Here is a 137,932-nt window from a genome sequence, read left to right on the forward strand (position 1 = left end):
TAAAATGATGATTAATTCTACGTGGAGCAGTCAGGAAGTAAGTCAATGAAACTTGTTACGTCATCAAGCATAGAACTTCAGTTAGAATTTTATATCAGTTAATTTGAAAGTGGTCTAAAGTTTGTTTGATGATATGTGCCCTGTGATAATATGTTACACATTATGCTTGTAGTGGTCAGAAAATGATTCAAAATTTTACTGTTCTCAGACACGAATCTTTCACTTTTAAGTACTCTCATTAGCCAAAGAACGATTACTAATTAAACTATATTGATTGCAAGATTTTGCATCCATAAACACCAAAACAAGTTTACAAAAATCTATATACTATTTTCAGAATTTCTAACGCCTTTTTCCTAAATGGCATCTAGAATTATTGATATACAATACTCATTTAAATTCTCAAGAAAAAAAACATAATAAAATGCAATTTTTTATCTTTGTTTAATTTGAAAAAAATTAAAAAAGCTGGAAAACAAAATAAGGAAATGATATTATCCGTACGGAAAATATATAATTTTGCTGATATAATCGTGTAAGCCTTATTTTGGTTTCGTATTTTGTTTTCCGGCGCTTTTTCAAATTTTTAGTTCTTTTTCTTATTTAGTATTTTGTATATTTTAGTATTGTTTTCGAAAATGAAATAAAACAAAATATGTACAATGACATAAACTAAATTTTTAATCTAGAAAAAAAAAAATTGACAAATCCCTGTTCAGGAAGGCGGGTATGTAAAACATTAAAGCTAATTTGATTTTCAGCTGACACTTGATGGTGTTCTAATAATTGTTTTTCGAATCTTTTCTCACTCTTCCATCAAGTGCTCTGGTTTCTATATTTTGTACATCGCCTACTCAATAATGTGTCAGAGTTCGACGGTGTTTTTCAATTTTAACACAAAAATCAATGATCATTAGTGGCCCCTTATATGCACATATTTTTGTATGTACTTTTGACAAGGATTCTAAAAGTATGTACTGAAAATGGCCACTGTGATTTTGTTTATCACCTAACTTAAATATCAATTCGCGATCCATAAAGTCCATAGCTTTTATCTTTATTTTGGAAAACGATGCTTAAAATATATGTTGTGGGTGGTCAATGCAGAACACCCTGCATTTATCGGTGATCCGATTCTCTTTAATGAATCGTTTCGTCCACTCGAAAATTCAGAACCCTAAAGCTATTAATCCTTTGAGCGCGGGAGATATTTTCAATTATTTTTCACACTTCCAGAAGTAGGTATTGTTGAATTACTCACACGATAAATAACGGTCGAGATTCGGTAGTAAAATATGTTGGTGGTGATCATGATAAGTTTAATCAGGCATTTCAAGACGCCGTCGGCATATCAGGTGTGATATCTTTGTCGGCTGACGTCACACCCAGCAAATATTTGTGGACACATTCTTGAAATCGAGAGTTGATTGCCTGACGGTTGCTTGTTATTTCGAATTCGAAGAGAATTACAACAAACGGCATTCAAATTTTTCCTCTGATTGAGTAATTATCCAAATCTAACTGAAAGAAATTATATAAAAAAATGCACTTTGATTGTAACTTCAGTGTAATGAAAAAGCTTTATTTTCAGATTTACCCAAATTGTGCTAAAAATATAAAAGGATACGTAAATTATAATCTAGTGGGCTCCGTCCTATGTTCTCTGGCACGCCTAACTCCAGAAGATTGCTATGCGACCTTGTAGGTTGCTTAGCGAACCATACTCACTTCCCCAGCTACTAAGTTATAAACATACGGAATGCGTTTTAGCGTAAAAAAGAATTTAAATCAATTATTAAAATCTTTAAAACAAGTTTCTTTTTAAAAAATAAATTTTTTAGTCAATATTAGGTTATTGAAATAATTTTTTTTAAATTGAAATTAATATCATGCAATAGAAAAACTTGTAGAAATAAAACAATAATTATGCTTTTAAAAAAACACGTATTACTGCACGTTTTTGCCTTTCTTAACTGTCAACGCTTTCTTCTGCTCTTCGAGCACGCTTTTTTATTATACTTAAAAAGCGTAACAGCATGATTACTTTTTCAATAAATAAAAATAACAATGAATAAACTTATTGTTGTTAAACCTAAATAAGTATAATTGAAACATGATAAATAACATTTTGTTTGTTGATATAAACTATTCGCTTTCAACCATTCATTTCATCCCAGCTTATAGCTTAGTTAGTTTCAGTTTTTTATTATCCACGTGAGAAAAGAACTTTCTTTCAGAAATTTGTAAACATGTATGTTTATCTGGATTTAACATATTTTCTCCTTTATTGTAATATTATGCATTCGATGCTTTTTGGTAATAAAAGTTTCGGCTGGATCAGTTTTACTAGTTATTACACATTAACAGAACAGAAATTAGGTAATCAAGTAAGAAAATACATATTTAATTTCTAAAACATAATTGACATATGTTATCAGAGTCTAAAAAAAATATTTTATTTTGTTATTTACATTTTTTATTACATCAAACTGTGTTGTAACTTTAGTTGATAGTTCAAGATTAGGTTTAGTTTGTTTTAATATGTTTAACACTAAGCATACCAACACTTAATCTAAATCTATTTCTACCATAAACGGTCAAATTACCGGACTTTATGTTTCTTGATTGAATGTATGAAATATCAATTTTGGAATTAAATAAACAAAAAAACTTCATTATATTTAAAATAAATTGTATATTGCCAATTTTTGTGCCAATTTTAACACTCTCTTTGCTTTTTCTATAGCGCATTTTCTTATATGGTTCATAACACGATGGTCAATTATCAACGAAAAAGCAGTGCTAACTTTACCTTTCATAATATGACGTTTTGCATATCCTGTTGAGCTCACTTCTTGCCTGAAAATGGTGATCTTCCAGGTGTACCACCTATTTGTATTTCTTTCCGAACAGATTCAATCTCAACACGCTGCTCATTTCATTATACCTCTTCTTCAGAACTCGAGAGTAATCTTATTCTTTTTCGTTTACTACAGTGTTTCCCAAACTTATGACTTTTGTGTACCCTTTTTAAATTTTTCGTAACGCTGTGTACCACTAATAAAAAAATGAATGTATTTTTTACTATAAAAACAATGCACAAAAGTTAAAAATCACAACTGGCTGTTGACACCACTAATTATTAACTGTTAACTCGGTAAAAAATGACCAATAGAAAAATACGTTATCGTAAATTTTCATGACTAGCTTTGTTTTTAAATAAAAGTTTTTGACATTTCCGTTTGTTGCAAGATATTTCTCATAAGAACGCGTGCCCCCGCTAAACTGTTCCCGTACCACACTTTGGGAAACACTGATCTGCGACATGCATTCCCAATATTTTCTTCTTCATCGTCAGTATCTGTATATTCAAACTCATCTGTATATTCAATCAGATGAGTTCATCTGTATACTCATTCATCTGGATACCTTCAATTCATCTTCATCAATTTCCGAAAACTCTTCGTTACCTATATTATTTATATCTTCCAAGAATTTCTGCTGTCTTGATTGTTTCGACATTTTTCTCGGTAAGAACTAACCATAGGTAGTTAGGTCTGGGTAAAAACTAACCATGGTAGAAATGAAGCAAAGCAATCAAAATAAAATATAAGCTACTTGCCAAAACTCTTAGCTTTTGACACTTTTTCTTACACAAAAATACCAATCTAAAATTTCAGGTACTTGCTTGAAATTTCAATTCACAGACATTCTGATTAAACCAATTACGCAACAGTTTTTTACAGAAATGTGCAACTAATAGGATGGATGTAATTGTTAGAAAAATTCATGAAGTTAAATGTTCAAAAGTGATAAGATTATATGGGCATTTTCGATATGTTTAGTGTTAAATGATTGTATAATACAAAATACTTGCTTTGTCTAGCAAACAATTACATCCATATGCATTGCTTTTTTGAGCTTAAAAGCATTGTACAGAGTGTAAGAAAAGCGAATCCCCCTGAATAACTTTTGATCTAATGATCCAACCTTCATAGGAATGAAACTTGATGGTTCATGGGGTGATTTCAAGTAAGCTAATTGATTAGCACAGGTGATATTTAATGTAACGATATCATACCAAAACACGTTTTTCTATGATTAAACATATCTCATAAGCTTATATGGATTTTAGACATTCAAAATATAAGGGGCAGCAGCAGTTTGGAAAATATGGTCCCAATAGTTTGGTCAGTGGAAATATCCAAAGTTTGGACCCCATTATGTAAATTTTACTTTCTATGTATTTCGACATATGTCGGTAATTTTTTAGCGAATTAAAAAAATTTTTGCACCCAAATCTGAAACCTGTTTATCCAAAGATAATTAAATGTTAAAAATTATTCTTATTAATTATTAATTATTTTTTAGCTATATTATTTAATTAAATTCGCAAAAAAATAAAGTTATGAATTATAAACATTTTTCAACTTTTCAAAGAATGTAATTTTATAAAGCAAAATTTAAAATGGGAAGAAATAAATCGAATAATTACTGAAAAATCGAAATTTGAGTATATAACTTTTAAAAATTTCGTAGGGACTATTAAACTGATTTCGTTCAAATTTTGTATTTTGCATTATAAAATTAAATTTTTTAAAACCATGTAAAAATTTGTATATCTTACATTTAAAAAATATTTTCGACCATTATTAAAGGAAATAAGTATTGAAAACTATTTTTTGAATTTAATTATATTTGGGAAAACGAATTTTATAATTGTGTGTAAATTGTTTTTAATTCCCTTAAAAATTTTCGTGATATGATGAAATACACAAAAAGTAAAATTAACATTAAAGGGTCCAAAATTTTAACATCTCTTATGCTCAAACTCTTGGAACCCTATTACCCAGATTGCGGCTACTCTGTATATTTTGGGCGTAAGAAATCCAAATCCATCAACAACAAAAAAAAAGAGTGTTTTTTTTTGGAGAACGCATGCTTTTGTGTTTCATTTCTTTGAGGTCACCCCCTCGAACCATTAAGATTAATCCTAGTACGTGAAAATCCGATTTTTAGATCAAAAGTTATTCAAGGTGATTTGCTTTTCTTGCGCACTGTACAAAACGTGTAATGGCTATCCTTAATGCATAGTTTAAATAATTTTGTTGAAATCGCAATCAAAATTTTATGAGCATTCATAAGTATTTAAGCGTGGAAAGAGCATAAATACTAATATATATANATATATTCCTTGTAATACCTTAGTAAATACTAAATACCTTAGAAATTAAGGGGAGTCGGCAGAGCATTTACCAATAATGGTAAAAATTACCTTTTTCGATGTACCTTTTCTAAGAAACTACTCATGATATCGGTTTATAATGTTTTTTGGATTTGTAATTATATCAGTTGTATATTGTATAATGATGTAACTTTAGTAGGAATACTTTTTGATTTTTGCTCGAAAATGAAGAAATTTTTTACAAAAATTAAAAGTTCTCAATTCATAATTTTTTAAAAAATTTCTGCCAAAGATAAGTATTTACAGTTATCACAGTGTAAACATGCACATGCAAATATTCCGACTGAGCAAAAACTGAAACAATACCTTGTTTAGATGTTGAGAAAAGGTGCATCGAAAAAGGTCAGTTTCAGCATTATTAATACATGCTCTACCGACTACCCTTCATGGGCTTCAAATTTAAATTATTAATATTTTTAAATTTGAGTCGGTAAGTCTGTATACGTAGTTGGAGTGTATTAGTGAGATATTCTTACTTCAATTATAAATTTTCTTTCTTTAATTTGGGCAATAATACTACGACTAGTTGATTCTCCCACTTCCCTATATTTCGCTCATTTCCTAAATTCGAGGAAATTTTTATCAGGTGTACGCCTAACAGTCTGAAAAATATGACGTCAATGATGACGTCGAAATACTATTTATTTTAGATTAATAAATTTATGTTATTGATCTGACGCTGAAACAATTAAAAGATGGTGCTATGATGACCTATTCATTGCGCAGTTGTTCATTCATGAACTGTTATAAATCGTTCGTAACTTTTTTTATAAAATTCCTTTCTGCGCGCACTTGCAGGATAAAAAAAGATCATTATTCATTTTCATGCACTCTTATTATTTATTTATCAAACATTTTTACGATTTTTTTCAAGTTGAATAAAAAAATGAAGTTGCTTCGTAAAATAAATTTTGAATAGTTATTAAACTATAAATGGTGTGAGAGATTTGTTAAATATAAGCTTTATGAGAGCATTATATAAAGAAAGTTGTTAAAAAAAAAAAAACTGTATGTAGTAAAAATATTTTGTTAGCATTTATTTTCTTAAAAGAATTTAAAAACTACTTAAAATATTTTTATTTAACAATAATCACATATAATTTTCATCCACTAGTTACCATTCTATGAGCCTTTTTATTCTTATTATATCTATGTCTAACATGATTCAGATAATTCAGCGGGACAGTAAAATATTATCGGCAGACCATCAGTAGCCCGCGGGACATCATTGGCATTGTATGTTGCATTACTAGTTAAGATAATGCGGGACATTAAAAAATCATCAGTGAATCACCAGTAGCTCGCGGGACAATGTTGGCATTGAAGTTTGATCTTAGTTACCATACACGCCTTTCCATTTGCTTGTTGTATCAACGTATTAATATGAAGGAAATAATTCACGCGGTCACTAAAATATCGTCCGCGAACCACCAGTTGCCCGCGGAACAGTATTGGAAATTGAATTTTGATCTACTAGTTACCATTCTATGCATCTTTCCATTCTCATTGTATATATGTCTAACATGATTCAGATTATTCAGTGAGACAATAAAATATCATCAGCAGACCATCACTAGGCAGCGTGTCATCCTTGTCGTCGTATGTTGCGATACTAGTTACACACGAAAACATACACAATATATACACAAAAGCAAATTCAGAACTGGAATAGATGCCCCTCCTTTAAATTCAACTGTCTGACATAACATCTGATTTTAAAATTACTATTGATAGAACAAAGGAAAAATTAATTTAATTCCTCATATTTTATTTTATGTCACTCGTTGAACAGCTGACCCAATTTTGGGTTTACGACTACTAGTGCTCAACTTCGTAGCCTTGTAATTTTGAACCCAGTCCAGAAGACAAGGGAACTCCTGGATCAAGTATTGGGAGAAATTTGCTTTCATGGAGGACTTTTTGAGTTACGCATTTGCGTTACGTAGAGAGAAAAACCACGAAAACCTCCCAAGGTTAGTCTGACGGCAAGGGGACCCTACCCCATGATCCGTCTATACAGATGATATTTTATATCAACACTATGGCCGGTGCAAGCCGGATGCGGAATTCATATCGACCAGCCATCGTTGAGATTTGAACCCGGTTCACCTCATTGGTAAGAAAACGCTCTATCCCCTGAGCAATCACTGCTCTAATTACTCATAAATGATTATCAGTGCTCTTATGGTTAATATGTTTATAATCACCAATGAAGTTTATTCAATAAATCGGAGTTCCGCCAAAAGAATGTCAATCATTTAGGTTTCCGCAGCAGGAAAAAATTCGGAACCGTTGTTACTCTGAACTATGGTAGTAAGTTGATCGATCGGGGTTTTGGTTGAAATTTGATTTATTACTATTCTATTTATGCGAGTAGTTATTCATTCGAATATGTTTCCCATTAACTTCCTTTCTTAAATGTCAAAATGAAATGCTGTTCTTAATAAAATTTATAACAATTACTAATTGATTATGTGCAACTCTTGCTGAAATTGTAATTTGTTTCCTTCAAAGACGTTCACGACAGGCTTAAGCCTTCTTTTTAAATCAGATCTTAAAAGTATAATCATTTGATAGATTGAATTTTGTTTTATTTTTTTTCCTTCATTTTAGTGTATATTGTTGTGCTTAAAACTGGTGAGTTGAATATAATTACAAATTTATGTAGATAAACCAGGCCTGGAGTCTGTTTAGAAGAAATTTGGGTCCGTTAACGGACTCTTCACAAAATATCTTTTCATAAAAACGGACCCTTCACAAAATATTTTAACTTAAAAACGGACCCTTCACAAAATAATTTATCTTTTAATCGGACCCTTCACAAATTTGTTTATCTTCATTATTGTTTTGTTAATCGAATAAACCCTTTCCGGGGGGGGGAAGAAAGACGGTTCGAGACAAACTAAGTTTCCCTAAGTTTAAATTCCAAATGTAGTATTCTAAGAAAATATTTCTACTTTTACAAACATCGTGTGCACATTCTTATTGATATTAAATAATTATTTTTTTTTGTAAATAAATAATTGATCAATTTATATTTATTCATAAAATTAATTAATAGAATATTATGTAAATAAAAATTAATTTCTGGCAATTTTTTAAATAAAATATTATAAATTTAAGAATTGTTTAAGTTTACTTAATGCGTAACACATTAAAAGTGATACATTACTAAGTTGTGTTATTTAAAATATGTCAATTGAAATTATTAAAAATGTGAGTGATTTTGTTTCCATTATTCGTCCGAAATGAATATTCTGTGTTGAGCAGTATAGGCTAAATACCAAATATTTGTATGTTGCATCTCTAATTTAGTAGCAGCAATTGTTGAGCAGAATCTTATCTATTTACAATTTAAAAACTTCTCGAAAAGGTTTTTAGCAATTTTTGCAATAACAGGACCCTATTTGCACAAATTCACAAAGGCAGGACCCTGGTCGAAAGAATGTAACTTAACGCTTATTTTATTTTCACAAATTATGAATAGTTTTTTCGCAATTTTACAAGAACAGGACCGTTCACAAAATGTCTGGACAGACCCCTGCAGACTTTTGGTACAGTTTTTAAAAACACCACTCTAATTAGAGAATAAATGATTTTTAAGTTATTCAATTATTACTTCAGTGACAATTTAATTTAATATCATAATCTTCTACGGGTAATAAATTTTTTATCAGTTCTTTTTTCTAATTAATTATAAATTCATAAATTTTGAAATGTAATGTAATTCTAACAGAAACTAAGTTTAAATTAAACGCACATCATTAACCCTTTGACGCAGATGGTTCACTGGCATCACTGGCTCACTGGTATTTTGATAGTTTTTAATTATAAAAAACAGTCTAATAGTTACTAAAAAAATTTCTAAATTATCTAAATTATATTTCTAGTAATATATAAAATCCAAAACAAAAATCATATATAAAAATGTATCAATAATTGCTTTTGCAAATCAAGGAAATATCAATGATGAATAACTGTTTCTCTTAGATCTAAATAATTATAAATAAGTGCAAGCTTGAAAAATTATTGTTTGGAAGTGAGCAGTGCTTGGAAGATTTTACCTTTTACGTAGAAAAAGACACTGGTACTATTATACTCTGTGCTTCATAACCGTAAGTTGCTAAGATGCTAAATATAATATTTTTCACTTATTTTGACCTAAATTAATGCAAAATAATGAAAAAAGTATGAAACATGTTTAATTAAAATTCTGACACGAGTAATGAAAATTGTCAATATTCCGTAATAAAATTTATAATAATAGAAAAAGTGATTAATAATCAGTCAAACTTTTAGTCTAAGTGGTTAATACTTATATACGAAAAATAGTTGATGGGTTAAAAATGTACTATTTTGTATTGATTATTGATTTAAAATTTCAGCAATTATTATTATGGAGACATGGTAAAAGTTGTTTTCTTTTTAAGTTAATATAAACGTTAAAAGATATTATAAATGATAAATGTTAAAAGATATTATAAATGATAAATGTTAAATTATAATTATTTTTCAACAAATATTACACAGTTCTATTAGACTTTTGTTTCCTACACTGAAATTTGTGATTATAAAAATTCTAATTTATGATAAATTTCAATTTAATAAGAGTTGGCTTTTAAAGAGTTGATGTCGAATCAAATATAGTTTATATTCATGCAATCAGTTTAGACACAATAAGAGTTGAATTTTAACGAATTTGTGCGTAATCAAATACATGTTTTGGTAATTTAATTAGTTAAGATTCTAAAAGTTTTAACGAATTTATGTTGAATCAAATATATTTTTATAGACATCAATAACGTTATTTTTTAATTTTTAACCGTAAGTATCATTATAATCTTAAATAATTTATTAAGTTCTAAGAATCTTCCATTTGATAATAAATTATTCATAATCAGTCAAATTGTTACATTTTGTGTTGATTGATTTCCCAACATAACACTTAAAAATGAAACTTTATGAAGGGTTGAAATTTTAATCATTTTGTTTTGCTAATCATAGATCTTAATCGATTTGTATTTGTTTTTGTATTCCTCGAAATTCAAGTCTCTTCTAAGTTCAGTGAACAGTTTTTTAAAAGGCTGTATTTGAGGTTCTCAGCTTTTATTTTTTTATTTTTCTAAAAGTAAAATTTAGGTTAAGTAAATAATAAATAAAAAAAGCTGTAACAAAAAAATTTATTGGATTTCATTTACTGATTGAAATTTTAATTACTATAACTTCAATTATTCATTTAAAATTGAACAATTTATTAAAAATATAGGTAAACCAAATATTATTATCTTCTTTAAGCAGACAATTTGAGTAATACAAGCATAAAAGTTCATACTTAAATGTTATTGTTGTAAGTTATGAATGAAAACAAAATTATTGCTTTAAAATCATGGTTCGTAAAAGGAATATATCGTTATGAAATTCAATTGGTACGAGGTTTAGAATTTATATAATCTTTTGAATTTAGATCTCGAATGTTATTGAAAAAATTAGAATTCTGAAGTGAGTGACACTTTTTTTATACACCAATACTAGTTTCGTCTCTTTTTCTTTAATTTTTAAAATTCCAGTAATTTTCTTACAGAGTACCGATTTTGAAATGGTTTGAATTCAATCAACGGAGGAACTTTAGAGTTTGTAATCAAAAACAAAGAGTAACTATTAGGAAAGGAAAGCAGGGAAATACTTTTTAAACTTTAAAAATCGCTGTCAAGATTGATCAATTTAACATTAAAAGACCAAATTTTGGTGTAATTTTATTAATATAAATTTGTTCATACTAAGAAAAGCAAATAGATCAATGGTTGCTGCTGAGTTTATTAAAATTCGCAAAGTTTTTTCGAACTTATATCTAGAAAAATGTCGATAAGTTGTGAGACGCGACAAAAAAATAGAAGCTGCAAATATCTATTATAAAGAAACCATTTTGAGTTCTGTCATATTTTATCAATTATTTAATAACAATTATTTATTATTAATTATTTTTATTAGCTTTATTAGTTTTCTTGGAACAGCAGTTAAAGATACATTTCTCAGTTAAAGAAATAGCTAAAATATATGTTTTGACTATCTGCTTTGAAATGGACTGAAATAAAAAAAAATCAAGTGACTACCATACTTCAGATTTTTGAGAATTTTTTTATGAAAAAGAACATGCTGAAAAAGTTCTAAAATATTTTATAAAATTTTTTTGGAACCAAAACTACAATGAGGAACCATTTTGAAATTTGCTTTAGTTGAATAAAATGGCGTAACTAGAGAAGGTGGCTCATATATTCTTAACGTTCATAACTTTTTTATTTTATTTATAAGTCAAGTTTCTTAATTTTGGTGTCATTAAAAAGATTCTATGCAAAAAAATTATTAAATATATCTGTATCTTTAAAAATATATCTTTAAAAATTTAACAATTTGTATCGTTATATTATTCAGGGATATTTCAATATTAGTATATCTTTTTGCAAATTTTTGAGAATATTTTATAGTAAAATCGCAAATTTTACCCACAAATGTTTTTTTCCTTAAAACGTTAAATATAATCATATTTTATTTAATAGTTCAACATAAAGATTTGAAGTGGTGATTTTCGTTTTGGGCCATTCAAAAATAAAAAAAATGGTTCATAAAAAGTTACAAAAAATACAAAGGAATAATTTTGCAACAGATTCTAAATATCTAATTCAGAAATCATTATTCAATAAATTTCACTTCGAAAGAAACACTGGTTAAAATTTTTGAATAAACTGATTCTGAGTAAGAAAAATTTAATGCATTTTTCGTAATCTAAAATTTTTGATGAAATTTAAACCGTTATGGTATTAATGAGTTTTAATTTTTTAACCAGTAACAAAAAAGATAAAGGAGAAAATATAAGAGATCCTAAATATCTAATTCCAAAAGTACTAATCAATAAATTTCACTTCGATAGAAACGCAGGTTAAAACTTTTGATTAAATTGATACCGAGTAAGAAAAATTGAATACGTTTTTTGTAATCTAAAATCTTTGATGAAATTTAAATCGGTAAAAGAATTTTGCATTTTTTAACCAATTACAAAAAAAAAAAAATAATAATAAAGGAATATATATAATTGCTGAATATCTAATTCAGAAATTATTAGCCACTAAATTTCACTTCGGCAGCTTAACAGTGACTTCGACAGATTTGAATAAATGTACATAAGGTATAAAATATTGTATAAAATTTTTGCTAACTAAAATTTATAAAAATTCAATTCGTTATGATATAAAATGCCATTTTATTTTAAATTCGTAGTCATGTACCACAATTTAAATAATTTATAAAATTATACTTTATGAATTATTCGAAAAAAAAAGGGTTTTGTTAAAAAAACAAAACAAATAAAATTGCGAATATTTCATTGTTTATTTTGTTATGAGTCAATGATTAGAGCATAACTATTCCGATTTATCGAATTCAGGTGTCTAAAGAGAAAAGGTTACAGTTAAGTCGTAAAACTGATTGCTCCTTCACGCGTTTGCTATCAAGAACGAATACCTGTTGCGATTGGCTAACGATTTGGCGATATTGAAGTTTTTGGCGTCCTTTGTGAGCAACTGAGTAAAATGTAAACATCACATCATCCGTATTAGTGAGGTTGATTTTCTAAGCGAGGAGTGGTTTTACTAATTTCATTTCTTCTTGTGTTTTTGTTGTACTTTTCAAATAGGATTATTTCTTTTTACAAATGCTAAGTAAGTTTATTATTTGATTTATTAAGTTTTAAGAGTTTATTTTACGTTAAATGAAATAAACTATGATTTTTTTTATCGTTTCCAATAATATTTTCTGAATACTTAATTTCTTTCGTCCCAAACTTTAAATAATGGCAAAAAAAAAATGCGATTTTTACTTAGAAATATGTAGTTAACAAGAAAATCACATTAATGCGATAAAATAATTTTTAAGAAAAATTTAATTAATTGAACTTAATTATATTTTTCAACTAATTCTTAATTATTACTTAAAAAAATGAAGGAAAAAAAAATATTTTTGGCACTTTATGAATATTGTGAGATATTTTCATAGTGTATTTTTTACATTTTGATCGGGATAGGAATGTTAGATCATTTTGGATAGGATTCTTACTAGACTCAAATAATTATACGCGTACAGGCCATAAAGCTGTCTAAGAGAATAAAAAAATGGAATTTTACACCAGTTTTATATAATTTTTTATTTTAATTAAAAACTCCGATAAGCGAGTATAAATCCTAATACAATTTTGAACAGACAATCGCTTTTTAAATGCATACGAACAGAAAAAAAATCTCTTATAAAATTTTTTTTAGGTGATACAATTGTACCAAATGTTGCTCAATATTATTGAACGCATTGACTTAAGAGTGTTAAGATTAGAAAGTTAATGAGTGCGCTGTTTCATTTACTTACTGGTCATTATTTTAAATTTACGATGCACTTAATTAATGATGAACATTGTTGAAAATAAATTATTAAAAATAATGATAAAATTTTGGAAAGCTAACGATGAAAATATTTCACAAATCAATTTTTTTCATTATTTACATTTTAACACGCCTCTTAAATTCAATTTATAGTTTACTTAAAGTTTATGTTGTTGTTTTTGTCGTAAGCCATTCAGGCAAGGGGGTACGATTGTTCTTCCATATAATTAAAGTTTATAAAGCTTCTTAAAGGCTTTGTTAATAATGCTTTTTATTTTAGGTGTGATACCTATAGTTTATCTTGTCATCTAAACGACACAAAATGATGCAGACTTTTTTTTAAAATATTTTTTTTGGCATTTTTCATGAACTAAAAACAGTGTAAAGTTCAAAAAATATAGTTAATATTTCACAGCAAGAAGATTCTTCTTTAAAATTGTTTCAACAGATTTTTTTCTAAAATATATTTTTTGACATTTTCATGAACTAATAAACAGAGTAAAGTTACAAAAATATCGCTTGCATTTCATAGCAAGAAGATTCTTCTTTAAAATTTTTTCAACAGATTTTTTTTAAAATTTATTTTTTGACATTTTCATGAACTAAAAAACAGAGTAAAGTTACAAAAGTATCGTTTGCATTTCATAGCAAGAAGATTCTTCTTCAAAATTTTTTCAACAGATTTTTTTTTAAATATATTTTTTGACATTTTCATGAACGAACTTAAAAACAGAGTAAAGTTAAAAAAAATATCGTTTGCATTTCACAGCAAGAAGATTCTTCTTTAAAAAATTTTCAACAGATTTTCTAAACGGAGTTAAAGTATGTACAGTTGGACACTTGTTTGATTGGTATCATTAATATTGCCCTCAGCTGCAGTTGTTTATTTGACCTGTATGTCAGATATTATAAATGACACAATTATGATAAAATACTGGTCATATCTCTTCGAGGTAAATTTTGACACCAAGTCTTTCCGTATCTTTTGTTTATTTGTAAAATATCATAAGATTCGGAAAATTTTGATTTTTTTTTCTAGTGTTAGCTGTTTAGGAATGAAATTAGATTTTGTCTACAGTTGAAAATATGAATAAATTTCTTTTCATAACTAAAGATAATTACAGAATTAAGTTTACAGAAATTATTATATAATTTTAAATTTTGTTCTTTAAATACTATAATATTTAAGATTTATTTTACAGTTGGGTGTGATAAATTTTATTTACATAAAATTACTTGAAAAATTACATCCCTGTTGCATTACATATTTGCCTTCATAACTTATTTACAAAATGTAATTGAATTTCGAAAGAAAATTATAATATTAATTATAGTTTATAATACTTCGAAAAAAGAATTGTTACATTTTTAAGCATTTTATTGCTTAAATTTTCAGCTAAGACTTATTTTACAGATAAAAGTGATACATTTTATTTATAAAACGAAATATTAGATTATGATATATAATATATATTAACTTATAATATATAGTATTTATTGTATATTTTTGTTTTCATAATTGATACAAAGGAATTTTTATACAATTGTTTGCTAATAACAGCAGATTATTATAACTTAAGAATATTTTAATGCTCTAATATAAAAAAAACTGTTTTACTATTTAATTTTTACAATAAATTATGAGAACAAAGAATCTTCATTGTTGTCAGTAGAGAGTCATTGTAGATATTTTTTCATTCACTGTGAAATCAAGATTTTTATCATGTTTTATCGGATATAAGAACAGCTTCAATATGTGACGGGATGGTACAGTATTTAGTGCGATTTCTTTTTAAGCAGGTGGCCGGTATGGAATTATAGTAATTGCTTCACTAATTATTTCTCTATTTTTATCTACTGTAAATTGTTACGAAAAGTGTTGTATTAATATCATAAAATGATGGCCATAAATGTTCAAAATTTACCCATAGTGTGCAACAAATTTGATTATGGTTTATCTCATTTATTTATACATTAATTTATACCATAATTAATTTAGTTGTTTACTTATTTTGTTCATAAATTAATTCATACACAATGTCTAACTTCATCGTTTATCTATTTTGTTCATACATTAATTTATACAATAATTAAATTCATGGTTTACCTCGTTTGTACATGCTTCAATTTATACAATTAATTTCGTAGTTCCCCTTTTTAGTTCATATATTGAATTAAACCGTAATTAATTTCGTGATTTATCTTATTTGTTCTTATACATTAGTTTATACCATAATTAATTTAGTTTTTTACCTCGTTTGTACATGCTTTAACTTAAGCAACAATTAATTTCATGGTTCCCCTCATTAGTTCACACATTAATTTAAACAATAATTAATTTCTTGATTTATCTTATTTGTTCCTATACATTAGTTTATACAATTATTAATTTCATAGTTTACCTCGTTTGTACATACATTAATTTTTACAATAATAAATTCCGCATATATACGTTCTATTTCATAAAACAAAGGTAAATCTTTCACGCTATATCTAGCTTAAACATTTCTAAAAAATAATGCAGTGAGACTAAATTTTATCTTTATATCCAACGTTAGTGAAATCGTAATCCCATAAACTTTTATAGACATCACGGATAAATTTTTAAATTTAGATACCTTCCTGAGGCTTTTTATGCATTTCAAGTTCAGAAAGGTAATATCGTTTCCGAGGAGCATCAAATCATAAAATCTTATCGTCGTAGTATGATTTTCTTAGGAAGACAATGCCCGTTGCAGTGTAGATCAGGGTGAATAACTTTGATCTTTTAGAATAGAATGCATAATAAATTATGTGAAATGTGTAGCAATTCTCAAACTTAAGTTCCCTCAATGCCAAAATCTATTGATGTAAGTGTAAACTTGCGTAACGGGATAAATTTTGTTTTATTACTTGATGAAAAAAAATTCTATAAAACAAATGAAATGCTTACCTTAATTTGTTTTTAAAAACTGACCTTTTTATTACGTTTTACCGTATTTTTCGGTTTTGGAAGGTATTAAAATACAGTAGAGTCTCTCTAGAGTAATTGAAAATTATAAATATCTCTAGTTGAATGTAAAACCATGAAAAATGTGCTACAGAGAAAATTTCTTAGTATAGAAGTTACAGACTTTTTTGAGGTTTAAGTAAAAAATACAAAATATTTGGCTGGTGCCATAAGTTCGAACGTATATGATTATGAAAATTAATTATAAATAAATTTAAAACGATTTACACATTTATTAAAATCATTAATTTCTATCTTCTTAATAATATGCTTGAAAGTGAAGACAGTTTGTCAATTTAGAGAATGATATATATTAATATGGGTTAACGTCTTTTTTGCGTGAAAATAACCGTGATTGCCAGTTTGTGAAATATTTGAAATTGCATACTTTTTTTGCTTTTTGACTTATTCGAAAGAACTAATTGTTAAGTTTGAGTCTTGTGACTTGTGTGTTGTGAATTCTGTCTTACTGTCAGTCTATATTCAAACAAATGTTTACAGAATCGACATAAATGTAGCGTATAAATTTTTAATTTTTAAAATTTTATTTAAAAGAATATTTAGTTAAAAATATATAGCTGAATGTTAATGCAAAGTGTATATCACATATTCGTCTAGTAAATAAGGGATTCCGTTGTAACAGACTAATAGTTATCAATGAAAAATCTCAGTACGTTCTTTATAATAAAGAAAAATTGTTAAAAAATAAAATATTAAATCGAGCATGGCTTTATTTATTATGTGGTCTTTAAAACTATATAAATGTATTTATAGTTAATAAATTTTTTTAAAATAATTATGATGGGAAAGCTGCAGTTTTAATAGACAAACGAAAATTACGTAGTTTTCAGGTACCCTTATATTTTAATATAATCTTCATGCAATAATGCATATTTTATTGTAAAAATAATGTATGTAATTTAATACGAATTCAACAATATTATTTCCTGAAAGTTTTAGCGTTGCCACTATTTAAATAAAAGGAAATAGACATCTTTCTTGCAAAAAAACAATATCTGAGTTACGAAATAAATTTTATCGCAATTTTAGTAAATATTACAAATAATATCGCGACAATTGGCCCCCACCCCCTTAAAAATGCGTAAAGCGAAAGGAATTTTCAGAAAGAAATTTGACACACCCAATATTCAATAAATATTTTAATAAAATTCAAAAAACTAAGAATCGTAACATTTGTTGATGACTTTTGTTCACTAAGAAAAATATTAAGGTCGAAACTACTAGAATTTGGTAAAACTTACCGTATTTCTGGCTGTATGGAAGCACCGTAAAGCTCGGTAATTTTTACTGAAATGCTTTGTTAATGTTTTTGGTAAAATTAGCAATAAAATATTGTTTTATAGTATGAGTTAAAATTTCATAAATATGGTAAAATTTGGTAATTTCATTATTATATTTTAGATCATGGTAAAAACCCCATTTATTCGGCTAAATTTCCTTTTCAGTTTTATATACTTTTACTTAACGTATGGTAATAGGAAATATAATTTTGAAAATTACAATTTTCGTTACCATATGAACGGAAAAATTACCAAATAAATGGGTTAAATATCGTATATTTTGGTTATATTTTTTACCATATATTTCTTATTTTTTTCCCTCGTGTATAAGATACTTAAAAAAAATTTGAGTTCTACTTAACAATTTTTTTAAACATCTTTATAATTTAATAAAAATATAAGTTATATTATAATATAATAATCAGTCTATGAAAATATTCATTTTCCCAAATTAATCTAATATTTACTTTAAAGCAGTCACGAGACGTGATGAATGTAGACGTCTAGTAGACCATAAATACATTTAAGTTATATTTAGGCAAACATTACGGTGCTTAAGCAGACATTTAAGAAACATTATAAATTAAATTTTTTTTATCATGAAGTATTTTCTGAAGGGATCAAAACTTAAAATTAATGATGAAATATCATGTAGCGTGTGGTACAGGATTTCCTCCGATAAGTCTAAAAATTTCTTTTGTACGGCAATAATCATATTTAAAAGAAAATTATAGATTCGCATCACTATGATATCTCATTTGACATAATTAAAACAATACATTTTTCGGGAAGAGATTTTAAATTCAAAAATTAAGGAAATCACTACTAATGCGAATTAAAGTTTGTGACCAAACGTTGTGACGTGATTTGTGGTTGTAACTTTACGATCTGTGTTACAGTTCCATTTATTTGTCATTAAAGACATAGTCACTATTACATAATATGCTTGCCTAAAATAATTTTAACTTCCTGTAACAAGTTTTCAAGTGTTTACGATCAAAAAAGGTTTCCTGAACGGATTGTAACAGTGTTTAATAATCTTTCTTATTAATAGTATTTTCTCAGTTAATTAACTAATAATTTGTTAATATTAATAATAGTCAGCTGACGTAATGTTTGATAATAATTATAACAATAAATGTTATTTGTACACTGCAAGATGTTAATGGTTCATTTTTAAAATAAGGTGTCATGTAAGAATGAAAAATAAAAAAAAACAATCTAATTTTAAAAATAATTAAGCACATGTGAGTCTTTAGCATAATCTAATATTCTAATAAGCATAATTTTTATAAATTTTTTTTAAAAAATTTAAATGCTTTTGGCCAAATACGATGAAAATCGTTAGGTATGTTGCCAAAAATCATAAATTAAAATACTTCTTATTAAACTTTAATATTATTAATAGTATGCCAATTTAATTTTTTTCAAAGAAAATCTTGTAAATAACGTACAAAATAGTTAAATGGAAATAGCTAATTTAGAAACTCGCCTTTGTATGGTGGAATGCTTTTATTATTCCATAAAACATTTAAACTAAAACAGAAAAAAACTCTTTTTTTTTTTAGATGGCTCATATAAAATATTCTGAGACAACTCAAAAGAATAATTAAGAAACTTAATAACTATAAGAATTCCCACATTCAATTGAAATAAAGCACATTTTTGTTTGAATAAATTTCATTACAAATTAATTAATATTTTTATAATGTATTTTATAACCTTTAAGTCCTACTTTAAAAATCTTGAAAGAATATCGTATCTTATTTATTATTTTATTTATCAACTTTATTTTTTAAATTCGTTCTTCTGTTTTATTTTATAATTAAGTTAAAATAATTAAAAATGTATTAATATATTAGGAATAGTTCAAATGATCCAAATTTAAATTTATTTTTGATCTGAGTAAACTATGCAATTTGTTTTTTGTTTTATTCTTGTTCATGTTATTTTTTATACTATATTACATTTTAAAGTTACTCGTAATTATTTCTATTTTGAGTTCGTAAAAACTATTTCTTTAGCTCTAAGAATAGGAAAAAATACAAAGTTATTTCTTTTGGTTGGTATAAATTGGTATATTAAGAAAATACATTTGATGCTTTTCTCTTGTGTTCGATGCTAAAGTAAGAACACGGCGGCAATTTATTTTGATTAAAGTTTCGTTTTATTGTCAGCCGTGTGATTTTCTCAATATATTTTGATACGTTTCTATCACATTTCACTTGCACGTTTATAGTGGAAAAGAATACGCAATCCATGCGCATTGGAAAGTATGTTATTCTCTTTTAATTAAAATAAATTTTCAATTACGAAAAAATTGTTTCATAGGAATCATATCCATTCTTTGACTTATATTATTAAAGATTTATATCAATTAAAATTCTTTCGAAAGTAAATTGATTCTCACAATTTCTATTCAAAATAAATATTTTCAAATTTTAAATTTTCGACACCGAAACGCTTGTATTTTTAGAAGCATTTATTTACAACCTCTACTCCATATTGATGTTTGAGTGATTTTCTTGTTTTACACAGAGATGTAATTTAACTATACACTGTATTTTACACTGTAATTTAAAAACGTACACGTCCCAAAGAAGATCGAACGCAATTTATGAAAATTCTCGCTTTACAAAAGAAATTTATCATCAGAGTTTTCTCGAATAATTTTTATTTTTATCATTTTTTTCAGACTTAAAAAAAATATCCCGCTTTTAAACGTGAGATATTTAAATTCATAATAAATATCTATGGTATTGATGATCTTTTGTCACTTTAAGGAAAAAAAAATCAATTTCTCCCAAGCTTCCTCCTAATATTTTGGAATAATAAATTTTTATGGGTCATTTCTTTTCCTACTTTTTGAAAATGTATACTTTGGGTATTGAATTTTTTCTGTTTGTCCCATCATACATTACAGTTCATACGCACATATTTATCTTTTAATTTACGATTAGCATTAGGGTTAATATATTTGATTTGTTTTTACAGTAGGGAACCGATTATCCGGAACGATCGGGACCATCGCTATTCCGGATAACTGATTTTTCCGGTTTTCGGAATCGCTACAAAAAGCCTTTTTTTTATTGTTAAACCCAACTAAAAAAAAAATATTTGGAAATAATCTTAAAAAGAAGAAAAAACGATGAAGTAATACACTAATGATTATTTCCAAAATGATGGTAAGGTGAACATCTTTCAAAAAAGAAAGAAAAATCCTAAAACCTTATGAGGAAAAAAATATTTTTTAAAAAAAATGGAGGAAAAATTTATCGAATTTCGTTCCGGTTTTTTGGTTTTCCGGTTTTCTGATTTCCGGATAACGGGTTCTGTACTGTATTTTATTTTTTTCACTGATTGTTATATTTAAAAAAATATAACATTTAAAAAAAAATTCATAAGAAATATGTTCTAATTCTGAGTAAAAATAATGCGAAGAAGCTGTGAAACTGTGCGATTGACCACCCAGAATATTTTTTTCAATAGATAATTTTTAATGTTTCAGAATGCGTTTCAATGATAAATAAAAAGTTCTCCTCTGTGAAGTTGTTATTACTAATCGCCCTCGGGAGACCAGCTGGTCCGTATTTTTAAATGAGTAGAATTTCAAGTGTCTCGAGATTTAAAATCGTAGTCAATAATCAAGACAGTATATAAGTATTAACTTGTACACTGAAAAAGAAAAGATATGATCAAAACTACCGGAATATGGTAAAATTTACCTTGTTTTTAGCTCTATGAGAACACCAAAATTCTCGGTATTTTTTACCGAAGGGCTTTGGTAATGATTTTGGTAAAATTATCAATAAAATATGGTTTTTTGATATGATATGAAATTTGGTTGTTTTAGCGTGATACCTAGAAGTATGGCATAAAAACCATTCATTCCATTCGATTTAATAATTAACTTTTCAGTTTTTATTTTTTACTAAATATGTGGTTATAAGAACTGCAATTTTAAAAACCAAAGTTTCCGATAAACCGGAAAAACTATTGACGCATGAACGGAAAAACTACTTATCAGAATGGTTTAAATACCGAATTATTTGGTTTTATTAACCAGAATTATGGTATTTTAACAGCAGAATTTAACCATGTTTTGTTGATTTGTTTGGAATTTTTGGCGCAAGAACCCGTTGTGGCTATACCGCGCCTACAACGTTGAATTATATACATCTAGGTTGTGGGTTAAAAGTTGGATTGCTGCATACATACCAATGTCCTTGAGGTTATAATGAGGGTTATCTCCAATTTATGAACTCAATGACGGATTCAGAATTCAACCAGAATTTATTGTTTAGCAGAATTGTCATTACCGTACAGTTCGGTAATTTTACCAAAATTTTTTTCTCCGTGTACTGCGCAAGTAATAATAGCTTTAATTTTAACCTCTCATATATTTGCACTTTCAGATCTTGGGTGTTTCGAAGCATTTCACAGAAATGGGTACCATGGCGAATTTATTATTTAAAAAAAAATAAAAATAATATTTTTAAAGACCACGTTTTTGTATTGGAGAATAATAATAAAAAAACAAATATTTGAAAAATTAAAAACGTGGGGCTCATGAAATACATAACAGTAACAGTATGTGTGCTCATGAGAATATGTGTATGTATATCTGTAATTGTATCTGAATGTGGATGTGTATGCGGTTGTGCATGCGTAAGAAAATGTGTATAAGTATATGTACTGTTATGTATTTCATGACCCCACATTTTTCGTTTTTCAATTTTTGTTTTTTAATTATTATTCTCCACTACAAAAACGTGGTTTTTAAAACTATTATTTTTATTTTGATTTTTTTTTTGTACTCACTTCCAAAATCGCAATTTTTTCACTCATTGTACACAAAACTTTTCAACTGACATGTGACACTAATTTGAAATAATCGAATCGACAACAAAAGACAATCGCGAAAATATAAATTTTTCTTTAGTTTAAATTTATTTTGTATGTCTTTTTTCTCTTCATTTTCATGCATTGTCATCCAATTCTGAACTATGTGCCAAATTTGAAATCAAATTGACTTATCGGTTATAAAGACCACGTGTTGGTGACTCATTTTTCGAGTTGCCACCCATTAAAATATTTGTCCTAATGACTGATAGATACAAATTTTAAAAACGCATTCTATTGTCAAAAATGTAGAAATTTATAATAGATCGAGATATTTTTTCTTCAATTTAGCTATAATTTATTTATTTTTGGTACTTTTTTAATGCTTTTGCTTCCACTAAATGATTACACATTAACTACCAGAACAATCTTTTAATTTGAATATTGAATATCTATGGCTCTTTTTGAAAGAATGAATTCTACACCTTAAAATTTATAAGACAAATCTTTTCTATGCTATGATTTTATACAGAAAGTTTCGTATGAGACATTTTGAATTGCATCCCTCCACCTGAAATTTTTTGTTGTTGCCTTTTTAGAAATGCTTAGTTACTTTAGACTTAAGAAAGAAAAAAATTATAGATAATTACTTACAATCCATAAGACCTAAAATTATAAATGTGATGTAAAGTTTAAAAATTTATGAAATATTTTTGCAAAATAAGGGCAAATTTTAGCATAAAAACTAAAGGTTTTATGTCACGCAAGCAGCTCTACAACAAAGCGCAATGCAACAATATAAAAAATAATTTTAAAGACCAATTATATGGTTACCGTGTTTTGAAGTAAAATCTTTTTTTAAAGAAATAAAAACATACAAGAAAATATTGTTTTATATTGATCTTCTAAAGAAAAAGTCTTAACATTCTTAACAAAAGAGCGATAAAAATAATGAATTTACATCTAGACCTTAGCCTTAAGTTCGAAACATAGCTAACATTACGCAAAATCTATACACGATGCATCAGAAAATTCTATAATAAATTTTGTTTTGTAATGATTATTAACTTAAAGAGATTTTTACAAAATTAGCATTTTTCTGAAAATGTATTTAAAATATGTAATTTCTATTTTGTTTTATCTATCAACATGCGAAAAGCAACTATAACTTCGATTCTAAAGATCGGAGTACAAATATTTAATGAGAAAGCTATTGAGCATAGATTCAAATATAAACAGTAAAATAAAATATAAATTTTACTCGAAATTGCTGCCTTTCACCCAGTGTTTCATAATTTAAGTGTTGACTTTGATGATAATTGTAATAAATTAAGAATTTATGATCATTGATTTTTAAGCATTTAATTTAATTTAAAATGAAATAAAGAAAATTAGAATTTTTTCCCCCACTAAGGATGAAAAACTAAAGCAATTTATTTTGTTCTTTAAAGCTCTTTTTCCGAGAAAAATAAATTGAATAAAAGGACATTAAATTGGAACCAAAGCTGCCTTTTTAAACAATATATACTCACTTTTGCTAAAAAATTTTCTGAACTTAGACAAGGTCAAGTTGCTTAGATGTTTAAAAAATCATTTATTTTTCCAGAAAAGGTCGCCAATTTAAGCGAGATTTTTTTTTTACGTTGGAGGAAATCGTAGTAATCAATGGATAATTCGTAATTTTTGCATACTTTCTGAACGCAAAGAATGCAGCGTTATTTTTCTTTTAAACGTTGAAAAAAATTACTAACACTTTTCATGTTCGCAAAATTGTGGCTTTTCTTCATATTGATATTTTACGTTATTTTCATAAGTACAGAGGTTGCAGGCTACAGATGGGTGAAGCTTTCAATTTTTAACAGTTACGAACAACAGTTACAAACTCACAACAGTTATAAAAATAGCATATTATTTGCTACAAAGCGTTATTTCATATGAAAAAAGAGCCTGCAAAAAACAGCTTGAAGGAAGGTTTTTTTTCGAACATCGTTTGCCAATGAAAATAAAAAACAAGTCTCGGTTTTGGTGCTTTAAACTCAGAGAAAAGTTATAATTTAAAACTTTATTTTCTAACTTGCCGCAAAGAACTACCTTCCTTCTAGAACAGCTAAATAGCTTAAATATTTAAATAATTATTAATTATTTAAAGAAAATTGCTATTTTGGGACATTTTTCTATACAGTTTAAGTGCCTTACACTTGATGCAAGGCTATAATTTTATACTATGCTTACCATCTTGCTGTAAAGAATTATCTGGGCCTGATGACTTAAACATTTTAAAAATTAATTAAACTTTTTTCAAACATTGCAAATTTGGCGAGTTTTTTCAACCAAAATAAAAACTATTAAAATCAATGAATAATTCTCAATTTTTGTAAATTTTGCTGAGTGGAGACTATGCAGCGTAGCTCTAACTAAATATTGACAAAGTAGATTACGAACGTTTTTCATTTTCACGAAACTGCGACTTTCCCTTACATTGAATTTTTGAGTCATTTTCATACTTAACATTGAAAGCGCTGCATAAATTTAGGCAAAACATAACCAAGCAGTCACGAATAACTGTTGCAACTTCTAGTAGTTGTAAAAATTTAATATTACATCTGAAAAAGCGTAATTTTGTACGACGAGAAAGCCTTCGAAAAGCTGCCATTGATAAATCAAATAATTCTTAATCATTCATGGTTCTTTTCATACTTTCTCAGGATGGTCACCTTTCCCATACTCGCCATCGATTAAAAATTACAGGAGATATTAAACTTTCAATCTTCATTAATAACTTTCCTCATAATCTTTAACTTGCAATTATCATTTTCTTCCGCACCTACATTAGAGTCCGAATTTATGAAGAGATAATTCCAAAATACTTTGAAGACACCTGCATTAACTGCTGGAACAAGTTTACTGCACATTTTAGATCACAATTCTCCCATACCTTTCGAACTTGCAGGTTGACTTCACGTTTTATATAGCCCGCAGCCAAAACATTAATTTCCAAAACTGGCAGACAGTTAGGTTGTAGCCAACTGATTAAGCTTCGGCGTCACGTTTGAATTTGTAGATGGCTTCTTTTTTTAATCTGGAAAATATTTGTCTCTACTTAAAGGAGAAAGAGAGCGGGTAAACGAGTTTATTTCCCAAACAGATTATTGGTCCTCGTCTTGTTTTCCTTCTGTTTGTGATAAGGCATGTTTTGAATTAAATGGTTTTTTGACAATGAGTAAATTTTGTTTGGATGTTACTACTTTTGAATACCAATGAGGACTTTTTGAGAAAATTTTATTTTACTATTCATATGTTTTAAAATTTTAACGTGAAATGACTTCACAATTTTAAAAATGAATAATAAAAATAAAATGCTTTTAACATTTTTTGTGTGATTTAAAATAGAAATGTTATAAGTCTTATTACTCTACAAATTATGGTAGCTAAAAATATATTGGATTAATCTCTTTTAATGTTCCCAAAATAGTCTTTTTTTCGATTTTTTGCTTGACTTCTGTTTTCGTTAAAAGTTATTGGAATAATATTGTTAAATAAAAAATATATCCAAGCTGAACAAATAACTTTAAAATAGCCATTTTTTATATTCATCCTCTTTTAATAAAACATTAAAATTTTAAAGTAGTCTTTACTTTAGAAAAACGGATTAAATATTCAATTTATATTTAGTCTTATTGCATTAGAAAGATTTTCGACCACGTACTTAACCCACTCGGGTTGTCGGAAAATTAATACCCCATTATTAATAATAAAATGAATTTTTGGGTAACTAGTGCAATGAAAAATGTGTTTTTCTCTGGAATATTTCTTTCATTTTATTATTGAAAGACTTATTTTATTGCCCAAAACCGAATATAGAAGTTAGCTTAAACTTTTACGCTAATTGTGAGGGCTAAATGCATTTTTTAAAAGAGTTTTTTTTGTGTATATAATTAAGAAAGTAAAAATATTATTGATTGAAGTTTGGTATATATTGTTAAAGAAGAGTTGTTTGTTCGTGGGAAACAGTGCTTGAAATTTATTGGAGAAATTTACACTAGTTGTTTAAGAATATTGTTATTAATATTTTTACCTCTCATATTGATGCAATTATATTCAAGTCATAAATTAACTAAATTAATGAAGAGTCGGTTTGGGTTGATAACAAAATAATACATTATACTTCTGTTGATCAGGAGCTCCCTTTCAAAAAATTAGCTTTAACAAAAAAAAAGGTTATTGAACAATAAAATATTTCGCAAACGGAGGATGTGGCTGCATTAACACTTCATCAATTGTTAAATCTTAAGTTAATTTGTTTAATCTTATCCAAATCAAATTCAAATTAAACGTACGTAAGCAATGCAGTTGGGGATATTTTCGTTTTTACAGATCGCAACGTTTTCTTCGTTTTAGTCGAACAAAACAATGTTATGTAACGAAATCGATAGGGAGCTACTTCTCAAACTATAACGTTTCTTCATTGGCTTCAAAACTACTTTTAGGGGAGCCGGGGGCTATTTTTTTTCCTTTTTTTTCCTATTGTATCCGATTGTACTACTTTTTATTTTCAAAAGCAGTTTGATGACAAAAACAATGAGTTTTCTATCATTATGGCAATAAATTTTCAGTTCTTTTATATTTTCGATCGATGTTTTTCTTTTTGAATTCTTTTCTTATAGTTAGTCTCTTTATTGAATTATATTTCGTTCTTTTTAATCTTTTTACAATTTCAGTCAAAGAATTTTCGTGCAGTATAGTATTTCTCTTCCAGATTTCACCTTTAGAACCTTATTGAATTTATTTTATTTTGTAAAATAATTAAGAAGCTTTATTTTGTGCATTCTTTATATTTAAAGTTTTTTTTTTCTTTTTACAACTTTTTATAATTTATTGTAATTACTTATTCTGAATCTCGTTTATCTTCGTTCTTCTTATTTGAATACATCTTATTTATCTTCTTGCATGCGTCATATTTAAATGACGCATTCAAGAAGAAATATTATTTCAAGTGATTGCTTTTCACCATAAAACAGATACTTTCAACTATAAAATGCATGTATTCTATCATAATTTGACTTACTTTCAAGCTTTAAATAATAAAAGAAAGTTAACCTTTGCTTCAATTTATTATTAATATCACAGTTGAATCAACATAATCAATAGATAATGCGCAGAGCTTAGTTTGTCTTTATGAAATCATTTCTTGTTATAGATTTTAAAAAAAATCCCGTAAAATTTATAGTTTATAACTGGCAGCTGGTTGTGTTAAACATATGAAGTAAATATACGAAATAAATCCGTAACTCAACGGTTTCTTACCATACCAAATCAACTTTTCTCCGTAAAAGTTACTATGTAAATCTGTACTCATAACGGCTTTTTATCATATGGGAACGAATTTTCTTGAAATAGTAAATCTGTAGGGGAGAGTGGGGTCCATTGTACCATTTTTTACTTAACTATTTTTAACTAACAAAAAATCCAATATATTATTAGTATTAATTGACAGATGAACAAAGTAGACTGTCCTCTACTAGAAAAAAAAACCTTATTTTAAATGTTATTATATTAGTTATTAACAATTTTTGACAGTCGTGCACTTGTTACAATTTTACGAGGTCAATTGTAACAGCTCATAAATTCATAAAACATAGTTAATTATACAGATTATCATAGTTGTGATATATTTTTTTATTGATCAAAATAGTAGTGATATTTTAGGAGTAAAAATAATAATGAGCAGAGACCTAAAGGGTTAAACTTTTAACTTTAAGGGGTTAAAAATTTTAATTTATGCTGTGAAAGGTGACAAATAAAATAATGCACATGCAACATAATATAAATGCTATAGGAAACTATTGGTGGTTCTTAAAGAGTTAAGTAATGGTTTGTAAACATAAGATTATTTATTTTCAGCTGTTACAATCGTCCCTTTACTTATTGTTACAATTGTCCCCAAGACGCCATTTCAGCTTCATTTGTTAAAAACAATGCTAGTTAATTAGCAAAACTAATCTTTTTTTTTTTGAAATGTTAATTAAGGTGTCCACTTACATATTCGGTTACTAATTTTTATTTGTTTAAACAAAATTACTTTGTTACAATATAGTATTCTAATACCAAAAAAAGTACTTGCGTGGCGTGAAAATATCTTTTGCGATGTAACTCTTTCAAAAGTACATAAAAATGGTTGCCATCAGGGGTGTACATGTAGATTTGTTAAATGCACCTTGTGCGCCACCTAGGAACCAAATCTAGAACCCGACCCTCGAAATTTTTGCTCTGTTACAATCGTACCCTGTTACAATTGATTATCTTTTATATATTAATTATCTTTTATATATTAATTATCTTTTATATATTAATTATCTTTCATATATTATTTATCTTAATATTTCTTAGTTTTTTTTCATTATACTAGATTTCAAGTTTTTTTTAAACTGATTTTAAGTTTTTTTAAATTTTATCTGAGTGTTTCAAGATTACTAAACATTTTTTGAAATAATATTTTTATTACATTTTTTAATTTTTTATTTTATTTATTATACGTTATCTAATATATTTAAGGCTTTATAATTTTTACGAATATGCTCCCAATTACCATCATGAAAAGACCTTATTATTACAATTTTTAAGCATTAAAATGTAGTGTGATTTAGTTGATCGAAAATTTAACATAAAGAATTAAAAAAGAAAAATAAGAATTTTAGGTAAAGTATTAAAGAGGAATAAAATTAGCAACATGTAAATTTTAAAAGCAATATTTTTTTGTACAATTAGTCTAATTATTTATTAAGTTGGTTATTTTAAACCTTGACACTTTGATAAACTGTTTTAATTATCGTTACGAATTAATTTCAAGATAAATTATGTTTTTAATTGTTCTATAGGTACATTTCTTAATAATTAAAAAAGTGTTTTTTTTATTGCTTTCAAGCTCGGCAATAAACATGAAAATTAGAAACCCTGTTGCTCTGAATTTCATATTATTTAAATTAATTATACTCTAGCGCGCGTGACAGCTTTCTTGACTATGTTCTTTTCGTTATTTTTTGATGAATTTATGCCTTAAAAAGAAAATCTTATTTTGAATGTCATTAGTGCATTCATTAGCATGTTAATACTACTTTAGTATTTTATTAAGTTTCTTTTTTTCATATGACTTGTTATTGCCACGTGTCTAGTAAAATGATTCAAAATTTATGTGAAAGCTTTTCAAATAATCAAGTAATATCAATAATGAATGATATTTTAAATTGGTTTTATATGAAATATTTACTAAATCCGTACTCTTAGGACTTATTCGTATAATTCACTGCAGAAAAGAGTTTTTCCAATTTGAGTAAAAATGTGCCAAATTAGCTCCAAAACAAAAATAGTCAAATTTGAAAACTCCATGCAGTGATTTGCAAGAAACGTGATATGCTCAAAATTGAAAAAACCCTTAGAATCCGTTTTATTAAACATGGCAGCAAGGAAGGAAAGTGAACTTCATTCATGAAATAAATTTGAAAAGAAGGTAAATGGAGTAAACTTTTATCAAATTAGATTTTTTTTCCGAATATTTGATCGCTATAAACTAATAAAGTTTGAACTTTGGTGATGATGCGTCATTTTGTCATGCACTTAGGGAAAAAAACATGGGCATAACTGCCAGAATATGGTAAAATTTACCGTGTTTCTGGCTCTATGAGAACACCAAAAAGCTCGGTATTTTTTATCGAAATGCTTTGGTAAAATTAGCTATAAAATTATGTTTTATAATGCCTGATAAAATTTGGTAAATGTGGTAAAATTTGGCAATTTTATCCTAATAATTTAGAGCATGGCATAAAAACTATTAAACTGGTTAAATTTACTTTTCTGTTTCTTATTTTTTACCAAATGTGAGATTATCAGAACTATTATTTTGAAAATCTGAATTTCCGGCGAACCATTGTCATATGTGCGGAAAAATTGTCAAATGAATGGTTTAAATATCGTATATTTTGGTGTTTATTTCTAGATCATTTCGATATTGTGCGGTAATTATACCAGAATTTTTGAAATAACGCTTTTTGTACAAGAATGGTTAAATGTTGTTTTTTTTTAAATTTTGAGCATGGCGTTACACGCAATAATGAATTCATGCGGCTTTCAAATTCGACTACTATTTGTTTTAGAGTTATTTTAACTTTACTCAGTTTTGAGGATTTTTTTATAATGTTGAGTTGTTCTGTTGTGTTTTTATTACATCTGCATTTTGTGTCAGGTGGAATGTCTCAGGAGGGTTTGTTGACAAAAAGAAGATGATAAAGTAGTAAATTAGTAAAAAAATTAGTTTATAGAACTTTTATTTATGGTCTAAACATTGCACTTCGCAATTCAAATAAATTTTTTTGATTAAAAATATGAATTTTGTGAGTAAGGTTGTGTATATGGGCAAGTTGTTTAAAATCATTCCTCTTTTATATATATTTGTAGAAATTGTAGCTGTAACGGAGTAAAAAAATACACAAATTAAAAAAAAAGCAAATTAATATTTCAAGCTAAGAAATGCTTGAGAAATGTGACAGATCACCATTAAAGAAAGCAGAATTAGAACCATAAGAAATCCTGCTTCATTCCCCGCGAAAATAGAGAGGCGGTTATTTAAAAATAATTACCCTGAAATTAAAAAAACCTTCCAGAAGTATACGATTTTAAATGTGCATACTTTATCAATTTCTGATTTGGCAAGGATTCTTAAAATATGTATTAAGGGTAGTGATTATGCAACACCTTGTACATATTTTTGCCTCCAAACTTCGTAATTTTTTTTTTTTAAATTTTCCAATTTTCTCAGACTAGAAAAATTACTTCTTATAATAAATAAATATACATTTTCTTCACATTATTACACATTCACATTACATTATTCTCATTTTTCACTTTATTAAATATTTTATTAGGAAGACTTTTAAGTTAAAAGTGAGCATTACAGAATCATGTCCAAATGAAAATTGAAAACTTTTCCCGAGGAAAAGTTTTTATTCAATATGTACAATTTTGCATTGTAACGGACTATTTATTTTTATGATTTTTATATATCAATCATAATAGTAATTCCAATTTTCTTTAATATTATTGTTAAGTACATGAGTGTTATACCAAAATATCGAACATGATTTAATTAATAATGCTTACATAATTGTCTATGAGAATAAACAGTCTATTTCTTAGAACAATTGGTTCTGATAAACTAATAAGTATTCAATGCTAAACTCTTATACAATGAGCTGTTTGAAATAAACATATGTTTTATAAGAAGAATAGTGACTTTTGAAAGAGTCACTGATTAGTTCCGAATATATCCATTTATACATTTGGATTTGTTTATAAAATATATATGATTCTCTGAAATGAAAAACAGTAACTGAAATCTGTTTTTCGAAAAAATACCTTGCTATATCGGTCTGAATATTATGTGTATAAATATATAATAACACAAACAGTAAAAGTTTATGATTTATTATTTAAATAAACATTTAGTTTAATATGAAGTTATTGGAATATATTTTTACTCATCAATACACGTGAAAAAATTCTGGTAAAATTACCGTACAGCATGGTAAAAACATTTCTTAAAAAAATTATAATTCTGGTAATTAAACCACAATCTATGATATTACTGCGTTTTTTGGTCTTTCCAAGGAGCTAGAAACATGGTAAATTTTACCGTATTCTGGTAATTTTGATCATATTGTTTTTCTCAGCATAGGCTATGATGTATCTAGAAACATTATTAATATTTTACTGGACATTGGCAATAACCTGTATCAACTAAATTCTTTAAAATGATGTTTGTTATGTTGTTATTACGACTGCAAATTTGTTGCAAAGTTTTCGTAATTGTAAATTTGTTTATGAATTTGGAATTTCTAATTTTGTAAGAATTGAAAATTAAATTTTTTAAAAATTCGTCATAAATTAATTATTTAATTATTTACGAACTATATACTTGTGAATATTTTCCTCTTCACCAAATACTTTATTGACAGAAAACAACATATTTTAATTTTCGGGTTTTAACTTTTTCTATTTTAATTACCTTCAGTATAGGAACAATTAACATTCATAAAATAAAGTTTAATTATTTTAGATTGAATAATTTAGTTTTATTAAATTAGGTCGAAAACATTTTCATTTTTTATATTTTTTTAAAGGAAATTTGTTTTAACGAGAGTTTAACAGTTTTCGCAAAACGAAATAAGAAAATAATTATTGAATTTAAAAAATTTAAAAACACAATTTCTTATAATGAAAAAACTCGAGATTTATTCTACATTAAATTTAATATTGCTGTAATTACATTAGAACTTTATAGAGTAATATTTTAAAATAAAACCTCTTTTTATCCAACTAACGTAATATGATGCATTTAACGCATCATATTTTTAGCAGCAGTCTTCACAACAGAAATAATATTACATTTGAGAGCCTTTAGAAATGTCTTGTTATAACATTTTTTTGTAAGTTTTGTGTTTGTGATTTTCAATAAGTTTTCCTGTTTTTTTTTTAATAAATAATAATAAATAATAAAATGTTTCATCTCCAAATCCAGGAGGAATTAAAGTATAGTCACTAACTAGATTTAAGTTAAAACTATCATACTTGTTAATATTCTTTTTTCAGGAAATAGTTCGCATATAAAATTATACTTAAAATAAAAAAAAGGTAACGCTTTTAACTTAAAAAAGTACATCGTGAAATATTTTGCTGATATATATATTTGTTACATTTTGCAAAATAATTTTTTTATTCCAAATTTATATATTTCTCAAATACGGCATCATCAAAACTTTTCTTTTTGCACGTAAAAGGAGTTTATCTAAACTTACTCAAAAAGCTTAAAAAAAGGTAGCATTTCTAATTTAAAAAAATACAACATAATTTTGTTTTGCACAAATATAATTTTATGAAATTTTCCATAATAATTTTCTATTACTGATTTTTATATTGTTTAATACGCTGTTAGAATTTTCATTCTGAACTTAAGGTAAAATAACCAGCTTCACTTAATTCATCCGATTAACCATAAAGTTTATGGTTATGAACATTTCTTTACCTTCACGGTTTTGAAACCGCCTACAACTGGTAACAACAGTCTGCAACATTTCAAAGTTCGTGAATGCAAAGCTGTGTGGTTCTGTAATCATTTACTACTAGCATAGCTTCTATTTGTATAAAAATAAAATATAATCGGATATTGGAGCTCTGTGGATGCTGCGCCATTTATGCGTGAATGATAGTTTTATATTCTAATCACGAGGAAAGAGAGCAGGATGCTAGAAACTCGTCATGTTTCGAAGGAATGGAAGAAATACTGTGGTATCAACGATGAGATTCCAACCCCTGTTCTGCAGGCCGATCTACCGATTAGCCTTCACAGATACAGTGTATAATTAGCTGTACAGAACAAAATGGCTTCATAAGCTGGGCCTAGTTGGCGTGGATAGAATTCTGGTTGTTAAACAATATAAGTTAAAAACAATCAATAAACGTTTTTACTCACATTTAACAGTTTGAATATCATCTTTATGTTTATCTGACTATTTCGGAAGAACATGGTAAAATAACAATTAAATAAATTGCTATTTAACCATTTTTTTAAAGAAATTTCTAACAGTGCAGAGCGTTACCGAACCTTTTCTTTTTGTTCTAAAAGGAATTTATCTATCCTTACTGAAACAGACATTTACCGTAATCAAAGATTTGTAGATAAATTCTAATAACAAAGCGACCATGATAATAGTTTCAGATTTTAGGCTTTAAGATGTCAAATAAATGGAATTGCTCTGCTTCATCAATTATTATAAATAACCATATTACGGAGAAAAGCTTTCAGCTTTCAGAGATTAGTAAGTATTTACCCTTTTAAATAACTTATTGAATATTAAATGAAATAATTCATTATATATGCTAACTAAATGGATCAAATTACGTGAAAGAGAGGGAATACTATAGAAAAAGAGCTTTAGTATTCATATCAATATTGAATTATATTCTCTTGCATTAACATCGTGCAGTCAAATTGCATGATCATATATGATTTGAGATGCTAAGAAAAGCGTTAAATTTGGAGAATTTCTTAAAATGTCATACGTTTAATCGAAAGGATAGTTTTGCAAGATGTTTAGTTTCAAGTTACTTAGCATTTATATGTTGCTTGAGAATATTTTATATTTAGCTTTTAAATATTGCCCAGACAAAACAACTAAGGAAAAAAATATTGTAAACTTTTTTTTAATAAAAGCTTAAAATGCAAAATAAGATTGAAAAAAATTTGTAATTTGAGCTGCTTTATGAAATTGCTTTTAAATATTCCGTCACTAATAGCAATGTAGCTCACAACGACTCAATTACGTTTTGGAAGCGTTAAAAAATATCGCAGAAAATACTATATATTTTCAGATATATGCCTGAAATGTAATCTTTTGAAGTTTGTTTTGATTGAAAATGAATCATTTGTAAGATGTTATTTTTTAAGAATTTCCTTGACTGTATATTTTTTATATTTTTGGGATAATATTTTAGAATTTTAAATTATTTTAATAGTTATTTCAGAGATGAGACATTTCTAAGGGATAAAATTGTAAGTTTTGTTAGTATGTTTTGAAACATACAAAGTAATTTCGACGGTTTTTGCATTTGTGGGTTGATTAAACATTGAAATTATAATGAGTTTTGCTTTTTAAAATGTTTCAAATACATTGTAATTGTTTATATGCATTCTTGTATTTTAGGTAATGAGCAGTTAAGAGATTTTAATATTAAGTAAAATTTTCAACAATGTACAGTGCGTCAAAAAAAGAAAGAAAAAAAAACGGACCACCCTGAATAAATGTTGATCTAATGATCTAGGTGAACGTTCTAGGTGTCAAACTTAATGGTTCGAAAGGGTGACCTCAAATATGCTAATTAATCATTAAAAAAAGTTCTTGTATTAAAAATTTTATTTCTCAGAAACTATTCAACTGATTTCGCTCAAATTTTTGTATTTTGCCATGTTAAATTACATACTTCAAAATGATGTAAAAAATTGTGTAGGTTTTCGACTCAAAATTTTTTCGACTATTATTTAATAAATATTTATAAATATTTACTAAAATTTATTTTTTGTATAGACTAATCTTTGGATAAATAAATTTTACAATTATATTTAATGTAACAAAATATAATAAACAAATAAAAAAAATATTTTTAACAGTAAGAAAGAAAAAATTCAATTCGCTTAAAAATTTCTCGAACTATGGCGAAATAATCAAATAGCGAAATGAGCATTAAAGGGTCCAAACTTTCGATCGCTCTCCTAAGCAAACTACGGGAACCATATTTCCTAGATTGCTGCTACTGCCTATATTTTGAGGGTCATGAACCCGAAAAATGAAAAAAATGAAAAATGAAAAAAAATATGTTTATTCAGAGAAAGTGCGTTTTTGTGTGTGATTTCACAATGTGTCCTAGAACGAATGAGTTCTAGAAAGTGAAGATCCGATCATTAGATCAAAAGTTATTCAGAGTGGTTCGTTTTTTTAGCATACTATACATTAAAAGTTATTTTTTTCTTAAATTATTAGCATTTTTATTAATTAAATATTTATTTTTTAACACTAATTGTAATATGAGATCATGAAAATATAGTATATTGATCAGAAAATACTTCGTTCCATTATTAAAATTAAATTTGCTAATGTATTTAAATTTCCATTATTAAAATTAAATTTACTGTGAATCTTTTCTAAAGTAATATATTTTCAGCAAATATTTAAAAATCTATAAAAAGTTTAACATTTATATTAATTAAATTAGTTGATTCAATGAAACTGGAGAGATTTACACTCTTTCATTAATTTTTATAAAGTAGTCATATATTTAATCGAACCTTATTAAAAATTTAATGAAGTTACTAAATTCGGCATCCGTGTCTTGTACAAATATTATGCACCAGCAATATTTTTTGCATGATTAAAACCTCACCATTTAAATGGGAGGAGGAAGTTTTAATAAGTAAATGTTTAATTCTTTTATTTTATGTTATTTTTCAGTTATTTAAATTATTTTATTTAAACTATTTTATAGATTAAATTTAACTGACCTGATTTGTAACACGAATGACAAAAATATAATTTTTTAAAAATTAATTACAAACCTTATCTTTAAGTTATATATTTTCTTTTCAATTTTGCATCTACAAACATTGATGTTTTAATAACATTTCTTAGTCATCCTGTAACTGAGCCATTTTTTATGTTTTTTCGTTATTTAATTTTCGTAAAAAGACTTAGTAATTTTTAAATAAATAATTAATAACATTTGCATATTACAAATAAAAAAAACACACTGTTTTGAATAATCCAGAAATTTTACAGACTTTGTATAAAATCTGTAGTAAGGAGTTAAGAAAATGTTTTGTTCTTATAACTAAATAACTTATTAATTGATTTATATATGAATCGTGACTATAATTGGCAAAATGCTAAATTGCTGCTAATTATTAATAAGCAAAAATTGTTACCTATACACTGTTAAAAATCCCGGTAAGATGTATCGGTTCTTAATGTACCAGGTCTCATGTTACGGAACAAAAAATATTTTATGCTGAAATTTTTACCGTAATATTTACCGTAAACTCACTGAATCACCCTTATTCAACAACTATTCGAATTATATAAATATTGCTACGAAAAAATTACGATATAATGTTTTGCGGTAAAAATGGATTCTACGATAAAATGGATTTTACGGAGGATGCTCCCAAAGTGCCGTTAATTTATATACCGTAATTTGATCCGGGATTTTTACAGTGTATGAGCAATATTTCACAATGAACACAACGCGTATAATACATTAAATGTTAGTTTTAATTTCATTTGTTTAGACTAAAAAAAGCATAAAAAGTAGCTACTAAATGTCTGTATCAAGTGGTAATCCATTTTGAAAAATCCTGTTATGCTAATATTTAGTCAAGGTTGCTGCAACCTATCGCTTTAAAAAAATTTGTAAATTATTTCCTTAATGTAAGTAATATTTTAGAATAAAACGACCGTTTTGCTAAAATGGGAATGGGAAGGGGGAAGAAATGGATATTCATTTCTTAAAGCTTCATATATAATTAAGAAGGAGGTAGGTGCTAGTTTGCAAAAGTCAAAAATAAGTTGATTAGTGTCTGAAGGTTTTTTTTATTAGTTATTGCAAATGTGTGTGATAGAATATGAAGCAATCGATCAAGATAACGAAATGTTACAAATGCTATTTTGTTAAATCGTTTGATCGATTGCTTAAATTGATTTTTTATAGTGTTTTGTCTGTCTATTAATTTTTATGTAGCTCATTTTTGTCGTGTTTTATCTTCTAACTATGTAGCTCTAATTTTAAGAAATTTGTAAAAAATACCTGTTTTATTTTTCAATTGAATTAGTGTCAATTGTCAGAAAAATTTCGTGAAAAAAGCATAAACGTCCAAAAATGCAACAAAAAAGTTCTAATCTACGTTATAGAAAGAATACGTATGCAAACTACGTATAAAAACAATTTACTGTGTATGACGGAATTTAAAACATAAACTTCTGTCTGATATGTGAACACGGAAGGAGTTAAATGACGGTTATTGGAAACATGCACAATCAGCAAGTGACAGTTAAAAATCATCAATGTTTTTGTTTTTTTTGTTGATTTAGATGTTTCTTTACCCACCTTCCATAGTAAGAGTTTGTCAGATTTCGGTAGGTTTTTTATTACACACTTAGAAAATTGGTGTTGTTCTCGGCTCTTCTTGTTCGGGCACTTTTCGACAATATCAACTTATATACCATAATCAGAAATAAAAAGTGTAAGAGTCATAAAAGATCAGGCTAACATAAGCAATAGTAAAAAGCAAGTTTAAATAAAGAGAAAGCAGACGATATTTTAGGAAGTTCTCGGAGTTTGTTTCCCAGACTGAGTTTCTTCTTTACTTTTGTTCTTGAGTACTTCTGTATTTTTGTGTCATTTTTATGGTTAACTTATTAGTGAATACTGTCTTGTCCGGTGATTTTAATATAAATATGAGTACTGAAGTCGAAAAAAAATTTGTGACCTCTTAAGAAACGCAAATTAGTAAGAATTGAAAACTAATCCAAAAGTCATTTTCAAATTAATGTCTTAATATATATTGCTTAAAGGGTGCAGAAGGCGAAACACTCTGTACTGCTACAATTTTCACTCTGAACTTAAAATAATCGGCAGCAGCCTATTCATCCGATTAACCGTAAAGTTTATGGTTAGGAATATTTCTTTACCTTTAGAGTTTGGAGACTGCTTACAACTCGCATTGTTATTAAACCATAAAAATACAACTTAAACAGACATTGGAGCTCTGTGGGTGCTGCGCAATTTAAGCGTGAATGATAGTTTTGTATTCTAATAGACTAGGGTCACGAGGAAAGAGTGCAGGACGCTAGAAACTCTTCATGTTTTGAAGGAATGGAAGAAATATTGTGGTATCAACGCTGAAATTCAAACCCCTGTTCAGCCGGTTATGAGATTGACCGATTAGCCCTCTCAGCTGCATTACGTACTGCACGGAACAAAATTGCTTCATAAGGTGGGTCTGGTTGCTAAACCGTATTAGTTTAAAACAATCAACAAACGTTTCTTTTCACACTTTGAATATCACCTTTTTGTATGGTTATTTAACTGTTCTGGTAAAAAAACAATTAAATAAATTGCTATTTAACCATTCTTACTGAGAAATTTCTAACAGCGTGTATATTTAAATAGATACGTGATGATCATCGCCCATGTTTTCTGTTTTTTTCTTCTCCTGAAACAGTCTATCTTTTATAAATCAAGTATTTCGACTTCGTCCCACATTCGAATTAGTGATCCAAGACAATGATAATGAAAACTGATATTTTCCTCTTGAGTGACTGATATTTTCTTTTTCAACTGTTCCTTATAGAATTATTGATGTTTTGTGTAAAAAGCTTTTATCGGACGCTTGGGAAAGTTTAACTCTTGTCCCTCCGTTATGACAGGAAAAAAACATTACATTTCCGCCTACGCATGGATTTATAAATTGATGAGTTAGGTGACATTTGGGGCTTCTAGAAGGTTTAACGTGTGGGTTTAAAGCTATTCTTTGAAGGCTTTTCAATGTTAGAAATTTCCCGGATATAATGGATAATCAACAATTTATCTCATTGTTATTTTACCCTATTCAAACAAAACAGTAAAATAATCATAAATAAGATGCTATTCAAACTGTTAATTATCAGAAAAACCGTTTATTAACTGCTTTCACTTAATACGGTTAAGAAACCAGAATTATTATCACACCAACTAGACCCACCTAATAAAGCCACTAAGCTCCTCGCAGATGGACACCTATTATAGCCGAGAGGGTTAATCTTTCAATCTAATGACTGACAGAGCGAAGGTTCGAGTCTCAGCGTTGGTACCCTAATATTTCTTCCATTCCTTTCAAGACATGAAGAGTTTCCAGTGTCCTGTACCCTCCAATTTGTTAGAATACGATACTCTCATTCGTGCACAGGTAACAGCACCATGACGCTGCTAAACTATCTCCAGTGTCCTGTTGATTTTTTAACAGTTTTGAAACCGTGCTATTTGCAAATGGTTAAAAACCGTATATTTCTGTATTCATGGTTTTTTAACTATACTAGTTCTAAATGGTTTCAAAACCATAGAGGTGAAAAATGTTCTTTATCGTCAACTTTACGTTTAACTGGATGGACAGACTGCTGTCGGTTATTTTAACTTACTTTTAGAATGAAATTTCGTCATATGAAATAAAGTTCTTTAAAGCGGTGGTTCCCAATTTCTTTCGGTTATGAACCCTAAATGATCAACGCTCTTTTGACGGAACCCCTCCCCCCCAACTTTATAACCAAAGTATATAAAGGTAATTGTGAGCGCATTAACCTAAAAAAGACTGTTTTATTTTGAAAATATTTAATAAGAAGAATGACATTGTTTCATTGTTTTATCAGTAATAATCTGAAATTAGGTTTTGGATCCGACTTTTGAATTCACAGTCCCATAGCTGAATATATTCTTGTTATAAATTTCTTTTTGAACTATAAGAAAATGAATGACATAAGCCTAATTATGGTTTTAATTGAAATGAAAAGTAAAAAGAAATGCTGTAAATATAGGAAAACATTTTTCTTTATTAGCAATCTAGTTATTTTATTTTGGTTTGAAAAGCGCGATGAGAAGTACTAATGCTATATAACTAACTGTAGAGATAACTAACTGTATAGATAACTAACAGTACAGATATAACATTGACACATTATTATTTTAAAAATTACTTTTTTTTCTCCACAAAAATATGTCCCTTTTCGGTGGCATTTTACATTAAATATTATCGTAAAGAGAACTGAAATATTAAGTAAATAATGGATTATTAATTGGATTTAAATTTAATTACAGGTTACAAAAATGTTAAAAAAAACTTTAAAAATTTTTCTAACTCTTGGAACTTGTTTACCTCTTCCTTGGAACCCTAAACCCTTGGGTTCCGAGAGAGAAATGGTGTACACATAAACTGAAAAAAATCAAAATGAGCTGAATTATGGTTTTTGAAAAAAGAACTGCAATAATCGTTGATTCAGGTAGATATAAATCTCCATTCTCGAATTTGGTTATTTTATTTTAAGTTGAAATGTTCGATTAAGAACACTAATGCAATTTTTTAAAAATGCAAACACTTTTTCTAATTTGTCCAAAATTTTGTTATTGGACATTTTAAAAAAAAAAAATTATTTCTTTTTACACTGCCATTTTAATTTAATTTCATTGAAATAGTCATAACATTAAATAAATTACGAATAATAAAATTAAATAAATTATGAATAACATTAAATAAATATGTATCTAGATATATTATAAATTTAAATACAGCTTTCAAAAATTATTACTGGTTATAACTCTTTAAACCCATGTGACTCTTTCATGGAACCCTTGGGTTCCACGGAACACATTTTAGGAACCACTGCTTTAGAGAACAGTTAAGAATAGTTAAAGAAATCAAAACTATATGACTGATTTTTTTTTCAAACATGTCCTTTGCTTTAGGATTACTTTTCATTAATTCCTTATCAAAGAGTTTAAGAAAACATACCTTGAATTTATTTTCTGAAGATACGAAAGAGTCTGCAATAGAAGCCAAGTGTAATCAGACTGATATCTTTCAAGACCTTCTAAAAGAGAGAAAGAACGAACTGCGTGGTTTAGGGAATTAAGTAAGATATCACAACCTTCGAAGTGGGGGAAATAAGAAAGACGTCACAGCGCTCAGACTGCAAAATGATCGAATTTCTCGTTTATGGCAACCGGTGCGAAGGCCTTCTCTCTTATGGGAAGTGTTGCATCATTTTCCTCTTAAAACTAAGAAATTTCCCTCTTAGTCGGAATCTCTAAGTGGAAAATCTCTCCAATTTCTTGATTTTTTTTAAAATTATAAAATTTATAAATATTTGAACTATTTGCCTGTTGTAAAATCCAATCATTCCTTTCTACATGATAGTTTCAAATTTTGCCCTTTTAAGTCAGTCCTACCATAACTTATCCTTACTATTTCCCTGGAAAAAAACTTCCGAAGATAAAATATGTCCTGGTATGCGTATTGTGTGTAGAAATTTGAATCTATTCATGCAAAATAGTAGAAAAATAATTTTTTTTACCTATTTGGTGTATGGAAATTATTGTTTTTATATATTTTTTTAATTTTATCTATTTAATTTCAATTTAAGAAACATGTAACTTGCTTAGACAAAATTAATGATGATTTGGTATTTTTTTATTTCGATGGCAATTAATTGTTTTAATTCGGCGGCATAATATTTTTTGGTATCGAATGGCTAATTTAAATTTACTTTAGACTTACTTTTTTATTGTAATTGCGAGCTAATTATTGTAATATTCTAAGAAAAAGTCGTGTGAGGCTTACGGAAAGAAGCAAAATGAAATGTCAAAAGTCACTTCCAATTATTTTTATTCTACACGAAACTTAATCTTCGAAATATATCTGAAACTTAAGAGTTGTTCTATATTTAAACTTAATGATAGTTCCGCTAGGTTCTAGATAAAACTCTAAAACTCCGTTTAGTGAAATATTTAACAAATTATTTGCCATAAAATATATAAGAAAAGCTTCAAAGTTCATATTATGTTGGATATTAAATACTGTGAGGTCAAAATTGCGTAATATTTTTAGTGAAATAAATAATAATAATTATATTAATGCTATTATTAAATAATTTTTCATTTGCAATTTACAATTTATAATTTTTTTTTCTTTAATTGAATATGTTTTGCTAAATTTATGTTCTAAGATTAATTAATACTAATTCAGTTTATTATTATAAATAGTATAATCCGGTTTCATTAAACTACATATTTTAATGGAATATAAGCTTCAAATGACTGTAGGGTGTTTTAAATATTTAAATTTTTGATTTTTAAATATTTATATTTCGAAGAAAATATACCAAGGTCTCTTTTTTCAGAAACAAATGTTCGGCACGTGATCCTTAGTTACGCAACAAACATCTTATCTGCACCGTAAAAAAGAAAGAAAAAAAATACGGTTTTAAACTGGCAGCTGGATTGGTTGTGCAAAACCGTATCATATGATGTAAATCCGTAGCCTCAAAAGTTTTTTATTATAAAAAAACAAGATTTTATCGCAAAAATTACAGAGTAAATCCGTAGTTGGTATGGTAATGGTATACGAAAATAAGTTTTCTCTGTAAAAATTACGAAGAAATTCAGAATGTTTTTAAACATACATACTAAATCAATTTTTCGCCTTAAAAGCTACAAAAAGGGAGTTTTACCAAATGGGAACAAGTTTACTCTGGGAAAGTTACGAGGTAAATCTGTATGGATAGTTTGTGGTCGGCGCGAGAAGTAGAATTCGTAAGACCAGTTGTCGCTTTGATTCGAACCTGGGACACCTCATTAGGAGCAGAGTGCACTGTCACCTGATCCTCCACGGCTCTACGGTTTTATTACGAAAAAAGTCTGGCTCTCTCTTTACTTTAAAAGTCTTATAAATACTTGTGTAAAAGGGTTAAAACTACGCTCACTTTTACAAAAATATCTGGCAACTTAACTTGCAAAAGAAAATACATTTAAATATAGATAGTAATCAGGTAAGATATCAATTTAATAATAAACTCAAATCGCAGTTTTATTTATATGATGTTCAAAACCATAAAATAATTGCTGAAAAATAAGTGCGAGTATAGAAAATTATCTCAAAATGATTTGAGCAAAGTTAAAGTTTTCGTATAGTAAGCAAAACTGTATTGTAAAGACTAGAATTTTGACTTATGGTTTTAATCCTTTTATGATTAGTTTACGATCCGCTAAAGAAAACAGTAAAAAACCGTTTTATCAAATATACTGAAGAAGTCCGGGAGAAATACAGTGTGTATTTTTTACAGCTTATCAAGTTCGCTCTTAACATTTTGTAATTTCATAATCATATTGGTTCTTGTATCTCCACAAATGCGTTTCACGTATTATTTTAGTGTTTTCAGTATAATTGTTTCAGAAGCAGTGTCTTCGATGCAATCCCATCAAAATAAGTAACATAGCGTAAGGTCCGGTAATCTTGGTGGCTATATAATTAAGGGTAAAACACTGGTCACCCACAGGCCTTAGACGCAATTTATAAACTGTATTGAATTTGGTGTTTCACTTATTGTGATATGTGTAATAGTTTCAATAATAGAAATACATAAAATCCTGATATTTATTTCTGCTAACCCTGTCAGCTATCAGAAGATTACCACAGGAATTCAAATAATAAAAAAAAATCATTACAAAAAATAATAAACAAATAAAAATTTTATTCTAATTTATTAACTTGTCCAATTTTATGATTTACATTGGCTCAAATAAAAAGCGGAAAATTTCATTTTAGTATAATAAAATATTCCTGAGGATGTTTTTTGTTATTTGGTTTAATAAAATTTCTCACAACGAAGTTATTTTACGTTTAAAAATTGATTTGCAGTTCTTGTAACTGCGACTTTTGTTTGTAAAATATTGTTTTAATTAATGGAATTTAAATTTCAATTTTTATCGAGTTAAAACTTTAGGAATAAAAAAGATGCTAAGTTTTAAATATCTGCAAATTTCTTGGTTTATTTAATCAAAGATATTTACCGCTATGAATTTCAGTTCCAATAATGGGATTAAATAAAGGGTTTTCAAATTACAATTTTCTCTATTTTTAATGACTTTAATTTCTAGTAAGTTTTCCTTCTTAAATTTTCGAGTGACCCTTTATTTTTGGACAAATTTGTTTCTTTATTTAGAAATAGTACTCCGTATTTGGTGAAAAAACGAACGTTTTTTTTTCATATTTATGAAATACCAGTATATCTTTTGCTTAGAATACTAATCCTGTTATGGAAAGTTATACGGAAAATTGAGTCGCGGTGGCTCAGTGGTTAAGACACTGCAACATATTAGAAAAAGACGAAGGTTCTCTACTCGATCTCAAGTTGACAGCTCATTCAGATGTAGATCGATAGGCATCAACACAACATGTCTGAGAAGTAAAGACATTTGTTGGACAATGCTGACCACATTGTCCATTTTACTATTAGTTAAAATGATATCGCTCTTTAATCTCCATGACTCCCTTAACACAAAATGGGCTGTTGCGAAAATGCTTTAATTTCACTGCTGAAAAATATCTCCCATACTGTTATTCAAAGCACGAAAAATTATTTCCCATGTAATTATGAAAAACTGTGGAAAATTATATCTGATACTGTTATGAAAATCTACGGAAAAATATTTGCTGTTCTACTATGAAAAATTAAGGAAATTTGTCACCTTTACTTCGATAAAAAAAACAATGGAAAAATATCTCTTAATTTTTCGAAAAACTACGCGAAAATATTTCTTTTATTGTTATGTAGCTCTACGGTAAATTATCTCATATACTGTTATGAAAAACTACAAAAAATTATCTCTATTACTGTTATGTAACACTTTGAAAAATTATCTCCTATACTGTTACGAAACACTACGGAAAGTTTTTATGAAAAACTAAATAACTAAAAAATTAGCTCTTCGATTAGATAAAAACATCACTCTCAGTGTGCGTTCCGATTATTTAACATTGAAACTGACAATGGTAGGGTGGAAAAAGAACATATTTCCGTAAAAACATTTCCGTAATTTTATTATTCCTTAAAGTTTATTTTCTGTAATATTTATAGGTTAAGAGAAAATTATTTGGTAAAATAGTATGAAATAGAATAAAAACGCAACTACCCAAATATTTTTTGATGATTTCTTTAAAAGCTTTTAATCTAAGTACTCTATTATCTAAACTGCAATCATATCCCTATTGGGAAATAACACCGTTTCATTTAAGTAGTTAAATGCTGACAAAATAAATTATTCCCGTTAACATTAACTCAAGACCCGTAAAGGACATTCAAGATCTTATTGTGGTTTGCTCGTATAGGAATTCTTATCGTTGATATAAAAAAGAGAAGAAAATGAAACTCAAGGTTAAATTAAACTCAAGTTAATATTAATTTGTCATTACTCAGTTTTTATTTTAAGTAATACAAAAATAAATTTCGTTCGTAAGTAGATCCTCTTCAAAATACGTGTTGAAAAGTTTTTTTTATTTTTTATTTTAACATTTTTAGATAAGTAACTCATTCGCATATTTTGTTCGTATTTTGTATACCTGTTCCAAACTAGTTTCAAGGTGAACTGCACATGGAAAAAGAAAGTTTTTTTTATTCTAAAATATGTATGTAAACTTTACTATAAGTGTCGGATTCATGATTCAGTGCTATTTGTTTTCCACCAGAAAAATATCTTTTCCTGAAGATGTTACATACTTTTCATGGTTTTTCTTTATAATATTGGCATTAGTAAATATTTTACAATACCCCCAAAAATTTTAATTTTTTCAAAAAATTTTTACAATACCGACTGAGTCAACCTTGCCCGGCCCGAGGATCGAACCAAGGACCCGTGGCACGAGAACGAGCGTTTAATAGTTCTGCAAAATTTGCAGCTAGTGTGATGGTATAGAGTTGTATGAGTGCAAATGAACTTGGAAGGGTATGGATTTTGAAGAAAACAGTTAATTAAGATATTTATCAAGATCTTCTCGAGCACTGCATGATTCTGTCATTAGAAGACTTGTTTAAATACGATTTTATTCTCCTACAAGAGATTTACCTTATACATCAAAATCAACTAAAATCTGGCTGGAGTAACGCAAAATTACAGCTCTACCGTTGGCCATATAGTTCACCAGATCTTAACCCCATTGAAAATTTATGGAGTATAGTTAAAAAAAAACTATAAGAAATAACTCCTGAAAGCAAAGCAGAGCTAGTGCAGAGCTTTAAGTCTACTTGGGCTAATGTAAAGAAAAATACTGCCACAAATTAGTTTCTTTCTTGCAAGATCGTTTATATGCAGATATCAAAACTAAAAGGCGGTGCTACAAAATATTATGTAACTTTCTTTCTCCTTTTATAATTGAATTTTAGTGCTTATAAGGAAATATTCTTAAATTTTAGAGCCGAAAATTTTTATTTAGATAGTAAAATTAATTTATGTTTTATGTTATGTTAATGTTAATATTTATGTTAACAGAACTCTAATATTTATGTTAATACTTAAACATACTTTGAGATATATAAACTTAACTCGTTAAATTTGTAATTTAATTTAAGTAAGCAAAAAATAAAAAAATAAAGTGAGAGAATTTTTGAATTTTGAAGAACTTTTCAATTATTCTAATATTTCGTAACTACTCCATTATCACTCTTTTAATAAATGTTGTAAATAAATATGTATCTCAAATATTAATTTTATCAATAAAATCTATCATTCTTTATATAATTTTTCCCAATAACAGAAGCATCCAGTTTTTTAATTGAAAAATTGACCTGTCAACTATTTCATATTATCACCCGAATTTAAGACATAACACCCTCCTGATAAAAAAGAAAATGATAAAACCTAAATGACAGCATTATTGAATTCTGATTCTGAGCATTTGAAACATTCATTTCTTCCAATGGATTAGCGAAATTATTTGTTTGAGTGATTGATCATTATTAACTGAACAGGTTAATTACTTTTACTGTTCTTTCTGAATCGAGTGTCACTAAAAATTAATTCAAACTTCAAGAAAAGAAATGGATTTCTGTGAACACGCCTCATGCATGTCAACAAGAAGTCCCATTCAAAACCGTCAACCCATGATGATGACTTCATTAACCTTCAACATGGTGGGAAGATTGGCATCTTAGTATTATTTAGGTATGATAATGAGTTCTCATTACGTCACAACGCCCTGGAATTACTATTGCTTTTAGTATTTAAATTATGCTTTAGTGAATGCTCTTAATTGATTTTTAATTCTATATTATTTGAAAAAGTATTATTTTTTTTATATGAATTATATAATACTAGGTGTCTGGGACATTTTTAAAAAAAATTCGGGTCGTGTGTTTTTGACCTCATCATTGGCAGGTCATATCATTTGTAGATTATTATTTAAATAATTTCAGTTTGAGAATTTTAATTTTTTTTTCATCACCTGTGAAAAAGGAATGCAGTTTTTATTGTGACGAAGATTAATAGATTTCTTCATGAGAAAAAAAATATGGTCAAAGCTATCAAAAAAATGGTAAAATATACCATGTTTATGTCTCTATGAAAGTACCAAAAATCACCGAGACTTTTATCGAAGCTCTCTGGTAATGATTTTGGTAAAACTAACAATAAAATTTAATTTTATAATATCTGTTAAATTTTGGTAATTTTATCATGTGACTTTAGTTAGAGTAACCGATTGATCGGTAAAATCTACTTTTCAGATTTGTATTTTTTACTAAATAGGTGGTAATAAGAACTATAATTTTAAAAACTAGAATTTCCTGTGAACCGTTACCATATGAACGGAAATATTACCAAATGACTGGTTAAAATATAGTACATTTTGGTTTTTATAACCAGAATTAATTTTTTACCAGAAAAATCATTTTCATACAGTACGGTAATTTAAAGAGAATTTCTTCTCAGCGTGAAAATAGTAAATGTATAGCAAGCTACGAAGCTATTTATTTTTGCGGACCCCCAAAAGTATATATTTTTATGTATTATTATTACAAATATTTGTAATTCGTAATGAAACAAATTATTGCTTATTTTTTTAGCATTACTACGAATTTTCATATATCTTATAAGTATATATTATCATAAAATATTATTAAAAATTCTTGAAAATCTTATTAGTACATATTGGATAATCTTAATAGTATGTACACCACTACTCTCAGAACTAATGTTGCTTTTATTATTTAAATTTTGTTTTAGTGAATGCCCTTAATTGATTTTTAATTCGATGCTTTATTAATCTCTTTTTTTTAAGCTACATTTTGTCTGGAAAATTTAAAAAAAAATCAGGTTGTGTTTTTTAAGGCATGTCCTTATCAGGTCATGTCATCTGTATATTATCATTCGAATTTGTAATTATTGCAACATATTATTATATTGAAACATATTAGTGGGAATTACTTTATTATTGAAATTATTTGAAAAAGCACGTATGTATAGTTGCATTTTTCTATAACAATCAACTTCAGATTGATGGGTACTATTTTTTCTGGAAAATAAAGGCGGCCTGTGTGCGATCTTTATTGTCACTATTCATGCTTCTTTTAGTTCTGAAACTGGGGAACCTTAATTTTAATACTCTGACCAACATGTGACTGCTGTGTGATTACATTTTTTTCGAATTTTTCAAATTATTTCAAATCTTGAAATTTATTTATTAGCAATATTGTAGATTATTTCCAAATTATTGAACTAAACAAAATCAGACATGAATAATTTTTATAAAGATATTAAAATGATATGACCATATGTAAGAATGAGGTATACTTGAAAGTGCTTGGTTTTTCATATTTATAATGCATAGATGTTTTGTATTTTGTTTATCTTTGATGTTGGAAAGAAATTTTAATATAGGATTTTTATTTTTTTTAGGTAGAAAATTTTAAATTAATAAAATAAAAATAAAAAAGTTTAATTAGAGGTTTTTTGATGCTTTTTCAAAGAGGGTGGTTAAAGTTTTCTCCTTAAAAAATGTTACAAATGCATATTAAAGGCATAAATTATTATTTTTTAATGAATCTAAATTTGTTTTTATTAGCGAAATCTAATAAAGAATTTGCTTGTGCGTAAGTCTGCATACCGGATATACCGTAGGCACTAAAATATGATCTTAAACCTGAAGCTAAATGAGTAAATTTGTAAACAAATTACGAAGCCAGATTTCGGATGACCCAATAAATCACGTATTCCTATTTCTAAAAAATAGATTTTCACTGGTTTTCAACTCCTACGCTTCATGAAATGATTGATATCTTTCTTAGTGAAAAAATAAAATTTGATATGAATTATAAGTACGATAAGCTTATAACTATATTACATAATTTAATCGCATCAGTTTATTTGGCCCATTTTTTTAGTGAAAGTTCTTTCGCCTAAAGAAGTGATTGACGTTGCTTTTTCTATCGTGAGTCTCGTGATATCGTGAATCGTATTTTGATTAATCATCTTGAACCCGGATCAAACTAGGAAGTATAAATTATAAGGGTTTCTTTAACATGTGATATTTGTGTTTAGAATATGAACAGGTTCAAAATTAAATTTTTTTATGTGTCATATAAAACATTTTATACGAGATTAATACAACTGTAAGTGCATAGATTTTTTTTTGCTAGCACTGTAGCACAGAAATATATAATTTGATCAATTACAGTACAAATTAATGTTTTAGCTCTCCTCATTTCAAAGAAATATTTATTAAAATTGAATTAAATTTATCTTTATGAATCACCGGAGAAAAAGAAAAGTGGACTTAAAAAAAGGTTCTTTTTTACTTGTTTAAAAAATCTTATTTCGTGAGTGAGCCTAAAACATCTATTCTTTGGCTTTTTGATACTATTAAGAACAAGGTCAATACAAATAAGTATGAATTTTACTGCGATATTATATATATATATGTTACTGTCAAAGTATGAAACTCCGGCATTGTATAGAATGCCGGATGTTTTTAGACAAACTATGAAATGTGAGAATTAATACATACTTTCCCTAGGCATTGTAAATAATGCCTAGGCATTCTATAGAATGACAAATGCTATTTAGGCAAAGTATGAAATAAACGCCCTGATGAGGTTATTATGTAAATGATGTGCATGTTACTGTGAATGGCCGAAATTGGTGGTTGTTGACTTTCACCGGTGAATGTTGACAATCACATAGTCGCTTTGGTGAATGTCCGAAATATTTATTACATCCGATTTGATATTAATTTATTCGTGGATATAATTACATTTATTCGATATTTTAATACTTACTGACCATAAATTAGAAGAAACATCAGTGCTTAGAGTATCGGGCAAATATGTACCGGGCAATGGCACTTGACCTTAAAAAAACATCAGTGTAGGGTATACCGGGTAAATGTATGTCGGGCAGTGGCACTTGACCTTAAAAAACATCAGTGTAGGATATATCGGGCAGTGGCACTTAACTAGACCTAGTATGACTAGACCTTTGGTAAATGTCCGAAATATATACTAGGTCTAGTTAGTACCACTGCCCGGTATATCCTAAACTGATGTTTTTTAAGGTTCAGTGCCACTGCCCGGTATGCATTTACCCGGTATTTATCTTCGAATTTATTGTCAGTAAGTATCAAAATATCGAATAAATGTACTTTATCGTCAGTAAGTATTCAAAAATATCGAATAAATGTAATCTATTGTCAGTAAGCATTAAAATATCGAATAAATGTAACCTATCATCAGTAAGCATTAAAATATCGAATAAATGTAATTATATCCACGAATAAATTAATATCAAATCGGATGTAATAAATATTTTGGATATTCACCAAAGCGACTATGTGAATCTTGACATTCCCCGGTGAAAGTCGACATTCTTCAGATTTCTGTCAGTAGAGATGTATTTTATACTTTGCCGGCTAATTTTAGGCATTCTATACAATGCCTAGGCATTCTGTACAATGCCGGATTTCATACTTTGCCGGTAACATATATATTAAAAGAATAATATTAAAATAATATAAAAATTAAAAGTAAAGTAGGTCTCCAGAAAATAGCATTTTTTTATGTTGTAATACAAAGAAAGCTTAATTCTTGCGACCAGTTCAAAAATTTATGCAAGATATGTATTCTTCCATCATCAGCATGACAGCCTAGTACAGGCCTGAGACGTCCTAACTATAGTCGCTTCCCTCTGATTTGATCAGACACTAGGTTTCTCCATCTATTAATGTCCATGGTTTTAAGATATTTTTCCACAGAATCTATCCATCTGGTGTTTGGTCTTCCCCTTTGTCGGTTGCCAGTAAACTTTCCAAAAATTCGTTTCTTAACTGAGTCACTATCAAAATATAAAATAAAATCTATGTTGAATCATAATATCGCTCAAATTTTCTACAATGACTTGCGCTATGATGAACCGTAGTGTCTCACTTCTTCAACTTGATTACATAATAATACACTTGGAAATAATCATAGTTCAATTTAATAACTTAATAAGGTTCAATAAATTTTTTATCGTATTATGGCTCAAGGTGTTTCATAAATGAACTGATTTTTCCAAGAGAGAAATTAAAAGTAAGTATCAACAAATGGATGAAAAGAAATAATTTTTTTTTTTTGCATTTAAAAAAAAATTACTCCAAGAACTCATCAGGGATTGAACCAAAATCAATTGCGATATCTGAAAACAATAGGGATTAATTTCACTACAAAAGATATTTCAATTAAGATGAAAAGGAAGAGAAAAAAAAGTGGAAAATGTTTTTAGAAAAATAAGTTTCATTACATTTATTATCTTCTTTAACGCATCCATTGTCCCGAATTATTTTTCACAATGCAAGTAGGCTTTAAAACTGAAATAAAAGTTAAGATAGATATGTTAACACTTTTTTAATATAAGCTTATTAATTAGCTTATGATTTCTCTTGCAGAGCGAAAGCAGGATATTAAAAAGATAACTGGGCTCTAAGGTCACATGATGCGAAAGTAAAATGAAAAGAAGAAATATTGTATCATATTTTAGAATATAGTATTTTATAGTATCATATACAGTTTGAGAAGGTAAGGACGAATTTATTTATTTATTTATATTATTCATATAAATCATATGTTTTATGCTAAATCTATGTATTTTAAAATTACATATTATACGTCTTAAAATAACATAAATTATCAATTCAACCTATAAAAAATAATTTAACCATCAAAGAGATAATATTGTAGTAACTTTCTCAACAATAGAGATGTCTCTTTCTTCGCCATTTTTGATTTTAGGTTAATTTTTCATTTGCGTTTTTTGTTGTTGTTGTTGTTGATATTTTTCGATTTAAATCAACTTTTGATGGTTGAATGTTATTCGACAGCACAACACCATTCAGAGAAGATTAAAAAGAAGATTCGCTTTATTAGAGTAAGGAAAAAATAATGCTTGATCATTTTTAGAACTTCTTTTGATTTTCAAGTTTAAAGTTTTTTTTTTTGGTTTTGAGTAAGTTATTTGAAACTACACATTGTTACGTGTTGAACTAATGAAAACTGATTTGATGATACTAATTTTTTTCAATGTAAATTATGTAAAAACAAAGATAGGTATCAAAAATCTAAAACTATACAAATGCATAATGCTAGACTATCTTTTAAAAAGCTGAATACATTAAGGAATTGCTATTTAGCTCACAAATTTAGTGCGTATCCCCTACTCGGGATTTCGAAGTTCAAAAACTCATCACGGAATTTCACATCACGGAAGCAAACACCATTATCTGTAGGAGTTTGTGGAGCATAAGAAAAAATAAAAACAATAGTTTAATAATCAAACTTAACATTTAATAAAAAAAAGGAAATAAGTTTAACAGCGATATCATGACTGGTGAGAGCTGCCTACATGCAGGGTTGCCGGATCAAGTAATAATGCGAAATTAGATTGTTCTATGGAAAATAGTTAGAATTAATTATCAATTCGGGACTTTTCCTGCCTAGAATTTTCGGCTCCGTGGATACCGGGGCTTTTCCTTCTGAAGAGGCTGGCGCCTTTCAGCGAGGAAGTAGATGATGCAATTCTTCCAAATATTGCAATAATATCAGAAAAAATTATTAATAGCCACTCTAAAATATTGCACACTTTTTATCTAAATTGTCTAGGTAGACGGCCTTGTATTTTAAATTTTTTAAAAGATACAGACTAAATATCCACCATCAGTTTATTCGCTCAGTTTATGGGATAAAATGAAATGAAAATGATTAAAACTCATTTAGAAATTTCCTTTTCAATTTTCATTCCTTTGACAGTTTCGGGAAGAAAAAATAGTCTCTTTATAGACCTGTATTAACATTAAATTTTAAACGGGATAATCTTCATACCACCCTTTTTTAAGTCAAAATAAATGATATTTTTCAAAAAATATTTTTGTTGATCGTGATATCCAAGATATGTATAATAATATATTTTACATTGTAGTTAATAGTCGTAGTGGTACTTTATTTACGTCGCACTAGAGCTGGGGGTTATGATTACGATGGGTTATTATACAAATCTCTGAGGACGATCTGAAGATATGCCATCACTTACCTCAGCTGAGAGAACTGCTCCCCGCTTTGTTAGCACGACGACATGTGCGTGACGTCGAGCACTTTAAGGTAGAACAGTTTCACGAAGATCGATACGACACCTCGGTTCATTTGCAGGGTGATCAAAGTAGTCACCCACCCGCTCAATGACAGACTAGTCGTGCTTGACTTCAGTAATCTACTGACTACAGCGTTTTATGATCAATCTACTTTAGTCATATCATATTTTTAAACATATTGGCGCTAAATTTGAGTAACAAATGTATTTTTCGTTGCCAAGTTATGCATATGCAACTTGAAAATTCCTGCTCCTTGTAAATGTCATTGACATTTTACATCGTGACATGCTTACTGTAAGAGCCTTCCGTGTTTTCAATTTTTTCTGATAATTTTAAAGGATTATTACAATCAGTATAGGGGCCGTTCAAAAAGTACGTACATCCCGAAGGGGGGGAGGGGACTCAGTTGTGCTCTATTGAAAACAAATTACCCTCTTTCCCTGNCACATGCAGGATGTACGGTAATGTACGACGGGAGGGGAGGGGTTTAAAATTTCTCCATTTTTGTGTGCGTACTTTTTGAACGGCCCCATATGTATCTTTAGGCTGGTTCGGAAATAAGTAAAAAATTCCTCAGACTAATTTGGTTAAGGCTTATTGAAATAAACCCTCAATAAGGCTATACACAATAAGTATTCACTTCTCTGGGCTTATTGCAAAACGTCCGTAAAAGAATGAGATTGTTAGTTAAATTAATTTGTTAAAGGAAACTAAATAAATGCGAAATTTTAAATTATAGAAAAAAGCAAATCTACTTCGATGAATAATTAAAATTATGTTTTAGTAACTTTCATTGATTTCCAAAATTATTTTCATATGAATATTAATGAAGTATTCTGTACGCGAAGTATTAAATTTTTTTTATTAAAAAATTTATTTACAAAAAAAAAACACATTTTTAGCCTTTAAGGAGAATGAATATATAGGTTGAAAATAAAATAGGTGGTAAATATGTGATATGAATAAATATGGAAGAATTTACCCCTACCCGCCCTTATTTAGGGCATACGGGTAAAATGAATAAATATGAATAAATATGCTAAATATTGGTGTTATTTGATCATTTTGAAAATAGCGGTTATGCTTTTTTGAACCAGGGTTTCGTTAAAGTTCAACAAACGTGTAATCAAGTCTAAGATGTGCCATACTTTAATTTAATCTCAAAGTAGGGTTGCAACAGAGTCAAACAAAACTGTTTCAAAATTTTTATTTAAATATACTTATAAATCAATCAAATTCGTTTTTTTTTTGAAAAAAAAAAAACTTAATGAAAAAAAATATGTGTAGCGCAAATTTTAATGACAATATGAAATTTTCTTGCTTTAAATATTGTGAAAGTTTGTTCAAAATCTACAATCATATACTACGAAATTTATTCAAATATAGTTGAAAAACGGAACCATCATTTAAATCATATTAGTTCTTAAAACATCACATCAGAAATTTCGAAACTCAATCCATGCAAACATGATTGAGCCTGTCGCGTCTTTTCAGACATCAATATTTATCTTTCAGATTGTTGGCGAAGTGTAATATTTTTAGCATTAATTAGAGAGTATAACTTCCTGCGGGGTCTAAGTCTTGCAAGATAAAGTACGATATCATGCCAGGAAGTGATAGCTGACCGTTAAAGGTTAATAAAAGTAATGCTGCTGAGATATGTCACCATATTTAAATAGACTTTTTTCTATTTTGGTAGCGATATCTCTTGAAAGTTTAGTAATCTGTTTGTATAGAGTTTATTGATCAGTATTTAAGACGATATGTGTATGTTTAAGAAAAATAAAGTTAATTTTCAATAATGAGCAATAAAGTAATTTTCAAAAACTCTGAAAAATATCGGTTCAAATTGGAACCAAATTGCACCGTAATGTTAAATAATTAATACAATGAAACTAAAGCGAATGAAATATAAACTTCATTAAACTTTCATTGGCTTCAAAAGATATCAAAATGGTAATAAAAATCCACATGCTTTAAGCGCTCAAAAATAGGCGCCCATTCTCAAGAATTGTTGAAAGGGAAAAAGAAAAACAAAAGTGATTTAAAACATAAAAAGCAAACTTACTAACGAAAAATGGAGAAAAAGGACAATAAAAATTAAAACCAAAGCTAGAAAAACCGTAGTAATTGAGAGTGAAACAGAAAAAATTTTAAAAAATGTCTAAAAAAATCCCTGGGAAAACCGTTGTGTCTAAAAGAGACGAAACAAGAAAAAAAATTCTGTTTTGCATTTCTTGTCTACTTTTTGTTAGCAACTTTGCATTTTATGTTTCAAATTACTTTTTTTTAATGCTCGTGATCAGCAAGTCTTGAGGATGGACACCTATTTTAGAGCGCTTGACTTTCATTCGCAAGACTTTCATTACCATTTCCATGCTTTTTGAAGCCAATATTTGTAACCAAGTATACCTTAATAAGGTGTTAAATTGAATTATGTTTCAGTTTAACTTCAACAAAAATATTATTATCATTTAATACAGTTTAAGCAGTTAGATAATAAGATCTAATTAAGTACTATATAAAGGCTGCAGTTAATTTGAACGATGGTTCAATACGCTCCAAATTTTCTAAATGTTCAGTTTGTTGATTATCTTTATGAAATCATATTTTACCTTAAGTTCTTAAAAACTTCTACGAGTCAAATCTCATTCATACATCCGAGGGTATTCAGGGAAATTATTTCTAAGATAATCCTGTTAATTAGAGACGACGGTGGAAAATCTATACCGATCAGAAAAAGACTAGAGAATATGTTGTTGAGATTTTGACTAACTATGTTGAGATTTTGACGATAACGATAAAGATTTTTACCGTGATGAGTTACACTTTATTTTCTAAAACTACGTCAGCCGAGCATGTGATCTTTGAATTTCATTAAAAAGTCTAAAATCTCAAATGGTGAAATTTTCATTGAAACTTCGGCATTATCCCATTAATACACCTTAGTTAGATAAATAGCCGCAATACAGCCAACATGAGTTAGATAAATAGCCATTTATAGTACTGATGAAGATGTGCCATTGTGACATTGAAACGCGCATAAGTTTTGAAAAAAAATTTACCACTTGTGATTCTAAACCATGTTTTTAATAAAATAAAATATTATCACTTGGAATTACTTTTAAAATTATGTACGATATTTGATTTAGAAAATCCCCATTTTGACAAACTCTTTCTACACGAGATTGTTTGAACTCTGAAATAAAGTCACAGCACTTAAAAATAAATATAGCAATGGAATCTGTTAAGGAAAAAAATAGGTGAAAACTGTAAACGTGATCTAATTCTTTACCATTTAAAATTTCGAAATGAGTTGTGCAAAGGCTGTAAAAGCTGTTTATGCACTCTAAGTTTGTCATAGCCAAAAATTATCTCGCTATCGCAGTGTAGAAGTCAGGAGAGAGAGTATCATCTAAGATGAGCTTCTCATTGTAAAGAGGCTTAAAATTATCTATGTATGCACCATTCAAATTCCTTAGACGGGTGCCAGCCTCAAACTCTTAAATTATTGTAGAAGCGGAACCTAAATTTAAAACCAAAACCAATGAGGCAGATGCTAGCGGGTGATTTGTAGAATCTGTTAACGAACAACATTAATCCGAGGTTGAAATTCCTTAACATCACTGCTTTTTTTTAGTCCTCCATCTTGAGTTTTGTTTGTAACAAAGGAAATTTATCAGATTTTTTTTCATTACAAAGCAACTTGTACGATTTTCTTTTCTGCATGAAAGTTTTTGTGTTTTTGAGGTTGGTTGCCTTTTCTACTTTTTAAAAGGTTTTTGAAAAATTGTTGTTATACTGATCGGAATTAATTTATGTTGAGCGAATATAATATGCAGGGTAGTAAAGAAAAAATTGCACTCTATTGCACTCAATCAAAACTTATAGAATATATTTTTGAATTTTATGTCTTCAAAGCCCATTGACTTAAAGAAGTAGTATAGTTCAGTACTAAAATATCAATATGTCTCGTAGTGGTGTTGGTACAGAGCAAGCAGGCAACACAACAAATTAATATTCATAATAATTTAACTATTCACAGGGTTCGTATCGTAGTTGTCCGGATATTTCTCATTTTCTTGATTAAAAATATGTTGTTTTTATTTTCTCTGTTTATTTCAACTTTTTGTTCTGATATTTCTAATTTTTGCGTATGTTCAAAAGTTCTCCTTTTGCAAGATTTGAATTTTTGATTCCGTATTATTTGAATTAATAATGATAGTGGAAGTCTCAAATTTCAATAATACCAATTTAGGGACCGTCTACTAATTATATACTACATGGTTCAGGTATTTAGCCTTACCCACAGGATTCATTGTTTCAACCTCTTAGGGGGTTTAGTCATGCTATGTAAAGGAAACTCGATTAACTGTTTTCAGGGGTCTGTGCAGACATTTTGTGAAAGGTACTGTTTTCGTAAAATTGTGAAAAAACTATTCATAAGTTGTGAATAGTATTAAATAAGCGTTAAGTCACATTCTTTTAACCTGGGTCCTGTTTTTGTGAATTTGTGCAAATGGGGTACTGTTATTGTAAAAATTGCTAAAAACCTTTTTAAGAAGTTTTTAAATTGCAAATAGATACAAGATTCTGCTCAACAATTGCTGCTACTAAATTAGAGATGCAACATACAAATATTTGGTATTTAGCCTACACTGCTCAACACATAATATTCATTTCGGACGAATAATAATAATTTCAATTGACATATTTTAAATAACACAACTTAGTAATGTATCACTTTTAATGTGTTGCCCATTAAGTAAAATAAAACAGCTCTTAAATTTATAATATTTAATTTAAAAAATTGCCAGAAATTAATTTTTATTTACATAATATTTAATTAATTAATTTTATGAATAAATATAAATTGATCAATTATTTATTTACAAAAAAATCTGATTTAATATTAATAAGAATGTGCACATGTGTTTGTAAAAGTAGAAATATTTTATTTGAATACTACATTTGGAATTTAAACTTAGGGAAACTTAGTTTGTCTGTAACAGTCTTTCTTCTCCCCCTACCGGGAAGGGTTTATTTCATTAACAAAACAATAATGAAGATAAATTATTTTATGAAGGTTCGTTTTTATGAAAAGATATTTTGTGAAGGGTCCGTTAACGGATCCAAATTTCTTCTAAACAGAGCCCTGGTTTTACATTATCAGATTAGTAAGATGATGATTTCAAGGTTAATAAGTTTAAATATTATTTTCTGCAAATGCAATAAGTAGTCTTGTAGTTTCACCAATTACTGATTCACCTTTTTCAATCTGATTTTAAAGTGATCGATTCCAATTAGCAATGCAGTATATCATCGAATTTTTAAATGATGAATAGAAGAACCCTCCAATAAATTACCTACTAAATATTTTTGTACAGCACTAAATTTACTAAATTCACTAAAATTATTTTTGTACAACAATGTTAAGTGGCATACTCATTATGTTTTTGTTTCCAGAATTCAATTACAAATTTTAATTATATAATGGTATGAGGAAATATTAACTAATTGATACTGGTTCATTTTTAATGTGTCAGTAATTTAAAATTTTTCCTTACATTTATTTGAAATTATTATGCGTTTTTCAATATTAATGAAATTATACTATTAAAATTATGTAATTTCAGCATTAATATAATAATTAAATTATTCTTTTATCACCTTCTATCCTAAACTCACTAATTTTTAAACTAAGAAATAGTATATTTTATTATTTATTGCAATAAAACTTGCTTTTACGTCGAGCAAATTATGCTTTTTAGTTAAGAGTTTGCATTTTTAAAAGTAATATGGTTTACATGTTATGTTCTAAAAAATGTCCTGCCTTTTTTTGGGGCCCACTGCAAATACTGTATTTACAGACATATAAAGTTCTTTAACTTTCATTATTTTCTCAGTCACATTTCAAAGACAAATGATAATTAAAAAGAAGCATCATTGACTGTTTACTATAAAGAATTGTCAACTGTGAGGAAGCGCTTCCTATCTGGTTATCAGTGACTTCCTCTTCTGGTCGCTCAACCGAACTTCAATTTATTTCCTGTTGAAGTTTAGCACCAAAGTATACCTTTTGCATTATGGCACTCTTATAAATGCAATTTTAATTTTTGTTTATCAAATTCTTCCTGCTTCCCTTTTTTCAAACCCTCACGTCAGAGCTGCTTCGGAAATCCCGGTACTATGTAGTGTAATCTTGAACAGAAATCTCCTATGACGCTCTTGTCTACAGGTGATGATAAATACCTCGTCAACACACTGGCTTTGAACTTTCTCGACACAGAACTTAGTTGTTGAGAAGTGATTATTTAAAATATTATTTGTTTTCTTTTTTTTAAAAGGAATAGATTGCTATCCCAAAAATAGATCATTTCGCGAATTCAAGCTTCTTAAAGAAATCAAAACAAACGAATTAAAAATCCACTTCGTTTGCTGTTTTGGAACAGTAGTATAGTTCAATTAATCATTTCAAGGCAATCGTGGCCTCATTGTTACTAGAGGTTGATTAGATTGGTTATAGAGGTTGATTTTTTTCTTCTGTTGCATGGGATTTTTAAGCACATCTTTCGATCTTTCTCAGATGCTTTCGTACAGTTGATTTCGAATCTACAATCGGTTTCTTTCTTCAAGAAATGATGCAGTTTATTTTTTGTCGAAATGTACAAGTTTAAAAACGTTGGATTTAACTCAAGATCTTGTAAATGTTGTGGCAAACTTCTAGAGAAGTTAGGGCACATCATCTAGATTAAAATTACATACGAACCAAAGTCCGGAAACGTTATCATTCGCCACCAGAGGAGCTTCCCTATTATGAGCAGTTTCTTATTGTGCTTCTGAGCAGGTCATAATAGAGAAGTACCCCTAGATGCGTAAGGCGACATTCATGGGCATGTGTTCCTTTTCTGTTTTAATCCTGGTGGATTATCTGCTCTAACTCTCCTAGAAGTTTACGCAATCCCCAATTATAGATAACGTTTTTGAAATTATACATTTCAACGAGAAATAGTCTAAAAATGTCATTTAAGAAAAATCAGTATCTTTAGAACAAAGCTAATTCCATATTTGAAATCTCCACATTCAAATTAGGCAAGATCAAGTATTTGTATAGATCCAACAAGAAATATGTTCCCCAGTGTTATTGTAGAATGTAACAAGCAAGTTATTGGTCTAATTCAAAAACGATCTTTAAAAATATTGCTTTTAAGTATTAAAATAAAAATATATCTTGACGTTAGTTCAAATATAACTGTTTAACATGTTACGTTTTTATTCTTTGTTTTAAACTACTAAAAATGAACCTGTTGAAAAAAATTCGGCTTTTATTAAAACCATTTTTCTTCAAAAACTGAGTGTTACATTACATTAATTACAGTGGTATGTTTGGTCAGATGGAACAGAATATTCTATTTTTGTCAGTTTGAAGAACTTTCAAGCATTAGAAGTGTGAAGAACGATACTTTTAAATTGCTTGGAATTGTACACACAATAATAAAGTTGTTGTGTGCTTCGAACATTTACACAATAACTTCATTATTGTGTGAATAAAAATAATTTTAAAGTGTTTTAAATTGTAATAATGAAATACCTATTCTTTGCAACCAAATACATTTTAATCATTATTTTTAGAAAATATTACAGTTTTATGAAAAGAAATACCTAATAAAAAGAATGTATGTGATTGGAACAATATAGAAGGGAAGTTTACCATTTAAGGATCTTGTTAGTTTGAAGAAACAGCATCAAGTATTAGAAGTGTGAAGAACAATAATTTTAAATTGCTTGAAATTGTGAAAACAAAATTCCTTTTTTTACAACAAAACATACTGTCGTTATTATTTTTAACAAATCTGACAGTTCTATAAAAAATACTAAATAGTAAGAAGATTTAGAGCAATTTTTGAAAAAAGAATAAGGTTTACTCTGGAGCAATTTAAAGCAGAGCTGAGATGTTTTGGAATATGATTGTAATATGTTTATAGTTTTTTATAGCTTGAAATAGGATAAATTTCATCCCTATACCTACAAAATTTTAGCTATTTCTGTAATAAGTGCCCTTCAGAAGCGAAAGTAAAAAATAGACTCCAATTTTGAAAATAAATTTTAATAAATTGAATAGAAAATATGCTTAATACTAAAGTTGAACTGTACAGTAAAAATTTAAACTGGTACAAATATTTTATTTTAAAGTTTAATTTTAATGTTATGAAATGTATATATATATATATATATACACACAATCTGGAAGAAAGTGACGGGACAACTGTAAAGTTTGGTGGAGGAGGATTGATGGTATGGGGCTAGCCCACTGGTAAAGGTTGATGGTATGATGGATGCCGATGGATACTGTGATATTCTCGACAACCATGTTCTTCCTACCTTGTGGGCAACGTACGGTATGGATGATTGCTTGTATCACGACGACAACGCAAGATCCCATGTTGCAAGGAGGACTCTTGATTGATATGTGAACAACTACGTTAAACGCATGGAGTGGCCGGCGCAGAGCCCTGATCTTAACCCAATTCAACATCTCTGGGACGAATTGAACCGTCGGTTGAGGGCCTGCACTCCACTCCNAAGGAGGACTCTTGATTGATATGTGAACAACAACGTTAAACGCATGGAGTGGCCGGCGCAGAGCCCTGATCTTAACCCAATTGAACATCTCTGGGACGAATTGAACCGTCGGTTGAGGGCCTGCAGTCCACTCCACAAAAGCAAGGATGAACTATGGAGCTTCCTATTAAGCATTTCGAAGGAAATTCCTCTTGCCACTATGGCTAATTTAGTGGAAAGCATGCCCAGAAGGGTTTCAGCTGTGATCGCAGCCAAAGGAGGCCCTACCTGCTATTAATTTTAATAAATATTGATTTATGTCGTTATAATGTCGTGTCCCATCACTTTCTTCTAAATAGTGTATATATATGCTCAAAAAAAGGCAAACTCCGTCACCATTAATTGGTATGAGAGTTTGCGGCACCCTAGCAACATTTGTGTTTAAAATTTCTACAGCCATTTCAGAAAGGATAAAATATAAGTAAGTCTTTATAGCAAAATGAATTTAAATAAATACTTGGCGTATAACTAAGTATTTATCACTGCTAAAATTATTACTTAAGACAGGCTAACAAAAATAATAGTTATCTGAATAATACTTATCGCACTATTTATATTTAAAATTTCTACGAATATTTTTAGAATAGATCAAAAATAAATAAGATGCCTTAACAAAGTGAATCTAAAAAAAATGCTTGGCGTATAACTAATTGTTTATCACTACTTAAATTATTACTTAAGACAACCTAGCAAAATGAATCTAAATAAGCAATCTAAATAGTAAACGTATTGTCACAGATCGTCTTCTCCTATTTACCTCCTAGGGGGGATGGAATATCAAAATATTCTTCCTTGGTGGGTCCCTATGTCATAAAAGTAACTCATTGTACAAATTTTATATTTGTAGATTTAGTAGTTAAGACTCTGCAATAATGTTTCAGTCAAATAGTCAGGATATGTTTTTTAGCATGTAAAGATTATTTTAAGCCCAATACATTTTTCTCTGGAACGTTTCTATCCTTTTGAGACTAAAATATTGGACAACATTCGATACAATTTTATATCTAAAAAGATGATTTTTTGTTTGTTTGTATGAATTAACAAAGCGATTGACTCTGAAAGTATGAGAAATTCGATTCAAATAACCTTTCGGAGAGTTTTATGGCATAAAAATATATTATTATGACTCTAATGGAGTTTTTTAAGTCAAAAATGGAAATAACAAACACAATAAAAACCTTCCACAGCATATAAAACTGCTAAGTAATAAAAATCGTCATTTTTCTATAACAATTGAAAAAAATCAAAACTTTTTAAAAGAAAATTCTTTTTAATTCTTTTTATGAGTTAATTTTATTCTAAGCTACATACTTCTAAGTAAAACCCTCCTTTACTGCCGTTACGTAACGCTCGGGTTTAGAAAGTTAAATTCAATATAATGCATTTTATTTTTATATTTTATAACCAGCGTTAAGCAGCTGACCCAATTCTGAATTAAAACTATCAATGCTCAGTTCCGTATCCTTGTTGTTTTAAATCTAACCCAGAAGACTAGGAAACTTCTGTATTAAGTATTGGAAGAAACCAGACATCTTGGAAGACTTTTTGTTGAAATTAATGTATTTAGATCTTATTGTATTTAACCAAGAGGCTCGAAATTTTGATTATAACTTAAGTATTAGTTTCCAAATATCAAACATCTCAGAATAAGTTATCGATTTAATATGACAAGTGTAGAGCATGAACAATATTTGATTCCAAATAACTACGATTATTAAAAAGAATAGACAACAATGTTAAAGTAAAAAATTCCATGGTCTATTAAATGATAAATAAAATTTTCACTATTTCTATCAATAAATCTCTTCTCCCACAGTTCTAAAATCTATTAATACTAAATAAAATTTGTATTGTTTATGTATCTATAAATCTATTCAACAAAGGTTCTATGATACATTAAATGCTTAACTAAAAGTTTATTGTTAAAATCCATGAATCTATTCTTAAACGATTTTAGGTATAATCTATTTCCCTACAAAAATGTTATTCAACATTCTTATCTGCGTAAATAGGGTAACATAGGCAAAACTCGTCTTATTATCTACGATCATAACCTATGTTTAATATACGCAGAAGGCTTAATACTACCTTTACAAACCTCAAATAGAATGCTACTAGCAACATAATTTAAGCAAAGTGACAGAAAGAGTATCTCACTTAAGTTGTTATGTAGCTGAATAAAACTTTTTCCGTCTTTATATATTTCTTCTCCGTTTTTAATTAAAAATATTTTCATCATAATCAAAATTAATGTATTTTTTGTTGATTGTTTAACAACTTTGCATTAAATTCCAATATTTTTTATGCATTTTCTACAAATATTTATAGGTCCCTGAATGACAAGTTCCGAGTTAATTTTGCTACCTTAATACGTTTCCAAGTGGGACCTTATTATCGTGCAAATTAAGCCTTGTTAAATTTGATTGCACTATGGCTCAACAGGAGAGGAAATGTGGTTTAACTTAAAACCTTGTTAAAATTGCAGCATATTTGCATCATATCATGATTCAAGGTACAGATATTAAACATTCAAGGCGTTGAATTTACTTTTTTGAGATCATATAGGTAGTATAATTGAATGATTCGACTCTTACAAACTACTTCATCATTATGCAATGCTCTAGGCTAATTGAAAAATTCACCAATATTTTCTGTTAAGCGTGATATTTTTTCAGTCTTTTACAATCAGTTCATATGCCTTTAGACTAATCAAAAACTCTGGGAAGAGTTACTCAATCAGTTGAATTTACTCAGGCTTATTGCAATCAGCTTTGTACTTTCTCATGAGCTTTAAATAAAGAGCAGGGGCTAATTTTAATTTTTACTTTTTTCTTTTGATTGAATTCTTTTTTAATAAATTTTGGATTCACTTGGATCACTGCAATAAATCTTTACTACTGGGCGTTTATTATAAACGGCTTAAAATAACTTAGGCTAATTTAACAATGGATTAAATATTTTCTAATTTATGTAAATGTAAGTATGCTCATTGCAGTAAGCCTAAAAACTCTCAGGCTGAATAGAAAATAGTGAAAACTTATCCATTTAGTCTGGCGCATTTCTAAATGATCATAGCTGTTTGCGAAGAGTCAGATCTTTCAATTAACCTATCACAAGTCTTGGTAGATCAGGGAATAGAGTGCTTGCCTTTAAGTGCGTCCAGGTTCTAGTGGTCTCAAGTTCGAATCTCAGTGATGGCTGATCAATGCGAATTCTGCTTCCGGCTTGCACTGACCACAGTGATGCCGCAAGAATATCCTCAGTGGTATGCGGATTCTGGGCTAGACGTGCGCTAACCGTGGTAGGTCTTCGCGATATTCCTCTCCATGGTTAGTTTCATCGAAACGTATTCTATGAAAGATACTTTGTCTCAGCGTTTGATTCAAGAGTTCTCCTATTCACCGAGTTAGGTTCAAAATTATAAGGTTACGGAGTTGAATATTGATTGAACAAAAAAAATTTATCTTATTTTTCACAAAAAGAAAAGTTTTTCTTTTGTGAATGGAATAGTTTTTAAAAATCTCATAGTTCTAAAAGCTTTTGTTTTATTTTATATCTGTTTTGCATGAAACTTTTTATTTTAGAAATGCTGATATCGTAACTGTCGTCTTAAAGTTTTTATATATTAAAAATATATTATTATAATTAAAAATCCTAGTTTTATATATTTTTTCGTTTTATAACTTTAAAAAAGTAGTTAGAAAATCTGTTATATTTGCGTAAATTTACTGTTATTATTATTTTAAATATATTGTTATTATTATTTGAAATATATTGTTATTATTATTTTAATTTGTAAATTTTCTATAATTTTTAAAACAAACTTACTTTTATTTTTTACAAAAAAGAACAGTTTTTCTTTTGTGAATGGATTAGTTTTTAAAAATCTCTTAATTCTGACAAATTTTGTTTTACTTTTGCATTAAATTTTTTATTTTAGAAGTGCCGATATTGTAACTGCTATAAAAATCTTAGTTTTACATATTTTTTCTTAACTTATTTAATAAATTATATTCTTGTTAATTTATAATCATATTGTAATTTATTTAGATGCCATATTTCAGCGTAAAACTATTTTTAATGAAATATAGGAAAATTAAGCTTTTACGCGATTATAAATGCCCATGTAAAAATATCAAATGCATAGAAACAGTAATGTTCGTTACTTCAATACAAAATGCCTTTCATTAGCTAAAGACTAGATTTATATTTTATTGAATTATTGTATAGAAAGATAAAAATTAGAAAACATAAATAACAGAGAAATGAAGGCTTTGTAGTAAACCTTTTGAAGTAGAATTTTTATTAAATATATTTTTCATACTTTTTTCATTATTTTGTATTAATTAAAATCAAAATAAGCAAAAAATATTACATTTAACATTTCAATTAACTTATGGTTATGAAATAAAGCATGAAACACCTATGTCTTTTTCTGAGTTAAAGGTAAAATCTTCCAAACATGGAACACTTCCAGACAATATTTTCTTTTTATAATTTGTACTTATTTGCAGTTATTTAAATCTAAGAGAAACAGTTATTCATCGTTGAAATTTCTTTAATTAATAAAAATAAATTATTAATAAACTTCTAAATATGAATGAGAAAAAACATTTTTATCGAAATATTTTTTCGGATGTTATATTTCAGTACAAAAATAATTCTGATAATCTTACAGAATTTTTTAGTGACTATGAAACTGTTTTTGCTTATAATTAAAAAAAAAGGAAAGAGAACAAAATATAGTAATATATTTTTGCGTAGAATGAGCTGAAATACAGCTGGTTTATTTGATTCTAATAATAAATCAAAGAAAAAACTTCCTTTACATGAAAAAAACATATTTTTGTTGACTTAAAATTTCGTTGTTTTTCACTAAAAATGTTTTGAAATATAACTCAAGCAAGGTTTTACTAGCTCTCAGAATATTTTAAAAATAGTAGCTAAAAGTGTAAAAACAAAATGTTGATTTTTATCGACAATTTCACTTATTTCTTATTTTTAATTCCCGCTTTAAATATTTTAAGCATTGCAGCATTTCAAAAACTCGTTGATTTAAAACGTATTCTGGAAAATTGATTTCGGAAAAAATTTTGCTGCTCTTCACTATTTCTTGTAAAGAATTATTCTCGATATATTCATAAGCTGATAAGTTCATCTTCTAATTTATCATTGGCTCATTCATTTCCTTTTCTTTATTTTTTTATTTATTCTTTAGTATTTTTTTTTTGAAAAGAAATCAAGTTATAAAAAATAAATGTCTAAGTCATTTTAGGACTAAGCATCCAAGCTTAGCATCAGCTAAAGCATATAAATGGAGAAGGCAGATTTTTAGTACTATTTTATTTAAATTTTTTTACCACATCGGGAAATGGCAAATATGGATTACCCTACATTGAGAAAAAATATGGTTAAAGCTAATAGAATATGGTTAAATTTACAGTATTTCTGGCTCTCTGGCTGAAAAAGCATGGTCGTCTTTGATGAAGTGCTTTGGTAATGATTTTGCAAAAGAATATTGTAATAATACAGTAAAATTATGTTAATAATAATGAAATATTTTTTCACAATGTGTGATAAGCAAATGTGGTAAATTTCGGTAATTTTATCATGATACCTTAGAGCAGCGATTCTCAACCACTGTGCCGCGACACTTTTGTGTGCCGTTAAATTTCAGAAATGCATATAGTAAAAATTATAATGTTTTTTTTTATTACGAGAAAAGTTTAAATTAAAGAAAAGTATATATGTGTGCACTTTTTATAANCTTCGTTTAATAATATTCGTTACATAATAGTTGAAAATAGTTCTGGAATAGTTAAAATGGTTAATTATATAAAATCAAGACTGTTAAATAGTCGCTCATGTAGTAATTTATGCCAAGCTATGGAAGCTAAGTACGAATCCTTGTTACGGCATACGGAAGTAAGGTGATTGTCCAGAGGAAAAGTTTTATCTTGTGTAGACGAAATGAAAATGTTTTTTGGACAAAATAAAAATTATGATTTTGTTCATTTGTTGGAAGATAAAATATGGTGTGCTAAGCTAGCTTACCTATCAGACATTTTTGTTATTTTTAATAACATAAATTCAAGTATTCAAGGGCAGAAAGAAAATATATTAAACTCAACGGATAAACTGGTGGGATTCCAAAACTAAATAACATCATGAAAGAATAAAGCTCAGGAAGGATATTTGGAAAAGTTTGAGTCATTCAGTCCCAAAAGATTTTAATAAAACTATTCATAAAATTTTTATTGACCATTTGACAACATTAGAGGAGAGAATTATTCATTATTTCCCAAATTTAGATATAAAAAAAATGGATTGGGTTCGTAATCCATGTGTGATAACGAATACTTCTGTATTTGAATTAACTTTGAATGAAGAGGAAGAACTAATTTCGCTTTCTAACAATCNAACAAAATAAAAATTATGATTTTGTTCATTTGTTGGAAGATAAAATATGGTGTGCTAAGCTAGCTTACCTATCAGACATTTTTGTTATTTTTAATAACATAAATTCAAGTATGTAAGGGCAGAAAGAAAATATATTAAACTCAACGGATAAACTGGTGGGATTCCAAAATTAAATAACATTATGGAAGAATAAAGCTCAGGAAGGATATTTGGAAAAGTTTGAGTCATTCAGTCCCAACATATTTTAATAAAACTATTCATAAAATTTTTATTGCCATTTGACAACATTAGAGGAGAGAATTATTCATTATTTCCCAAATTTAGATATAAAAAGAATGGATTGGGTTCGTAATCCATTTGTGATAACGAATACTTCCGTATTTGAATTAACTTTGAAAGGAGAGGAAGAACTAATTTCACTTTCTAACAATCGAGGTTTAATTTTAAAATATTCGGAAGAATCAATTAATTCATTCAATTAATTCATTTTGGATTACCATTAGATACGATTATCCCATGATAGCCAAAAAGCTTTAAAAATATTATTACAATTTTCTACATCTTATTTGTGTGAATGCGGATTTTCAGTATTAACCAACATAAAAACGAAAAGAAAGATCGAGACTGTTAAATGTAGAAGACGATATGAGAGTAGCATTGTCATTTTTACAACCAAATGTAAATGAAATGATCAAAAAACATCAATATCAAATTTTTTCTTTAAAAGTATTCTTATTATTCATTTGTAATTAATCCCTTAATAAACGTGTTTGTGTAGTACATATTAAGTTATTTTATTTTACATTCCAAATTATTATCATAAACTATTTAACACAGTGTATTATAGGTATGTAAACAATTTTTAAACTTATCTTTTTCTTTTTGTGCCGCCAAATTTTGACTTCGTTAAAAGTGTGCTGCGACAAAAAAAGGTTGAGAATCACTACCTTAGAACATGGCACACAAATCCATAAATTTGGTTAAATTAACTTTTCAGTTTTGTATTTTTTACAATATATGTGGTAATAAGAAGTACAATTTTAAAAATCAGAATTATTGTTAAACCGTTACAATATGGATGGAAAAATAATTAAATGATGGTTTAAATACCATATATTTTGTTTTTCATTACCAGAATTATGTTGTTTTTTTTTAAACTGAAACGTTATTCATATAAAGTATGGTAATTTTACCGCAATTTTTTTCTGTATGTATAATACCGTAATTGTGCGGTATTAAACTTAACTTAGAAGATAAAAGAATTTCGGATAAATAAATTTGCGTTTGTGTTACTTTGAGAAGAAAAATCATGGACACATTCCACTCTTTACCTGATGGTAATGGTACTTTAATTTGCGAACCCGCTACTGTCCAGAATATTTCGTGTTGAAATACTGAGCGGTACAGAGCAGAAACAAGGGAAGCTAACCAATCAACAAGATATCGGTGAAAATAGCTCTCGATTCCTCCTTATAAAATTTTTGAAAATTTTATAGATATTTTAGGAAAAAAAAATATGTCGTATAGTACTTTTACTTTATTTAAAAATAATAAAATGAACATTTGTTCAAGTACTCGTGTCCATTTTCCCTCGAATAAAAAAATTACATGCAGTGCAGTTAAATCAGTAAATGAGAAAAAAAAAAACTTATATTTTTACGAGTTTTGGGACGCTTTGAACTATATGATACCTCTCATATTTTGATGGATAAGAATTCAAATTCATCAAAAACAAAAAGATATGTTTATTGAGATAAAAATGTCTTTGCGTCTGGTTTCCTAACTTAAGTGTTATTAACTTATTAATTAGCATATTTAGAGTTATGTTTTTAAATCATTAAGATTTGCACTTAGTACGTGAAAGTCTGATCATTAGAACAAACATTAATCAAAGTGATACCTTTTTTTATATGGCTCACAGTACGTATTTGTTTTCTGAACTTAAACTAAGATTGCTAAACTCTGTTTTGCTAGTATACTTATATTATTGATATTTTGATAGTTACTTTATTTATTTATTTATTTTTATTTACAGTGCGAATTCTGATCCAATGAAAAGTAAAAAGGATCTGATGTCCGATCTCATGCTTCCTATACATCCTCCCGATCCTCATCTTCCATAAACTTCCAAGACCCTTCTTTGATATGAACTGGTTCTACTATATACTTTTGATTCCATTGTTTTCTCCCTTTTTTATTGTTTTATCCGGAGCTTGTTGGGGGACCACAGCACCAAACTATGGTGGTATGTATCTCTTACTATTCTATTAAGAGTTGAATTTTTGAAATGATTCCTAACATTAAATGCAAGGCTTGTCCGGAAAGCAAATATTGTGTAGGTAAAACTCGCGTAATTTTTCTTCACTTTAAAACCAAAATTTATTTTTTATATAAAAGAGTATTTCAGAAACTATTTTTCTACTCAATTACCATCATTATTCAGACATTTGACATAACGGGAAACCAAAGACTGTCGTGAAAGGAGACTGCTATTGTTTAAGGCTCCTATACTGCCTAATTCAGGGGCTCAGCTACTGTTGAACACCATCATCATCATCGTCATCAATTTATGATCAATTTATGCCATAATTTTTATAACCTCAAAAATACTTGTTCTTTTTTTAATCTATTGGATCTAACTTTTAACATATTGAATTCGAAGTTGTGCAAATTTGTCCAACTCTTGCAAATTTTTCTCTTATTCCAACTCCGATTCCATTGATCTAGCAAAAACTATAGATTTTTCAAGCATTTATTTTGAAAAACGTCATGAACTTGACAAAATTGAAAATTGATTGATAAAATAACAGGGAAAGGATAGTTACTTTTCCTTCATCTCTGTTTTTCTTTCATTTTGTTTCGATTGAAAATAATTTGATGGAACTTACAAGAAAAAGCTGAACTTTACCTAATTGATTAATTTTTGATAAAATAAAAATTTCTCTCTCTTTGAAACTCTCTACTTCTTTGATTAAACTAAGATTTTTGAATCTTACTTTAAACGACTAATTCAAGTAAATGGGATCAAATATTTTAATTTTAATTTATATTACAGGAATATTTTATTTTAAGGAATATTAAATTTTTTCTGTAACTCTCTGTTACTTGAATAAACTAATAATTTGGAATATTATTTCAAATGTAGACTGTTTAAAGTAAATAGGACTAAATATATTAATTCTATTAAATCTATTATCTTTAGATTATAGGAAAATATCTCCCTTTCTATAACTCTTTGTGGCTTGGAAAACTAACCGTAAAGAAAATTATTTTAAGCAAAATTAATTCAGATAAATTGTATCAAATCTATTAATTTCAGTTTATGGAAACGGAATATTTCTCTCTCTTTTTCTTACAAACATAACTTCTGAATCATTATTATTAAACTACTGAAGATTTATTATCAAATAATAAGGAAGAATTTAATCCAATAACGAATCTCTTGAATAAATAATAAAATTATTTAAAATTTTTTAATGAAATTGACCAAACTGATTAATTTTAATAGTTCTATCTATAGTTCTTTCTATCTTTTTTGCTGTTGCCGCTTCTTCTTTCTGAAGAAAATTATTTGAATGGCATGATAATAATTGTCGTTCTTCAAATTTATTACTCCCGCAGTGGATTTATCGTTAAGACACGGTTCCCAGCAGATCACAGAAGTAAAGCATCACTGGCTGCGGTCAGTGTGCGGGTAGGTGACAACTTCGATTAGTCTGCATAGGGATCAAGGGTGTGCGGTATTGGTCCTCGTTAAACTGTTCTACCAAAAAGTGCTCGACTTCGCGTGCAGGTCGTCGGGCTACCGAAGCGGAGGTGCCAATCCCCTCTGCAGAGGATCAAAATTGTGATGGCATGTCTTCGGATCATCCTCAGGGGTGTTTCCCTGACCGTCGCCAATAGCCGAATAAATATAAATTTTTATAATTCCAAATAATATAAATTTCTACTTTATTCTTATAACTTTTTTAAACATAATTATTTCAGCATAATTATTTCTGCGAAAAAAATATAAACACTGAGTTGAATAATTTAAATTAAAGGTAAAATTTTATTAAAAAATAATATTTTCTATTAGGTTTATTGCTACGTTTTTCATTGTACATTTGAGATATGAAAGAATATATACATATCTTATGCAGTTTGATCAAGTGCATGAAGGGAAAATTTAATTCGATTTTCTCTAAATCGTAATTTTGCTTTAAAATACTATATAAGGAAAATTTTCCCTGACGACAATCATATGGATGGGTGATCGTGTAAAGCTGAGGGTGGTGGCGCTAGTGATAAAATTGCTCTTTCAAGACTTCCGGGTTACTGCTTCCGATATTTTTTTACGCCGCAGATTTAAAAAACTCGCCATTATATTATTGCATCATATCTTTTGAAAGTAATTCACATGTGCCGAGTTCTTTCTTTCAGCCTTTAAACTTCAGCATTATCATATTAATATTATAATCATTAGAATATTTTCTAATTAGGCTAACTTAAAAAGATATTTTTGGCGACATTTTATTAAAATGTAGCTAAATAAGGGATGAAATACAAAACATGGCAAACCTTAAGAATTATTCACAATGAGATATTAACTTTCCAAAATTTTTTTTGGCCTTACGACCTCTGAGAATCAATACATTTCTGAAAGCTCTTATGAATGGTACAATTATGTTTAGATTTGAACCCAAATTACAATAACAAAACTGCATAGAATATTAGGCTTGTTCATACATCGCCTCGTAGTCATAACATAAGCGGAGGGATACACTGGAAATTTTCTAAATTTCTTACGGTTTAAGGACGCTTGTTATTGTTTCAATTAGACCACAAATCCATACGTGTGAATCAAAAAAAGTGAAAATGATTTTTAAGGACTTTTCTCACTGCATCCGGTTTAGGCATTTGAGATCACTGTTGAAAGCAATATAGAACCTAATTGGGGGGATTTTCGCTGGAAAATGTTTTTCACCTAACAGAATAGCATTTCCTTTCTATGGTGATCGGAAGTGCGTAAATCGCATGCAATGAGATTGCCCTTAAAAAAAAAAAAGTACAATTATTTTCACTTGTTTATTATTCCCGATCACAATGCTCTCAGGGAAAAATACTTGTTCCTTGTCTTGACCTTTCCCCCTTCCTCCTCTTCATAGTTGTATAGGAATGTGCTACGATATTTTCCCCTTTCTTAATATTTCTCGTATTTAATTGTCAAAAACATAGGGAGCTTTCTTTTAGAATTAAAATCAATGCAATTTTCAGTTCCATTTAGTTTCTTAACTTCACAGTTTTTAATCTATTTGAAAATCAAGACAGAAACCAACGTTCTTCCTCATTCTAAGAATCTCCTCACACTAATGGTAAAAGCATGCTAAGCGTTGCCATTGATAGAGAGTTCTGTTTTGCGCCACCTGTAACTCATTTCAATCGCTATGACGTTTAAGTTAAACCATTCAGGGTTTATAAGGAGTCTTGTTTAAGAAGGTTATAATGTACGAAAATAGAAAGCCTAAAGTGTCATTTAAAAATAAAGGCATGCTTTTTATTGTTTACAATTAGAAAAACTATTAAAATGTTTAAAAACTCGGCTGTTGATTTCTTATAGCTTCAGATGTTTGAACGTAATTTCATTATAAAAAAAAATGAAAGTTATAATATCATGTACGGAGAGTTTGTTAAAATAAAATATCATATTTTATTATGTAGAAAAGTCATTCATTGTAAAGATTTAGAAAAGACTTGATAAATAGCTTGTAAAATATATTCAACTAAATGCATGGCTTGTAATTTGCAATTTTGTGTTACAGCTTTGAAGTGTTAGAGAGATGTTACTTAAGTTCAGGAAAAAAAGTAATCGTTAAAGTTAAATTAAATTCTAATATTTTGTTTTCTTATTTAAATAAATTAGTCATATAGACTAAATCCATTAATGTTATGTTGTATATATCCATAATATTAGCTACATTTTTGTTCTACTATTCTTTTGTGTTGATAAAATAATATTTAAATTATAATAATTAAATTATTATTTTAATTATAAAACTTAAAAAAAAATGTAAATTCTCGCATTCTTTTTCATAGTTCTATTACTTTTCAAATTAAGTTTATTTTACAATTCAATTGACTGTAAAATTTTTACTTTACCGTACACTTCATATAAGAAATTAATTGGCCTTAAAATGAAATTAAGTTATCACATTAATTAAGTGCATCCTACTGACTAATATAAAAGTAAATATTTTTGCTTTTAACAAGCTTCTTTTAACAATAAAATAATGAAAGTTTTTCCAGCTCATTATTTCACTTACTTTTCACTCACTCATTATTTCACTTACTTTTGATTAAGCTGTTTTCTTTTAGTAAAACCTATTTTTTTCTCCCAAAAAAAATATATTCCTATGCAAAGAGTTCCTAGATAAAAACATATGATTTTTTATTTACTGAACTAAAACTGGCCTTGGTTATTGCAGGTCAGAAAAAATTATCTTTGGAGATTTATCCTTCTTAAAAAACTGTTGTATGAATCTTTTCTGAGCAGACTTGAAGTTTTATTATCTATTAATATTTCTTGTCAGATGACATATTTTAGCTGAGAAAAAATTCATTTTAGCATAACTTTTATTTATCTTGAAATATTATGTTGACAATATAAAATAAATTTCTGCAGTAAATTATAAAAAAAAATATTTACTGAAACAGTGAATGATGTGAATTAATTTATTTTGATGTCTTAAGACATAATATTAATAATTAGCTTTTTAAATTGATTAAATATTTATAAATATTGTGCTGTGAAGCAGTCCCTCTATAGGTTCTCTTTATAATTGTTATCTTGTGTAATTTTTTTTTATTTTCACTTTATATAGTGTAACAAGAAAGAGCCACATTCCACCCCCTCAAATTAATGCTGTAATTGATGTTAAATTTTAAATTCACTATTTTTATCATGAAATTCTTGTGATAATTATAAAATAATCAAGCAGACAGGGGATTGTAGAAATAGACAAGCTTTATCGTAGGTTTGCTATCCAGGATTAGTTAGTTGAGGACTAGGACTTGGCTAGTCCTAGACTAGAACTTAACTAGGACTATTTAAACAGACACAACAGACTCAAGTACACATAATAGTACATTGCACACAAGCCTTAACTGTACCTTAGATACTGTGACACATTCAAGAAACGCAGTTTGTTGTAGATGAAACAGCACAACTAAATTTAGTTTGCTTTCACGATAGTCGCTGTCCGGAGAAATATGGCTTTATTTAAGAAGTACAACTGTTTGACTACTAGAGGTTTAAAGTAATTCTGAAACTCCCATATTTCTATTTGCAAATACAATTCGGCAAATTGCTGTGTTGTTATCGACATGATACCGGCAGACGAAATCAGGGCTGTCTCTCAACCTTTGACCCCTACAGAATATGAAATTTCACACCTTCTATGATGAAGTTATAATATATGATGAAAGTTATTATAAATTTCAAAAAATATAGTTATTAATGTTATAAAAATTATTTATATATTTGTTATTGATGCAAAAGTGCATAATTTTAAGATATTACCATTTGTTTTTAACCGAAAACATATTATTAAATTTATTTAGTTTTATGCCAAACTCATGTTCATAAAATAAGAAAATAACGCTGTTTAGGTATGTCAATATTGCATATTATGACTTTACGTTCTTAATATTTGATTTTATGGAATAGAATATGATCATAATACATACTACATTCAGTAAGTATGAATTTAAATATTGAAATGTTAAAAAAGTTTAAGAAATGCTTGAAAAAATGTATGAAAAGTTTGTTTAAAAAAGGTTATTAAAGATTCAACTGGTTAGAAAGATTTCAATCGCAGGATCAATGGTAATCGGGTGACCAAAATGAATGAAGAGTCGAGAAATAAATGTGACAATTGGCGATCATATTTTTATTCATTCAAATCTATTCTCATCTTTACTGGTCCTGTCTTAGAGATTCCCGGAGTCACTTGCAAGTGGTGATCAGATAAAAATTTATGGCTTCTTCATGGATGAATTCTTGTCGTCTATTCTTGGCCGTTTTCGTCTGTTCACAGGCATTTTTGAGAAGAAAAAAAACCTTGGTTTATCCCATTGAAGGAGCACCAAATGTGCAGAAGAAGGGAAGCTGGATTGCATCCAACATTGTCTCTCCTAACGATGTGCGTCTAACATTCGATAAATTTTGAAATTTTTGGAAATCATAAATGTAGAAATTTACCTTATCTTCAAAATAGAAATTGTAGATCTCTTTAAAAGCTTTTAAATCTTAGTCACAAGCAGAGAAGGCACACACAAAAAAACCTTGAATTAAACTAACGATGAGCACATACTTCTTTGAAAGCTAATACATAGTAAACCACTCATGGATGGATCCCAGGTAACTTTGGGTTGGCAGTGTTTTCACTACAGCGCGAGAACGCGAGAATCTCGCATATTTTTTTCTTTTCTCGCATTAAAAAATGATTACCGCGAGAAATTCGCGTTTTCTATAAATCAATTTCAAAATTCGCGAAATTCTCGCATTTTGGAAAAAGCTTCCCTATTTACCAGTAGGTATTGTTCAGAACCTTTTCGAACAACAGAACACAACCCCTCCGAACCACGGTACCCCTTTCAGAACACATTTCTCTGCAATCACGTGTTTACTGTAGGTATGGTTTTTCATGTAAGACGTTCAAAATTTTTTTATGCACTAATGTAAGATGGACAAATACCTAGTAAAGGCAAAATCTTCTATGATGATGCAGCAAGAATATTCAATAAATTGCATTTNGAGAACTAGGCAAAATAAGAAAAACATAAATTCACCTATAAAAAAAGTTAATATTTAATTTAATTGGAATTGCTGATGAAAAGTGAATTATTTTTTGATTTATGATTTTTAGCTACTGTGGTTGCAGAAGTATTAATTTTTATAGCTAAGATTTCTGCATAAATAATTTAATCTTTGCTTGAAATAAAGACTATTAAATTTTACATTATACTTTTATTATTTTAATTTCAGATACTACTCGAGATTATGATCTTCTTGTTGGTTCAGAATTAGATCTTAATTGTACTTTAAATTCTGAAGATTTATCTGGCATATCTGGAAAAGTAAATTCATCCAATTTGGTATTTAAAAAAGATAACCAAGATTTGTTGAAGTTTACTCATATAATTGATTCACGGACAGCTCAGTTAATCATTCCCGCAGCACAGGAAAGTGATTCTGGAATCTATCATTGTACATTGTCAGTACCTGATAAATCAACGAATCCTCATGTATGCAGTACACAAGTCAGTGTTGGCTGTAAGTATTTATTTGTTGGGTTTACAATTTTTTTAAATTAATTATTTAACATTCAAACTTATCATTATATTATTATTTCGTGGATTGTAATATTCTCTTTTTCTAAAGATGCAATACTTTTGAAGTTTTGTGCATTATTCAGTTTTTTGCAAGATTGATTCTATAGCTAATGTTTAAAGTCGAGTGGCAAACAATGTGGCATGCAGGTCATAGGTTTGGACATTAGTGTGTGAAGACTCAATTAAAAAAACAGTGTTTAGACATTAGTGTGTGAAGACTCAATTTAAAAAAATTTGAATTATTGATAATGTATTTGTTAGAAACTTAATCATAATGCATAGCATCTTACTCATTTGAATGCAACAGGGCTAGAAAGCAGCAATGTTGATATCATTACAACAACTCATTAAAACAGTGTGTGGCTTTGTCCAGAGGCGTGTCCATGAAATCATGAGATTAAACTGTTGAGTTCATATTATGGACATTAAAAATATCATTCAAGATTAACTAGGATGAGCTTTAAAGACTAAGATTATTTGCTTCTTCAAGAACTAATCTTAATGTAGTTGACTTTGCATTACAAATTTGAACTTTGACAACTTTGTAAAATACAAATTAAAAAACCACATTAAGTACTGACTATTTAACTATTATTTAGAATTAATGTTATTAGAATAATTAGAATAATGTTTCTTATTTTAGTAGTTTTATTAATGATTACAAACTGAATTAAAAAAAATTTGCTGGTATATCTAAGTGATGGTTTTAATAATTTCTGATTTGTTTATTATTATTTGTTTTCCAACTAAATTCAATATCATGCAAAGTATGTAACAATAGGTTGGGCATTATTGATATATTTTTGGTTGTTTTAAGTTTTTTTGGAATTTATTAACAGCTAGGATTTTTTTTCACAATGTCGCCGTCAAAAAATAGGTTTTCAGGTAGACCATATATAACCTTGTAGTTACAAGGTGTTAAATTATACTGACGGATAATTTTTCTTCTTCTCTCTTTTCTAACTTGCTTATAATTTTTCTATTTTAAACTGTTATTATATATATATTTTTTATTTATTATTGTTATGTTTTTATTTGATAATAGCTGTTTCTTTTTTAGATACTCCAAAAAATGTGAGCAACTTTAAGTGTGTTAGTAAGAACTTTGATAATTTGACTTGCACTTGGGATATTGAGCCTAACAAAGTGAAGACAAATTATTCTTTGCAAAAGAATTTGTTCTCAATGGGGTAATGTTTTCTTTTTTTTCTTAAATTTTCTTTTCTTTAAGCTCTAAATATTTATACAGTTTTCAGAAGCATAATTTTAAAAATTATTGGGTAGAGTTTTACTAAACAATCTTTTTAGCATGGTTTATAGTGAAATGACAAATTATTTAATTGCGATGAATTTTGATAATGAGAATTAAGTAGTTCCTGATTAGTGCAATCTCATCTTAAAAGGTGACTTTGTTTGATCTCCTGAAGTTTATTGAGGAGTAGGCTTTTTTTTAAAATCATATTCTTATAATTTTATGTGTGTTTTTTTAGAGCTTTTCAAAATTGCCCCACATTCAACAACACTTTTTGCCAGTGGCGAGATGATACAGATCCTCCCTATCAAACAAGCAACAGGAATCTCACTTTCATTGTGCATGGAAATAATAGCCTAGGGATATCTGAAAATGAATTTATGCTCGACCATTTTGCAATAGGTTTGTTGAAACCATTTATTTTATTTTCAAATATTTATTTTTACTATTTATTTTTTGTATTAAACATGTTAGTGTTTTTTTTTTTTTTTTTTTTTTTTTGAGATACTGAACTAATAAAATAACTATTTTTTGGTATTATTCTTTTTTTTAAGAATTTTATAGATATTATTTAGCTTTGAAAATTTAGCCTTCTTAGGTATGGAAACCCTGAAAATGAAAAAAGTCTTTTTCCAACTCATGGCTAAGGAAAAAAAAAATTAAAAATCAGTTTTAAACTGGGAAATTCATGCATTTAAACAACATAATAAATTTTTTTTTTAAAAGCCATGCATATCAATAATTGCTCTAAAAGCAAATGACAGAACCATATGGATTAGGAAATTGCATAAAGTCTTAGATCATAAAGAGATTATTCAGTGGCCAACATTTGCATGTCATAATATTGTATTATTATATAAAACGCTAATACGTATGTATGTATCAATAAAACCAATGATATTTCTTTTCTCGCGTTGGCAACAGTTTTCATTTTTAATTGATAGATAGGATTCGGCGTGCAAGAGCACGTAGTGAGCATCATATAGCTAATCTATATTATATGAAACGCTAATATGTTTTAATTGATAGGCTTCGGTGCGCAAGAGCATGTAGTGAGTATCATATGTCTAATCAGGTGAATTCTCACCGAATTCTCAAAAAAATTCTCACAAAATTATCTTCATCGAAGCCGATGCTTTACATCCGGCGTTCAGTACTATTACATATTGTTTTACAACACATGGTTTTAGCCCTCTGGTGGGAAAGACTTTAAAACAAAACTTACAACAGTTACTTTTCTCAACAACTGAAATTTAGAATAGTGTGATTAAGAAAAATATGCGAACTGTTTTCAATTTCAAATTAATATTGAAATGCACAGGTTTAGAATTTTCTACAGTGAAAAGTTTTCAGAACTTCAGTGTTCAAAAAAGTATACAAAAGCTAGACGTTAAGAACGTATCCAATGAGCGGGCATCGGATTGCGAAGCAATCCGAAATGAACTGCGAAAGCAGTTCCGGGGGTTGGCGTGCGCCAGCGAGCAGGGGGCAAAGCCTCCTAGTATTGTATTAAAATATAAAAAATTTAAAAGCCAAGTGGCGATTAGTGCTATAATTTCTAAAAAAGCTAAGAAAAGCAATGTCAATATACAAAATTTTTTGCTAATAATTGACCCTTGCTTTTTTGCCCATTAATTTAAATATAAAAATTTTAAAAGCTCAATAACAATTAATATAATTACCAAAAACAAAAGTCAAAAAACTTTTTTTGCATTTTTATTAATATTGGACCCTTAACTTATGTCTATTGATTAAATTTAAGGTTTATAACTTTGACTTCTTTATTGGTTTAATGGAGATGTATAAAGTCTAAAACTCATTATCCAGACCTTTAAATCTCCCAAGATGTCTGGATTTCAGGTTTTACTGTAAATGTGATGTTTTTTCTAGTTTTTTTTATTAAATCATACTGTGGTGCTTTTATTAAATTTTAGTCATTAAATATTTTCATATATTAAGCTTTTTTCATTAAAATTATAAAATTTTAGTATCATTTTTAATGTTTTCATTTAAAATATGAATGAGGATCAATAACAAGTTGAGGCTGTTAAAATTGTAAGAAGATTAATTTCTATACAAATTTAATTAAAATCTGCTTGTTTGTGCTTATTTTAGTTCAGGTTTTATTTATATTATATATTTTTTTCTTTCAATTAGTTATTCCAAATAGTCCTGAAAATTTGACAGCTTTAAAAATTGGAAAAGATTTCATAATTCTTCAATGGCTTCCTCCAAAAATGAAGCATATTATTGAAAAACCTCCTCTTTTCTATCAACTATGGCTTGAAGAGCTTGGTCCTGATCCTCGTGATAGAGTTGTTAGTATTAAACTTTTTTAAACTAAGCCAGTTTTCATTTTTTGTTCACTCAAATTAATTTGCCATTTAGAAATTTGCAGATAAACGTCATAAGTTAAAATGTAATATTATTGTAGTAAATATTTTAAGGATATTGTAGATTCTCTCTGATTAAACTTAATCCATCAAATTTTTATTAGCATTGTTTAGATCTTTTAGTTATATTTTTCACCCTAATTCACTATTGTTTTACCAAATTTTTTTGACCTTAATTAAATGTTAAACTTCCACTTAGTTTACCGCTTAAATTGGTGAAATAATTTTTTATTGTGTAGGATGTTCATAATTCCTATGACATTTTTTGATCAATATTAAAAATTATATTCATTATAATTTTTAATATTGATTGTCTTAAAATTTGTTCATAATTTTTCATTTGATTTTTAAATTTATAATTTCAAATTAGTTCATTAAAGAAATTTTTAACCAAAGTGTAGCGATTTATTTAAAATTTGTATTTTTAAAGCCATGTTTTGAACTTTCAATTTATGAGTTTATTAGGTTCCACACATAATTTTTATCATCTAATTACATCATTTCAGGTTATCAATAGTGGTTTAGAGAGGCTTACCTATATAGTAGAAGGGCTAGTTCCATATTATTTTTATAATGTGTCGTTAAGATGTCGATCCGAATATACATTTAAAGAAGAAATGTGGAGTCCTATAATATCTTTACAAATCAAAACTTTACCAGATGGTATGTTTTATATGATTCTCTGTATTACTAGTTTTATTGGTTTAGAATTTGTACAACTCTTTTACCACATGTTTAGAACCTGAATGTTATTATTTTCCTTTATTTACTTATTATGAAGGAATTGTATTTCTTAGTATTCAATGTACTAAAAGAATTTGAAGTTTTACATTGAAAATTTTTACTTCATAATAAAAATTAATTTATCATTATTTGCTTATTACATAGAAATGTTATTTATTTGAGATGCATTTTGTTATATAGAAATGAATATTGCAATTGTGTTTTTTAATTTTTGAGATATAAGGTTAAATCAATATTTCATGAAAAATAATTTAACACAAATTTCTACTCCACTCTTTTCAGATCATTTAATTTTATGTTGGTTCTACAAATTCTAGAAATAAAAATTGATGTATGCAATGCTTTTTTTCTAATAAGAAAAATTTTTGCATCTTAATTTTTAAATGCTCGCTTAATTTCTTTAAAATAAATCTTAATTATTACTTTATATTTTTACTTCCCTTTTTTAAAGTTGTATTTATTTTTTATTTTTCAGTACCCTCTATTCTGCCTGAAGTGAATCCGCTAGCCTATGAATTATATAATTTTGAAGATTATCGCAACGCCACTCTATATTGGAAAGTAAGTTGTTAACATCTGTAATAAGAAAATATTTATCTTTAATGTAATTTTATAATTGTACTTCGCAAGCTATAATTGAAAGCTAAGCTATAATTATAGATTTAATTATTCATTATGTTTATCCTATATAGTTTGTTTTTGTATTAATTGGTATTATAATTTATCAACAATTATAATTTGTTTTTATATAGTCTATGATCTTTTGTCTGACCAACCCATTGCAACAGTTTTATTATAACAATCGATGTATAAAGTTCACCTTCTATTTCCTACTATTAGAACGTCCTATCCAAACTATTCATTCTAATAGTGATCAAAACTTACTTTGATATTTTTTCTTTTACCCTGAAGTCCCTTAGAAAATAAATTTGAAACAAAAACAATTGCATTGACAATGGATTAATTTGTATTAAGAGTTTTAAATAAATATTTGATTTAAACCACTGTTTATATTAATGTTAATCCACATTAAATGTGTTACATTTTGAATTTTGTTTTCTTATTTTAATGGTTGTGGGCATGCATGACTATTGGTCAAAAAGTTGGTTATTATGAACTATTTTACATTACTGTTTCCAAATTGTCCTTTTTGTTTAAATTGTTTTATACTAGTAAATGTACGCATTTTATTATGATATACTGTTTTTAAATATATTTCCCAATTATTTTTTTAAAATTTACTCACTTCTCAATATTATTTCTTCAGCTTTTGTTGTATTATTCTTTATAATTAATAAGTTTTATAATTAATATATTTTCTGTACTTTATAGCCTGTACCTGAAAGATATTATAGTGGAATAGACTTTCACTATCATGTTGTGTATTATCCTTCTGCTCTGACTGAAAACAAGAATTCTTTTTATGCAAAATCGAAACTGCCAGTAATCACTATTGGTCATTTAAATAATGATTCAGCTTACATCTTTAAAATTTACTCAGCTAACGAGGAAGGCTTATCAACTGATTACAAAGAAATTTATGTTGCTGAAAGAAACAAAAGTAAATGTACCTTTGTCAATTAAATCGTTTTTAGTATTTATATACACAAATTTTTCTGCTTATCATTAATATTTAATTATTTAGCAAAATTTTTTTATTATATTCTTCAGTATTATAATCTTACATTTGGTATACCTAATGCATTAAATATTTTGATTGTTTAACACTTTATGAAAAGTATTTTATCATTTTTTTCCTTGCAAATTATGCACTGCTATTACACATACTGCTTGTTTATTTTATGTTATAACAAATTGTAAAAATAAGTGATAATTTTTATGATTGAGTAATTGCTATGAGGGATAATCAATATAACATTGGAGTATTATTGTTAATACACAAATTTTGCCTTCTGTAGTAAAAAATGTAGAAATAATTATCAATATTTTTACCATTCCTACTAATTTATCCTGCTGATGTAGACGTTCCAAGTGGCTCCAAAACACATTTAGGCTTTAATAAATACATTACTTGGAATCTTAACTTTGATTTAACTTAATCGTAAGCATACCACAAAAGAATACTTAAGTGGTTTTCTTAAAGAATCATATGCTATAAAATAACAAATCATACTAATACAATTTTAAGTATATATATTGTGCTTTAAATATGATAATCTAGTAATTATATATTTTGATTTTACAGATAAATAATTAATGTGAAAATAGAAAATTGTGTTAATTGGCATCAAATAAAGTTATATCTTGTTTAGATTTTTTTAGAGAACATTATCTGAAATTGTTTGCTTTTTTAAATATTATTATTGATAATGATATTTTTGGTATTCTGAATTCATATAGAAATAAGACTCAGTTATACAGTGAAAATATTGCGAATTTATGTTTCCTGTTTGTTATCTGTGTGAAAATTGTATGTAAATATGGCATTTAAAGATAATAAATTAATTAATAACATGCTATCAAGCATAAATTCTTATTTTAATGAATTTTTTAGGCTGAATTTTTTAATACAAAGACCGTTTAATCTTGCAAGATCTGCAATATTTTAGGGAAATCTGTCAAAGAATTCACTAAACTGAACTAAACTCAGTAGTATGACAGCCCAAGAAGCGCCAAAATCTACCGTGCCCATTTCAGTTTTCCTGACAATAGCCTCTGGGGGGGTTGACAGCCGAACAGGGAACCCCTAGTATTGTGTCCCCAAGCAAGCTTGGTACTCATTTTATCCACTGAAGGGATGAAAGGCTGAGTCAAACTAGCCTGGTCTCCGAGGATAAAACCTTGGACCTGTGGCATTAAAGCGCAAAGCGATACTATTTATTTGTAGAAAATCCTTTATTAAAGTTCTTTTCTACTGCTGCTTGGTAACTGAGAACTGTTTGACAAAATTCTTCAATTTTTGCTTATGAATAACAAATATTTCCCCATTTTTGCTAAGAACACACTTGTTTCAGTAAGATAATTTATTTCTCCTAAACAGTACAGAGTTAATGTTTGTATTCAAAAGACATGTAAATCAATATTTGTTTAAAAGTTTTGCTAATAAATATTTGTTTTTTAACTGTTTTTATTGTTAAAAATTTTTAAAACACTATTAACAGGTAATATGCCAAAAGATCGATATCTCACATACATACTATAATTTTTGCATAATTTAATTGTGAGTATATTTTATTTTTAGTTGCACCTTCTCCTTATGACATCAGAGCTATTTCAAATGAGCTGGGCTATTATAATTTGACCTGGTCAATGGCTGGAAGCATTTATGACTATACTTTCACTGTATTTTGGTGCTCCAATGCAAAACGTGGCAATTCACGTTGTGATGGTCCAATCAAGTGGTCCAATACTAATCTGAAGGAGAACAGTTTCATCTTGAATGTTACTGATGTGCATATCAACTTCCAATTTGCAGTGGTAGCAGCTATGGGAAATGAAAGCTCTGGAATGCAGTGGGCTTCATGTATTGTACCGCAAAAAGCTCGTAAGTTCTTGCATGAAACATATACCTTGATTATTCCTCAGAGAAGTTTATTTAGAATTAGCAATCTAGTTTTCAAAATCGTTTTGAGGTTTCTTTTATAAAAACGTAAATATTTCACAATTTTGGACAAATATCAGTAATTTTAGATAGATTTTAGACTAATACCAGCATATAGGGTTTATGAATCTGCTTTATGTCTTGTAAACAATCAGTTTAGTTCTAGTTCTTAGTGAGAAAAACAAATAGGTTCTTGAAGATTAAGGTTTAGTCTGAGTATATTTTATATTAATTTCATCAAAGAAAATTTTATTAAGCAAAAAATGAATTCCAATGAGAGCATTTTAATTGGCTAATTTCACACAGATTTGTGGGGGAAGGAGTGGGAAAATTGGCTGATTATCTAGTATTATTAAATATCAGTTTCATCCTGTTGATTAAATTTTAAACAATTTGTAATAAAGTTAAGCACCATACGCAATGTCTATTAAGCAGTCTTGTTAAATCCTAGTACATTCTTAATCTATGCAATGTTTAAATAGCTCGTTTATAATAAAAAAAACCAAATAAGTACAAAAGTATTTTGCCTGATTTTGCTTAACTCCGAATGAGTCTCTAAAAAGGAATTTTTCACTTAAATGTTCACATTTATAGAAGAAGTTGCATAAATTTGCATGCTCAAAATGTGGATTAAAGATTTGTTTTTGTTTTTATTCTTGAGAGAGAGGGATTATTTTTAATTTTAATTACTATTAATTCTGTTATTGCCTGTATCAATAATATGGGAGCTAAATTAACAATACAATTACAATATCAAAATTGCTATTTTTTAAGAAAAATTCTATTGATTTATTTCATTTTCTGACATACATCTTTTCATTTGCACATCAATTTACATTGGTCTTTTAAAAGACGTATGAATGGTGCTGTTTTACTTTATATTTTAAAATATTAAATTATAGCAATGTAGTTTAATTATTGCAGTGATTATGTTTTTCAGTTGTGCATATTTTAAAGCTGATAATATTTGATATTTGTGATTGTGAACTGTATTACTTTCGTTTTGGAAAAAAAAAAATCATAGCATATTTTGTAGCAATGCTTTACCAAGGGTGTCTAAAAGATGTCATGCCTGTAAAATGCTGGAGTACAATTAACATGATATTTTTCATTTGGCAAAGAAAGACATGACATTTTTTATTTGGTAATAATTGGCTGACTTTATATGAAAAACAAGTGTAGTTAATAGTTATAGATGTTCATACTAAACCTATTAAGTTCTAAATAATAAATCAGTTAAGATGTAGTGATTATATAATTTCATGGATGTTGTAAGTTGACTCAGCATTGTAGTTTAGGTTAAGATGTTATAGTTAAGAAAATGCTGTTATATTAATCTTATAATTAAGCTTGCATATTTCTATTTTGTAAATTTTCTGACTTTTAGTAGTCAAAGCGATCACTAAAATTTTTAAATTTACAGCTCTAGGCAAAATTCCAATTAAACACATAGAACAAAAAGACGCTTCAACTTTAAAAATAATTTGGAGTCTTGACTGTGAAGCTATGAAGTCTGTTATTGACAGATATGAAATTACTTTTTGTAAGCTAGGAATGAATGGAAATTGTAAAGGTAATAATGAGTATTTCTTTCTTTTCAATCAATATTTAAGATAATAGATATTTAAGATATTTTTCTGACAGATTGTGCAAAAATATTTTATATTGAAGTATCTGATTCATTTGTATATGATGAGTTCTTTTGTATTTTTAAATTTAATCTTTAAATTACCTTAAATTCTAAAATATGCAATTACCTTAAAATTTAACCTTTAAAGGCTTTTGTAAGTTAGGAAAGGAAAAGCAAATTGAAAATGAACCTTTAATTCATTCCTTTTAAATAATTATTTAATTGAATTGCATTTTTCTTTATTGTCAAAAATTGTCAAATATTTTATTTAATTTGCTTAATTAATTATTTTCTCTTTATTTCTTATGAAGTTGCTAAAGCTGAACCTGATGATGAAAGCTACATTCTTCAGGATCTGCACCCCTTCTCAAATTATAGTGTGAAACTAAGAGCATTCAATAAAGAGAATATACCAAGTGAGGACATGGCAGAAAGTTTTCAAAATACACTACCTGGAGGTATAAATAAAGCACATTATTCAAAACAAAATTACAATTATGTGATTTCTAATTATATTTACTTTGTTTACATATTTACTTTACTGACTATATTTACTTCGTTTACATATTTATTTTACTAAATATATTTACTCTACTGACCATATATTTACTTTTAAAATGATTAACAAAAAAATTGCTACCAGTTGACATTCTATTAATTCTTCTGTGGCGTAACTACCACTATAAATATTGAATACCAATTCACTAGTATATAAGACATGTTCATCTATCGAGAGATACCTCAAGAGCGAATCAAGTTAACATGGCTTATATACTAGTGAATTGGTATTTGATATTTATAGTGGTAAGTCACATTACCCCCCTTTAAGAATTTCATCTGTGATAGAAATCGATGAGCCAATACCACTAGTTGATTATGCTGTTTATTTATTTATATCAATTTTGCTCATAATATTTTTTTTTCTTTTCAATTTTTTTGTTTATAGCATTTTGCTCATTATTTTTTTCTTCATTTTTGTTTATTGACCGGGAGACTTAATTTACTTCACCGGATTTTTTTTTCTTTCTTTGAGCAGTATATATATTTTTTTCTTTTCAATTTTTTTGTTTATAGCATTTTGCTCATTATTTTTTTTCTTCATTTTTGTTTATTGACCGGGAGACTTAATTTACTTCACTGGATTTTTTTTTCTTTCTTTGAGCAGTATATATATATTTTTCTTTTCAATTTTTTTTGTTTATAGCATTTTGCTCATTATTTTTTTTCTTCATTTTTGTTTATTGACCGGGAGACTTAATTTACTTCACCGGATTTTTCTTTCTTTCNTTTCGCTCATTATTTTTTCTCTTCATTTTTTGTTTACAGCATTTCGCTCATTATTTTTTTTCCCTCTTCAATATTGTTTACTGGCCGGAAAACTTTATTTACGTCACCGGATTTTTTTTCTTTCTTTGAGCAGTATATATTTTTAAGCAAATCAACTGTTTAATGTGGACCATTCATCATTGTTGACAAGTTGATATCACGTCCGTGGGTCACCAATGAAGACATGTTAACTTGATTCCATCTTGAGGCACCTTTTGATAGATGAAGGTTGGCATAGTCGATTTATAATTCCCCTCACTTCCTTGTCTAAAAGAAATTTGAGTGTGTACTTCGTTTTCCAATAATTAAATTTCATGAACGATATTTATGTGTATTGGCAAACTAGTATATTAATTATGTATTAATTTTATAACTATATTCAAACTATATATTAATTCTATTGAAAATCATGATAAAGATATATAGTATTGAATTAAAAAAATATTTACTTTTTTTTGTTTCTGTTTTATACTGCCATTTTTAGCTTATTTATGTAAATGACATATTAAGAGGTATCTTTAAATTCAAATGAATAATTTTGAAAAATATCAGGATAAAATGTATTTACAGTATAGAAATATTTGCAATGCTGTGCAGCCTCTACTTGACATTTTAATACTGGTGAATAAATGATCTATTTTTTTAAAAAATGGTTGAAGAACTTTAATTTGAACATGCATTATTTTGAATTCCATTCTTTGAATAAAGACTTTTCTTTGAAGACTCAATTATCACAGGCAAATGTATTATCAAATTATAGCAAATACCTCAATATTCTGTATATGAAAAGTATTTTTGATATAGTTTTTTTAATGTTTGAATCGTTATTCCAACTCTATACTGTTTGAATTCTTAAAAATTATTCATTGGTTATAATGATTTTCACTAAGCTTCTATACAAATCTTGGACTTATAATTTTCCATATCATTGTGCAGCTAATTCATATCAAGATGGTATAAATATAGAAGGACTTGCTTCAAGTTTAAGGGACTCTAACTTTTTTATGACTTTACTTGGCTAAAGAGCTCTAAATAATACATATAACAATTTTTAAGATATTTTTGTTCCTTAGTATTCATGCAATATATGTAAACTTTGAGATATAAATTTCTTTATTTCATCTTTTACAGCACCATCTGATGCTCCTCGCAATATTCAGGTTCTCGACAAAAGTGGAACTACAATCAGAGTGAGATGGCAACCACCATTAGAACCAAATGGAATCATTACTCACTATTATCTTTATCGCAATGGGATGGAGAAATACATATCAGCTAAATCCTTAGAGAACTTGTCTTATGATATTGAAGGCTTATCCTTTTTTACAAAATACAATATTTCCATGGCTGCCTGTGTTTCTAATTATTGCTCTCCTAAGTCTCTACCTTTTATAGCTGTGACAGATGTTGGTGGTAAATTATTTGTTTTCTTTTCTATAACTTTTCATAGATAGCGTCTGTGAAAAAAAAGTTTTTTTTATCTATGTTTTATATGTTTATATTGTTAATTCTCAAATACTTAAAATAGACTTATAGGCTACATAAGCAAATATTTTTTGTCCTTATGTAACCTATGGTACTTATATTTTTCACTACCTTTTTTATGTATATATATTTGTATACTTTCTCTTGCAACCACTTATTTTAAAATTTTCCAGTAAAAATGTACTGGATATATGTATATATGATCATGATTAGTATGTATAATTTTTGCAAAATAAAAATAATTAAATTAGTAAAATTATTTTTGCAATTTATTAGATGTGAAACTAGGAAAGAAGTTTTACTGGTTTTTAAAGGCTGATAATAATTATAGAATTTCACTGATAGTAATACTATCACTTCTAGAAACAGCAAGGTGTGAAATGCTGCTTATAAATTTTTTAGTCACTTACCTCATCAATGTAAATTTCTATTTTTTCTTTTTAAAGTATTGCTATATATACATATTCATTAAATTCTTTCAATTCCTATTTTCTTAAAAGGCTTTTATTTTTAAGGCTAAGAGGTTTGTACATAAGTTATGCTCTGATTTGGTTAGTTGTCACAAAATAGTGTTCCGCAAGATCTTTCTGTATAATAATTAAACATTGTAAATATTTTTGTGTCTAATTAATCTTGTGTTAGATAGATCTCTAATTGCGGAATTTGGGCTTAGTAAACTATACATTTGCTTTGAAATGTAAGATTCTGTGTAAGATAGATTTTTTGTTTTGGAATTCAGTATTTGTGTGCAAGTTTATGTCTAATTATATAATTCACATCCGGATGTGAATTATGTCTAATTACATAATTTTAATACAAATATGAATTAATCTCGATTAAGTAACATTTTGAATCACTGCACAAAATGTGTTAATTATTTTTTGTTTGCATTTTTGAAATAAAATGTAAATTTTGGCATGCTCTCTTTGATTAAAATGAAATAATTTTTTAATATTTAAAAATAAGTAACTAGGTGTTGAAACCACACATATACCATAAAGATAAAATTATTTTTCTTTCATTGTATTTTATTTTACAACAAATATATTTTCTCCTTTAGAACCTGGTCTAGTGGATCCACCACGTGTCGAAATGATCAATTCTACAAATCTGAAAGTATCTTGGGCAGCTCCTTTGAATCCAAATGGACCGATAGATTTTTACGTTGTTAAATGGCAAATGAATGGAGATAATAAAACAAATTATCAACAATTTCAGAGTCTTTCAGCTGTTATAGAAACTGATTGTTCAACAGTAATGGATGGTGGAGTTAAATATTTGTTTTATGTCCAAGCTGTTAATATCAAGAATGGCAAAAATTTGGAAAGTCCATTCTCAGAAGCTACTCAAGCTACTGCTTGTATTATGTCACAAGGTAGTTAATTGTTATTATTAGGTCCCGGATTTTCATGAAATTTACATTTTTTATTCTTTTGCATTTTTAAGTTTTGGGGTTATTTCTTTTTCAATTTTTTTTATTTCTTTGTGTTCATTCAAATTTATATACAAAAAGAAAACGTTACTAGTCAAAATTTAATTTTTCTTGTTGTTTTAGCATATAACATCAATTTCAAACTTTTAATCGACAACAAGCATGCATTGCATTGCTTTGTATATTCTGTTATGAATGAAAGCAATTTTAAAGAGGAAAGCATTGTTTTAATTTATTTCTTCTCAAATGATGGTTTTTTTTTGTATTTTTTAAAGGAACTAATAAGAACTTTTTAAGTTATCAATTCCAAACTCCTAGTTATTATTATTTTTGATGTATGCAATTTAAAGCTATCAATTCATTTTTACTGAAATTTCAATTATTATTGGAATAGCTATTCAGTACAAAATATTATGTAACACAAAGAATGCTTTATGTAACATGAAACTATTCAAACTTTTTACTTAAATGTAAAGATATTTTAAATCTAATTTTTAAGTATCATAGATAGAAACCATGTTGTGTTATTGGAAAGTATTTAGAGTTTATTTTGAGTAGAATTCGGTACCAATATATAATGTGTTAAAAGCTGAACCATTTATAATTAGTTAAGAGTATGAATATATTAAAAAAATGTTTTGTTTCTTTTAAGAAAAGAAAGGAGAAAATATGTGAACAAATAATTCATGGTGATTCTTAAGTATAGAAAAACTTTTTGTTTATTATTTTAACTTTTATAATCATAAGTAAAACAATCTTTTAAATTTTCTTACTATTATTTTTAACTTGAAATATATCTTTATTTGCTTTTTTTTCTACTAAACAGAATTTTAAAATGTGAGAATTTTTTCTTAGAAAATAATTCTACTCTTCTCAGAATTTTAAAATTATTTTGTTATTTTCAATTCAAAGTTTTACTCTGGATAAAAATACTACACATCAAATAATTTTGTATATCGAATATTCCTCAAGTTGTTGAAAATCAAAAAGCTAATAGTAATATTTTTGGTGTGGAAAAATTATTCAAAATCGTCAGTATATTGCAGTATAGTAATTTGTGAACTAAAAAGTATGCTTTTTTTTTAAAAAAAAAGAAAAAAAAAAACATTGATCTAGAATAGAGCTAGAATTAAAAAATGATTTAATAAATCTGTGATTCTAGAAATGATAGCAGAATTAAAGAATTGTTTTCTAAGTTTTAATTTTGAATGCATAATTTGGAACAAAGTAGGGAAAATCAATGTATTTTTGTGTTAAAAATAATAATACTTTATGAGATGAAAATATAAAAGCTAATTATTATATTTTTGTTTAAAAATCATTCAAATATTACTGACTATCGCAGTATAGCAATTTGTTAACCAAAAAGTGTGATTTATTTTTTAAAAAATTGTGCTTAAAAATAAAAGCAGAAAACTATTTTCTAAAATATGATTTTATAAATCTGCTTTTCTATAAATGATAGCAGAATTATGTAATTGTTTAGTTTTCAATTTTAAACACATGATTTGGAACAAAATAAAGTAAATTCAAGCCTTTTTGTTTAACAAATGGTTGTACTGCAAATGATTGTAGTTTGGGAAAACATATTTCCCACAGAAAATTAATAAAATTCTAAACTTGTAGACAGTACAGCAGTTTGCAACCCAATATGTCTCTTAAAATGTTTCAATTAAAAAAAAATATATATATAGCTTTAGCATGAAACTGAAAAACAATTCTCTAATGAAAGATTTTACAAATGTGAAAGTTCTATAATTTTTTTATTTTAAAATTCTAGGAATGATTACAAAATTTTATTATTTTTCCTAATTTTCAGTTATAAATATTTTTTCTTCTATGGAACAAAATAAGACATATCAAAGCCTTTTTTGGGTAACAAATTGTTGCACTGCAATAGCTTTTAATCTGTACAAAATTGAAAAAGCTAATTTTAATATATTTCTTAAATGAATTGGAAAAAAACATTTGATTGTAGCAGTATAGCAATTTTGAACTGAAAAAGTATCTATAGCTACCTCTTTCTTATTGTTTCTTTTTTTTCCCAAAATAAAGCTTAAAATAAAAAGTAAAGAACAATTTCTGTAAAATTTCTAGAAAGGCAATCGCAACAGTATCTCATTTTATGATTATGAAACTTTCTAGATAAGATAGTGGAATTTTAGGATTGTCTTCTAATTTTTAATTGTAACTAATTTTGTTTTATGTCTTTTAAAAAACGTGATTGCTGTGTAGAATTCAGCATCACTTGATAACATATCAATAAACTGCATGGTTATTTTGATAAATTGAAATGTACTTAAAGTTATAATTATAATGTACTTAAGTTAATAATTATGTACTGTAAGTTATAGTTAAAATGTACTTCAATATTTCAAGACAGCAGCCTTAATTCGAACTATATTGATTAAGCGCGTGGCTATAATCATTATGGCTATACAGATAATGCTATTATTTTTAAAAAAATTATGAATGCAGAATTTTTCTGCATTCTAATATTAGAGGATAACACTATAACCTGCATGGTTTCAAAGTGTGTCACTTATGTGACCTTCATTTCAAGAGACATTTCCTGAAAATAAAAATTGATCTCTTCCCACATTGCAATCAATTCTTATCTCTATCTCTTACTTCCTGTCCTTATTCTCATAACATCCTCTTAAGAAAGACCCTCTCTCTAAATAGTATTTTCCCTCAGTTTCAAAATTTCATTTTTTTATGGCAACCAATCAGATGATAATGGGAGAAACACACCTTCTTTTGATAATTGGAAGTACCATGGATTTTTCTATTGTTATTTTTGAGATTTTTCTTTGAAAGTGAATGACATTTTTATTGTCAAGCGTTTATCATGAGAATTGCTTCTTCTGGTATGTTTTATTGTTTGGAAAACTAATTTATTTTGGAATATAACTTTTTATCAAGGAATTCATTTTCAAATTTTGGTGTTTTTTTTAAAACAATACATTTTATTTATCTTTCTTTGTTTAAAAATATTTTTCCATCCTTTTTACTTTAATGTAATGTTTCTGCTTATTTAAAATGTTTGTTTACCTTTTAATATTTTTGTTAGTTTGTTATTTGACAAGGTTGTGGAAATTTTTATGAGTCAAATAGTTTTGATTAGAATTCTTTCTTTTGTTTTGTTAAGGAACTTTTACAGATTTTTTTTAAAAGAATTGATTTTTGAGTTTTCTTTTCATTTATTCAACAAATAAGTGAATAAAATTCAATTTTTTATTATTTTTATTTAATTTTTTTTTAATCCTTTATATCTGGTTTTAGCATTTCTTTTAATAAGTCAAAAGTTTTTGATAAGAATTATTTGTTTTATTTTGATATTGACCTTTTGTATATTTTCTGAGGGAAACCTTTTTTTTTTTAAATTTTGTTCTTTTAAGTTATGTACTAATATTTTTTATTTTAAATGATCCATTTAACACGAGTTTTGGTTAGTTTAATTTTTAGCAATTTTCTTAAACTTTAATTTATTTTAAACAAATAAATAATTCTTTATTTTTTTACTTTATTATTAAAATATTTTTTTATCATCTTCACTTTTATACTATTTCTTCTTATTTGAAATGTTTCTTGTTTTTCTCGTTGTATTTTTGTTGGTTTATCATTGTTTTTTTTTATTTTTACTTTTTTGTTAAAGAACTTGCATAAATTTGCACAAGGAAATTCTTTTTAGAATTTGATTTTTTAAATTTATTTTAGCATATTAATAAATAAAAAAATTTATAAAATAAATTTTTTTTTTTATTATCTTTGCTTTTGTATTGTTATTTCTTCTTTTGCAAAATTTGTATTTTCCTTGCTATAATTTTGCTTATTTGATATCTGACAGCGTTTTAATAAAACATTTTTGATAAGAGTTATTTGTTTATTTTCGTTAATGATCTTTTAAATATTTTCTTAAAAAATTATTTTTAAATTTCATTTTTTTTACTTTATTCCTAAAATGATTATTTTATCCCCTGCTCTATTTCTTCTCATCTTAAATTTTTGTTTCCCTGCTTATATTTTCGTTCATATAACTACTTAAGTTTCTAATTTTTTTTCCATTGAACACTTTATGTAAGAATTATTTGTTTTATTTTGTTAAAAAACTTTTGTACACTTGCTTAAGCAATTCTTTTTAGTTTTGTTCTTTAATTTATTTGTACGAATAAATTCGACTTAGTTTCTTCCATCATTTACTAAGTGTATTTTTTTTTTGTCAGGAGGTGCATGATCAAAAATCCTGATCTTAATTTTTGTTCTGAATTTCCTTACTTATATAAAAAAATTTGAGTTTTCTTTTAAGTATTAGCCTAATTTGTTAGAAAGTTTTTCTTAATAAAGTGATGTTAAAATTTTGTAATTTGTCACACTATTAGTTTAAGTATAACTTTTATATGTATTTACATTATTTTCAACTTGTTTAGGTCTGGCTCTAGTAATAGGAGTGGCTGTTGGTGGAACTCTAGCCTTAGCTCTATTTATGTTTGTTTTTTACAAGTTAGTCAAATGGTAAGATTTATACAAAATATTATTTAATTTATAAAAATTTTAGTTCTCTTGTTTAATTTTAATAATAATGAAAAATTTTTTCCTAAGTATAGGTAATTTGAAAAGATATATTTCTGAAATTTAAATGTGTAAATATTCTTGATTATTCTTTTCGTGAATAATAGGGAATACTTTTTTAAGTTATTTATCAATTAGTTTTTTATCATTTTATTTCATTTTAAGATGTATAAATTAACTATTTTGTACTTTATAGTATCTTAGATACAAATCTGATACATTGCATTTTAGACAAAATGAGGAAAATGTGGAAATGAGATACAATACCATAAAATATGTTGTCTAATCTAGAGTTTTTTTTAAAAAATAAATATTAAGCTAATGTGTTGCATTAAACATTAAGCTAATAGATTTTTATCTATATTCTTTTTGTTTGTTTTATTTTTAAAATTATGTGGTTTTCTAAAAGAAACAGTGTTTTTTTTTAGTAATATCTCGTATTTGTACAGTGTTTATTTAGTATTTGTACATTTTGTAATAAATAGATTAAAAGAGTTTATATTAGTTTATAATAACAGAGATATTTTAAGTTTATAATAACAGATTTTGATAAAATGTTATAAAAATGAAGAATCAAATCAACTATCAAAAATCAAAATGAAAATATAAAATAAATTATTAAAAAACTCAAATTAATAAAAAAATTATTATAAATTTTTTTTCTTTAAAATATTTATTTTTGTGATTAATTATTTTTATTTTTTAATAGTATATTTTTTTGTAAGAAAATTGTTTCATTATTTGTAGGATGCATGATAAAATTCATCAAATGAAAAATATTGCTGTTAGATTGCCAAAAGAACTTGAAGGTCCCGAACTTGTAAGTAAAAAATTTATTTTTCAAAATTTATGCATCATAATATTTAAAGAATTTTTGCGTAAATTTTAATTTTGTCTGCAGTATTATTTTGAATAATAGTTGAAAATTTTGAAAAAAGAATTGTTTACTGTTTTATACTGAAATAAAATTCATTCTATTTCAGTAAACATTCATTTTCTAACGTCAATCTTAGCTATGTTTTAGTGAAAGAAAAGCATCACTTTTTAGATAGGGATTTTCAATTGCATTATAAACTCATCAGAATAGTTTTCCTTCATTGCAAATTTATTTCTTTTGATTTTTTTAACATCAAATAAGCTAGCATTTTGTTGATAATATAGCGTTTTATTTTATTTTATAATCAGACTTAAAAGTAATCTGATGTGATCTGCAATGATAAAAAGGAAAAGTTTTGTTGTTTAAATATTTTATTAATATTGCAGAAACAATTTTGTTTAAAAAAAATTTCTTAAGATTTTGTATTTTGATTCGTTTTTCACATTTTGTCCTTAAAGAATTGGCTGTTTCAACCATTTTAAACCGAAAAAAAAGCATGATTTTTAAGTACATTTCTAAGTAACACATTATTTGTGTAAAAATAGTATTTAATTTTTTTCAAACAATTTGGGAAAAAGCTAATAAACTAGAGGTGCGCAATACTTTTCGAAGAGTACTAGAGAACCACCAGAAAAAAAATTTATTAGTGGCAAACAATAAATTCCACTTTTGGACCAAATAATAACAATTTAAAAATGCACAAGAAGTATATCATTTTTAAAAAAAAGAATTGAAAGATAGAGTATGTGCACATTTTTGCATTAAAATATTTAAAGTTTCTCATTTTCTTTCCTCTGATAAAATTAAATTATAGCTCATTTTAAACCTTTTTTGTGGAATTCTTTTTCTTTACCTTTATCTTCAATTTAAAAATTAATCTCAAAACTTTGTCTCCTGTAAGTATATTTTTGTGAAAGACATTGCTTAAAAATGTTTAGTAAAATTAGTTTTAAAAACAGTTATAAAATTTCAGGGCTCGAAAAACAGCCCGTCCGCCCGTCCTCGACGGTCAAAAATTCCCCGCGGACAACGAATTTCTCGAATCCGACGTCCGCGCAGACGGCCATTTTCCTGTTAATGTTCCTGATACATTTTCAATTTTTGTTATCTTACAAGAGTCTAGCTCCTCACTTCTAAAATGACCCTCTAATCTAGAAATACAGCAACATACTGCGCATGGTGGAATTGATGTTTTCTCAGTCTGGGAGTACTGCAACGGTTTAAATGGGCTTTTCAGCAATGAACTTACAAAAAAAAAAATACATTACGTACTGGTCTTAAACAAGAAGCGTTAAACGCAATTATGAACATCTACCTAAATGGAAAACCCCTTTCAGATTTCTGTGCAGAAACCTCTGTAAATCATTGGTTTGATTGTGGAACTGGCAAACGTCATATTTGATTCATTTAAAAAGCGCAGTACCCTCGGATAAATTGACATTCCACATAATTTGACCTTTGTCATTTAAATTATTTCATAAAAGAAATAAATTATTTTATAAAAGAAATACTAGGTTACTATTAGTAACGTAGTATTTCTTTTATTACTGTAAAATGTAATCCTAGTAACTGCTAATTCATTGTGCAATTTGTATAAAGGTTTGTAATAAATGAGAGAAAATTATATTTTTATTTATTTAGAAGCAACGGGTTAGTCTCAAAGGAGGACGGGTACTTTGTTGGACAAGCCGTCCTCGGGGACGGGTAAAATTTCTGAGTTTTTTCGAGCCCTGTAAAATTTCATATTCTTGTTTTGAGATTTTTTTTTCAAACACATTTTTTGTTTGAAAGTTAGAGGCCGCACATTGACTATTCAAGGGTTACTTTTATCCCCTGTGAGATGGTGCATTCCTATAAATTAACTTTATTCTGTTCTACATGTAAACTCTGTGTTTTAGTTATATTTTGTTCAAGTAAATCAGATTCGATTTTTGTTTTCAGAATCCTCTGAGTAATTATGAAAGTTTCAAAAATGGTCTTGCTCAAAAGAACCCAAACACTAAAATTGATCGATTATCATATGTATTTGAAGAGGGTGAAAATAAAAATCGACATGGATCTGGGAGCTCTCAGTTCAGTAACTCATCAGCTGATGAGGTAACTATAAGAAATCTAGCAAATATGGGGTTTCCTGTCAAATATGTCGAACAGAATATTCTCTACTCCTCTATTATGTTTCAATAAAAAATTACTTTTTTTACAACTAATTTACAAACAGATTGTGCTGTAACAGTTTAATTATTCAGATTAACTATACTATTTATTTTTAATAGGTTTAGATCAAAATTTATCTGCTCAAGATTATTAAAAAAAAATTATTTTTTTTTTAAATTTTAATAAATGATAAATTTCTTTAGAAAGATATACCTTTTATTTTTAATGGCATGCATATAACTTTTTTTTGCAAGCACTTTATTGAATGCATTTTTAATTTGACGTACCGTTTTAGAAAGAAAATGGTAATGTCTTTGTCGAATGTTTTAAAAAAGAAATGATAATGGCAAGAAATATTTCTTTAATTTATAAGTCATAAAACAAAATGAGTAAAATCTTTTAAACACAAAGAAACAATATTTATATTTCTATAATAATTTTAAATCTAGTGCTGGAATTTTTTGAATGCTTTAAGAGTTTAAAATAACACATTTCTATATGAAGTGAAATCTAATTGTATAATTTAATGATGATTTTATAAATTTTTTTCATTGCATGCTTAAATTGCTACTCTAAGATCTAAACAACTATTTATATTTTTAATTCAATTTCCCTAGCTGAAAAAAAATTGATTAAAAATTAGTTTGTTTACCACAATGCGTTAGAATATTGAATTAAATTTCACCACTAACTACTATAAGTAGTGGGAAAGAATTGTAAAAACATTTATAGCATGGTAGCATTTTCAGTAATTTTATTTTTGCTCTACCAGCATTTTATTTTTTATTAATTTGCCTCTATTTTTTTAAAAATTATATAAATGCCTGATTTTTGTATTTGCATGCAATTTTACTTTCAGGAGCTTTAATTATGAGTTATGTTTGTAAAAATTGTTATGGCTTTAAAGATAGGAATTAAACCTTTTTTTTTCTCCTTAACCATGTTTCTGCTTACATTGATTGTAATATTTTATTTTTCATTATGTTTCATATCTATATTTTTAGATGGTTCTCATTTTTTTATAGATGCTTAGTTTAATCTTTATTTGTTAAAATTTTAGCCTTTATATTTGCTAATTATGGACATTGATATTTTTTTATTATGTTTCTATAGTTTTTTACACATTTGTTTTCCTAATGTTGATAAATTTAATGCTCTAAAACAAATTAAAATGGTATTTATTCTATTTGCCCGAAATTACTTGTTAGACTAGTAAGCATTTATAAATGTTGCTTTAAGTTAGCTTTGTTTATACTTGTACTTTAGTTTATATGTATTTTTAAATAAAAGCTTAAAATCTTTCGCTTTATTTTAATGGTATCAGATGAGGAGAAAAATTTTATTATTAATTATTTTTACTACGTTTTAATTGAATACTCTAGATTTGAATGTTTAATAATTAAAAAAAATTCTATGTATAAATTATTAGTAGCCTTTCTCTCATATACAGTACACAAAATAAAAAAATGGAACACCCTGAATAACTTTTGATGTAAAGATCAGGATTTAAGTTATCAAGACTAAATTTTAATGTTTTGACAGCCTGGCCTCAAATATGTTAATTAATTAGTGTAGTCAATATTTTAAGTTACAGAATAAGTGAAAAAACATACTTTCTATGACTAAGTATACCTATTTTTTTTCTATGAATTTGGATTTCCAACCCTTAAAATATGGGGAGTAGCCACAAAGTAGAAAATATGGTCCCAATTGTTTGGTCAGGACAGCAGTCGAAAGTTTAGACCCCTTAATGTTAATTTTACTCTTTGCGCATTTTGCCATATCTTGAGAATGAAAAAAATTAATTAAATTGTTGCAATTATATATTTTATGCAAAAATAGTTATTAATAATTATTTATTGTTACATTATTTAATAGTGGTTGAAAAATTTTTGAATTGTAATTCAATTTTGAATACAGTTTTTCACATCATTGAATTTGAGCGAAATTTCTCAAATAAATTCGGAGAACTAAATTTTGAAAAAAAAAAAGTCGTATATTTAAAGTTCCATTTCTCAAGAACTATTTGACTGATTTCATTTAAATTTTTTATTTTGTCACATAAAATTTCATTCTTTGAAATTTTATACGTCTCAACTAAAAAAATGTGTCTATTATTACTTAATGAAATTGTAAAAACAATTACTAAAAACTATTTTCTGCATGGAATTATCTTTGTATAAATGAATATTATAATTGTGTGCAAAAATGTTGAGAGTTGCTTAAATTTCCAAGATACATTTCAAAATACGCAAAAAGTAAAATTAACATTAAGAAGTCTAAACTTTCGACCACTCTTCTGACCAAACCATATTCTTCAGATTGTGGCTCAGAATATAAATTTGTCAAAAATATTTGTTTATTCAGAGAATGTGCATTTTGTGTCTGATTTGGTAACTTGAAATTTTGTGTGCACTAATTATGTATATTAGAGGTCACCCCCTTGAACCATTGAATGTAGTCTTAGTATGTGAAGATCCGACCATTAGATTGAAAGTTATTTTTGGTGATTAGTTTTTTTTCTTGTGCACTGCACATGAATTAGTTAAAACGAATTAAATATATCAGAATCAATATATCTTATAGCTGATTGGAATACACTCCTTTGGATGTATAGGTTAATCAATTTTAGTCAAGATTGCACAACTAACTCTGTATAAGGTTTTCTTAGAAATCAGACACATCACATAAAAACTTTTACTTTAAAATGCAAGATGATTTCTATAATAATGGGATTGAGAGTTTTTTAAAAAAATAATGAGCAATTTTCCTCCTTTATGCCTGCAGTTTTTTATTTTATTTTTTTATGTTATGCTAATATGTATGTTTAAATCTTATTTTTAAGTTTAAAAGTAATCAAGCTAATAAATGGAAGCTTAGGATTCCCATAAGTCAAAATTTGAGTTTTTTGGAAATGATTTGAATTAAGTATCATTTCTTCGCTCTAAATTATTTCATATTGAAATTTTAAATAAATCTTTATTATTATTTTTCACAATAAATATTTTGTATTCAATTATTTTATAGTTTATAAAAAAAGGGAACTTAGTAATAAATGTAGCTAAATTTTCAAACAAAATTGATTATTAAGGACATACGTTTTGCTTTAGTATGTTTACCATAAATTGTAAATTTTTTGTTATTTTTGCTACAAGTCTTAAATCTTAGAAAATATTTTTTTCTTTATAAGATTTTTTGTTTGTAGTAGTTAGTTTTCATTGAAATGTAAGTAAATTAAAAAACTTAAATTTTTAAAATTTATTTATTAATTAGTGGAAGCTATTCTATTAAAAAATTTTTACAATAATTTTCCATCCTTGTTTAAACCAGCTGAAAAGGATGTTCTAAAATTTGCTTAATAAATTGAATAATAAGAGTTTTCAAATTTATTCTTAAAAATATTTCGATTTCATATTTATTTTTAACCTTTATGAGAACCATCTACTAAATGTTGCATGCTTCTATGTTTTTGTTTTTATGCATGTAAATGTCATGTAGTTAATTAACTTTATGTTCCTTAGTTGGTTTTCAAAAATGGGAGGTGTACGAAATTTGGCAGGAAACCAAGTGGTGATAGCAGTGGTTGCAGCAGTATGTCTTCAAATACTACTACTAGAATACAACTTTCATCAGATTCAGGTGCAGAATCAGATATTCCTATTCCAGCTTCTCCTGATTCACTTTTAATGGAGCACAGTGCTCATAATTTTCAAAAACCTCCATTGCCTATTTTGATTGAGCAAGAATCTTTAGATTTAAACTCTGAATTACAAAGGAAACCCTTTTCATTCCCTCAATCAAGCAGACACAATTTCATTTCCCTCAGAGAAGAGCATCCTTACAGTAAATTCGGTATTTCTGGCGTATCGTCAACCGTTCCGTGGCGAAGCAATTCTTTTGCGTTTTACAGCTGCAATCTTGCAAATAGTGAACCATCTGTATTTGAATCTCAGAAGTTTGAAAATGGACCTGCAGTTGCTCCCTATTCTAAGGTTGGTCTTGCTAAAAGTAGTGGTGATATTTTGGGGAATACATTCTCAAGCAAAGGCTATTCAAAATTTGGTTTTGCACCTCCGAAAAATTACTACGCCACGGGTATGGTGAACTTTGATAATACGGTCAGTATGGCAATGGTTGATCATCCATTTGGCAAAGGAATGTCAAAAAATAAAAAGCTTACAAGGAATTCATCGAAAGATGCTTACTTGCCCAATTTTTATTTTAAAACTGTTGAAAAAGTAGTTGCTGCTGATATGGAGCAACCAAAGCAGCCCTCTGGTTATGTATCTATTGGAGACATGAGGAGCGCAAATGATTCGAATTCAGTGAATCAATGTTCGGATGTTTCTGCCGATGTAGAGGAATTCATTGACTCTATGCCATTTCAAAGTGATGAAAATCATTTGTCGTGGATCATGAAAGACATGAAGATTGATGAAAAATCTCCTTACCTCACTGATGCTCATGATGAGCATCTAATAGACCTTCATAACTCATCCATTTTTAACAATCTTTCAAATTCTACTAATGCGAGTATTAATAAATCACCTTCTGTCAGTGTTCTCTCCGATGCATGTGAGAGAAATTTTCAAAATGATTGCACAAACTCTCTGCCTGATCACAAAACTTCATTTCAGTCGAGTCAGTTCAATGACAGCAGAGAATCAGAATCATCCAATTCATCTGGTTGCAGTGAAATTTTATTAACTCCAGTCCTCAACAGAAATGGTTACGTGCCATTTTCTAATTTTTCTTCATTAGAACGAACGCAAACGTGTGTGCCAAACAGTGTAGATTCGAATGTGTCGTTATCTGTTTTTCCAAGTGATGTTTGTACAGAATTCGACCAAAACTATATCACGCCTTCAAATAAAAGTGATTTGAAAATGTTACAAGAAGTTCTTGTTCCGAAAAATAATCCCTCGCCGAAGGTAGTTCCTTTAAGGAACAAAGATACATTCTCTGGTGGCAAAATATATACCCTAAATGGTAATAATATCTCTAAAATTAGTGGACCCTTAAAATATTTATTGAAGCCCTTGCCTAAAATGGAATCAGAGATATGTGAAGTATAGTTTCATAAAACTCATAGTGCTGTTAATTTGAAAGCTCAGTGGAAAAAACATGTTACAGGCCATTTTATTAAAGTTAGAAAATGATCTGTGTAGTTAGCTATTTAAAAAATATTGATATTTTTTTAAAATTTAAAACCACTTCATTAAACTCTAGATAACTTTTATATTCATGAAATAGACTCTTGGATTTTGCAAGTTCTGAACATAACTGCAGTGGCAGGTCGTGTGGGGTGAAAAACACAATGGCTCCAGCCAAAAAGGGCATTCAATCGACAGCTGATGACACTAAGACTTTAAATCTGTTCGAATTATTTAAACTGTAAAATTAATATTTTATTTCGATAAATAGTTTAAGCAAAATATTTTAAGAAAAAACAAATTTGACTTTCCAAGAAATTTAATAATGAAGTTTTAGGTTATTAAAATGTAAATATTTTTTACTACTAATTTTTGTTACGTATTGAAATAATGAATTTTTCACCATAGAATAAATTCTGCATGCATCTGTATCAAAATGATTTTAAAGTATGGATTCAATTTTTTATAAATATATGTCGTTGTTTTAATTAAGTTGGCTTTTTTAACTCTTTTAACTGATTAAGATAACATTATTACACTACTCTTTTCTGAGGCATCTTATCGCTGAGTTTGCAGCAAGCATTCTTACACCTCTGCACTCTACTTAGTTACTGTAACACTTTAAACTCTTAGATTGACCCCATTAAATTTTATCATTTATTTATATTTTAATAAAAATTTAAGAATATTTACTTTAAGATATGTTAATTTGCTTAACATAAATAAGGGGAATATAGTATTAAAATATGTTTCCTAATATATGTTACTATAACCTGGTTTTTATTATCTTTTAATGTTCCTAAAATGACCTTTAACATGTTCTTTCATTTAGCTCATCAAATGATTAATTGTTTGTCACTCATGTTTAAATGTTAACAGATATTTAAACTTGAAAGATTTAACTTGTTTGTTCTAAAGTTGGTGATTTTATCAGTTTAAATTTTTGATTTTAAAAACATAATAAGGTTATTATAAAACAAAAAGAACAAAATCTGTCCAATTATGATTATTTATTTATTGACAAATACTTTTAACCTATAAATTTATCATGCTTACAATTATCAGTAATTTTTCTACTATAAAAATGTTATTACATGCAAGTATATCTGTAATTTGCATCCTTCTGCTACTATGGCTAAATATTTCTAGATTATTTAATGCTGCAAGCATTTTACTTAGCTAAAATTACCTTATTTTGTTAAATTTACCTTTATAAAATAATTTTTATGTACTTAAGCTAGTCAACTATTGGTTTTAAATTTGCAAAGAAAATTTAAAATTTATCAAAGAGGTTTTATAAATATTAGAATACATGGTACAGTTTATAATCTCTTTGCAAAATCTGTTAAAAAAATTAATATCAAATAATGTGAATTTTTCCTTAGTGGGAAAAATGGAAAGGGCTACAAATGTACAATCCATATTTGTTTCTTATCCTGCATTCCTTTTCACACTAATACAGCCTGACTTAAGAATCTTCAAAGGAATAGAAAAAAAAAACTCCTAATTAATTTTTTATAAATACATCAAAGGCACTTATTTTTTATCAGATTTATTCAAAATTGTTTCTGTAATTTTAGAAGTTTTTCTTTTAAGAAGTGAAAACTAGCATATATATATCGATGTTATTCGGCAAAAATAGGTTTGAAACTTTATTTATTCTGATGCTATATTTTTAATACAAAAATTTATTTTTAATGCTTATTAATTATATAAACTTATTATTAATAATATTAAACAGCTGAATTACTTTAATATATATAGATTAAGAAAGGAAATTTTTTATGGAACAACATATTTTTTTGATAAGAGTTAAAAAACAATACATATTTTTCTAAACTTTACCTTCATATGGTGCTTGCAAACTTTGGTGTTTTAAAAAAAAATATGAAGAAAATAAATTCGTTATTTAGATAAATTACCAAAATGAACTCCAAAAGGTATTGATAATATTGCAACAATCAATTTTTCTGTTACTCTAATTTATACTTTTTTATACAGATGTTAAAAAAATTTTATGTTTAGCTATCAAAACTCTATAACTTTTGTGTGAGGCTTTATCTTTTATCTACATCTTACAGACTCCAAATAAATTTTTTTGTGTCTGTTTTATCATAACATGGACACTGTAATGGAACACTAAGAAATATTCAAATATCTGTTCTAAATGTAAAGTGTAAGGTGAAAAAGTATGCTATCAATTCCAACTGTTGAAGTTCCTTTAAATATAAAACTGTTAGGCTTGTACTCAGAATCGAAAAAAGTACATGGATGAGGAAGGTACCAGGTTTGTCAAAAATAAGAAAATTTGAAAAACCAGTTTAAGAAAAAGAGATGGAATTGTAAGGCTTATCGCTTTCTACTTAGAAAACAAGATATTTTATTGTCACCAAGTTTCACGATTTGTTATGAAATTCATCAACAGATGGCACTGCTGAGAAAAACTATAAATTTTCCAATTTTTTAATCAAGACATTTTCAGACCTGGTATGTTATAATAAGAAAATTCTTAAAATTTTAAAGTTCTCCTGACCTTTACTTACATGGAGTTATGTTATGATAACCTCATGAAGTTATCTTTGTTACTCAAGCTTCTACAGTTATGTGCCAGTGTTTGATGTTACAGTGATGTCAGTGTTTTAAAACCATAAATTTTTTATGTAAGGTGATAACTCAAATATTTGAAAAATGTAACCTCCTTCATCCACTATCTATTTAATTACTATCAATTACATTCTGCTTATGTGTATATGTACTACTAAGCTAGTAAATTGATTTCAAAGAAGTGTAATTTTTTATTATCATTAAAGATCATTTAACTTTTTGGCATTCAAATGTAGTTTAGCAAGTGATTAAAACTATGGATGCCTAAACACATCAGTGATTATTATTATATTTCTTTAAACTGCTATACTTTTCAATTTTAGTATTACACAATGCATACATTGTTAATACCTGTGAGAATTATTTTATTATAACTACATTATCTTATGTTTGCAAGTTCAAAAAATTTAAAAACCATTCCACTTTTATTTTATTTATTTGCATTTCAAAGTTTTATCTGAAAAGTATATTACCTGTTGAATTGTTTACGAGTGCAATGTGCAAAGTATATATATTTGTTGAAATTTTATTCTGACATTTAAATTGGAGTTACGAAGGTTTATAGACGTTTTAAGAAAAATTTCTAGTACAAAATTAGTAAATACTCATTGAATATTTATTCATTCATAAGTTTAAATATTCAAGTTTATTCATTGTGTAAAAAGAAGGGATTTCATTTGTATAATTTACTATTCATTTTGTGCCATGACTTTTGTGTCAATTGTTTTGTAAATAAAATGTGATTTTTTTTTTGTTCTTTTGTGCAATTTTCATATTTTTCTAAATTTTACACTTACACATTGTTGGTATGTCAGCGCTGCCACAGAAAAAAAATGGGCAAAATATGCTTTTAGTAGCTTAAATAATAGTTGCCATAAAAATAGATGCCGAAAACTATGAAAATAGTTGCCTAAATAAGAACAAAAATTTTTCAATAATGTAACTAAATTGTCATATATCATGCACTCTTCAGTCCTGGGGACTGAAATCAGTTCTGAGAAAAATCAATGAACAAATAAATTCTATCAAATTTAAAAAAAAATAATTTTCCATTAGAAATTTAAAAATTTTTTTGGTCAAAATAAAAAAATATTATATATTAATGAAAACAAATGATATGGTAATGATGTCAGGACTGTTATTTATCTTCTTGTTGTCAGCTTCACTAAATCTTATTCTTAAAGTCTTGACAAATGGGATTGATTGAACTTCATCTACTTGTGTAATTAAATTTGTACTATTGATGAATCTAATTCTGCTCGAGTTTGCTTCCCCCACCCTAACCTATTGTCATGCTGGCCAAAGTTAAATCAAGATTATTTTTTTAAAAAAGAAAGAAATTATAGTGCTAGAACAAAAAATAAGTATCGGTGAAATGAAAAATAGAGATATGAATGGTTTCAGGTTGTTCAGTAATGTAAAAAAATATACAAGGTTAGCTATTATTTTTGTTTTGTTTGCTAAAAAACATAAAATAACGAAAAATATTTTAGAAAAAATAATCAAATGATTGATTTAATATGTAGGCTATTATTATGGAAAGGTAAATTTTGTTGTCAGTGAGCTATAAATTTCTAAAAGTTTGGTAAACAATGTTACAGTATTATTTGATCAAAAAATAAGCTCAGCCTTGAAATTTTTTTAAAGTGGCACCCCTGATCATGATCCATTAAATCAAGTGGGTGGCAAATATGATAGGTAATTTTTATACAAACGTTAGTGTTTTAGCATTAAATTTTTATATAAAAAAATTTGTATATTTTCAGACAAAAAAAATACTTTTTCATTAAAAAAAAAAGCATACTTTGTCTAAAAATTTTTCCCTTTTATCAATAATTGATATAGTGAAAAGTGATCACTCAAATGCAAAATTCACGCACCGTAATATTGTATTAGAAACAGATTGCATTGCAAATTAAGAACGTTACAAAGTGATGACTCAAATTTGCAATTGAAATTTTTTTATTTTCTTAAGAAAAAAGAATTCATTGTGTTCCTGCGGGCCGCAGGTTGCCACCCCAATTTATGCTAAAAACATTGCTAGGATTACAGAAGTCTCACAATAGTTTCCTTTTTCTGAAAATAGTTGCTTTTTAATACTTTTCAGGCAAAAAAATTTGCCATAGTCGCCTTAAACCGAAAATAGTTGCAAATAGTCGCATTTTAGTTGCCTGTGGCAACCCTGTTTGTGGAATTAATTGTCAGGGTTGGGTTTTTTGAGATAAGAAACTGATTCTTACTATGACATGTCAAAAACTTGGATATTTTTATTAGAAATTAAATCACGCAAAATTACTACTATAATTATGACTTATATATATAAATATATATATAAAATTAAGTTAAAATTATTAAAACTAATTAAATGGTTTTCAGAGTTTGGGACTGGGAGTGTGGGTTTCTAGGAGGGTGATAAAAATAAAAATTGTTGCAAAATCAAATATGGGATGATTGAAATAATGGTTCCGGGATAATATAACAGATAAAATATCACAATAAAACAAAATTTTATTTGGCCATTGTCATTAAATGGAGAAAAACAATAATCAATTTCAAAGTAAATGACAAACAAACTAAGTTCAAAAATAGAGTCTACAGTAATTAAATTAAGGGAATGTGATTGTTTAGGAAAAATGGTAGTACAAAACAATCGTGGAATAGCAATAATCCAATAAGTTCAGTGATCACACTATGTGAGGACACTGTTGAATAGATTAGTATCACTAAATTTGGAATAAGGTGAACACTAAAAATAATCAAAATTATAGATTTATAAAAATAATACAACAGGGGTCTGTCTAGGTTTTTGTGAAAGGTACCTATTTTGTAAAAATTTAGACATAATTTATGAAAAATTAAAAATTACATAAAAAATCAATACAAAAACATGGTTAAAATATAGATTTATCGTTTCTTAAGGGATACAAAAATAAAATTTTAGAAAAAGTATTTTGTGAAACTACTGTTTTTCCTAAAGTTGAATTTCTGAAACTACCGTTTTACCTAAAATTGAATTTGTGAAGGTACCGCTAAACGGTAGTAAATTCGGCCTGGACAGACCCCTGTACAATGACTCGCTATATCCAAATACAAGCATAGAAATTAAGTTAGTGACAGGATGTTTCCATTTACAAAACAAGTATACGGCCAATAGGAACAAAATGTACTTACCGTATACAGGAGGAATAAAACAACCAGCTTTAAAATTATGACAATTTAAATTATATGTTCAGAGTTAATTCTTTAATTCTACTTTTAATTGTGTACATCAAACTGATATTTTTTAAACAAAACATTGTATCTGACTTGTCCATGCACAAAACAATATGAAGTTAGAAAGAATTACAAATGCCTACACTCTACAGTGTTTATTACATTACATTAGTTTTTTGCGTGAATGTTTTATCACATACACTGCATTAATATGGTTTTTCTCCAGTATGAAGAATAGAATGCTTACGCAAATTAGTTTTCAGAGAAGGTTTTATAACGTACATTGCATTTATATGGTTTCTCACCAGCATGAACAAAAAGAGTGTTGGTTTATATGAGTTTTTAGGAATAATGTTTTATTACACACACCACACAAATAAGGTTTTCCTCTAGAATGAGAGAAGTTTATTTTTTGAAACTGCTTGACTGTCAGAATGATTTCTTACACACACTGCAATCTCTCCAGTATGAACTAGATCAGTGGTTTTCAACTGGCGGCCACGGGTCGCATCCGGCCCACGAAGCCTTTTTTTGTGGCCCGTGAACAAAAATATATCAGTTTTCATTTTTTGTGGACAAATTTCGTAAAAAATCAATATGGGTTTTAAATACTTTTAAGTTTTATATCTTGGCAGTTTGATGTCTGTTGCACATTAATTGTTTAATACATAGGAGCACATTAAAGTTATTGTAGCAAGAATTTTTTAATATGCAATTAAATATTTTTAAAAATCTACTTCTTATTTTAATTTGTAATTCAATATTTTTTTTTTGTACAACTTGATAAAAATCTGACAGTAATACTTTATGTTCCTCCAAACATAAAAGAGTCTTTTATAAAATTTTGATAAAGTTGTGACCCGCCATTTGACCAGTACTTTTAATTGCGGCCCCCGGCTACATACAAGTTGGAAACCCCTGAACTAGATAGTTTCTGATTAAATGAGATTTTTCTTAAAATATTTATTTCCAGTGTGAATAGAATGTTTCATTTCAACATGAGTAATAATAATGTTTATTTAAGCTAAATTGTAAATATTGTGTTTTCTCACACATGTAGCATGCATGAGGTTTATCTCCTTTATGAATAAGATAGTGCCTTTTTAAACTGGAGTTTTGTGCAAATGTTTTATTACATAGATAGCAAAAATAAGTTTTCTCTGGAATACTGAGAGGGGAGTGTTTATTAAAACTATCATCAAATGTTAATGTTCTGTTACACATACTGAATAAATTTTTATATGATCAAGCACTGCATGAACAAGAATTTATTTTAGTATGAACCAGTTTATTTAAATATAATTTTTCCTTTAGAATTTTTCACCAGAACAGTATAAACAAAGCTACTTATGAGAGAAAAAAAGAATTATGCATTTTAAAAGATTTTATATCTAATTACAAGCAGTCACCAATGCATAATTATAATGAATAATTTATTAATTTATTTACATTACATTTTTCAGTGATTCTTTTAATAATTTGTTTAATAGAATATGGTACACACTTTGCAAAACACATCCCTAAAATTTGAACAAAAGTTATCACAGCATGAATATCACCCAGTTTTTGAATAAACAGGAAAATGTTTTATTTAAATGATGTTTATTTGCAATTACATTATTCAAAGAATTAATTAAGCATAATTTTTTGCATCAGTATTAAAGCGAGAAACTATTCGTATCAATTGTAAAAGATCTATCTCAGCTGACAAAAGATATCATATCAAGTTTCAGATAATATCCCCAATATCAAGAATATATATATATAAATCAGAAACTACAAACGAAAATTGATGTAAAAAAGTTTAAAATTAAACGAAATGACCAAAATAATTATTATTTACATGGTATGCTTAAGAATAGGAATTTATACAATAACAAAAATTACTTTATTTGCTTTTAGCTTACTTAGAAAAATATACGCCAGAAAATAATTGTATGGCAGACACCTCGCATTCATCTGATTGGCAGACAATTGGCGATTGTAACGCTCGAATGCGCCATCTGGGGAGAGACCGGTTTCATGCCTTTGGCCCTTCTCCCTTCCCTCTTGTCCTCTTTTCAGTTGTATAGGAATGCACTGCGATATTTTCTCTTTTCTTAACATTTTTCCTTTACATTTAATAAAAATATTTTTTAAAATTTCCGTGATACTTTTCGTTGGAACTATGTTTAATGTAGTTTTCAGTCTCATATAGTTTTCCAACTTAAAAGATTTTAATCTATATGAAAATTAAGAGAGAAACTAACGTACTTCCTTCCTCTGTGACTCTCCACGCGCTAATGGGGAAAGCATGCGATAGGTAAAGAGTTCTGCTCTACGCCACCTGCAGTCCATTTCGATTGCCAACAAGCAACAGCCGCTGTTTATTAAATCTCATTTACTGAATGAGACTAAAAAGTTTCTTTAACAATTTTTTTCTTCTCTTTTTACCAATTTTATTATTATTCGGAACAATTTGTTTACTATCGCAGCGCTCAAATACGCCATCTGGGGGGAGAAGACCGGTTCCAGGTCTCTACACTTCCCCCTTCTCTTCTCAGTTGTTTGGGAATGTACGATGATATTTTCTATTTTTTCATATTTAATTACTAAAGTAATTTCTAAAATTTTCACGATGTTCTCTTTAAATACTATGTTCAATGCAGCTTTGAGTTGCAGATAGTTTCCGAACTTAAAAGTTTTTAATCTATTTGAAAAGTAAGACAGAAACTATAACTAACGTACTTTCTTCTTCAATGACTGCCTACGAACTAATGATGAAAGCATGTGAATTGTTGCCATAGAGAGAGAGAGAGAGAGTTTTGCTCTGAGCCACCTGTTGCCCATTTTGATCACCAATACGTACAAGCTGGATAGGCTCCCCGAAAACTAGAATATATCTTTTGGCTTTATGAAAGGAGTTTACTTAAAATTTGTTTCTGTTGTAACCTTTTATTTTTTTTCCTTCAAAGAATCAAAGTTTCTTATGCAATAAAAGAAAAATTCTACATTTTAGCCCCATCACTATCAATATACTTTTTCGCTATATTTATTTTTATGTAAATGTCATGATGATGAAATGCTTAGTAATATTACCAAATTTAATGTTTTATAAACAGCAATAGAAAATAATAAATTTTGCCATTGATGTATGAAAAATGGAGTTGAGCATTTGAAGTTCCTACTTACTGCAATAGCTTTGAGTTCTTTCAAGTTTAAATCTGGCCCTGTATGGATTGTAGTTTTGATTTTTAACGTAACACTAGTAAAATGACACAAAATTCAATTTTTCCAGTAACTTTTTTTGTCAATTTTTATATGCTTATTAATTTTCAATTTTTTTTAATTCGTTTACTTCAAGAAATATGAGGTTAATTATATTTAGAATTACGTAACAGAATTAAATTAAGAAATTAGGTACGTAGCTACGTACCTAATTTCTTAATTTAATTCTGTTACGTAATTAGTTTTTTAATTTACGTCGCACTAGAGCTGCACAATGGGCTATTGGCAACGGTCTAGGAATCATAACCAAGGATGATCCAAAGACATGCCACCCCAAATTTGATCCTCTGCAAAGGGAATGGCTCCTCCGCTTAAGCTACCAATTTTGGTAGCCCGACAACCTGCATCCGAAGTCGAGCAATTTACGGTAGAACAGCTTAACGAGTTAAGAAATTAAAAAAGGTAGGGAAATTAGGAAATTGTAGGCAAATTAAGAAATAGAAAACGTAGGAAATGTTTAATCGACACAAAATATCCCTTAAACATTCTAGTTAAAGGTAAGTTGTGAGATCTACTTTTTATTTTATTTTATAATCCAAACTTCCATATTATGTGACTGAAATCATTTGCACCAATAAGAAAAAAAAATATTAAAAGAAAATGTTAAATTTTCTCTAAATAGAAAACTTTGCGTTTTCCTTATTTAAATTTTTGTTTTCATTTTAGGATTCATTTCTTACTTATTTAGTTATTATTAAAAAATTGAACAATAAGCATTAAATACAATGTATAGTGTTTTTTAATTTGTGTAATTTCGTATTTCTTGTTTTCGTATAGTGGTAGTCCGACAATCTGCGCGCGAAGTCGAGCATTTTACGGTAGAATTAACGAATTAAGAAACTAGAAAAGGTAGAGAAATTAGAGAATCGTAGGTGGGTCATTCTCACAAAAAGGTGATTTTTTTAAGTCCCTTAGTAATAAATATTAGGAAATGCAGCAGATTTCTTTTCTTCATCATTTTTTGTAAAGTTGTAACTAACAAATCATATGCATTTCTGCTAAATGTATTTAATATTTCATTCTCATTTTTTAATAAGCATAACTTCAAAATCCCCTCCGTGGACGTCCCTACGTCTGTGACACAAAATAATTTTCAATGGCTGTTAAACAATTTAAACGTTATTTTAATGATTTTTGTAGTTTTACCTAGTTAAATGTTTACAGTAATTTTTTATTTAATATTTTTTTAAAAAAAATTAATTTTTTGAAATAATTGACTAGTAAACTTTGTCCATCAAAAATGAAATCTCCCTTCATGGACAATTAATATAGTTCGGTAAATATGCAATAAAGGGCAGCATATGCGAAATCCCTATAAGACAGCTGCTGGGAAAGGTAACCATTCCATTTTCTAATGTTCACTATCAGTTGTTTTTGTTCTCTTTGGTGTCAGTTTTGGATTGATGAGTTCAACTGGGGTTTGGCAAAGTTCTCACCGTATACTCCGTGGACATCATAAAGAAGGTAAGAGAAAATTATTTTATTTTTGATAGATGAATTTTAGATTGCAAAAATAGTATATTTAATAAAAAGAGCTGTCCCATTTTTGCAACTTTAAAATTAAAAATCAGTAAAATTCAAGAACTAGTTTTTGTCACCTCCGTGGACGTCCCCTCCGTGGACATAACAAGTCCACGGAGGAGAAGACACAGTCAATGGAAGAGACAATGTGTTAGATAACCATAATACAATTTCAATAGTTGAAAAGCTATTTCTTTTAATTGATATTTTTTAAAATGCAACAAATGTATTAACTTGTTTGTATTTTTAAAGAAAATCAATTAAGTTTAACTTTTTCTTATCGGAGAATTAAATATTGGCAATTTTTCTAAATAATTTCTGTGATGTTTAACATTTTTCTTCTCCTCAAATTTTAGGAAAAAAATGGCAAAACCAAAATGTAAAAAGAGAAAGCAATCAAATGTTCAAATGCAAAAGAGAAGGGAACAGAAAAAACTTAGTATGAGGCAAACTAGACAGAAATTAAAAGAAAACCCTATATTGTTTGAAGAAAGTAAAAAAAAAAAAAAATTAAGAAAAAGAGCAAGAAACTTTAAAATCTGTATCAGAAAAAGATTTAACTGAAAAATCTTGATTAAATGTACTTAAATTTTTAGAAATTGATAGAGCAAGCCGTTTGTGCCCAGGGAAAAAAGAAACAATAAGAGGAAGAAAAGAGAAAAAACAAAAACGTTATTTGAATGACAGTATGTTTAATTTGCATAAAATGTTCATAAAATAGTAACCTCAACACTCAACTTTCACGTGCAGTCAGAATTTTTATTTCAATAGTCTTTACATTTTAATTTATTAAAATTCAGTAAGAGTTACTTAAAAAATAGTACACCTAGGTTAAAAATGGATGTTTCCTTTCATAGCAGCATGATTAATCGGAAGTAGCTCTATCTCTAATAATGAAATATTTTATTATTTACTTATTAATGTTAAACTCATATCAGTTGTACCCAATAATTAAAAAATTAGTCTTCATTGACATTTTATATTTTATAACATAAAATGTCTCCTCCGTTGACTATTACATCTCCTCCGTGGACAAGGCAGAATTTAAAATATTTTAAATCTTGTAAAAAATAAAATAGAAAACTTGACCATTATTATAAGGACATATAACAAAAATAAATAAAGGCATTTATGTAATTTTTATCACTTTTTTAATTACTTTAATTTAAGAAAATATTTTAGTCTATTTATACCTTTTCAGTGAGAATGACCCAGGTAAATTAAAAATTAGAAAAGGTAGGAAATGTTTAGTTGGCACAAAGTATCCTTGTTAAAGGTAAGTTGTGAGGCGCACTTTTTATTTTATTTTATAATCTAAATTTCCATCTTATGTGACTGAAATCATTTGCACTGATAAATACATAAGAAAAAAAAACAAGAAAAGAAAATTCAAAGCGTTTTTTTGGTCAGGAGAGACTTCCGAATTTTGGACCCCTGAATGTAAATTTTGCTTTTTTACGTATTTCGCTATATCTCAAGAACTTTTGAAGCGAATTGAAATTTTTTTGTACAAATTTATAAAATTTATCTATTCAAAGATTTCGGCTGTAATTAAATTAAATAATAATGAAAGATGAATACTATTTATTAAAAGTTATTTTTTGAATTTAGTTATCTTTGGATAAATGAATTTTATAATTGTGTGCAAAGTTTTTTCCATTATCTTAAAAAGATCTCGAGGCATGGCGAAACACGCATAAAGTATATTTAACATACTTTGTATCTAAACTTCACCGAACTTTGTATCTAAACTTCAGGTTGAAACTTTGGACCGCTCTTCTGACTACACTATTGAGATCTTATTTCCCAGATTGCGGCTACTCCCTATATTTTCTGGATAAGAACTCAGAATCCATTGAAAAAAAAGGGTATGTTTAGTTAGAGAACATTTTTGTGTCTGACTTTTGTAACTTGAAATATCATCTGTACTAAATAATTGAGATATTTGAGGTTACCCTTCGAATAACTAAGAATGAATTTCAGAACTTGAAGATTCGAAGATTGAATCAAAAGCTATTAAGCGTGGTCCGTTTTTTATTTTGCACACTGTTCATATATATTATATATGCACGCATGTAAACATATGCAATGTATGTATGCATATTTAATGTATATACGTATTTATATGCATAATAATCATAAATAAATTTTGTGTACTCACATAAATTGTTTGCAAGTACATATGTTCATAAATACCTATTTTTTATGAGCATATGTACATCTATACTTTGCATGTATATGTTAGTTCGCATCTACCTGCATGTATGTATATAACACCCAAATACATAACAAATGTATTTATATACATTGAAAGTACATACTTACAGACTTAAATTGCCATGTACTTACAGACATACATTGTTGCATACATACACTAACTTACATAAGAGAAGCAGCGCAAACAAACATTGTATGTACATACGTTGCATATACATGTGCACATACATAAGTAAATACATTACACGAACAAACTCACCTTCATACATTGTGTATATCCTGTTGTGCTAGAATACGTATTGCAATAGCACGTTATAATTACTCGTACTTTTAATAATTGTAATTGTTAGTTTATAGTTGTAGCTAATCATAATATTTGAAATCGTATAATTTGATTGCTTGTAACCATGAATGTGTGTATTCACGATAACATGTTGTAGCGTATCAAGCTATATTAGAGAAAAGCTATTTTTTTTTATAAAAGCATTTATTTTACAACAACAAATACAGTAATGATATTAAAGTTCCCGTAACGAGATAGTACTAACACTTCAAACAAATATAGAACACTCGTAACGGGTTAGTACAAACCTCAAATTCAAAAAACAAGAACTATTTTCTAAAATATCAACAACTCTCTGTACTTCTACAAATTGTCTCCTGCTTCTAATTTTGAGTATTGAGTATAGTTAAGTGCTGCGAGCTCTCTGCTTATCGCTTATAGCTCTGCGTTTATGCTTCTAATTTTATCGCCTGCTTTTATTTTTTATTTATTTATCTCTTTATGTGATTATTTTGTTTTATTCATGCTTTTGCTAGCCCGTTATTTTTTTAATATATTTACTTTTATTCATGCCTTTGCTAGCCAATTTATTTTATAATGTATTTCTACTTTATAAAGTAATTATGATTACGCGCAATTATATCTTCTGTAATTATATCTTTTGCATCAGTTGCCATCATGATAATATGTAGTCTTATGTGTTGATTACATATAGCCACGATTGCCTGTAAACACTTTCCGTTATGACAACATTTAATCATCAATCACTACATGCAATTAGAGAGATAATGGTTACTCGGTTTTGCGATTACACTGTAATCGACGCGCATTTCTGGAAGGACTGCAGAAAACAGCGTCGCATTTTAGAATGTAAAATTGTTGCAATAACGGTCACAAGTGGTCTTTTCCCGTTTTTTTTTTCTTGTGATAGATTAAAAAATGCACAGGACTGTGCTGGGGACTAGGTCGTATAGTCTGTGACTTCTATTCAGGAGATAAAGACCTCTATTTTAGGGAAAAATTTGAATATTTGCTTGTTGGGGAGATTTTATTTTATTATATATTTTATAACCGTCGTTGATCAGCTGAAACAATTTTTCGGGCTTACGACTCCTAATGTTCAACCCCGTAGCCTTGTAATTTTGAACCCAATCTAGAAGACAAGGGAACTCCTGGATCAAGTATCGGGAGAAATTCGCCTTCGTAGAGGACTTTTTGATGGAACTAACCCACATTTGCGTTATGGAGAGGGAGAGCACGAGGAGCTCCCACGGTTAGCCTGACGGTAAAAAGACTCTAATCTATGATCCGTCTACCTCTGAGGATACTTCACGTCAGCACTCCGATCGGTGCAAGCCGGATGAGGAATTCGTATCGACCAGCCATCGCTGGTATTCGAACCCGGTTCACCTCATTGGAACGCGAATGCTCACGGAAAATATGCTATAAAATTGCAAAAATAAATTGCCTGTTAAAATGTTTTAAATGTAGTAAGATGAATCTGGATATGTCCGGGAGCATACAGCTGGAAAAGAAATAGAGCAAGTGAGATGTTTTATATATTTCCCCGTGTTTTATGCACTTCTTCCAAAACATCAGACTCCCATCTGTCACGTGCTCTCTCTCTCTCTTTCAGCGATTTTGGCGGAGAAAGAAAAAAATCATGTGACATTTGATATGATTTCCTTTTTCAGGTGTATTCGTGTTTTGTACTTATAAAGGCAATTGAGGAAAGTTAAAAGCTCCAGAAGCGTTACGATTAGCGGAACAGTAACATATTGGATAATTTTTCGACGTGATTACCCGATTAAAAATTATTATAGAATTCAAATTTTTTATTATAGATAAACTTATACAAAACTGCTTACATTTTTAAAAAAAATTGAGAAAATCTTACAAAAATTAAGAAAGTCTTTACGAAATTATGAAAATTTTAATTTTTGAATAGTTTTGGAAGCGCTAAAAACTTATCTTGTGTTCACCATTTATAAATACCATTTAAATTTTAAAAATTATTAAAAATAATTTTAAAATGTTACGCATAATTTGCACTAGCAAAACAATTGAGTTCCAATTTTAGAACTGAAGTTAGAAATCAAAGTTTTTTTTATCTGTAAAATTTCAACATTTTAATACTTTCATTAAATTATTCCCCAATTAATTAATAATACGTTTTCTTTGTTAAAACTTATTGAAATAAAAATTTCCTCTTATAACGTTTTATATATTTTACAAAGGAAACTGCAATGATTAAAAAAAATATTCTTTAAAGTTCGTTTAATAATTTTTTTTGTGGTACATAATTATAAGTATGTATCACATTTTAGAATTCATCTTAAAGAACTTTCTAGTAATAATAAAGCGAGTTTAAATTTTAATATAACATGGCGAACAATAATATAACATTGTAAAAAATCATAAATATCTTTCTAGGTATTAGGAATTCTTCAAAAGATTTACCAGAAAGGGTTTAAGGCATGCCAAGATGTCGAAAAATAAAATAAAAATTGGGAAAATAAAAGCTGCATCATGCATGCTTAGATATTTTTTAACTTTACCCCTGATATGATAAGATTGTATAATTTTAATTTTTATTCGATTTGAATTTCATTTTAATGTATTGTTGCCAACAATAAAGATCTGGCAATTTCAATTAAAAATGATCTGATAATTTTACTAAAGAACTTAATTATTAAGTGTTACAAATCTTTGCCCCTTTTAATGAATCGTTAGGTATTATTCTTTCATTTTCTGTATACTTTGTATTATTCCTTTGTCTGAGCAAATGAATGCTATGAACGAAAACCCAATGCATACTACCGAAAGTATAAGAAATATTGAAGAGTTTTTTCTTCAGAAACCCCAAACAATACAAAAATTAAAAAAAAAAATAATAATCGAGTGCAAATAAACAAAAATGAAACGAAACAACAATGTCAAATCTTCCATATAATCATTGCTTTATGATTTAGTTTTGTTCCTATTCGTTTACATTTGCCAGTAAGATAGTTTTAAAAGCTTTAATTTTGATTTTAGTTAGGATAAAATTGAATTATCGGGATTTTTATGATGCTTTAAGTAAAAGAAAACCATGCTGAAAGTTGATTTATACTGTAAATAAAACAATTGTGATTCAAAAAGCGATAAAATAACTTACCTATGAAATGTATAAGGTTCTTCTTTAACAAATTTTTCGGTACAAAAGAAATGCAACTCAGTAAACCATTATATTTTTTAGATTTTGGACTTAAAATTCCAGCATTAATTTTCTTCCATAGAAATAGTAAGGAGAAACAGAAGGTAGAAAATTTCCCTCTCTATTCCTTCGCTAGCCACGTGGTTTGCTTCTGGGGACTAGCATTATCCTACATTGCGCGCTCTACTACATTCAATCTCTATGATTCGGAGATGCAAAAATTTTCTTATAACGCATTTACAGATGATTCTTGAATTAGGATTTAAAGTAACGAAACACTGTTGCGTTTAAGTAACGTCACATCTAGGAATACTGTTCTTGCATTGAAAAACATACCACATTTCCAAAATAATAATATTTTAAGTCAGAGAAGTTGCGTTATTGTGCATTTACAGCAAAGAATGTCAAATTACAAGAATTAGCACATGAAATTAATTTATTTAAATTTATAACCGTCATTGTACAGCCGACCGAATTGTCTGTTTACTGCTACCAATGTTCAACTCCGCATCCTTGTCATTTTGAACCCAATCCAGAAGACAAGGGAACTCCTGGGTCAAGTATTGGGAGAAATTTCCCTTCGTGGAGGACTTTTTGATGAAACTAACCCGTATTTGCGTTACATGGAGGGGAAAACCACGAAAACCTCCAACGGTTAGTGTAACGGCAAGGGGACTCTAACCCTTGATCCGTCTACCACTGAGAATATTTTACGTCAGCACTGTTGTCGATGCGAGCCGTGTGCAGAATTCGAATTTACCAGGTATTGCCGGGATTCGAACCCGATTCTCCTTATTGGGAGGTGAGCCCTTTATCCCCTGAATCATCATGGCTCACATTTAATTAATTAGCATATTTTAAACGACATCTCGGGGTTCAAGCTCATCTTCGTACCCAGTGGCACATAAGGTTTTTATCTTCTTGTGCCATCTCACTCGGTCTCTTGCACAAGATCACGCCTCAGAGCAGATCGTCCCCCCATCCTGGTCTTCTTTCTTCTTCCATCTTTCTTCACCATGTTAGCATGGGTCTGCATATTTTTCGTTTGCCTTCTGGTGCCCACGCTAAGGCTACTAATGGTATTCTTGTAGGAGGCATTCGCATTACGTATCCCATCCATTTCTATCTTCTTCTTGTACTGATGGTGATTGGTTCCTGCATGGCTATTATTGTAGAGTTCTGAATTTGATATAGTCTGAGGTCAAATATCTGTTTTGCCAACTTTTTAGATTTGTACTCTGAAGTTGTGCTAGTTTCCATGCTTCTGACCTATACAGCAGTTCACTCCTTACCATTGAATTAAAAATTTTCATTTTTGTCTTCAGCATTAAATTATTTGATCTACAAATTTTTTGAACCAAAGTTGCGTTTTTAAAATTCTTGAGCCTTTCAAACTCAATGCTTCATGATCATCACAATTATAATCAATATTATTTTGATTATAATCATAAATTTAATGTTTAAAATTCGATGAAGAGAATAGGTATTTACGTTTCACTTAAAATCTTAGAAGATTGTTAAACGAAAAATTATGTGCGTTTTTTTTTTTTTTTTTTTTTAGAATGGTGTATCCCGATAGAAAAAAATGTGGCTGTTAAAATTCATTTGTTTTCCTGACAGAATAGAATGCATCATTACCCCGAGTATAAGGTTCCATTTTTTTTAAAAGTATATTAGAATGGATTATTAATTTATTTTCAACTATTTTCTTCGAGCTAAAGAGAAAAAACATTAAGTAACGACATTAAAAAATTTTTTAACTGAAAAATAAGGAACTAACTTTAACTTTTCTTTTAATAGTGTTCTCAAGATTAAAGGCAGTTTCCAATTACTTTTTTTAAACTAAACTGGGAAAAAAATCCGATATTAAGGAAGCTTATGTTGTTTTTACTAGAACTAGTAAGAAGTAATTAACTTTTTCTTCCTCTCCGACAGAAAAACGTAAGTGTATTTTAAGAAATTTTCGAATCTGCCAATACCTTGAAATGTTTTTTTTTATTATTATTCTTGATCAAAAAAAAAAAAAATATATATATATATTTTTATAGCGCTACGTTAAAGTAGAGTTACAAAGTATAATAATTTAAATACAAGCGTTTTGAAATCTTAAAAGTAAAACTCTGTGCAGTTGTAAGTCAGGCAAAAATATATTATTCGAACTTATTGCGTTACTTTCAAAGACTTTCACCATGGTTTTCTCAATATCCTTTCCTTTTTCGATCTCGTGCTCCTCGTATCTACGTAAACATCACGATAACAAGTATTAATGATTTAAATCGAGAAATATTTCCTTATTGGAAAATGTTTGTAACCGTATCTGCGTACTTATAATCATTATCTCAATGTTCAATAGTAAAAGTATAATTTACTTTTGGAATAATCGGTTGAATGCTAAACCATAATTACGGTATTATGAACCACAATAACGCGCAGAATACTACAATTATTATCAAAAATCCACCACGTGTTTGTTCAGAATGAATCAGTATTATGTATAAGAATACGAAGGATTGATTTGCTCGGTAATATGGTTCAACTGGGCTTAAAATGTCTAAGAGCGTATACGTATATCCAATATTTATTCTTAATTTTTTCATTTTAAAATAAGTATAAAAATTCGCACTCATTTCCCGCAAGACAAGACCACAAAGACTAATTAAGATGTATGTTTTACATCTTAATTAGAATATGAACGAGAGTTCAGTGCCAGCCGTTAAAAAAAATAATAATTTTATATAACGCCCACTTTTCTTTTTCTTTTCTATTTTTAATTTTAAGATGTTTTGTTCTAAGACAAGAAAGTCAGACATTTCCGTTGTTTTGTCCAAATGTTTTACGTAATTAAAAAAAATTGTTTTTAAAAATTTTGAAAACCTTTTATTTCATAGTATTTTTAATAGTTTTAAGGTTAAAGGCAGAAGAAAATTAAACTTAAAACTGTTTATAAATTAAAATGTTAAATTTTTTTTTAATTTTATGACACTGTTTTTTCCTTTTTCATTTGTGAAACTTAAGTATATATTGTGAAAAATTAAGAGTTTCGTTTTCAGTTGTTCTAAATATTGATCTAGATATTGATTGTATTAATCCATTTCTTGCAATAAAATATTTTCCACGAGAGTAGTTTAGACTGATTGAGCTTTAGCAAAAAGATATAATATTATTTCACCAACGAAAAATAAAAGTAACGCTTGCAAATGAAGAATGTTTTCTTAACGTTCTAACCTCCCACGCAAGAAATTAAAGAAAATTTTTAAGTATTGAAATAATTGTTTCCTTAAGGTTGAGCTAAATGTTGATTTAGAGTTTTTAACAAGTTGTCAGACAAGTCAATATTATGACAAAGTTCAAGAAAGTTGGACTTCATAAGAGAAAAAGAATACCAATTTTAAAATAGAGGTATTCCAAAATCATGAGAGAACTTGGGGTGATAGGATACATCATAAGGATTAACCCGTGGCCAGAAATGTCATCTTGCGCCATTAGGGGCGCTCCGTTATAATGAGCGGTTTTTACTCGTGCCTTTAATCATGTACTTTTAGTTATCTACATAATCTCAATGTTATTTAATAATTATTTTAATTTTTTAAATTATTATTGTCAAAAAGTGAATTTAAATTCGTTCAACTGTCTTATCATAATATAATGATTTGGTAACTAATCAACTCATCGAATCATTAAATTGCAATAACACCGCTATTCCTGAGCCAGTTTGAATGCACTTTTTGAGAAAACCTAATAAAGCACATAAAATTAACATGAAAGTAATATGATTGAAATGAATAAAAGTAACTGTTTAAAGCCACAAGTAGAAACAGTTAATAATAGGGAAGTGCCCCTAGCGGCTCACGATGACATTTTCGGTTATGAGTTAATCCTTATGATGCGCCATACCTCCCCTCCAAGTTTATCTCATAATTTTGGAATCCCCCTGTATATAGATGTGACAAAGTTATCTTAATAAAATATTTTTTCTTCAGTTTTACACCAAAACGCACGTTAAATCTGTAGTGATTGAATGTCCTCCTATTGGTTATAGTGTGGAAGTTTGGAGAAAGAGGCACCAGCTCAGGCTTTGTCCATTTCGTCTGACCGGAGCCTAAATTGGGTGAAATCTTTCTATGGCCATTATGGATGGTTAACTGAATGTAAACAATAACAAGCTTCCCAAAACCAGAAGAAACTTAGATAACTTCCGGTGTATATACTCCGCTTATGTTATGCTTACGAGACGATGTTTGAATAAGCTTAATATTCTACGAAGTTTTATTGTGATTTGTGTTTAAATTCACGCGAAATTTCATCATTCATAATAGTTATCTTTAATTTAAAAATTCTACCGTTTAGTAGGTCGTGAGAATAAAACAGACTTAAGAAACTTAATATCAGGACATAAATAAATTGTGAGGTTTGTCATGTTTTTAGCGTTATCCCTTATTTGGCTACATATGTGTAAAATATTGCCAGTTGTTATTTTTTTTTGGAAGCATCACAGCATGTTTGCGGAATCTTTCGACTTCATTTCGTCGAAAGTTAAATTAAAAGAATGCGTTATTAAACACGACAAGTATAATAATAATATTGGATGCCGTGCTTTTTCAAGCTTAGGCGTGAAAATCAATTGGGAGGAGTAACCAGGAAGTCTTTCGACGAATTTTAACCCCTAGCGCCATCTGTGTTTAGCTTTACCCGGTCAACCATCCATAAAATAAAGCTATAAAAAGCTGGGGTTCTTAGCAATAGTTGGGGGAAGAGTGTTCATTCTGACTAAGTACGTTTTTGTGTCTGATTTTGAAGCTTATTGAAACCCGAATATTTTGCTTTGAGTTTGCCTTAATGCCTTTGTTGTCTAATGTTTGTCTTACGGTCGTATATGTTAACCGAAACTATGAAATTTTTTTCTACTCCTTGACTCTGCAATATGACACTGCCTTGACCCAGTGACACTCCAATATGAGACATTTTTGTACAAGTGCCGAAGCTTAAATAGTATTAACAATAGAATTAGAGTGGACTAAAAAGCTTTGCAAAATATCTCTTTCTAAAAAATTTCACTTTACTTCTTAATAATCCTAATACTAGATCAAAAGCTATTTTTTTGCAGATTATATATCAGTTTGAACACATGCCATTTTCGACATTATGGCTTTAATTGGAGCTTTAAAACTATGCATAAGAAAAAAATATATTCTTTTAAAAATTGTAATTAAAGTTTTAATTATCGAAGTATAATTTTGTAGAAGAAAAAGAAAAGGGATCAGATTCTAATTATATATTTTTCCTCTTCACATTTGAATGGGTTTTTTTTCTTGGTAAGATTTAATTTTTTTTATCAAGACTAACATATAGTACTTAATAAAGCAAGTAATTAAGCCTTAAGCATCACGTGCTTCGTTTTCTCAAATTAGATGTTACATGAAAAAATTATATTCTAAAATCATTTCTCATTGTTATCGGTGCAGTCTTATTGAACAGAAAAATCATATGATGGGATCCTTAATTAAAGAAAGAAAATTAAAAATCTTTGATAGTTAATGAACTTTATAATGGTATTTACCTCCGTTACAAAAGTCATATAAAATTTGATTTTCCCTAGAACTAGTAAACCAATTTTATCATTTTTTTTGTATTTCGCTATGTAAATTACATTTTTCAAGTGCTGTGAAAATTTGTGTACCTTTTATATCGAAATTTTTTCCACCATTATTTAATAAAAGAAGAAAAAATTATTCAAAATAATTTTTTTGCATGGAATTATCTTCGGATGAAGAAATTTTATAATTATGTGCAAAAATTTTTCAATTCGCATAAAAATTTCTCGAGACATGGTGAAGTACGCATAAATTAATATTAGGTGGTTCAAATTTTCAACCCTTCTCCTGATTAAAGTATTGGGATAATGTTTCTAGATTCCGGCTAACTTCATATTTTGAGAGTCAGGAATCCCTAGAAAAGAAAGGTATGTTTATTCAGAACAAGTAAGTTTTTGTGTGTGATTTTATAACTTAAAATACCGTCTATAGTAATTAATTAGCAAATTGAGGTTCACCAAGGTCATAGATCCGATTATTATTAATTTTTTTTCTTGCGCACTGCACATTAATCTCAAATTACAGTGGTTTTGAGATCAAAATAACAAATAAAAAAAAGATCAAAAGCTAGAATTCAATTAATATATAATAAGTCAAAAATGAAATATCTCTTCGGGATTATAAAATAATAATATAAAATATCCATGTAATTTAACTTTTGTTTTAAACTTTTGGCATTAACAAGCGTAAACTTTTAATAAAAAACTCGAGGGATAAATAAATTCCTCCCTTTCTTTTAAGAATGTTTATAAGGTCATTGTTTAAAGCAAGAAATAGTTAAAAATTTTAAGAAGAAAAAAAATTCGTAAAAGCGCGATAACTAACAAACGAATGAATTGGACTTTCGAAAGAAGAATACTTAATGCTCCTCTTGCGAGAAATTTTTAAACTGAATTTTTCTGGGCTGCAGAGCAACTGGCAAAGCATTTCTTACAATATGCTTATAATTTAATAGTTTTGATTTAATTATCCCATAGTACTTCCTATGCATTATTCCATACACCTTCTTAATTACATGTTACAAAGTTTCAGGGTAGCAAAATTTAACAAAACATAAAGCTAGAGGCTCAAAAGAGTAGTAGCGTTTACTTTTCTTCCAATGAAGGGATTAACTTTTAGTTAATGACTTCATTCAAATTAATATTATCTTGAATTAATGGTATTTTAAATCAAGTAAATTCATTTTATTCATGCAATATTTAGTTTAATTCATTCGATGTAATTTTTAATAAATTTTAAAACTTATGTTGAAAAAAGTAACAAATATGTTAAGAAAATGATTTAATTTAATGGCATAGTATTTTTTGTTATGTGAAAGAGAATTATGTATTTAATATGTATATTGTGGTTACATAATAGTTTTGAGATATTATTCAATAGAAGCCTTTAAATTTGAGTAGTTAGTAAATTGCGTAATGATTCCAGTAACATGAGTTTGTTACGTTACAATCTATTTAGTAGAAAAGCCGGTAACTCATGTCATGACATTAGCAATTAACGGCTGATGTTTAAATCAATCCATCAAGCAAATTATGACTCCTTTGTAGTATTTCCTTGAATGACAGTTAATGTTACAAGGTTGCACATCATAGGTAGAAAGAAATTATCGTTAGATTCGCGAGTACTTTTGCAATTCTCTCTAGAAAACAAATACAAAAAAATGCGATTCACTACAGAATGAAGAAAATTGTGATCGCCGTTGTCAAATTTTTTTTGGAAAAGAAACTTTATAGTGCTTTCATCTTGGATATCTTTGACTGTTAATCCTGAACTGCTGGGTACACAACTTCGTAGACATATTTAAATGCAACTCAGACACATTCTGTGTAAATTCTTTTGATGACTGAATGGACATTGAACTGCCAATAGAGATCAATATTAATATTTTAGGATTGGTACAATGGTGTTTGATGGAAATTGTAAGCTGTATCAAATCACCAGTTTCGGATTCACAAGTTCATACATGAAATATGATTTGAAAGCTAGGCTTTTTCTCAATTTTACGTGAGTAGTAAATGAATCATTTATAATGCGTGAAAGATAGTCTACGGTCTTGTGCAAGTTATTGGGTAGGGTTGACAATGGATCCTTTTATCCCTAACTGGTGATCAACACCCAGTTTTCGTATTTGCATAAAAGATATTCGGAGAGTCACCATTCGCTTTTCGGTAGGGTTCAATTCTCTCAACCGCTTTTGTGAGGGACGGGCTTCATGCTTGCGTTGGCGAACGGAATCTTCTCATTTTTCTGTTTGTGTGTAACGTTTAAGGTATTCCGGTCTACGCTCTTTGGCTTTGGCTTTTTCAGTCTCGGTAAGTTTAGACCTTGGCATCGCTTTTTTCTTGCTTCAACTGTAACATTTGGGACCGAGTCAATCATTTTGGACCCTCTTTATTTGTGATATTCACCTGAATTAGTATCGAAAACGATCCAGTTTGTACTGTAGGTTAGAATTTCAGATTCATAATTAAAACAATGAAAACAAAATTATCGTACAAATGATGAAATTATCCTTTCACAACTCAATATTTATGGGATCTCTCTGGTCCCATATCTCAAAGAAACTCAACAAATTAATGCATAACAAAATTCAAAGTGAAAAAAAGAATTCTAAAAAATGATCAAACAGTAGCGGTCACCACAGCAACGCATGTGCACTGTTTACTTGATTAATGTAGTTGAAAAGTGAGGACGCCATGAAAATCCAAACCAGGACTCATTTTGCCAATGGGTAAAATATACAATTTAGACACTGTAAAACATATAAATAGTATAAATAATGAAATAATAGCATATAAAACAGCTGGAAAATGATTTCTTTTAATTTTACTATCTATTAAATTGTGAATTGTTAAATTATTCTTGCTAATGTTTCGTCATTCATTAANAGGTTAGCGCTGATTTCCAGCTGACGCCGACCTGTCCTAAGAAACCAGACCTTAACATACATATATTAGGATCTTACTAATTTTAAAGTAAAAAAAAATAAAAAACAAAAGCAAAACAGATAACAGGAATAAAAACAAAAACGTAACGAAAAAATTCAACAAATAAGATATTTTATACGAGTTCGAAAATGACAGCAAACGTCGCAAAAAATAAGCGTAAAAACAAATGCGAACGGTGACGGTAAGCCTTTGAAATCTAGTCAATGTGCGCAAGGAAGCGAACGAAAAAATCCCCAATATTCTCAGTGTAATTTCCCACTTTCCCTATTTTTACTCTTCCAACGAAGCTCTAAGTTTTTAACATTATGGAATCGTCCTTCTCCTAGTCGCTTGTCGCGATTATCGTAGTTGAAAAGTGAGGACGCCATGAAAATCCAAACCAGGACCCATTTTGCCAATGGGTAAAATATACAATTTAGACATTGTAAAACATTTAAATGGTATAAATAATGATATAAAAGGATATAAAACAGCTGGAAAATGATTTCTTTTAATTTTACTCTCTATTAAATTGTGAATTGTTAAATTATTCTTGCTAATGTTTCGTCATTCATTAATATTCATTTGCATTATTTCTGTAAGTTTTTCAAAGGTTTTAGAAATTTCATTATCCAGCCCAATAATCAGTATCACTCCTTCATCTTATAAAATTTTCTGCTTAAAGGAGGACATAGTATCCTTATTGATTTACAATCAAAGGGAAAGAAAGACCACCTAACTAGTCAGAATTTGGATTATTTTTGAACCATGTTTTTTACCGTTTTGCTATTTATATATGCTTCTTAATATCACCACTCACAGTATATCTCAGTTATTCAGTCGACATTTCAAATACTCAAAGTGATGCGAAAATCAGGGGATCGACTTATGCACAGGTAATATAGTCGAACATTCGCTGATCACGAAATATCAACGCATTATAAAAAATGATACAGATAAGAGTAAACAATTACTTTTTTCAAAAACTATTTTTTCATGTTTGCATTTGATGCTAGTCAAAATTAGTTTTGCAGAGTTTACCATGTTTTGAAAAATCCCTCAAAAGAAATGCCTTACATTAAACTGTTTTTTTTAATTGTTTAAATTTTTCACTTTTTAAAAAAGTGGCTATGTATTTTAAAATGTGGTCACTGTTTAAAATGATACTACTGGTCATCGTTTTATAACAAAACTTTCTAATTTTGCCCTATATGTGCTATACTCTGTTTCAAGTTTAGAAAAAACCATTATCTCTATGGAGAGAGCCTGATTGCATCTAAGTGCACGCCAAATGGATGCCAGGCTCTCAGTGCGAACCTATATCAACGTCGCCAACTTTTGAAATGACGTTGCACAGCCTCCTTTTGCTTTTTCATTAACAACAATGATCAATTAATAAGAAATAAGAATTAATACAAATGTTATCTAAAAATCTAAACAAATATGCGTCTTTCTGTCCAAATTTAAAGAAGCTAATGAAAGAATAATAAATATTGTTTTTTGAAAACGATTTTCTTCTACAGCGAAATTAAAGTAAAAATTCTTTATCCCGCATTTGATTTGTTAAGAGCCTGTAAGCATAAGACGCGCCATTTTCAGTGGTCCAATCAAATCCAATGTTCTTGCAACGTCATATAATTGTTTCCGTTTCAAGAACGAACGTTCTCTTTGTTTATAGAAATATATGTCACTAAGTCTAGGATTACACTAAGACTACGGAAGTATAACCATTTTTTAATAATTCTATGATATATATAGTAAAAGATAGCTCGAATTAAATTTTTTGTCTTGCGTATTTAACTTTTAAAAGCTGTTGAAAACATGTTTTTATTTTTATAATTTGATAACGAAATAAAACGGAACTATATACAGTTGCGGATGATTACTTAAATCCTACACCGCAAAATGGTCTTTTTTTCTAAACTTGCAACTTTCTTTCAAGCTATTCGGGTAAAGCATTTATTAAAATATTTGTACTTAATTTAAAATTAGAACTTTGAAATTTAATATTAGTTCTCCAGTAACCTGAATGCTGATATTTTTTCACGTAAATTTGAAAAAAAAGACGAAAAAAACTTTCTTCCAACATTAAAGTACAAATTAAAATTTAGCATTCACTGTCAAAAATTTTAGAGTCTGTTAATCCCATAAATGGTGGAAACTACTTTCCACCAAAGCAATGTAGAGATAAGGGCAGTTGCCGGTATAATAAAACACCGAGAACGTTCTTTACAATTCTCTCGGTGTAGAGTATCTGTCACTATTTTTGGTATTTAGTAGCACTAGCATTTATAATTACAGTAAGATACGATGCACATAAGAGTTAGCGAAGTTATTTTCACGAATCAATGTAAAGTAAGTATCATTAATTAATGAGGCACATATTACACTAATTCTAGAAATAAAGTTAGTTTGAAAATAAAGCATATGCGTGGTATAGACAGACTATTGAGACAAATTGAAAAAAAAATGCTTAGAAGAATCGAAGCCGATAAAAATTGTTCATTATAAAATCATTTAGTACAGTTTAAAATGATTTAAAACATAAAAACGTATATATTTTAACAACGAACTTTAGTTTCAGTAAAAGCATAATAGCAATGAAGACAGCAACCAACTCTCGCCATTTTGTATTCTATTGTAAGCAATCTGCTGAAAAAATGCTCCAAAACTTGTGTTTTCCGAAGGAAAAAAAATTAACGTATGGTGTGAAAGCGCATGAGCTTTCCCTATTATAAGAGTTTTGAATTTATTTACACCTTTTAAAATTTTTTTTATGAAAATTACATTTGGTATTTAATTTAATAAAAAAATTTTAAAAAGTGCAAAATTTTGGGTTGTTCAACAAAAAATTCGGAGAAGCAGCACAACACAGTTCTTGCAGTGTTAAAGTATATTAAAATTGACTAATCTCAGAGTCTGTTAACTGAAAATTATTTTAATTTGTCCTATTTTTTTTGCATATCAATATTTTTCAGAAAGAACTTAAAAAATATATAACTTTTAAAGTAACTTTACTAAAATTTCGCGAATTTTGAAAAACCTTTCTCTTCGTAAAAAGTGATTTGTAATTAAAAAATAATATTCAAATTACAAAAAAATTAAATTCTAATTTTAGCATAACTAAGGATTGTTGAGTATTTGTATTTTCATTTAATAATTAGTTCCCAGCATTTTAATATTATTGTTTTTACAAAGACATCCATAAAAGTACCAAAAAATTATCTACTGCAATATATTTCAAATATGATCAAAAAGCATACATTTTTATTTTGTTTAATGTTTTAATTTACCTAACGTCATTTTTTTTCAGTTACCCCAGAATATACAGTTCAGTCACATTAATGTGATCACCTGTCAAGAGCATGAATAATCAGTCACCTTTCGCAGATTAGACAGCACTACGACGTGCAGAAAGAAAGTAAATTAGGCTATTGAAGGTGCTCACTCGGTTGAGTTTAATTCGGCTCAATTGAGTTTAAGTCCAGGAAGTTCGGTGGCTAGGCGAATAATGGTAAACTCATCTTGGTGCTTTTCGGACCATGCACGTTCACTGCGAGTAGTATGACACGTCACATTGTCCAGCTGGTAGATGCCATCCTCCTGAAGGAAAACAATTCACATGTAGGAGTGGACATGGTCTGCAAGGATAGATGCGTATTTTGCTTATACATCATGCCGTCCACTATTTTGAGTGTACCCAGAGAATGCCACGGAATCAGTCCCTCTGAATGCTCATTTCTTTTCAGCAGTTGTTGCACGGTGTTTATTTTCAGATCTTTCACGCCAGCGTTCATCTGTTCGACGGAGCATAAAACATAATTACTTGGAAAAAGCCACATCTCACCCACCACTCAGTGGACGTTCAGTTGTAGTACTGGTGTGCTGCAGTTGACTGTAGCTCATTGCCGATGAACAGGAGTCGGAGTAGCTGCATTACCCAGGGGTTTGCTACGAGGCTCATCAACACTAACGTTCGCTGAACCGTCATTGGAGAGACACTGTTGGTAGCCTCTTGGTTGATCTGGATGGTTAGGTGATCAACATTTGCACGCATATTCCCCCGAACGCATCTCTGCAGTCGTTCTTCAACTTTGTCATGTATTACCTGTGGTGCCCCACATTTGCCACGCAGCTGATTTTGGATAGTGCATTTTTTGCCATGTACGGTACACATTTAACACTGCGTCACACGAACAGCCTACAAAATTTACCGATCCGGAAATTCATATCCACAGAGGAGTCACGGTTAGCAAGCGGTGAAATGTGGTTTTGTAGGTTGGCTAGTAGGTCTTATCTCTTCGGAGTCACATCTCACCACCATGTTTCTCTATATATTTATATACCCACACTACCACCTGTCTTCTGTGATTGGTTAGTTCACGTTGACGTCGAAGGTAGGTAGTGGTCAAATTAATATAACTAGACTGTGTATAAATGAAAAAAAAAGTCTTATTGCAATGCAAATCTACATAATTTTAAATACAACATACATTAGTCTGAGAACATTGAGTAAGGGAAACTTTCTTTCGCTATAATTCGTTTATCTGAAGGTATGACAGTTAAATAAGTAAAACTCCTAACATTAGTGTCAGATAAATATTATTTGTTTTATAGAAACATTCTATTAATTCGGTTATAAAGCTGAAAATTGATTGAATTTAATATAGAAAGTTTTAATCAGATAGAAAATTTTCATTAAATAGTTTTTTTTCATCCTATGATAAAAATTGTTTGCAAATACATATCGATACTAAAAAGAATGAAAAAAAATCATAAATGATGAACATATAATTAGGAATAATTTACTAAGATTTCAATTTCGTTTCTCTACGTTTAATTTTATTTAACTAATATTATTTGGACTTAATTTTATTATCACGTTTAAAATATTAGGCACGGAATTGAACAACTTATTTTTCTTTCGAAAATTCGCAATCACAATGCTCGAATACGCCCTCTAGGGAGAAGATTGATTCCATGTCTTATTTTAACTGCGAGATAAGCATATTATAAGTTACGTGCGAGAGGGGATTAATATAAATGTAAAATTATTTTAAAATGCTTAATTACATCTGTATATGCTTCTAATTTCTGTATATGATTGTGCAGTGTTGATTAACAATGATATATTCCTCTTTTAATGTTTTCTTTCTCACGCCGAAATGAAGAACTGGCATTCATGTTATTTTGATATTCAGTAAAATTCCGTTATAACGACAATTGACAATAGAAGACAGAATTGTCGTTAAATTAAGCTTGTCCTTATAAGCAAATATACACACTTACAAAAACAATAATAATTAAAAAGACAAAAAGGAGAAATATACATATTTGCCTTCTTTCATTCTATTCAATTAACTATTTGATTTTAAATCTAAAGTAGAGTGTTTTTGCTTAAAGCTTCTAAACTCGACTTGGAATTCTTGCAATGTGCGAACAAAATAAGGAATTGCTACAGTTTTTGACGTCATCAGCAAATCTGAAAATTGATTTCAATTGTAAGTTGTGAAGAAGAAAAAAACAGAGCATGGTAAAAAGGTGGTCATTGCATTGTGGACATTGTGTGGAAGTTAATGGCAGGATTCTTAAAAATAGCAGTAATATTCGTCTGCAAGATGACTTGGTTGGTGGTCGCTCACGCATATCAGCTTTATAAGTATAATGGTTTAAGACTACAGAAAAGAAATAAGGTTAAACAATATTCATTTTGATTTTTTTGTATTGATACCAAAACAAAATAAAAATGACTTCGATTTTGAGAGTGTCATATAATGCTCCTTTAAGCAGTAGAAAAAATATGCATTTCCTTAAAGGAAAAAATGTTGTAATAGGAGGAGGCTAGCAATTTTCAACTTGTTATAAACACATAATTTTTATGAGCATTTTGGTGGTAATTCAGCAATTTGTAGTTATTGCCGATTTTTCGTTTTGTGCTGTACATGCTACATAGAGCTTTCACTTAAATTAAACGGAAAAAAGGCATTAATATACACACGAAAAAAGTATACTGTCAAAAAATGATATGTTTAAAACACGCTAATCCATGTGATACTATTTAGCAGTGGATTCCACTTCTTTTTTTATGTTTTTACGTAAGCATCGTTTAAGTAAGAATTTTTTTTTCACAAGTGGAATATTTATAGACAAAACATTTAAAACATATATCTTAGTTTGCGTATTAACAGCGATCGTAAACCGAAAGTCATTTGGAAACCGACCAAATGCGACCATCATTTTTAGGATTAGAATTTTTTTTTCTTTTAAAACGAATCTGCTTGCTTCCAAAACTTTCATGGCCAAAGACAAAAAAGGAATTTACGGTTTTACTTAAGCTGGACGGTTAACGGAATTCTGACTTAACGGAACTTATTTTTTTCCTATTTGAATTTTGCTGGGAGAATTAAGCTCCTGCTTTTCCCGAAAATTCCTTTGGGAATAATTTATCTCGAGTTCGAAGCAGTGCAGCAGCCGGTTTAAAAGTTCCAGATAGTAATCGGAGTGCTTCAAGCCTCATTGATTTAATTTCCTGTTTTAACCGGAGAAAAGACAGTTATAAAAAAAATTATGATCTTATTTTAGTTCGGATTTTTATACTGGTCTTCAAATAAAAGTTTAATTTGGATTTAATTTTAAAAGTCTAGTTTCTAAAATATTGAGTAAGTTTTTCTCGTTATCGGGCCGAATAACTCAAGCAATGAAAATGCGAAAAGACATAATGGTTGTTTTAATAATAAATTAAGGAAATCGTGAATGTTAGAAGTGCTCTATAAAATCTGATTGAGCTGTAAAGCACTGAGGATAATGCGCTCGCATTCTGCGTCTCAGGTTCGAATATCTCAGAAATAGCTAATCTATTTATTACTGCTCAAAACTGCATATCTTTTTATAAACGGTTTTGAAATGTTCATTTCATAGACTTGTAGTTTTGAACCCAACCCCGAAGATTAGAAACTCTTGGATCAAGCATTGGGGCAAACTTACCCTAGTACAGGACTTTTTGATGGAACAAATTCGCATTTGCGTTACATGAAGAGGAAAACCACAAAAACTTCCCAAGGTCAGATCGATGGTAAGGGGAATCTAACCTTTGATCCGTATACCACTTGTGAGATTTTGCGCCTGCACCGTTGTCAGTGTGAGTCGGGGCACAATTCTTACCAACTAGCCATTGCTGGGAATCGAACCTGTTCACCTCATTGAGAGGCGAATGCTCTACCCCATGATACTGCATATTGCTAAAAATGCAGTCTCATGTCCCCAAGATTGCCGATTGCTAAAAATGTGCATGGACTACAGTGTTGCCATAGAATATCTCCAGGAGTAGATGGACCAGGCATTGAATAAATTAGTCATGACTAAATTAAGTCAAACATCGGAAGAATTAGTGGTTTTTCTTTTCATGTAAAGCATATGCGGATAATTATGGTCAAAAAAGTTTTTAAGGCGATGAGTTTGTTATTTTGGTTTCTCTAGGAGTCTTTTATGGTTTTCCAGGAGAAATCTCTCTCTTTCTTTCTCTCTTTGTATATATAT

General features: G+C 28.0%; 1 protein-coding gene across 4 annotated transcripts; it reads left to right on the forward strand.

Moving 5' to 3' along the window:
- Positions 1-12,823: 12,823 nt before the first annotated feature.
- LOC107452768 (cytokine receptor) lies at positions 12,824-105,737 on the forward strand. 4 transcript variants are annotated; one of them, XM_016069345.3, is made up of 19 exons: positions 12,824-12,957; positions 52,889-53,018; positions 71,661-71,870; positions 78,651-78,938; positions 80,058-80,187; positions 80,488-80,651; positions 82,407-82,567; positions 83,149-83,305; positions 83,862-83,947; positions 84,719-84,947; positions 86,589-86,891; positions 88,372-88,521; positions 88,890-89,036; positions 91,036-91,317; positions 92,450-92,764; positions 97,252-97,336; positions 98,141-98,213; positions 100,212-100,367; positions 103,946-105,737. In XM_016069345.3, exons 3-19 carry the CDS (start codon positions 71,771-71,773, stop codon positions 105,497-105,499), a joined length of 4,380 nt encoding a protein of 1,459 aa, XP_015924831.2. In that variant the 5' UTR covers positions 12,824-12,957; positions 52,889-53,018; positions 71,661-71,770; the 3' UTR covers positions 105,500-105,737. The 4 variants fall into 4 exon arrangements, with proteins under 4 accessions (XP_015924831.2, XP_071036224.1, XP_015924832.2 ...); XM_071180123.1 differs by lacking the exons at positions 12,824-12,957; positions 52,889-53,018; positions 71,661-71,870 and adding exons at positions 75,123-75,280; positions 75,427-75,469; XM_016069346.4 differs by lacking the exons at positions 12,824-12,957; positions 52,889-53,018; positions 71,661-71,870 and adding an exon at positions 75,123-75,469.
- The last annotated feature ends 32,195 nt before the right edge of the window (positions 105,738-137,932 follow it).

The sequence above is a fragment of the Parasteatoda tepidariorum genome, chromosome 4 (genome assembly GCF_043381705.1).
Source record: "Parasteatoda tepidariorum isolate YZ-2023 chromosome 4, CAS_Ptep_4.0, whole genome shotgun sequence".
In the NCBI taxonomy this organism is placed as follows: domain Eukaryota; kingdom Metazoa; phylum Arthropoda; class Arachnida; order Araneae; family Theridiidae; genus Parasteatoda; species Parasteatoda tepidariorum.

Coding starts and splice junctions, on each gene's coding strand:
- LOC107452768 (XM_016069345.3), top strand. CDS start 71,771: ATGAACTGGTTCTACTATATACTTTTGATTCCATTGTTTTCTCCCTTT. Junction 80,188..80,487: donor AAGAATTTGTTCTCAATGGG/GTAATGTTTTCT, acceptor GTGTTTTTTTAG/AGCTTTTCAAAATTGCCCCA. Junction 83,306..83,861: donor AATCAAAACTTTACCAGATG/GTATGTTTTATA, acceptor TTTATTTTTCAG/TACCCTCTATTCTGCCTGAA.